At 44.3% G+C, this 144,179-nt stretch overlaps 1 protein-coding gene across 1 annotated transcript; it reads left to right on the top strand.

The window, feature by feature from the left end:
- The first annotated feature begins 50,175 nt into the window (after window positions 1-50,175).
- On the top strand, window positions 50,176-130,834 carry SMIM36 (small integral membrane protein 36). The gene is made up of 2 exons (XM_088473338.1): window positions 50,176-50,569; window positions 130,317-130,834. Exon 1 carries the CDS (start codon window positions 50,228-50,230, stop codon window positions 50,489-50,491), a length of 264 nt encoding a protein of 87 aa, XP_088329464.1. The 5' UTR covers window positions 50,176-50,227; the 3' UTR covers window positions 50,492-50,569; window positions 130,317-130,834.
- Window positions 130,835-144,179: the final 13,345 nt, after the last annotated feature.

Genomic DNA, 144,179 nt, shown 5'->3' with positions numbered 1-144,179 from the left:
ATGAAGTACGACAGCAGTCATTCTGAAGCAAAACGTATAACTGAGGCCTTGACTGCTATGTTGGTGTTAGACGTGCGTCCGGTATCCGCCATTAGTGCAGTGGGATTTAGACAATTGATGGAGGTAGTGTGTCCCCGGTTCCAAATCCCGTCTAGATTCCACTTCACTAGGCAGGCGATACCGAGACTGCACAGAAACGTCAGAAAAAGTGTCCTCAGTGTCCTGAAAAATGCCGTTGTACACAATGTCCACTTAACCACGGACATGTGGACAAGTGGAACAGGGCAGACTAAGGACTATATGACTGTGACAGCCCACTGGGTAGATGTATCACCTTACGCAGCAACAGCAGCAGCGTCACCAGTAGCAGCATCTCAGAAACGCCAGCTCGTTACAAGGCAGGCTACGCTGTGTATCACCGGTTTCAGTAAGAGGCACACCGCCGACAACCTCTTAGAAAAACTGAGGGAAATCATCACCCAGTGGCTTACCCCACTTAGATTCTCCTGGGGATTTGTGATATCTGACAACGCCACCAATATTGTGCGGGCATTACATCTGGGCAAATTCCAGCACGTCCCATGTTTTGCTCACACAATAAACTTGGTGGTGCAGAATTTTCTGAAAAGCGACAGGGGCGTGCAGGAGACGCTTTGGGTGGCCCGAAAAATTTCTGGCCACTTTCGCCATTCAGCGACTGCGTGCCGAAGACTGGAGCACCAGCAAACACTCTTGAACCTGCCCCGCCATCACCTGAAGCAAGAGGTTGTGACGCGGTGGAACTCAACCCTCTATATGCTTCAGAGGATGGAGGAGCAGCAAAAGGCCATACAAGCCTATACATCCACCTATGACATAGGCAAAGGAGGGGGTATGCACCTGACTCAAGCGCAGTGGAGAATGATTTCCGTGTTGTGCAAGGTTCTCCAGCCCTTCGAACTTGCCACACGTGAAGTCAGTTCAGACACAGCCAGCTTGAGTCAGGTCATTCCCCTCATCAGGCTTTTGCAGAAGCAGCTGGAGAAAGTGAAGGAGGAGCTAAGACAGAGCGATTCCGCTCGGCATGTGGGACTTGTGGATGAAGCCCTTCATTCGCTTTGCCAGGATTCCAGGGTGGTCAATCTGTTGAAATCAGACCACTACATTTTGGCCACCATGCTTGATCCTAGGTTTAAAGCCTATGTGGTGTCTCTCTTTCCGGCCGACACAAGCCTGCAGAGGTGCAAAGACCTGCTGGTGAACACACTGTCAGCTGAAGCGAAACGTGACACGTCAACGGCTCCTTCTTCATTTTCTCCCGCAACTGGGGCTGCCAGGAAAAAACTTAGGTATCCTAAGCAACCCGCTGGCGGTGATGCAGGGCAGGCAGGACCAAGTTTGGACATCTGGTCCGGACTTAAGGACCAGGCAACAATTTCTGACATGTCTACTGTCACTGCATATGATACTGTCACCATTGACAGAATGGTGGAGGATTACATCGGTGAAAGCATCCAAGTAGGCATGTCAGACAGTCCATACCTGTACTGGCAGGAAAAAGAGGCAATTTGGAGGCTCCTGTACAAACTGGCTCTATTTTACCTGAGTTGCCCCCCCTCCAGTGTGTACTCCGAAAGAGTGTTTAGTGCAGCCGGGAACCTTGTCAGCGAAAGGCGTAGGAGGTTGCTTCCACAGAATGTGGAGAAGATGATGTTCATCAAATTGAATTATCAGCTCTTCCAGGGAGACCAGCCTCCAGAAGGTACAGAGGGACCTGTGGTGGTGGATTCAAGTGGGAACGAGTTAATACTTTGTGAGGATGAGGATGTACACACTGAAGAGGGTGAGGAATCGGTGGATGAGGAGGATGAGGATGACATCTTGCCTCCGTAGAGCCAGTTTGTGCAGGGACACATTAATTGCCAGCTTGTTTTGTGGGGGCCCAAACGAACCAATCATTTCAGCCACAGTTGTGTGGCAGACCCTGGCGCTGAAATGATTGATTTGTTAAAGTGTGCATGTCCTGTTTATACAACATAAGGGTGGGTGGGAGGGCCCAAGGACAATTCCATCTTGCACTTCTTTTTTTTCTTTGCATTATGTACAGTTTGGGGCCTAGTTTTTCTAACTGCCATCCTGTCTGCCACTGCAGTGTCACTCCTAGATGGGTCACGTGTTTGTGCCGCCCACTCGTGTCGCTTAGCATAGTCATCCAGCTACCTCGGTGCAACCTTTTGGACATAAAAACACTATTGTGAGGTGTGAGGTGTTCAGAATAGACTGGAAATGAGTGGAAATTAAGGTTATTGAGGTTAATAATAGCATAGGAGCAGAAAAACCTACAAATTCTGTGATTTTAGCTGTTTTTATGCTTTTTTAAAAAAAATACAGATCCAAAACACAAAACCCAAAACACGGAAGGGTGGTTTTGGCAAAACCAATCCAGATCCAAAACACGAAGAAAGATCCAGATCCAAAAGCAAAACACAAAACACGAAAAGTGGCCGGTGCACACCCCTATTGATAACTGTCAATAACTAGACTGTACCATGTTTAAAATATTTAAGTAAATGCACTATTGAACTTTCTAATGCATGCAAACATCAGCAAGCTGCTTATCCTATCTCCTAATGACATTTCAGATGCTTAATAAGGAAAGTTCACACTCAGCTTAACACAAGCTTCAGTCATAGTGGGGAACATGGTGATACAAACAGTGCTAGGACATTGAAAAGTGTCAGCTATGCACTAGCTTTAGGCTGCTAGTGCTTGTTACACTGACAGTTATAAGAATCAAAAGCCTGAAGCTATACTGTAAGGTTTCAGACTGTTTTGGTGGACTCACACATTATCCCACTAAAGGTGCATATTCACTACACGAGAAAAATGAGCGATTGAACAATTGCGACATCGTTATCATTCAGTAGTTCATTAATCGTGCAGTGAATATGTCGGCAACGATGAGCGCTCCTGCTGGCATTTGTCATCACCTGAACATGCAGGCCAACCTGCCGATATCGACAGGTTGTGCATGTTCGGGGATGAGGGAGGGTGTCTGCACTGAACGACATATCGTTCAGTGTGGGCTCATTATCCACTGCACAGGATGATGAACGATTGAACGATTACATTGTTGTAATCGTACAGTCGTTCCACTCTCGTGTAGTGGATACGCACCTTCAGGCTAAGGGGAAGATTTATTAAACAGCCGTTTTGCCAAACCACATTCTTTATGGCATTTTATGTGATGTTTGTGGACCATAAGACTGTTTTCACTTTAGTGTAAAGGGTAGGTCAGAGTGACTTGGTGGCAGGACATTACTAGGAATAACTACCTATCTACCTTTGAAGTCTTTTGATCTTTCAAGACATGAATATAATTGTTCTTGCAGTGTTTGAACAAATATATTTCCTGGTTACAACTTCGTAAGTGAGTTATTAATGGTTTATTCATGAGTGTAATTGTATATATAGAAGAGTGTAACTGTATATACAGGAAGAAGGGTATTTAAGAATTGCACCTAGCTGTATACAATGTTAGCCCTGATGACGGCTTTGTAATAAAGCTGAAACGGTGGAGTCTGTGACCAGTTTGTACTTCTAATAATTTTTCCAAGTCCCAGGGTGCCACCTTTTCTGATGGATTGGGGGGGGGGAATCATGTGCCTACTGGATGTTACCCCTGTCTCTGTAAATTGGTGCTGATGAATGGTTGGATGCAATTCTGAAGGAGTAAGCAAATAACAACTTTAATAAGTACCAGCTACAATACAGTTACTGATAGTTGCTTTGAACCTTGACCACTCCAAACCTAGTGTCAGTGGTATAATTACCTGAGGGATCCAAAGTCTACTCAGCATGTCAGATTCATTAAATAGGATTATATATAAGATATTTTTAGTTGCGATCGCTTCTGAGTCAGGCCCATAGTAGCTTAAGTTAGAATTCAAGTAGATATATCAATCAATTACAATCAATTACTTTAAAATTATGACTAGAAGATGAAAAATCCCCTGTTTCTATTTTGTTAATCTTTAGTTTATTGCTAACAATAATGGTTGACTGATCACAAATTATAATTTTACATCTCAAGATGTCAATCAAAGAAAAAAGAACAAAATTATACACTAATGTAGAGAATAGTACTCACAATTACTATAGCCACTTATAAGTTTAAATGGATTAAATAAATACATTAAATCATTATGTGGAACAGTATCAATATGCAAAGTATAATATAAAGTATTGTGAATTATACTTGTAAATTTGAGGACATGGAACAACCCTTGGCTGCTTGATATACAAATATAGCTGTGACCTATACCACTTCAATACTAACAGTTGTGGAAGCAGCAGTGTTCACCAACGCCTCATTAATAGCAGAGCGGTGGGACAATTTTTTTCTACATCATCTAGTGGAACGGCTTTTCTCCCCCACCTACAGTGACTACTATTTACTTCTGTATCCTCTTGTAATGGACAGAGCTATGAATCACAGCTCCGGCAGTATCTCCTCAGCGCAACACAAGCGTCGCACACAAATGCCTTTTTCAGTCTCTTGTATTAGTTACAAGAACAATTTATACATCTGTGCCTGATGCAACAGGCCAACCGAAAAGCATTAACATATCCATGGAGTTATCAAAGAGGTTAAATATGGAAAGAACCCAACCTCTGTGCTATGGATGAGCCCTTCTCTATTTTTTGAAGCTTTGAGGTGCACAGCTTTAGTTGATCCCAGTGAGCCATTTTCATAATTATTCCCTCTTCCCTTTCCACTTGTAGTTAGGCATCTTGAGCTTAGGTATGTTGACACTTGATAAGGAACTAATTCCCATCTAGAATCCAGTATGCTGTGCCATGTGTTCCATTTAACCAAACTTCATTCTCGACCTCCAAGGGTTTTGTTTTGGCATGAGCATTATAATAAGTCTCTTGATGCTGATGAATTCCTCATCATCCTTTGTTCACTAGGGCGTAGGCATTCCTTATCCACCTCTGATGTTCAACCACCCAGTCCATGGAAAAGACATGTTGAAATCTTCCAATGGCACTTCCAACTGTAGGTCAACTGATTTACACAAATCAGAGAAGAGTTGTCAATTAAAAGCTGAACAAATACTCTCCAGAGGATTTCAGTTATAATTTTGTTTATTAAATCTCTAACTTGCTCTGCAACAATATATCTTAAGTAGTGGTCGATTATTGTTAGGACATACTGAAAACTGGTGCAACTGTTCTCCAATTTATTAATTCCAGTGGCCTGCTGCTGATGATTGGATGTAGGAGAGCCTTTTGATTGAAACCTAGATTGCTTTTTCAAGCTACAGGTAGGACATTTGTCACACTGCTTCTCAAAACTCAATAAAACCTTTTCCAGCTATTTGTTTCTGTCTTTTATTTCCGAAGTGACTGGGCTGGTCATGATAGGCGTCCAAGAATTAAATAGCTTGTTGTCAGGGAACAATTACTTGTACACATTATCATTCGGTCTTGGTATGCATGGTACAATGAATTACAAATCCATTTTCGATCCTCAAATCTCTCCTTTGTTGCTATAGTTAGAATATCTCAGGTTCTGTGGAAGATCGCTTGTTAGTATTTCTTCACTAGTTATTAAAGCTTTAAAGTGTTGAATTATAGGATTTTCTTCTTGTAAGTGCTGCCATTGCTCACCAAGATGAATTCTTTCTGGTCTCTTACATTTAGACTCAGATGTAGAGTCATTTTGCACCACCATATATCACCTACTACCTGTCAAATGGAGTGTGTTGGCCTATATGGGTGACCAGGTTGAGGGACTTTCAGGGACAAAATAATGCACGTGGTGTCCCATATGCAGTGGGTCCCTCCTCTGAGTAGTGCCCCTCCCCAAAGCTCCACATATACTTACCTTGTGCCAGCAAGAGGGTTCCTCCTCCTACGTGGCCCCATCTTCCCAGATGGCGCACAAGATGCAAAGGCTCTGGCATGGTGGCAGAGTCTTTGCTTTCACTGTGCAGTCCCAGCTTTCCAAAAATGTAACTGGAAACTGCCATGGAGGAGGAGGGAACCACTTGCTGGCACAAGGTATAGAAAGTATAACTCTTGATGCAGCCATGCACCCATTGTAAATATGACTATGCAGCCTTCCATTCCAGTAATTATCACAGCCAAAAAGTAGACACTTATAACAAACAAGAACATTTTAACTAATTTAAAGCCATGTTTGTTTACAATATATCTAACTTCATTGCTACTATTTCTCATAATATGGATTTATTTTTGTTGGAAGGATAGTATTTTCCAATAATTATTCCCTAAATAACACATACAAAGTAAACAAGTCAACCTCTTTATGTGGGAGGCACATATAGAAACCATTGTAATTCCTACACCGTTCACCTGATTTGGATGTAATTACCCTCATATTAAATCTGAAAGTCTGCAGGTAAAGCACATCTTGTTTGTTTCATTTCAAAGCCATTGTGGTGGTGAATAGAGGCCAAAATATGAAAATTCTGTCAATGTCCCAATATTTATGCACCTGACTGTAGCAGCACATGCGTGCCTGGCAGCGGGTTGGGATGGTATGCAGGCAGACGGGCAGGATGGATAGCGAGCGGGCAGATGATCAGCGGGATGGATTGTGGGTGGGTGGATGGCCGTCAGTGGGATGGATTCACTCATTACTAATCTAAAACGGTGCTCAAACCTATTAGCTCCTGTCACGTCCTAACATATCACTCATTGATAAATGAGGCCCTCAGTACCTGCCCTTAGCTTCTCAAAAGCAGCAGGTACAGTATCTCAGGATCAGCCTCAAACACTGCCCAAAAGGAGTGGCTTATCATAGATGTGGGTGGGATGAACTCCTCACATTTTCCTCTCAGCTCTCCAGATTGGCTGTCCTCAGCGCTCCTCCTCACTGCATAGCTCTGCTCTACTGGAGAGTTACCTTAGCTCTGCCCCGACCAATTGCTGCTTACTTCCAACTGTCCTTACCTTATCACCTGACCCTGCTCACGTGATGTGCTCCTGATGTGAGCAGCTGCAGAGGCTGCTGGAAATTGTGATAATGTAATGACATACACATGCGATGCAGAGCGATACACAGTGTCAGACGTAGTACCTCACATAGCGGAATATTACAGAAGCTCCTTTTTTGCATCAATAAAGTAAAAAGTAGGGATGTACGCTAACCCCCGTGTTTTAGTTTTGTTTTTAGTTTTGGATCTTTATCTCCTCGTGTTTTGGATCTGGATTTAGTTTTGACAAAACTGCCCCTTGCATGTTTAGGTTTCGGTATTGGATCTGTATTTTTTCTGAAAAAAATCATAAAAACAGCTAAAATCACATAAAGTGGGCCTGTATTTGTTTCTACTGTATTATTAACCTGAATTACATTTATTTTCACTCGTTTCCAGACAATTTTGACCAACTCACAGCTCACATTATTGATTTTTTTCATCTAGTTAAGGGCCAAAAGGTTGCATCGTGCTACCTACCTGGCTGACTAAGCTAAGCAACAGCAGTGGGCGGCACTAACATGTGGCAGTTCAGCTTCGAACATGGCACAGAGTGGCTTTGCAGTGGTAGACAGGATGGCAGTTTAATAAACTATACGACCCCCTAGGAAGTTTAAAAACCAAGAATGTTTTCCTTAACTAGTTCAAAGGCATAACGGAGTTGGAATACGTTTATGGACTGAAGACAGGGAAAGGATGGAAGGATTGATTAGTTTTTAAATTATTTATTTTAATGTTTTGTTTCTTTAAAAAAAATTATGAGGGAAGATCAATCTAGGATCAAGTTATTAAGTTCCTAAAAGACATCTTTGGTCTGGAGGAGGTTTTTTAATTTTTTTTATTCATTTAATAGAAATGAAGTGGCATTGCCTTGTGGAGGTGCTCCTAGAACAAACTGTAAACAGATGTTTGTACTCAGGGAGGTTGTTAGGGATAATGGGACCTAGACTTGCTGTTTACATCAGAGGAAAGCAGCCTGTAGTTCTCCGGCTGAACTAGAACTCCCAGCATCTGTGATGTTTGCTGGGCCTACCATCAACTTGGTGGCTCCGAATTTTTTTTTAAATGAAAGGTGCCTACAGGAGATGCTGTCTGTGGCCATTACAATTTCTGGACATTCATAAACTATAAAATTAAAAATGCCAGGCAGCAATGCCCCAAACAGCACATAATGCAAAGAAAAGAGGTGCAAGATGGAATTGTCCTTGGGCCCTCCCACCCACTCTTATGTTGTATATATGAAAAATGTCATTCACAGTTTCACAAACGAATCACAGGGACTGCCACTTGTGGCTGTAATGATTGGTTTGTTTGGGCCCCCACAAAACAAGCTGCCAATGCGCAGTGAACATTGGTGGCAATGATCCCATACACAAACTGTAAGTTCAGATATCATCATCATCCCCATCAGTGTGTACATCCTTTTCTTCACACAATATTAATTTGTCCCTGCTGGAACCACCATTTCAGAGGCCTCTGTATTTTTATTTACATAATTGCTGGTAAAGGTCTTCCTTGTGGAATTTGTAATTCATTTTGATGAACATCATCTTTTCCACATTTTGGGGAAGTAACCTCCTATGTCGATCACTGACTCGGTTCTCGGTTGCGCTGAAAACTCTTTCAGACTACACACTGGAGGGTGGGCAACTTAAGTATAGCAAAGCCAGTTTGTGTTAAAAACTCCAAATTGCCTCTTTTTCCTGCTAGTAGTAAAACAGACTGTCTGTCATGCCTATTGGAATGCTATCCCTAAAATAATCATCCACCATTCTCTGAATGTTGACCATATCAGAAAAAGTAATCAAAGATATGTCACTAATTGTAGGAAGTTCTTTCAGATCCAACCATATGTCATTAGGTTTTACTGACTGGTCTACATCAATAGCAGTGGGTCTCTTAGGAAAATTTAGTTTTTTCCTGGCAGCCGCAGAAACTGAAGGAGGAGATGCTGCTGTGTCACGTGCTGCTTGAGCTGACAATTTTTTCACCAACAGCTCTTTGCATCTTTTCAGATTTGTATCTGTCGGAAAGAAAGACACAAGGTATGACTTAAACCTAGAATCAAGTATGGTCACCAAACTATGACGATATGGTTTCAAGAGATTGATGACCCTTGGATCTTGGCAAAGCGAATGAAGGGCTTGATCTACAAGTCCAACAGACTTAGCAGAATCACTCCATTTCAGCTCCTCTTTCAGTTTCTCCAGCTGCTTTTGCAAAAGTCTGATTGGGGGAATGACCTTTCTCAAGCTGGCAGTGTCTGAACTAACTTCAGATGTGGCAAGTTCAAAGGGTTTGAGAACCTTGCACAACACACAAATTATTCTTCACTGTGCTTGACTAAGGTACATTTCTGCTCCTTTCCCTATGTCATAGGCCATTGTGTAGCCTTGGATGGCCTTTTGCTGCTCCTCTATCCGCTGAAGCATATAGAGGGTAGAATTCCACCTAGTTACTATGTCTTGCTTCAGCTGATGGCAGGGCAAATTCAACAGTACTTGCTGGTGTTGCAATCTTTGACACACAGTTGCTGAATGTGGAAAATGTCCCAAAATCTTTTGGGTCACTGAGAGCATCTCCTGCATGCCCCTGTCATTTTTTTAAAATGTTGCACAACCAAATTAATTGTGTTAGCAAAACATGGGATGTGTTTGAATTCGCCCAGATGTAATGCTCTCACAGTATTGGTGGCATTGTCAGAAATCACAAATCCTGAGGAGAGTCCAAGTAGGGTAAGCCAATTTGCAATGATTTCCCTGAGTTTTTCTAAGAGGTTCTCAGTGGTATGCCTCTTAGTGAAACTGGTGATACACAGAGTAGCCTGCCTCTGAATGAGCTGGCATTTGTTAGGTGCTGTTGCTGTTTGCACTGTTGGAGGCAATACACCTACCCAGTGGGCTGTCACAGTCATGTAATCTTTAGTTTGCCCTGTCCCACTTGTCCACATATCTGTGGTTAAGTGGACGGTGGGTACAACAGCATTTTAGAGTACACTAATAAGGTTTTTTTTAATATCCTTGTACAAACTGGGAATTGCTGTTCTAGTGAAGTGGAATCTAGACATGGTAGTGGGGACACAGAACCTCAATTAACTGTCTAAAACCCACTGCATTAATGGCGGATACTGGACGCAAATCTAATACCAGCATAGCTGTTATGGCATCAGTAATCCGCTGTGCAACTGGGTGACTGCTGTCATACTTGTTCCCCCATGCATATGATTGTTTGACAGTCAATTGTTTTGTTAAACAACTAAAAGTAGTCTTCTTCCAAATCCACTCACAGCAGCAGCAGCAACATGTGTAGCACTCAAGGATCCTTCTGAGGAATCATGAATAGGAGCAGTCATGCTTATGAAATTGGATGCAGCAGGACTACTTTCAATCACGATTGAGGATGTTGACGATGCAGGCATTGCTGGTGGAGATTGCAGGCACTTGGAGCTAAAAGAGAGAAGGGAGCAGCTAGGAGATGCTGGACTGATTGTTATGGTTTTTAGCCAAAGTTTCTGAATTTTGCAAATTCTTAGAAATTTGATGAATGCGCTGCAAGTGACATAATAGGGAGGAGGTTCCCAGATGGTTAAGGTCCTTACCTCTACTCATTCTTGCTTGACAAACTTTACAGATGGCTTGACAACTGTTGTGCGGAATTGGGTGGAAATAATTCCACACGAGAGGTGGATTTTTTTGTATTTTGCTTCAGCATGACAACAAAGGGCTTTTTCATACCATGGGCAACAACTGTTGCCTGATTTACACAAACAACATCCTCATCATCAACATCTTCATCATCCTTGTTAGCGCCAACTATAGAAATATCCTCCTCATCGTCCTGGTGCAATTTCACAGACGCATCTTCGATCTCTACATCAGCATGTTGACTTGATGTTGCTGCTCATCCCCACATTTGCAGAGTGCACACAAATGGTGGAAGGAGGATCCTCTTCAAGTACAGTATTAGAATGGTCAGGCTCACACATGGCAACTGTGAACACACTTGGACTCTCCCCGGGGATCTGTGACTTTTCTGAGCACACAGTTAGTTCATGTGCCTTATCGATTTTAATTTTTTTTGACACTTCTACAGAGAGAAGGACTTACATCATAATAAGATGCAGAACCACCAGTAATAAATAACCCTTATCCTTATCCTTTCCTTTCCAGTTCATGTAGTAAATGGTATATTGCCAAATTTTTGTTTCTCTGCAGCTAACTTAGCTTTTAATTTTTTTTCCTTTAACACTGTAAAACATTGCTTGTTTGATTTTAAATGCCCTGACTTAAGCCCTTGGGCATCGGCCTTCGTAGATGACATTGACGGCCTTGCATCATCATCATGACTGTTGGCAGCAATTATAAGACTGGTATGTGGTTCCTGCTCTCCTGTCATTTGATTGTCCTCCATAACAACAAACTTACACTGCGGTCTGACCGGCAGTGTCACCGAACAATATTTTTTTTAACACTGGGGAAGAGCACCCCTGAATGAGGCAGCAGCCCCTTGATGAACAACACAGACAGCACCCCTTCTTTATGATCAACAAAGCACCCCTGCCAAGTGCGGAAAGACCACCTACAGAGTCACAAATATGTGGACGATAAACTGCGGCAGTGTCACCGAACAATAATAGCTCAGCTAAGTTGTTAACGTGTGCGCACACACACACAAAAAAGAAAGAAAAAAAGCACCTTTATTTTCTTTACACTGGGGAAGAGCACCCCTAATTGACAGAGCCCCCCCCCCTCCTGGACAACACAGTACCCCTTTATGGACTGCAGCCCTAGCCTGATGGACAGGACAACAACACAGCAGCAGCCACAGTTAAATGACAGGACAAGTAACACAGCAGCTGTAGCACCCAATGAAGGAAGCCCCCCTTTATATACTGCAGCCTAAGTCTTTTTATGGACAACACAGCAGCAGCCTTCAGCCAAAGACCCCGAATGGACACACATACTTAGTGACCGACAGCTTCTCTCTCCACAGCCAGAGTGAAAGTGGTGCAGATCACGGGGACCGTTATATAATTCAAAACCCGCGAGAATTCGACAGCGGGAGGGAGGATGACGTTTTGCCTCATTTTGAGATCTGAGTCACGAATGAAACCTTGAGCCACGTTCGGATCTTGGACGGATTTTAAAGTACGGGTGGGTCCGGTTCTCAGAGAACCAGACCCACTCATTTCTAGTAAAAAGCATCTGTCTCTGGTATGCTGCAGTATAGTCTTATATAGTCACCATTGTTAGATGAGTCAGGGCATGTATACAAGAACACAGAACAGTGGCGAGCTATGTCCGGGACAAGGTGAATCTGCCCCCTGGGCTGGTACAATTTTAGTGCTTCAGGTCCACCCACAGCTGTGTTCTGCATATACATAGCTGGCTGTGGGAGGCAGAGGAACAGATTGGATCTCCCCGGCAGCTGAACTTTGTGTTATATAGCACAATCGGAGCAGCAGGGCAGCTCCGCCTCCCTTAGCTCCTCTCAGTCTTGGCACGACACGCTTTAGAAAGTGCGACTGTACACGCGCCATAGTGACATCATTATGTCATGTGAGGCTGCGTGCTACTGCAGGGGAGGTGTGTGTGTGTATGTATGTATGTGTGTGTGTGTGTATGTATGTATGTGTGTGTGTGTTTTTACTGACAGGTAATACTGCCTTCAGTTGTGAAATATTTTCAGTGTTACATTTCACTATCCGTTTGTTTTAGCGATCACTGGCGTACATACATTGCACTTGCAGACTAATGTTTGCTATCAGTTTCTTACCAGTAATCCATGGATTTTAGCCACAGGTAAAATATCTGAAAAAATTGCCCAGCAATAAATTCATTTAATGAGGCATCATTTCCTCTCCTCAGTTATTTAAAAGCCATTGACGTGATTTCATTGTGATTTTATTTATTTGAAAGATGCCTAAATTTATGGCAACAAAACATAGATTAACTGTTCTAGAGTCTTATGGAGGATTTGTAAACAGAACTACAGTAAGAATGCTTGATCACTATTTCCTTTCCTTTATTTGATCTTTAGTATTTTTTTTCCCCAAAACAGAAAATTCCAATGTGAGTGGGTTACAGATATTAGTAAATATAAGCAAATTCAAATGAATGAGGATTATATTATTTAGCTAAAACCTTGTTGGATAGTTTAAAGCTCTTCTGCATGCCTAAAACAACACAGACAATTAATGCATTATTCATTATTCATTATTCATTTGTGAGAAAATGATGTGGGAACAGGAAAATTCTTGATTATAAAGATTTACATTGTGCTGTATGGGAGAAGTTTTATTGCATATTTGTCAGTTACTTTAAAATGTACTTTTCACTGTCACATTGCATTAATTTTCGGTCTGTTTTTTCCATTCATATGTGCCATGCATCTTAGGCCTGTTCCAATGACCTTTGACAATTCCTCTCTAAAATATCCATCAAAGCATTGCATACTTTCCCTTCCTTCTATGCTGACACTCAGTAGTGGTTCTAAGCACATTCATATTATCCAGGGATGACTTTATTGCTCAGATTGCCCTAGGTCGTTCTAGGAATACAATATGCTTCAAATAAACATCTGGAAACTGTATATTTATACCACACAGTTCATCATGTTGTCACCAATGCACCTGCATCTCTCTACATAAAAGCGGTCTGTTTTGTTGCAGTTCCTGTTTCTTCACTTCCTGAGGGGAATAAGAAGCTTTTAACTTCCTTAAAATAAAGGACTAAAACGTTTAACTTAGTTGAGTGGATCCTATAGTGCGAATTCAACCAGCCAAAAAAAAGAAAATGTCAAAAATGTTAACATAAACCTTTTCTCTGTTTCCCTTTGCCCTAATTTTCTTGCTGGCATAAATTGGGACATCTCTATCTTCAATTGCTTAACTTTTATTTTTAAATCTAGAATAGTAATGTCTATCTGTATACTTAATAGTATTGCAGAAAATAGCAGCCATTGAAACTGAGTATCTGAAGTACGTAATAATTAATCCAGAAAATAATTTATCTCATGATGATCTCCATGTTTAAAAGTTGACTAGCTGAAATATCTATATTTCAGACAGTACACATCCAAGGAGCCTGTTTAATGAAGAGATTATGCCATCTAGTGGTAAAGATCAGTATTAGCTTTTCAGAGAATTACAAATTTCTAGAACACAGATTCTCAAACTCGGTCCTCAGGACCCCAAACAGTGTATGTTTTCCATGTCTCCTCATAGAATCAAATGTGAAATAATTAGCTCCACCTGTGGATTTTTTAAAATGTGTCAGTGAGTAATGAACACACCTGTGCACCTGCTAGGTGATCTGAAAAATATGAAATATGTGGGGTCCTGAGGACCAAGTTTGAGAACCACTGTTCTAGAATGATCTATATGAGTGGTTTTCAAACCCGTTCCTCAGGACCCCACACAGGTCACATTTTCCAGGTTACCAAGCAGGTGCACAGGTGTAGTCATTACTCACTGACACATTTTAAAGGATCCACAAGTGGAGCTAATTGTTTCACTTTTTATTCTGTGAAGAGACCTGGAAAACATGGACTGTGTGGGGTCCTGAGGACTGAGTTTGAGAACCTGTGATCTATATTAATTTTATCACTTTTCCCATTTTTTTTTTATACAACATAGAAATAGAAAATACATTGCTTGACCAAATCTGGCTTTATGCCCCTACTAAGGGGGTATTCCATTTGCAGATCCCTAGGGACAGCTTTAAGCTTGTCTCTTTGCTGATTGAATATCCCAAACATGTTAGATAATTGAAACTTGAAACATTCTGAGGACTATCCATTATGATAAAGGCACTTTAGGGGCAGATGCTGCGGCTCTAGGCGTGCCCATAAACCCATGGCACGTCTATGACCACATGCATATTTGCGTGAAATTGACACAATTGCTTGTGACTGGTGAGGCGGAACAGGGGAGGGAAGGTTAGGTATAACATAGGCTGAGTTCAATATTCGAGTGATAGAGTAATTGTAAGTACATGCAGACAGGCATAGCGATATATATACACCTGCCAAATCCATATCTATTGCAGGTAACTAATGGCTGGAAGCACGATGATTATGCCAGATGCCAACACTAAATAGACAGCTTCTGATTGTCTTATTGTGAATTAATCTCTGAAACTTAATTTCTTCATTGCATGTACATATATTTTGTTTTGTGTGTCCTGCCAGAGCCAGTATAGTAAAGCTGAGACAGAACGAGAGGGACATCTCCCAAGAGAACTAGATTCCACCAGACTGAAGATCAGGAAACTCCTGTATTACAGAGAGAAGTTACAAGCCCAGACCTGGGACAAGTTTGCAGCAGACAGGTGGCATGTTTACTGACAGTAGGAATAGTTCAGGCTGAAGCTTATGATGAGAGTCTTGTATTACAGAGAGGAAATACTTTTACATGTCCAAGGATAGCTAAAACCATAGTTGCCTACCCTCCCGAATCCCGCTAAAGACTTCCGGTTCACTGTGGAATCTCCTGCTGTCCCGCAAAGCTCAACAAAACCCCCAGATTCCCCACTGCCCCGTTGAGAATCCAGACTGCACATGCACAAGTCTGGATGTGACAGGGATGGGGCCTGGATAAGAGGACATCACATGGACGGAGTGGTGGAGTAATCCAAGGAGATATCAGGACAGAGGTAGCCCCACACCACAACCTATGTACTCTGCTTAGCCTCAAGCTGGACATACACTATAAAATACAGTATATACTACTATATTGAGTTTCTGTTTTGGAATTATGTTCATTTCTGAAAACAAAAACTATACAAGGGTATCTTATGCTTTGGGCATGGTAACACGTGAGCAGGCTTGTATATGTGGGGAGGCAGTACAGGCTCCAACATACAGCACAGGATGTGGGGGTAACACTCTGTTAGGAGGATTATATAATTTATTTTGTATACTATTATTTAATTATTGTTAAACTATGGTTGGGGCTGATTGATTTCCATGCATTTATCTTACACAGATGGGAAGCTGTAGCTGCTGTAACCAATAAGAGCTACAGTTTGTATGAGGGGGAGCAGAAATATAATGTCAGTCCTTGGGTATATTGTAGGAGGTGGAGTCTGAATTGATCCAATATGCCATTGAGGCATGGTACCACCAGGAAGGTACAACATCTGTTTCTGTGTATGCCACTGTGTTACCTTGAATCGCCCCCATAGAGACAGTGCACAACAGAGGTTTTTTTAAACATTTTATTAAACCCCTTTTTTCTTCACTATTTGTTTACCTATAATATTAATATTTTGCTTAAACTGAACCCTATATAGAGTGCTACTGCCAATTGTATATATCATTTAATAAAACAACTAGTATATCATTAGAAAACAGAGAGCAGATTTATAACTATATAGCAAGCAAATGCTTTACCAGTTTTATTGAAACATATATAAAAACAAATATTTATTTATTCAAAACATGCAGAAGATGGCAGAAACTGTCCGCCTACTTCTGTGACATCACAAGTTGGAGAGAAGTTGACTGTAGGGATGGGCAGAGCGACTCACAACACTGTGTTGAGCCACATGGCTCAACTCAGTGGAGTGTCTCGAGACAGTGTCTTGGGACATGGCTCTTTAGAGCTGTAGGAAGCAGAGGTGCCAGTGACTCTGAGTGAGTCGTTGACGGCTCCCGCAGCCCAGCGCTACAGATCAAGCTTCTGCACTGACTCTCCTGAGTCAGTGCACTCCCCCCGAGCCCTGGCAGTAGCAGGGCGACTCAGAGTGGGTCACTGACAGCTCCACCCCCTACACAGCTGATCCAGCCGACCTAATCACACTGCACACTGACTCAGTGCAGAAGTATTATCAGGTGGGTCGGATCAGCAGTGTAGGGGGCGGAGCTGCCGCTGACTCAGGCTCCCACTGACAGAGAGACTAGAGAGGTGATTGTCTCTACACACCGATCGCTGAGTGACTCAAAGCATTCAAACATCTGAATGATTTGAGTCATTGTGTTGAGACACTCACTCACTAGCCATCTCTAGTTGGCTGTTCTGATGAAAAAGTTGGTCAGGTGTGTGCAGTCACCATTTTAGTTGGACACACAAGTTGGATAGTTGGAGGAAAGTTGGTCTGGTGTATGGTCAGCACCAGACTAGACAGGAAGTGTGATTACTGTCACTTCCTGCCTAAAGCTGAGCTGCCAGGGTTAGGTAGCATGCATGGAGCAACAGGACATGTCCCAGCTACACACTGACAGCATGAGACATAGCAAAGAGGTAAGCGCTGGATCAAGGGGGAGGCAGACACATGGAGAGTGAGGACTTAGGTGGCTGATGACACTAAATGTGGGTCTTCCCCAAATCCTTCTGTTGGCAATTATGAAATAAACCCAATAAAATATTTAATAATAAAACAATGGTTCAAGATCAGGATGTCTTTTGTGAGCACACCCTTAAGGCACTATACTTGTCCATACTTGCCCTGCCTCATTTTTATAGGCAGGACCTATTGATGTTGATAGGTGTCAGTGAATGTGTGATGGATGTGAGTCCCCCAAATTAATATCTTAAGCAGGTGGAGGTTTAATAATGAGCAGGAACAAGTGCAGGATAACACAGTGTTAAACAGGTATGCACGGTAACTGGTGTGCACATATAACAGATGCAGGCAGGCATATGCAGGGTTAATTGCAGTACAGGAATGTACACAGTACAATATAGCCAGTGGTAGCAGCATTGCTTATATACCCAGCGGTGGTGGTATAGATGTATTTGCAGAGTCTTATATTTGTATGTAGTCTCCGTTATGTAAGAGATGCTCTCACTATGGAGGAATACTGAGAAAGACACGCAGAGAGGCCACACATGTGCAGTAGTGTCCGGCAGTCAGTGCCCAGAATGTAAACAAAGATGGAAACAGCACACAAAGCTCTCCCCTCACTCAACTGTTCTGCATGCACAGAGAGACTCAGGGCCTGATTCTGTAAGGACCGTAATTGTAAAGCTGCACTCAGGCAGCTTTGCAATTGCGATCCCTTGCAGATATGGTAATGCACAGGAGTCATCCTGCCCCTATGCATTACTTAACCAAGCTGCATTGTTCAACGCATCGGTTAATCTGCGTTCCATCGGCCAGCTGCGGTGACCCATATGGTCTCTCAGCCGGCCACGGCACTTTAGAGGAAGGGGCCAGGAAATCACCCAACGGAGATCCTGGCATCTTCCCTCCCACCCCCAATGGGGGCAACACGCCTCCGTTTCGGGTAATGGAGGCTGTTGCACAATGTAGCATGGACAAGTTGTATCAGTGGGCCTGATTCAGAGATGTACGCTATTCCAATATTTACGCATTATCTGTCAGCTGTGCATGCGTCACATTCAAACCATGCACATGCCAAGGTAGCTTTGTGATGCTACTCGCAGTGTGGATTACTTTGCAAAGTGAATGACTGTCAGGGTAAATTTTAGGGAGGTACAGATTTGCCCAGCTATTTTGTTGCTCATGGCGTGGCGTGAGTCATACACAGTGCATCAGGTCCCTTCCCCCAAATCAAGCAAGAGCCTCTCATTACCATAATAAAGGATGCTTTGTTAATCCATTTAGTGTAAGCAGTCAGCTCTGCCCTACTGTCCTGAAAAATGCTATGAATAGTGACCATTGCCTAGGACACCATCCCCCATCTGCTAGGACAACTAGTGTGCCGCTATGAATGTGTCTGTACTGTATATTAAAAACTGACGGTGCCATTGAGTTTTGCACCACACAATAGGGATTTCATAACTGCAGAAACTGGTAGTGAATGGACTGTATAGAATGAGAGAGAGGACTCTGTATTTCAAACTGTGCGCCTAAACCGCATAAAGCAAACATGCGACAACGTAGATGCGGTCTCAACCTTACACACTATAACGACGTCTCTTGGACTGTGTCTGAGAGTGGTTTCTGTCTGTGAGAGAGCTCTCTGTGTTCAAAGCTGACTGTGCGTTTGAAGCACAAAATAGCGTTATAGTGATTTCTCATGTCCATTAAGTATGGTAGTAGTGGGATCTGTATGAGAGAGAGTTCTCTGTATTACACGGTTGGTGCTATGGTGGCTGTAAGCCATCTGCCATGGATTAGAAATGGAGGGGGTACAATGGGATCTGTGGCGCCAAGCCATACGCCATGTAGCGCTATGCCATGGCATATGGAAGATCATCACTGAGCATGCGCATTTGGCTGTATTACTGCAGTCGGTATGCTGTTGAATTTCCATCTAAGGTGGGCGCATGCCCAGTAGGAGGGTTGCGATGGGATTTCTGGCGCATGCCCAGTGGGCCGAGAGTCATACACAGTGCATCAGGTCCCTTCCCCAAATCAAGCAAGAGCCTCTCATTACCATAATAAAGGATGCTTTGTTAATCCATTTAGTGTAAGCAGTCAGCTCTGCCCTAGTGTCCTGAAAAATGCTACGAATAGTGACCATTGCCAAGGACACCATCCCCCATCTGCTAGGACAACTAGTGTGCCGCTATGAATGTGTCTGTACTGTATATTAAAAACTGACGGTACCGTTGAATGTTGCACCACACAATAGTGATTTCATAACTGCAGAAACTGGTAGTGAATGGACTGTATAGAATGAGAGAGAGGGCTCTGTATTACAAACTACGCCTAAAGCGCAAAACGCAAACATGCGACAACATAGATGTGGTCTCAGCCTTACACACTATAGCGACGTCTCTTGGACTGTGTCTGACAGTGGTTTCTGTCTGTGAGAGAGCTCTCTGTGTTCAAAGCTGACTGTGCGTTTGAAGCGCAAAATAGTGTTATAGTGATTTCTCATGTCCAGTAAGTATGCTAGTAGTGGGATCTGTATGAGAGAGAGCTCTCTGTATTACACGGTTGGCACTATGGTGACTGTCAGCCATCTGCCATGGATTAGAAATGGAGGGGGCACAATGGGATCTGTGGCGCCAAGCCATACGCCATGTAGCGCTATGCCATGGCGTATGGAAGATCATCACTGAGCATGCGCATTTGGCTGTTTTACTGCAGTTGGTATGCTGTTGAGTTTCCATCTAAGGTGGGCGCATGCCCAGTAGGAGGGTTGCGATGGGATTTCTGGCACATGCCCAGTGGGCCGAGATTCATACACAGTGCATCAGGTCCCTTCCCCCAAATCAAGCAAGATTATTACTGTATTACTGCAGTCGGTATGCTGTTGAATTTCCATCTAACTTGTGACAATGGTGATGCTGTTTCAACCTGAATGTTACACAATAGTGATTTCATGACTTCAGAAACTTTTCAATCCCGTGATGTCCACACTAGTTTGCCACTACGGTTATGACTACATTACAGTGCACCACAGACGCCTGCCGTAATGAGTGAATTAGTGTCATCGTGCGCCATACGTTATGCGTCGTGCGATGTACGACGTGCATCGCTGGCTATTGAAAATGGCTGCGAGTAGGGCGAGAAGATTTTCGTCCAGTGAGCTCTTTGTCTTGGTGAAGTGGCGGGACGTAGCCTTCGCCAAAAACCAAGACAAAGAGCTTGCCTATCGAAGCACGAGCACAGAAATATATAGGCTATACGGCCTAAACCGCAACGTGAGGTCACTGCAGCGCAGGTGGTCGGACCTGTTGAGGAGGGACAGGCCTCGCCTAGAACACATCCGGAGGCGTATAAGGCGCAGTAAGTACAGTATTGCTATATAATCACATGAATTACAGTATACTGTACAATAACAAATACAGTACAATGCACGACTCTGACATACAGTACAGTACTCTACATTACTGTACACTGCACTGCAGGGTGTTGGATACTACATTATCTGACAATGACTGACAGTTGTTACCACACACTGACATGACTGGCAGACATTTGATTGACAGGCTGATTTAATCTACAGTACTGTACATGGACTAAAGGGTGACACACTATTGGTTGACATGGCTTGTTTGTATAATAAACCTACAGTAACAAAAGGCAAGTTGATTGATCCACCATTCTAATGCCTGTCGACCAAATCTATGTTAACCTACAGTACTGTACACACTATTTATCTGTGCTGGGCCTGCCCCCTTTAAGTCTGACATTATTACTGTACGTCACGGACAGATTCAGGGGTCTCCAATCAGCTCCCAACTGTCATCTCACAGGCTGTGTTTGAAAAATGAAATTTGGGAGCTGATTGGCTGGTATCTTATCACTTCTCACATCTCACATCGAATGCTTCGTTGAAGCTGGAAAGGCACTGCCGGGTCTCCATTGCCGGCAATGGGGCCCACATCACTCTCGCCATCTTTTGTGCCATCTTGTACAGCTCACGGGGTGGCGACAGTGCCACCCACAGAGCCTCTGTGTGACGTTGCACCACTTGGTCATCCAGTACTTTACTGTACTGTATCTTTTTTATATACAGTACAGTACCATACTGTTTTATGTTGGGCCCAATGCCAGCTTCACAGACTACAGTAGTTTTTGTACTACAGTATACTGTATTGGTTTGTATTTTAATCAATAGCTAATTCCCTAAGGCCATCTACAGTACTGTACCGTAATCCCTCTACAATTTGGAATAGAGGTCTGAACTCTTGTTTTCAAATTCTCCTTAATGACGACATGTATTTTTCCCCACAGGGCGAGAAGCCCCCCCTGCCCCGGCAGCGCCACCACCACCAGCGCCGCCGCCATCACCACCACCACCGCCGCCACCACCACCACCGCCTGCAGCCGGGCCCAGTTGGCTGAATTGTAGGAGTAAGTACAGTACACACTACTGTACACTGTTCTCTCTCTCTCTCATTTGTGTGTTTGTTTTTGGTGTTATGGAGTATCTGGTCAAGATTTGTACAGTTTATTTGTTTCAAAATGATTTTGAGGGAAACTGACAGTACAGTGTTCTTTTTCCACAGTCCTACCTCCACCACCACCACCTTCTGCAGCCTCCTCCTCAAATGACAGTGGTAATGATTAAAACAGTTACAGTATGGACACAATAGTGTCATGCTACTGCCTTTTTTATTTGTTGTATAATATTTTTTTTCTTATCCTGTACACACAGACAGACTCGTCATTGATGAGGAGGCTGCAGGTACCTGTATAAGCCCCATGTCGCGTAAGTACAGTACACCACATTGTTTTCTACAGCACTGTATATCTCTCCTTTTCTTCCCTTGTCAGTCTCTCTCGACCTACGGTATCTCATTCTCTCTCTCTCTTTATCTCTCTTTCTTAGTGTCTCTCTTTTCTGTACTTGTGTAATAGTAACATTATTTTTTTTCAACAGTATCACCAACGGAAGCCTACATCCCTGGCCCCAGTGGCCTCATCTGGCCGCGTAAGTACACTACACCACATTTTTTTCTACAGTACTGTATCTCTCTCTCTTTCTCTCTCTAGTAGGCCCCAGCGAGAGTCTGCGTAAGTACAGTACTGTACACTACAGTACATTGTTCTCTCTCTCTCTTTTTCTCTCTCTCCCTTTGTCTCCCTTTCTCTCTCTTTTTCTCCCTCTATCCCTCCCTCTATCCCTCCCTCTCTCTCTCCCTCCCTCTCTCTCTCCCTCCCTCTCTTCTCTGTCTTTCTCTACCTCTCTCTGTCCCTACCTCTCCCCATCTCTCTGTCCCTCCCTCTCCCCCTCTCTCTGTCCCTCCCTCTCCCTCTCTCTCTCTCTTTTTATCTCTCTCTCTTTTTCTCTCTCTCTCCCTTTGTCTACCTTTCTCTCTCTTTCTCTCTATCTTTCTCTCTCTTTACATGTTTTTTTTCCCACAGTTCCAGAGACCGTACACCCAGTAGGCCCCAGCGAAAGTCTGCGTAAGTACAGTACTGTACACTACAGTACATTGTTCTCTCTCTCTTTTTCTCTCTCGCCCTTTGTCTCCCTTTCTCTCTCTTTTTCTCCCTCCCTCCCTCTCTCCCTCTCTCTCCCTCTCTTTCTCTCTCTCCCTCTCTTTCTCTAACCCTCTCTTTCTCTGTCTTTCTCTACCTCTCTCTCTCCCTCCCTCTCCCCCTCTCTGTCCCTCCCTCTCCCCCTCTCTCTGTCCCTCCTTCTCCCCTTCTCTCTGTCCCTCCCTCTCCCCCTCTCCTCTGTCCCTCCCTCTCCCTCTCGCTCTCTTTTTCTCTCTCTCTATTTTTCTCTCTCTCTCCCTTTGTCTCCCTTTCTCTCTCTTTTTTTCTCCCTCCCTCCCTCCCTCTCTCTCCCTCTGTCTCTCTCTCTCTCTCTCTCTCTCCCTTTCTCTCTCTTTCTCTCTTTCTCTATCCCCCTCTCCCCCTCTATCTTTCTCTCTCTCCCTCCCTCTCCCACCTCTCTCTCTCTCTCTCTCTCTCTCTTTTTCTCTCTTTTTCTCTCTCTTTTTTCTCTCTTTTTCTCTCTCTCTTTCTCTCTCTACATGTTTTTTTCCCACAGTTCCAGAGACCATACACCCAGTAGGCCCCAGCGAGAGTCTGCGTAAGTACAGTACTGTACACTACAGTACATTGTTCTCTCTCTCTCTTTTTCTCTCTCTCCCTTTGTCTCCCTTTCTCTCTCTTTTTCTCCCTCTCTCCCTTCCTCCCTCCCTCACTCCCTCTCTCTCTCTCTCTCTCTCTCTCTCCCTTTCTCCCTCCCTCTCTTTCTCTGTCTTTCTCTACTTCTCTCTGTCCCTCCCTCTCCCCCTCTCTCTGTCCCTCCCTCTCCCTCTCGCTCTCTCTTTTTCTCTCTCTCTCTATTTTTCTCTCTCTCTCCCTTTGTCTCCCTTTCTCTCTCTTTTTTTCTCCCTCCCTCTCTCCCTCCCTCCCTCTCTCTCCCTCTGTCTCTCTCTCTCTCTCCCTTTCTCTCTTTCTCTATCCCCCTCTCCCCCTCTCTTTCTCTCTCTCCCTCCCTCTCCCCCCTCTCTCTCTCTTTTTCTATCTCTTATTCTCTCTCTCTTTCTCTCTCTCTCTTTCTCTCTAAATGTTTTTTTCCCACAGTTCCAGAGACCGTACACCCAGTAGGCCCCAGCGAGAGTCTGCGTAAGTACAGTACTGTACACTACAGTACATTGTTCTCTCTCTCTCTTTTTCTCTCTCTCCCTTTGTCTCCCTTTCTCTCTCTTTTTCTCCCTCTCTCTCTCCCTCCCTCCCTCACTCCCTCTCTCTCTCTCTCTCCCTTTCTCCCTTCCTCTCTTTCTCTGTCTTTCTCTCTCTCTCTCCCTTTCTCCCTCCCTCTCTTTCTCTGTCTTTCTCTACCTCTCTCTGTCCCTCCCTCTCCCCCTCTCTCTGTCCCTCCCTCTCCCCCACTCTCTGTTAACTGTAAGGACTTGCTGCTCGTATCATCAATACGAACCTTTGAGATACTACTATCTGCAACGTGGCCTGATTTCCGAGTCGCTGTTGTTGCTGCTCATTACCGTGATCTACTGTAACTCTACCTGACTACCGAGTCACCTTTGTTGCTGTACCCTGAACTTCTACAGCTGTTTCATACAGTGTATCAACCCGCTGGTACTGTAAGTAGCTTACTACAGTATGGTTCACGGTCATTTTGCTGTGTCTAGTCTCCCGTGAGTGACCGTCCTGTCCCTGCCGCCATCTTGTTTTCAGCGGCCATCTTAGTTTCAGTCGCAAAATTGCTGTGTTTAATATCCCACTGCCTCGGTATGCCCTGTCCTTCACCCATCCCCGTAGATGCTTATTTGTGTATCGAGCAACTATCACACACACTGATCATTTCCTAGCCTTCCGCTGCCCCTCAAAGTCTCCCATGAGTGACCATCCTGTCCCCTCCACCATCTTGTTTTGCTCAGCAGCCATCTTAGTTTCAGTCGCAAAATTGCTGTATTTAATATCCCGCTGCCTCGGTATGCCCCATCCTTCACCCATCCCCGTAGACACTTATTTGTGTATCGAGTAACTATCACACACACTGATTGTTTCCTAGCCTCCCGCTGCCCCGCATAGTCTCCCGTGAGTGACCGTCCTATCCCTGCCACCATCTTGTTTTGCTCAGCGGCCATCTTAGTTTCAGTCGCAAAATTGCTGTGTTTAATATCCCGCTGCCTCGGTATGCCCCATCCTTCACCCATCCCCATAGATGCTTATTTGCACATATTGTACCTACAGTACTGTATCATTGCAATATTGCACCACTTTGCACATTTAACTTTTACACTAATGGTTCTAATGGTACTGTACACACTAAGTTTTGATTTATGTTATAAAAATAGCACATTTGGCGCTCTACTTTACAGTACTGTACTGTATATCAGTTCAGATATTCACACATTTTATTACTGATGAGCTGACACCTACCGTACAGTACAGTACTGTACAGTATATAATTAGGGAGTGTTTTTTAGACACCTGTATTATAACTTTAACAGTTGGCGCTGTAATCTCCTATATATACTGTATAACACATGCACAGTGTTATGAGACAGTGAAAAGAGATACTGTAAGGTACTTTACCAACCAATCAGCTCCCAAATGTAATTATTCAAATGCAGCGTTGAAAAATTACAGTTGGGAACTGATTGGTTGGTGCAGTGCTGTACAGTACCTTACAGTACCGTATCTCTTTTCACTGTCTCCTAACACTGCTTAGTTCTGTGTACAGTACTGTACCGTACAGTATGTACTATATTTGATTGAATGTACGGTATATTTACTGTTGAAAAAAAACACTGAAAACAACTTGTAAACTAAAACTGAAAGTAAAGTACAGTACTGTCTTTATCCGGCATTTGAAGCACAGGTTTTTTTTATGCTGCCGCTTTGTACCCTTTTTGGCACAGACAAACAAATGACTTGGCATACAGTACAGTAGCACTTTTAGCCATTGATTTGCAGATGGACACGAGCATTTATTCTGTGTGAAAGGGTCAACATACCGGTACTGTACTGTACGTCGAACTGACCAGGTCTCTGACCCAGGTTAAATGTAAGGTCAAAGTGACCCTTTCACACAGTAAAAATCTGATCAGCAAAAAGCTTTACTGTAAATGCTACAGTACTGTAATTTGCTTTTCTGTGTGATAGGGTTATTACTGGAGTTGTATAGAGTACAGTAGCAGCACATTCTTGAAAGTGCAGTATCAGTACTGTAATTGTTTAGAGTGTTGTAATGTGAAACATTTACTGTATACAGTACATGTATTTCCACTATTTTACTTAACATTGTATTTAGTGTCTTTATACTTGTGTATTTCAGAGTGCACCCAACTGTCAAAATGGTGAAGAGCAAAGGTTTTTACAACGGAAACGAATCTTGCCCATTTCCAATGACCAAAAGGCTGAGTGCACTAGTCCCACAATGGTCTACAAGCAAACCTTCCAAGAAGAAAACAGGTAAGGAAAATTTACAGGTCAAGGCAAGGAAGAATGCAAAGCCCAAGAACAACTCTTTGCAAGTGTACATTGGAGAAAATGGACCAGGGAATGTGGAGCAACCCATGAACGTCCAGAACCAGGAGGAAACACCAGTGATTTATGGACCCGAAGAATTGGACACCTTTGAGCCTTTTGTTGAAGATGTATCCCACTCACCAATTCGTCGAAAACTGTCATTCCAAGAAGATAATGCATGCACATGTAGCTGTGCTAGGATGGTGAGAGACCTCGTGGGAAAAGTTGGTCATCTGGAAGCGAAAATTGACAACTTGAAAGAAGAGCTGAAGGAAGGGCTGAAGGACACCATTGCTGAAGCAATGAAAGAAGCAATCTGGCAAAGTAAAGAAGAATGGCAAGAGGCTGCTGCCCAGAGTACCAGGAAGAGACATGACCAGGCAATCCAGTGAATCCAGGCAATCCATGAAATGGTCACACCGGATGAATTTGAGCCTGAGGATAACGACGACGATTTCAACTTGGAGACTGACCCATCCTTCCACTTTCTAGATATGGACAATACAGTGGCATCAGAGCACTTGGACATGACACCAGTGCCATCATGCAGCCTGCCTCAGTGGCAACATATCACCTGTCTGAACGGTCAGTTGAAGAATCGAGGATCAACAATGCAAGCATGCCTGTACTTTCACCAGGAATGCCTGTCTTGTCGAGCACCCCAGCACCACTGACTGTATTTGGAACACCCTTACCGGATATACCACTGGCTGTAATCAACGTTGACAAGGACAATGAAATTTACAGAGCTGTCAATTGTGAGATGCATCGATATGCGCAAGCAATATTTCAAGAACACGTGCCCTACGACCTGTATTGCAATTGGACCAAGCGGGTGAACTTTGATGGAGGTCGGAAGAAAGTGCCAATCCCCAACAATTTAAGAGAAGATATCCTCTCAAGATGCCGGACAAGATTCAGGATTGGAAAAGAACTTACCCGGATAAAGGACACGTTGAATGGGGTGCTGCGCATGCCAAGGAAACATGCATGGAGCACAGTCACGCATACAAGTACAGATCTTCAATCAACAAACACGACTTGAAGGGACTTGTCAGAAGACAGGAAGACCCGGCGCCGCCGCTGGCCAGGACGTGGCAGCGGCAGAAGAAAGAAGCTGAGGACAGGAGAGGACTAAAGGGGTGGAAAGCAAAAGAGCTAAAGAAGTTCCCCCCAAAAGCCTCTTCCACCATAACAGATAGGCCCTATGTGAGGCCAATGGAACATTAAACCCAACCTACAGTAGACCAACAGGTCTGAAGAGAGGAAGACCCGTGTGAAGAGAGAAGCGGAGGACAGGAGAGAACTACAGGGGTGGAAAGCAAAAGATCTAAAGAAGTTCCCCCCCTCAAAGCCTCTTCCACCATAACAGGTGCCGGTAGGCCCTCTGTGAGGCCAACTGTACTGTACATTAATATTGTAGTTTGTTAGGCTGGTGAGATACAGTAGGGCTGATATTAATGTTACAGTAGATTAGTGTGACACACTATTAGAGCAGGAAAGGGCCTTGCACGGCATATTCTCTCTCCTACAGGGACCTCTGTGTGGGATTGAGCGGGACGAAGAAAAAGAGTATCTCCAGTGAGTACTGTATGTACCGTACCTGTGTGTCTGTCTTTTACTGTCTGTTCATCTCTGCCTATCCTCCTTTCTTCAGGGCATACAGTGGACCTTGGACTCCGATGCAAGGTAGAGTCTGCACCTGGTATAGGTGAAACTCTGTATCTGAGGCCAAAAGTGCCAGTGATGATTTTAACTTAAAAGCCTAATCTTTTTGTGTAGTCCTCGGTCCAGTAGGGCGTATCGGTCGGCATTGAGAAAGGACTGTTCTCACGTCATCTCCTTCCTCCTAGGTACTGTACAGTAGTCATGTCCGTGTCCAGCTTGGAACTCCACGACGTGCCAGCGGCAGAAGAAAGAAGCGGGGGACAGTAGAGGACTATGGGGGTGGAAAGCTAAAGAAGTTTCCCCCCTCTGTACAGCATGTTACTGTAGGTTAAATAAAAATTGTCATTAATTTATAAAATTGGTGTTTGTACTGTATGTAATTCAGTCTTTAAGTGCGCCTGAGACCCAACACGTGCATCTGTCATTAAAAAGGTACAAAAAGTCAATAACACACAGATGCAGGGGCGTATCTTCCTATTGGCCAGGATTTCACTCACCAGGGGCGCACCGGCCGATGGGGGTTGCCGCCCACAGTCATATACTATACAGTATCCCTGTTGCCCATCCCAGTGATTTCACAGCTGCCAGGCACTTACAGTAGTATACAGTACAGTAGACATACAGTACTGTACACACTGAGGGCCTTTTCAATTTAGGGGTCTATTTACTTTATTTAGCCGATCTCGTCTTTTCACTCCAAGGGGTCTATTTACTGTACTAAGCAGTGTTAGGAGACAGAGTGAAAAGTGATACAAAAGTGATAAGGTGTCAGTCAATCAGCTCCCAACTGTCATTTTTCAAACACAGCCTGTGAGATGACAGTTGGGAGCAGATTGAATGGCACTTTTTCACCCATTGGAGCGAAAAGATGTGATCAGATAAAATCTTATTGCTCACAAGTCTCTCCTAGTAAGAATTGCATCTGTCCTCTACAGTACTTTATGTGACATCTACAGTACCCTACGATGAAGTACTCAGGCGTCTGTAGCGTAGAGGTAAGAAATCGAACTTTTACATTGCAGACGTCTGTACAACCCAGTTCCGGGTTCGAAAACCTGGAAGGATAAACTTTTTTTTTATTATTTTTTTTTATCATTATTAGACAGTCAAGGTTACACTTTTTATTTTTAATATTATTACTACACAGGCAGTGTTTAATACGGAGATCCCACTTTTACTGTGTGTGAATCATGACCCGCTACTGTATGATCTTCCATACTGTACGCCATGGTATAGCGCTACAAGGGTATGGCTATGGCGCAGCACCACTGGCAATGCATTGCAACCCCGCCACTGGCCACGTGCCAGAGATCCTATTTGTACCGTAACCCCTCAGAACTGGCTATAAGTCACCACAGCGCCAACTGTGAAGACATTGACGCAATTTTGTGGTTTAAACACAGAGTCAGTTTGTAATGCAGAGACCTCACTCTCAAACAGAGTCAACTATCAGTTACTGAACTCACTAAATCACTAAAGTTTCCAAGTCTGGGACAGCATCGACATTGATGCAAGTTTGCACTCTAGAGAACAGTCAGTTTGTAATACAGAGACTTCCCTCCCAAACAAAGCCCACTACTGTAGCACTTTCTGAAGTCATGAAATGAGTATTGTGTATACTGTAAGTCTCGGACAGTGCAGAATGGCACAGTGTGAAAATTCAACAGTACTGTAGCAATACAGACAACTGGCAATGCACCATGGCATAGCGCTACTTGGTTTATGGCTTGGCTCCACTGGGCATGCGACACACATTCCATTGTCATTGTAACCTTTCCACTGGGCATGGGCTGCAATTGACGCAATTTTGCGGTTTAAACGCAGAGTCAGTTTGTAATGCAGAGACCTCTCTCTCAAACAGAGCCAACTACCAGTTGATGGTCATAAAAAATCACTATAATGTCCAAGTCTGGGTCAGCGCCGGCATTGACGCAAGTTTGCGTTCTAAGATACAGTACTGTATGTACAGTAATAAAAATCCAAATTTCGCTGTTTGTCTCCCGAAGCACTGGGCATGCGCTCCACATGTACTGTATTGAATACTGAATATTTTAAGTGAAGATTTTAAAAATAATTAAAAAATATATATTTTCAAGGTCTCGAACCCACGGAAACAAGAAGAGGGGAGAAGCAGTGAGACTAGGCATTAGACCGCTAGGCCACACGCTTCACCCATTACTAGAGTTCTGTACTTTGTAAAGTAATGAAACCACTACAATGTCTAAGTCTGGGACAGTGCCAACAGTATTTACATTTGCGCAAGTACTGTATGATTTCAAACGCACAGTCAGTGGGTAATACAGAGCTTAATGATTTCAAACTTTATTAGATATTCTTCTACCGCTTTATTATACCATACATTCCTGATTCCATGTGGAAAACGCTGTAATACTGTATAGTGTACCGAATCACCGCTTCTGTCAACCAATCATCGGACGGTGATACAGAACATACCGTAAGGTACATTGGAAATCAAACGCATGCGCTATGTAGTTTAGGAAAAGTGACACCTGGTGGGCAAAATGTTGTATTACACGTAATGAAATCAGACGCATGCGCTATGTAGTTTAGGAAAAGTGACATCTGGTGGGCAAAAAGTTGTATTACACGTAATGACTTTTTTCATTACTAAACTTTCTTTGTGGCGCGACTCATGGCGTGGTGTGTGGCGCGCCATGCGTGGCGTGAGAGATAACGCTGTGATGCCACGTTACAGCTGGGCACATCTGTAATGGCGGCAAAAAGTGCAAGTGTGTCCTGGCCATTTTCAGGGGCGTGTCATAGCCTGCGTCTGCGATCCTGTACACAGATAAAGAGGTTCCAATGTCTCAGTTCCGGCGGCCATTCTCCGTGACCATAGTGCTACCAGCTGCGTATTTGTACACACTCGCTTTGATCTGCATTTCAAAACATTTCCAGCCAGCTACAGCATTAACATATATTTTCATAGCGGCCGCGTGCGTGATCGTAGCTGCAAATTCATTAGCGCACATATCTGTATCAGGCCCAGTGTTCAGCTGAAAATGCATAAAGACTGCTCTCTGTAATTTTGAGTCTGCAATATCTATGGAAACCAGCAAGATAAACACTACTACATAATAACACAACAAGTGTTTTGGGCTGCAAATGGTTAAAAACAAGAAAAGTAATAGCTCTGGGAATGTTATACTTGGTGCATTATTGCATTGTAGCTGTAACTCCTGTCTGTGGAGAGGTTTAGGCATTAGCTACAAAAAGCCTCTTCATACGCTGCAATTCTTTGTGACAGCTTTTGTTGAGCTCGTTAAAACCTTCAGCAAAATCAAAATGATCCCATTCCCCCCCCCTCTTTTGCCAGTGACAGAGGGCCTGATTCAGCACGGATTGCAATTGCAACCGCGTGTGCAGATCAGCCGATTGCAATGCGCAGCGATCACACTGGGATTACGCTCGTAGACAGGAATACATCGCAGAGTGAGTAACAGGCCATGACTGTTTGGGGTCATGACGGGGAAGTGGTTGCAGGACCGCGAGGCCTTACAGATGTGAGAAAGCGGTAGTGGGTGACTCTATGCTGGCTGAGCAGTTACAAACATTAGTATATTTTTGCAGCAGGACTGAGGACTTCATTCAGACCCGCTTGCAAGCGCTGAGCACTTGCAAGCAGGTCGATGTTTAGGCCCCGCGCACACTCAGCGGCCGCACTGCGCGTACGCAAGCCCCGGAGCGAGAGAGAAATTCTCTCACTCCGGAGCTCACTACAAAAGGGGCGGCTGTCGATGTTGATCAACAGTTCGCCCCGTTTTGTAGGCGTGGCGGGGAGGTGGTTTCACAAACCGAGGCATTCCTTAAGGAACGTCTGCCGTTTTGTGGGCGGCAGCACTGACATCAGCAGTGATGTCAGTGGGGAGCTTCCTGCTTCCTGTCAGTGGTCAGTGGGGAGCTTCCTGCTCGATCTGAACCTTAGAGTCTCGTCGCAAGGCCCGATGGTTGCGATGGTCTTGACCATCGCGACCATCAACCTGGTCGGTCGCTAAAGCTGTGGGTGGTAACCCACAGCTTAGCTAACGACCAGGATGAGGCTGCACTTCAAAAGAGAAGCGGCCGCCCTCATTCAGAACGAGCGATCGCATTTTGCGAGCACCTCTGAATGAGGGCCTGAGTGTGTAATCGCAGAAGTGATCGCAATAGCGATTCGTAATGAATCAGGCCCTCTGTCCTTTCTCTGCCAATTTCTTGATCCATGCCACTGCTTCTCACAGCTGATGTAGAGCGATGGAGTGGTAATAGGTATGGGGGAAGGTTTTTAGCATCTCACTTATTCAGATTTCAGAACCTCTCTAAGGGCCTTATTCCGGTTGGTTCGCAATGCTGCGTTCGCAAGCAGCCGGCCGATGTTTGCAATCTGCACATGCTTATAAAACACAGTGCGCAAACCAGGCGGTGCGATCGGGAATGCAATCGCAGCCAGTACGCAGACCCATCACTCATTGATTGACAGGAAGTGGCATGTGTGGGTGGTGATGGGGGTATTCGTGCGAATGCAAGCGTGTCAGTGCGCTCGCATGTCATTGCAGGGGCGGGCATAAATTATTCACAGTGAACCCATATGCAGCCTGAGTACTCACTGCACACAGGAAGTTTAGCAACTTCTGCACCAGGGTAATGTCAACCACAAGTGTGAGTGCAACTCCGATGTTACTCGATGTTACCGATGATTTTGCATACAAGAGGGTAAGGGGGCAGCATTATGTAGTGCTGGGCATCTGCATCTTGTACTGCGATGGCAGTGCAAATGCATTCATTGCCATATTTTTGCAGCAGCCTTGTGCGTGCGAACGCAGCATTGCGATCCAACCTGAATCAGGCTTTTTTTTTCCATTGGGAAAATAACCTCTCTAAGACCAATGGGACACAGCAATGTCCTCCATCTGCTGCTGCTGGTTACTGGCCCTCTCAACAGTCATGGGGCACTTGCAGCCAGCAAATAGACACTTCCTATCTGTGGAACACAGGGGGTGGAGTTTGGTGAAATGCACAATGCGGGAACACAAGGAAGGCAGGTGGCGGGAGACAGAGAGAAGGCAGGTTACATGAAAAGACTGTGGGGCTCAGAGGGAAGGCAGTGGGCGGGGACATAGGACAGGGCTCAGAAGGAAAGCAGGGGAGGGGCTCAAGAGGAAGGCAGGGGACGGGATAGTGAACAGGGATCTGTAGGAATGCAGGAGTGGGGCTTGGGAAGAAGACATAGGATGGGATAGTGGACAGGGATCAGGAGGAAGGCAGGGAGTGGTGCTCTAGAGGAATGTAGAATGCTTGAACAGAGAAAATAAAATGGGGCCGTGACAGAGGGAAGGCAGGATCTGGGGATCTGGGCTCAAAAGGAAGGCAGTGGTAAGGGCTCGAGAGGAAGGCAGGGGGCAGAGACATAGGGCAGGGATCAGGAAAAGGGAACTGACAGATGACCAGTCTGGTACTGTCTTCAACGGTCTCCTTGGTGCCCCCTCAAATCCGGCGCCCGGGGCACATGTCCCCATAGCTCCACCCTAGTTGAGGCCCTGCTTTAAATCAATGACACCTACCCAACAATATTCCATTTAATTATTCAGACTCATGTGAGAAAAATTATTAAAATCCATTTTTTACAATATTTGTACAATATTACATTTATTCAATACTACCGAATAATTCCCCAATTGGAGTCATGTGGCATCCATTCAGTGCCGGGAGAGGGGTTGAGGAAGCCCAGCTAGTGATGGATGCTGGGCTCGCCCCCAGCCTGATGTTACACAGGAGGCGTGCCATGCGAGCACGCCCCCAAATAATGTCACTTAGGGGGCATGGCCTATGGTAATTAGACCACACCCAGACTAGAGGGCACATTATACCCATCCAGCACAGGGCGCAGCTACCTCTGGAGCCAGCCCTGATCATACTGCCACACACATGTCAGTTTTTCCCATATTTGCCTTGGGATCTTGTTCTGCATATCTCCCACAGTGTAACCTTTGTAGTGCGCCCAACAAGGTTTCCTCACCTGGTACACTCGTGGATGGGATGAAAAATACATGGACCTGACGAATATGGTGGGACCCTACTCCTGTTAGGATTCTGCAACCACCCATTTTGTGTAATTTCTTCTAGGCATATCCTACATAGTGCACCCAAGATGGCTGCCTCATCTGGTACCTTTCGTGGGTGTAATATATAACCCGTGGAAGTTATTTCCCAAAATGTCTGCACCAACCCTTCAATATGCTTATTGTGCTCTCTTGGTTTCGGTTGTTTTTAATTATCTTTGTGTGGTTTTCTATATTCTGCTATACCAAATCCTTGTACAATGTACCATGTTTCTGATGTCTGTAAAGTGACTTTGAAAAGAAAAGCGCTATATAAATAAAATTATTATTATTACAGTAGAAACTGACCACAAGTCTTTGATAGCTATCATGACTAAATCGTTACAACTGTCCCATGAGAATTCAACCAATGCTTATCAGACAACAGAATATGATGTACAATTGCTGTACTATCGCAGTAAATACATGTAAATTGCTGACATACTTTGTCGTGCTGTGGACAAAAGTAAAAGTCCTGGAAGTCTGATGGACAAAGAGATAGAAGCATACTGTATGTTGACATGATTGTAGCTTCTCTCCCAGTGTTTCTTGCAAGGCAAGAACAAATTAGAAAAGAAACAGAGACAGATGATGCAATGAAAGCATTAAAATACATCATTCAGAATGGATGGCCAGCAGAAAATGATACTTGTCCGCTGTCTGTTCATGGTCATTGGATGTACCGAAGTGATCGTACCTTAGTCAATGGAATTGTTTACAAAGGCAATAGGTTTGTCATACCTGCACGATTAAGAAAAACTATGCTGTGCAAGATACATAAAGCCACTTAGGAGAAGAAAAATGTAAGCGGCGGGCAAGCGAAGTGATGTACTCTTATTGGCCAAGACATAGCACAGATGCCAGCTACATTTGAATTGTGTCTTATGTGTAGACTAAAGCAATAAGTTGAGCTGCTGAGTCCTCATGCAGTACCAGAGAGACCATAGAAGGTAGGTGCAGATTTTTTGATTGTAATAGGAAGATGCACATTGTCATGACTGATTGTTACTCTAATTACCCTGAGGTAAAGACAATACATACAACAACTAGTAGAGGTGTAAAACTTGCATGAAGTTAGTCTTTGCAGTCCTTTTCCAGCACTGAATTTAGACATCTTCCACTAGCCACAGTGATCTAAACTGGTGGGAAATAAAAAACAAAGGGCCTGATTCAGACCCACTTGCGAGCGGCTGTCCACTCGCAAGTGGGTCGATGGTCTGCACTGAGCATGCGCACGACGGAGGGAGCTCCGTCGTGCGCATGCGCCAGACACGACGAGCGAAGGACTTTCCTTCGCTCGTTGTGTCTGATCAAAGGGGGCGTGCTGTCAATGTTGATTGACAGCACGCCCCCTTTGGTGGGCGTGCCGGGGGCATGCCTCCCTGACGGGGGCGTTCCCACGGGAACGCCTCCCGTCAGAAGCCGGCCCACTGACATCACTAGTGATGTCAGTGGGAGTGATTTTGGCTCTGATAGAGCCAAAATCACTCCGGAGCTTGCGGTTGAAAACCTCAACCGCAGGCTCCGGCTCGCAATTTCGATGGTCACGACCATCGCGGCCATCAAAATGCACGCTCGTATAGCCTGTGGGTGGTGACCCACAGCTATACGAGCGTCCAGGAGGACGCTCCATGAAAATGGAGCCCGGCCCTCATTCAGAGCGTGCGCTCTGCTCAGAGTTTACGGCTCTGAATGAGGGCCAAAGTTTGGATTCCTTACGCAGACAGATTGGCGGCAAGAGAAAATGACCAGGAGTTACCTAACCTGGTGGATACACATATATAACATACAATATAATCTCTGCACTCTTGTTAGGAAGATTAGAATGTACCATAGAGGATCAAACAATAAAATGTAATAAAACCATAAATATGCAGACAAATCCTCTTCTAGTTCTTTTCTGGAAAAGTCAGTTCAGTTTTCCTTAAAGTTTCTCTCCACGTGAATCATACAAGGGGGCGAAAGAAACAAAAAAAGGGGAATCACCATTGGGATTAAACAAATCTGCAAAATCCAGGGAGAACAAAACACCACTAAATGATAGGTGCTTCTTCCAATTAAGGCAAATCACCCTGTGATGTATGAGGTAAGATATAAGCAAGTGCTCACATGAGTCCTTACTAGGGATGTGCGCCGGACCATTTTTGCCGGATTTGGATTTGGATTTGGTTCTAATTCGTCGTCCGGCTTTGGATTTGGATTTGGATTTGCCAAACTGCGGTGACTGGCTTTGGATTTGGATTTGGATTTGGATTTGGATTTTTTTACAAAAATTGACAAAAAAAGCTAAAATCACATAAATTGGTCTTTTTTTTCATCCTAGAGTATTATTAACCTCAATAACATTAATTTCCAGTCAATTTAGACCATATCACAGCTTATAATATTGTTTTCAACATTATTGGCCAAAGGTTGCAGTGAGCTGACTGGTTACTAAGCGACAAAGCAGCGGCACAACGACACAGACACCACAGTATAAAGCACATTATGACACATTGCCACACAGCAGTGGCAGAAATGAAAAGTAGTGCACCCACCCAGTGGGGTACGGCCAGCAGAGTCACAGTACTTGTTTACAAAGTGGGCTACGGCCCTAGGAGTCACAGTGCACAATCTTATTAGCATTACACCGCACATAGGGCCTGATTCACATTACACCATAAAGTAGTGTCTCTTATTTATGTTACGACACACAGTAGTGCCCCTTTTACACAATGCCCACAGTAGTGACCCTTTTACACAATGCCCACAGTAGCGGTGTCCCTTACACAATGTCCCCCAGCAGTGGTGCCCCCTATGCAGTCCCCTTAGTAGTACGGTCCACTATGCAGTGCCCCCAGTTGAATGCTCCCCAGTAGTATGCCCCCCATTAGCAGGCCCCCCCAGTAGTATGTCCCCCATTAGCAGGCCCCCCCAGTAGTATGCCCCCCATTAGCATGCCACCCAGTAGTATGCCCCCCAGTAGTATGGCTCCCCCAGTAGTAGGCTGCCCCAGTAGCAGGCCCCCCCAGTAGTAGGCTGCTCCAGTAGTAGCCCCCCCTGTAGTATGGGCCCCCCCTGTAGTATGGCCCCCCCTGTAGTAGGCCCCCCCAGTAGTATGGCCCCCCCCAGTAGCAGGCCCCTCAGTAGTATGGCCCTCCCAGTAGCAGACCCCCCCCAGTAGTATAGCCCCCCCCAGTAGCAGGCCCCTCTGTAGTATGGCCCCCCCAGTAGTATAGCCCTGCCCAGTAGCAGACCCCCCCCAGTAGTGCAGACCCCCCCAGTAGTATAGCCCCCCCCCAGTAGCAGGCCCCTCTGTAGTATGGCCCCCCAATAGTGCAGATCCCCCCCAGTAGTATGGCCCCCCCAGTAGCAGACCCCCCCCCAGTAGTATAGCCCCCCCCAGTAGCAGGCCCCTCTGTAGTATGGCCCCCCCAGTAGTATTGCCTCCCCCAGTAGCAGACCCCCCCCCAGTAGTGCAGACCCCCCCCCAGTAGTATAGCCCCCCCAGTAGCAGGCCCCTCTGTAGTATGGCCCCCCCAGTAGTATAGCCCCCCCCCCAGTAGCAGACCCCCCCAGTAGTGCAGACCCCCCCCCCCAGTAGCGCCCTCGGACCTTTGACAAGTAAAAAAAAAACAAAAAAAAACTTACCTGTATCCCCGCTCCCGCGCCGTCCGCTCTGTCACACGCTGAGGAGGGAGCCGGAAGACGGAGCTCATGTGTGAGCTCCAGCCGGCTCCCTCTGTGCAGCAGCCAATGAGAGTCTGTGTGACTCTCATTGGCTGCTGTAACAAACACACAGCTGCCGCTGGCGGCTGTGTGTCTGTGTAGGGCAGAGCGCTATCACTGCGCTCTGCCCTACACGCGAGGAGACCTGATGTTGGATTCTCTAGTGAGAATCCGACATCAGGCGGCCGCCGTTCGGCCCCGAACGGGGATCCGAGTCAGGCGGTGAACACCCGAACAGGGTTCGGGTGGACTCGGATCCCCAATGTTCGGAGCGGTTCGGATTCCACAGAATCCGAACCGCTCATCTCTAGTCCTTACATATACAAGTAAGGTAGAAAACATATAAAGGTTTCTTTTACGTATGGTCCACTTTGGTCTCTGGATCCCATAGACACCTCTTGTGCAGTAATAATACAATGCTTACATTTATGCTTACATAAAGTCAAGATATTTCATACACATCACAGTTTCTTTGTATTCCTTGTGATGTGTACACTAACTGATACTTTTCACTCCAGATATGTTTAAAACTGAAAATTTAAAGACTTTAAAATATAAAAAAAAATTAATAATCAAAATCTAAAAAAACAATATAAGTATAAGACACATCCGTACTTGGCAACAGAGTGAAACAAAGTCCAATGAAAAAAAAAATTCCAAGTGGAGGAAACAAAAAAAGCCAGGGTATTCTCACCACTAGGTATTGCAATGACCCATACAGTACTTGATATAGGGCCTGATTCAGAGCCGCTCAATGTTTGTGATCGGCGCATGCTCCGCTACGGGGCTCGCTACAAGACGGGCGGCTGTCGATGGTGCGAGACAGCTCGCCCCGTTTTGTAGGCGTGTAGGGGGGGTGGTTGGCCAAACACAGGCGTTCCCTTAGGAATGCCTGGCGTTTGAGAGAGGACTTACTGACATCACAACTGATGTCAGTAGTGGACTTCCTGCTCTATTTGAGCAGGAAGTCCACTCGGCCTTGCGGCAGCTGAGACCCTAGCACAGGGTCTCGTCGCAAGGCCGATGGTTGCGATTGTCGCGACAGGCTCCAGGCCGCTCACACAAGCTGTGGGAGGTCTTCCACAGCTTTGCGAGCGGCCGGAGAAAAAAAAAAACATGCACATAGACCTCGTGAGCGGCCAGCGGCTGAGAGCGGGTCTGAATCAGGACCATAGTCCTATCTCACCACACCAAAGCCTTTCGATGTACACAGTCTTTCTCAAGGTAGTCTCCCTGGATTTTGCAAATTTGGTTAATCCCAATGGTGATTCCCCCTTTTCTTGTTTCTTTGTCCCCCTTGTATGATTCACGTGGAGAGAAACTTTAAGGAAAACTGAACTAACTTTTCAAGAAAAGAACTAGAAGAAGATTTATCTGCATATTGACGGTTTTATTAAATTTTATTGTTTGATCCTCTATGGTACATTCTAATCTTCCTAACAAGAGCGCAGAGATTATATTGTATGTTATATAAATTGGTGGAAAGTTCAGTAAAAAAACTGTAAAGAATCTAATAAAGATAACATATGGTAGTAAAGAAGATTTTTACAAAAGTCTCTTCATTTGCCGAAGTGCACCACTATCCAACGCAAAGGCTGGTAGGAAGGAAGATTACAGCAAATCTTCTAATACATGATGAACTGCTTAAAACATAGGCTTCAACATTAGTCAGACTGAATAAGGAAAAACAACAGGTGAAACAAAATCTGTTCCGTGACAGAAGAGCAAAAAGCTTTGGTGACCAAGGGGTCGATTTACTAAGCAGTGTTAGGAGAAGTGAAAAGTGAAGAGTGAAAAGTGATAAGGTGCCAGCCAATCAGCTCCTAACTGCCATCTCACATGCTGTGTTTGAAAAATGACAGTTGGGAGCTGATTGACTGGCACCTTATCACTTTTCACTCTTCACTTTTCACTTCTCCTAACATTGCTTAGTAAATAGAGCCCCAAGTCTGTCTCAGAGACCATGAGAAAGGCATTCGAATGCAGAAAAGCATTGTGCAAGCACAAGTAGCACCAAGATATTATACTATATACACAGAGCGTGGAACAGAAGTGAGAAGAAATCAGTTGGATTAAAGACCTCAACCTAACCATCACGAAGACAACATGATTGAAGAATATTCTTCTTCTGACATGTATGATAATCTTGATATCAGTGAACAAGCCATGTCTCATGAAAGGTCCAACTTGCGTATGGGAATCCCACAAGAGAAAATTGCAGACCTTGGAGACTCTTTGAAACATGCTAAATGATGTTCTTAACATATTACATTGTTGTGTTGTAGCACTGAAGTATACAGAGAAATTGGATGTGATGTTATTGCCTAATGCTGGGCATACACAGCCAGATAAAATGTCTGTCAGACCGATAGACATTTTATCTGGCCGGCTGCCAGCCGTAGATGTCGCCGGCATACACTGTGAGAGAAATCTCACAGTGTATAGCCCGACATCCGTGCTCCGCCCCCGGGGGAGGAGACATATCCCTGTTCCTTCCGTAGGAAGGAACACAGGAAATGTCTGTCTGTCGGCCGCGCTGGGCATACACTGCCCGATGCGGCCGACAGTTACCGGGTAAATATCGCATCGGACGGACATGCTGGAAAATCCTGCATGCCTGACCGAGCAATATTTAACCCTCGGTCGCCCACACACACGCTACAATTATCGGGGCAATCCGATAATTGTAGCGTGTATGGCCAGCATTAGATACAGTATGCTTAATATTTGTAAACACTCACTTACATAGGAGCTGAGTCAGAGTTGTACGCTTATGCCACCACAGCTGCGATCCCGGACACAGTGACTGTGTGTAAATATGCAAATGTCGCTGACATCGAGGAATGTATTGAGACACCCACCTGCAGCTTTGCAAGTCCAAGCATCTGTGTACAAAGATGCAGCATCGGGCACAAATCCTTCGAATATCGATCTTCTGAGTAACCCTATGGATGCGCAGACTGGTCACACCCCTGAAACAATTGCAACATTGCTGCATTCTTTGCCACCATTCCCCATTACCTCCCCCAAACGCTCCCTGACTGTCAATCACACCGCGAGCAAATAGTCACTGCCAGTAACTACAGTAATGTACCTTGACACACAGTGGCATAATTAGGGTATTTGGAGCTCATGGCAAGATGAAAAATGGAGTCGTCATCCCCCATGTGCATGCACCAATAGCGTATGCGCCAAAAAAGTGGGTGTGACCACATGTCACTTCCCACTCAAAAATGGGGTGTGTCAACAAGACACACCACCATTTCTCGTCATTCTGGGAACATTCCTTTTCATTCCATATGCACCTTAATGCCCCCAGTAGTAGTGCACCTTATGCAATGCCCCCTGATGTAATGCCCCTTATGCATTGCCCCAGTAGTGCCCCTTATACAGTGCCTGCAGTAGTGCGCCTTATGCAGTGCCCACAGTAGTGCCCCCTGTAGTACCCATTATGCAGTGCCCCCATAGTGGCCAATATACAGTGTCCTCAGTAGTGCCCCTTATACAGTGCCCACAGCAGTGCCCCCTGTAGTGCCCATTATGCAGTGCCCGCATAGTGCCCAATATACAGTGTACCCAGTAGTGCCCCTTATGCAGTGCCCCCATTAGTGCCCAATATGTAGTGCCCCTATATAATCCCCCTTATATAATGCCCCCAGTAGTGCCCCTGATACAGTGCCCCAGTAGTGCCTCTTATGCAGTGCCCTCATAGTTCCCAATATACAGTGCCCCCAGTAGTGCCCCTTATACAGTGCCCTCCAGTAATGCCCCTTATGCAGTGCCCCCATTAGTGCCCCTTTTATAGTGCCCCAGTAGTGCCCAATATGTAGTGCCCCTTATACAATCCCTCTTATATAATGCCCCCACTAGTGTCCCTTATACAGTGCCCCCAGTAGTGCCCCTTATATAGTGCCCCTTATGCAGTGCCCCCAGTAGTGCCCCGTATACAGTGCCCCCAGTAGTGCCCAATCTGTAGTGCCCCTTATATAGTGTCTCTTATGCAGTGCTCCCAGTAGTGCCCAAAATATAGTGCCCCCAGTAGTGCCCCTTATGCAGTGCGCCCTGTAGTGCCCAATATATAGTGTTCCCAGTAGTGCCCCTTATACAGTGCCCCTTATACAGTACCACTTATATAATGCCCCCAGTAGTGACCCTTATATAGTGCCCCCAGTAGTGACTTATATAGTGCCCCCAGTAGTGCCCAATATATAGTTGCCCTAAAGCAGTTCCCAATATACAGTGCCCCCAGTAGTGTCCAATATACATTGCCCCCAATTGTGCATCTTATACAGTGCCCCCAGTAATGCCCCTTATATAGTGCCCCAGTAGGGCCCAATATGTAGTGCCCCTTACACAGTGCCACCAGCAGTGCTCAATATATAGTGCCCCCTATGCAGTGCCCAATATACAGTGCCATCAGTAGTGCTCCTATGTAGTGCCCAATATATAGTGCCCCTATGCAGTATCCAATCTACACTACCCCCAGTAGTGCCCCTTATGCAGTGCCCCAGTAGTGCCCAATATGTAGTGCTCCTTATACAGTCCCCCTTATATAATGCCCACAGTAGTGCCCCTTATGCAGTGCCCCCACTAAAGTCCCTACGCAGTGCCCCCAGTAGTGCCCAATATATAGTGCCCCCTATGCACTGCCCAACATACAGTGCCCCCAGTAGTGCCCCTTATACAGTGACCCCAGTAGCAGTGCCAGTTACATAAAACACGTAGACACAAACACACACACAATATTATACTTACCGGAATCCTGCTCATGCTCCTGCACACGCCACTGTCCGCAGCTCCCAGCCCGCTTCACCCTGTGCGGGAGCCGGAAGGCCCATGAGCACTGCACACCCGGCATCCATTATAAATACAGAGTGCTACTACTGTGCTCCTGGTATTTAGTGATGGGGGCCCCTTGGTCGTGGGGGCCCTTAAGTAGCATTCTACTAAGCCTGCACTTAAATCTGTCCCTGACTACAAAACGTTAATTGGTGTTGTTATTATTATTATTATTATTATTACATTAAGTACAGCATACTGCAGGTTATATAAACAGCAAAGTAATATGTGACTAGAACATAGTATGCTATATTATATAATTGTACTTATTGATCATGATAGAGCTACTAAGAACAGTACATGAACTTTAATCAACTGCATGGTGACTAATAAAGTTTAAAGTTCACTTGACAATCATCAAGTTCATCTCCTGACATGACCTGTTATGGTGATAGTAAAACAATAATTCTATTTCTCACACTTGCAAAGCCAGTTTCCCAATAATCCACAGAGAGCACAACAGAGCTCAGCATCCCATCCGGCTACACCAGCCAAAGTAATATTCAAATAATATAACAGAGGAGGCTTTAAGAGTTTAATACATTTGTATTAAATAAATTAAAAACACTCAATGCAACATGTTTTAAGCAGAGCCTTTAATCATCCATTAACGTAATGAAGACTTATTTCTGAACTATACAGTATTCTATAGCAATCATCTCATGATAATGACAAGCAGCAAACATAAGAGGATAGATGGATAAACACTGAGCTGTCATCTGTTATTATTGATGCAGTTATTATGAGTGGTCCTTAGTTTGAAATAGTGATGAGTACATTCATTCTGTAATTTTCAAAGTTCTTCATATTTTAGTGTTTTTGAGCCAGAAAATCACTTCATATAGGATTGGAGTTTTGCAACTTTTAGTGGGAACAAGGTGAATGGGAGTTCACAGGGTTAATTCTACACTATTTTATGTCACAAAATCTCATAGAGAAACAAATAAATGTGATTGTATCCTGTGTTTTCGACTTTCTCAAAGAGGACACAATTGCTTTACAATTGGCCTCCACTAGTGAATAATTAAAATAACTACACATTTTGTGCATAAAATCCCACAGGTAAAGATACTGTATTCATGTTGTAAACCTGTGAAAAAAGCCCCTATTTACGACAATCCGCATTTCAAATGCGTATTGTAGTGTGATAATTTCACCTAAATTCGCATTGTCAATTTAGGAACTATCATGAGAATGTATCAACATTCTCAAGCAGGGACAGAGCTTGCGAAAAAGCTCTGTCCCAGCAAATCCTCACTGCACACTGTTCACTGTATTTTTCGCAAAACATACAGTAACAGGCCATTCGCGTATGCCCCATCACCAGCTAGTGCTACTCCCAGCCCTCCCCCATGGCCACGACCCCCCCTTGTGACCCCCCCTCTTCCCCCAGCTTTCACTTACCTGGGTGGTTGGTGAGCTCTCGCCTCTGGTCAGCTGGTCGCCGGGGCTCCTGGTCTGTGACCCCAGTCAGCTGTGCTGTAAACTGAGATGCCAGTTTACAGTACAGCTGACCGGGGTCACAGTGCAGGAGCCGCAGCGACCAACTGACCAAAGGAGAGAGCTCACCAATCACCGGTTAACGTTACCTTGGCTGCAGGTAAGTGTCTGAGTTTTTGGTTTTAACTATTTTTTTTAACAGTAATCAGCTTGTGGTCTATTTAGCCCACAAAGCTGATCACAAGGGGCCGGCACCCAGCTCAGATCTGTCTGTCAGAGCAGTGTAGGAGTCAAGGAACCGAGGGGAAATCTGCTTAACGTCATCTCCAGAGGGCAATGTTATAGCAGGGCTCCTACCCGGTATTTTTCACAATTCCCCCTTAGTAAATTTCAGGCAGATTGCATTTCCCATTACAAGTATGGGAAATGCAATGTGCTTGCTAAAGAAATGCCAATTCAAGGGCTTGGAGTAGTTTTTCACAAAAACTACTACATTTGCCCTTCAATATATTTAGTGTAACTAATAAAATGTGAAAAGGGCGAGAAAACACCCTTTTTCACATTATTTTATTAAAAAAAAGATTGATAAACAGAGGCGTAAAGATCAATAAGTTAGAGGCAGTGTTGGCTTTATTATCAGACAGTGAAATCTACAACAAACACCCAGATGCTGCCTAAAAGAAAAAGTTGTCCTTCTAAATTCAAACAAGTACAGGTAGTAGAGTTGAGGTCCTATTTATCACAATCTGCATTTTCATAGTGTTGCCATGAGAAGATCACTAAATTCGCAAAGCAAAAATGAATATTTTCATGCAAATATCTTCTCTTGCTGGGAAATGGGCTCCGATAAGAGCCTATCCTGGAAAAGGGTCAGAAGCAAAGTGCTAGCTCCCGCTACCATCAGGGACTTAGAGAATGTTACAATTAAGTCAGTTTATGATGAAAAATAGATTTCATTACCCAATAAGCTGATTGTGTTTCTTATTATTTTTTATATTGACACATATACAAGGAACACTATGTAATTTTCTTTTACTGAGTTCATATTCACATAATCATTACCTAGGAAGAACACTGGTACATCTTATTAGCCTCTCACATTTCATAACTTCTTTTGTTATGTACAATGTATGTTTTTTTACCTAGTATAGGTGAGTTGTCACTTTAAAGGGTATTACATGTAGTTTTTGTTACAGAGAACACTATTTATTCCTTTTCAAGTCAAGTTGTTCATGTTCACATTTTGAAGTAGTTGACACTGATGAATCCCTTTATATCAGGGATGGGGAACCTCAGGCCCGGGGGCCGTATAAGGCCCTCGGAAACATTTGGTCTGGCCCTCGGAGCTTTATTCTTCTAGCCTTATGGGTGCCTATAATGACACCCTGCAGCCAGAATATATGCAGTAGTGCTGCCTGGAGCATCCTTAGGACGCTTCAGACAGTCACACCGCTGCCCTTACAGCTCCCCAGAGCATTCTCAGGATGCTCCTGGCATTGCTGTAATCACTGGCGATTGTGGTCCCGTCCCCATGTGACATCACACGGAGGAGGCGTGGCCTGCACCAGGCCCACAAATAATGTTATATATATCAAATTGGCCCTCGTCAGAAAAAAGCTTCCCCACCCCTGCTTTATATTAGCACATAAAGACAAATGATTGCACCTGTTTCGGGAGCCAATCTATTGTTATTTACAAAATAAGCCAGAAAGGTATAAATTCTTATCACAGCAAATCACAGAAATTAAAATAACATTATCGGCAGAATGTATCAAGCTGGTACAAACAGATCAGAACTTGTGAAATTTAGTCGTCCTAATGTAGAAAATAAAGGAAAGTCTATGCACTAAGAATTCTGATGATCCAAATATTTACAATTAACTCCAACAATTAACATTGATTTTATAAGTAAAGTTCTTAGAACATGTTTAACCAAAACTATTTGCCCACCTACCACATCACGGTGAACTCCACAGAGTGAACCCCAACATCCCTGATACTGACACATTAAATAAATGTATCTCAGACTTACCTTTAATAGAGACCATTAAATGAGTGTACTGCAATGTAAAGGACCCAAATCAATTAAAATCACCTGGGACAGGTGGGAGGAGTGCTAGCCCAAGAGAAGGGATCTCTCCTTCAAATGAACCCCGAAGTAAACATATACACAGGAATAAAGAGGGGCCTGGACTGCACATCCTGATCTTAGATATAATAAGAGGTGCTACCATGCTGAGACCTGTAGTTCTAATGTAGAAAAAAAGGAAGATGCAGGTGCACACTCTAAGCACTAAGAATTCAGAATTTTAAAACAAATTTTGTGCTTGAGTTTTTTTACATATATCCTCTACCATGAATTGGTGGGTGATTTACAGTTGGCCATTAGTGTATTTGGGCTGCATAACATTTGCGACAGAGCACATGAGCACATCTTGCAGCGGAATATAAAGATGGATGTATCGCACACTTGCTGCACTTGCATTTGGAGAGGAATATCAGGGACAATTGCGAGCAATGTGCCGTACTGACTAGAGCTCAGATCCAAGTGCAAGTGCTGTATGCTGCTTTGATATGCATTATATTTTGAATTGCACATGTCTTTGAAATATTTTTCTTACCAAGCATAAATTCTGAACCTGTATAAAGGTTGTCTAGTTGCTGATGACGATTGCCGTATATTTGGTAGGGTTACATCAATACACTAGATTTAAGTTTGGACATATCTGAAGGTGAGCCTATCTCAAAATGCAGAATAAAAAACAAATTACCAAAGATGAACATTTTAACATACATAATTGGATTTCTCTTTTGTTCAACTCTTTAACCTGTATGCTACACAGCACTCATTCATTTGTGATTCTATTCTAATTATAGCAATGGACATATCATAGTTGTCTAAATGAATGAAACAGCACTTGCTTCTGCTAATACAAGGAGAATTTTTCTCAAAATCTGCTCTACAGTCGCAATATTCTTTATAGCCAGAAGATGGCGAAAAACCAGCAATGCTCTGACTAGAGTGTGGAAGTAAGACATTTTTAAACTCCTAAGAAATATTGTACATAATTAGTGATATTTTCTGTAACTTCCAAAGTGCTAAAATGTACGACCTGATCTACAGTAGATTTCTGAGGGTGTGCAGCCTAGCCCAACTGTACAATTCAATATAAAAAAAAATAGAGCCAGTCAGTAGGTTTGTGTTTACACCTCTCGCAGTACAATGTGATTCGCACAACTATGAATTCTGCACCTGTGCAAATTTGCACCTAGTTCCAAATCAGCCATTATTTGTGGGCATTTTGAAAATGACCCGACTGAGGCTTATTTGCATCCAGTACAGCTTTATTTAATTTAAATATCATCTCTCTTCTGTTTGTGGTGATGAGGTGAGGGAAGCAATCGGGAAGCCGACTGCCTAAATACCGGCAGTCGGCTTCCCGACTGCCATATCCCGGCAAGGGTGAAATGCCGGGCGTCTAGATGTAGACGCCCGCATTTCCCCGACGCCGGGAGACCGGCGCCCGGCATCCTGATCGTAGGGATGCCGGGCGCCGCGAGCGATCAGCCGCAGGGGGGGAGGGTTGGGTTTAGGGCTCACGGGGGGGACTTAGGGTTAGGCACCCCCCGGGAGGGTTAGGGTTAGGCTAGGGGGAGGGAGGGTTAGGGTTAGGCACCCCCGGGGGGGACTTAGGGTTAGGCACCCCCCCAGTGGACTTAGGTTTAGGCAGCGGGGAAAGGGGTTGTTAGGGTTAGGCACTTAGAGGGGGGATTAGGGTTAGGCACTTGGGGGGGAAGTTAGGGTTAGGCACCCCTAAGGAGGGTTAGGGATAGGAGGGTTAGGTTAGGTTAGTAGATACTCACCTATCCACTGTCGAGATTCCAGCGCTGTCGGGCTTCCGCTGCTTCCGCTGCTTCTAACTCTGTTCCTGTCGGGCTGCTACTGACGGGAATCGAACTGCCGGCCATGCGGCCGGCAGTATTTCCTGAGGTGAAACTTTGAGGAAATTTATCAAAGGACCTGTGCTGGGACAGTGCTTAGAAACAATAGGAAGAAGGGGGAAGAGATGAGCACGCAGCCTGGCCAGAAAAGATCAGTAGACTCCTCTCTGGCTGAACTTTTCTTATAAGGAAGCTTGTGACAGAGCCTTATTTCACAGTCCCAATAGAGAACTATTGTAAAGCAGTATTATACCGACGTCAAAGAAATCTGTAATACTTACAGAATTTTAGCAGTAATACATTACACTGTTATTTAATTTGCTTCTCTTTAATAGATGAATATTGTAGGACTGATATAAGCCTATGTTGTCATAGCCAATAATACAGCAAAGTTTCAGGTATACAGCTTTGTTGCTACCTTCCTGACCATGACATATGAATAATAAACACTTTGATGTGTACCTGATAACTTATAGTGCCGTGCTTTTATTTCCATTGTGATTTGCTTATTCTCTGGCACCTTGACTGATAGAATAATTTAGGGGCCTATTCATGATGTTAATTATCGGGGTCCGAACGGACCCCGATAATTAACACCCTAATTCGCCGTGGCCACCGGAGCAATTCATCATTGCTCCGGCGCAGTGGCAGCTGATGTGAAATCAGCTGCCCCCGTTGAACGGCTTCACTGCTCCTTTTCGGAGCAGTGAATCTTTTCACTGCTCCTTTTGGAGCAGTGACGACGGTGGATATGCGTGACCTACAGGTCACGCATGCGCACAAGAGCCCCGATGTCCGGCGGAAGGAGCCAGACAGCGGCGGAGGGATGCAAAATGATCCCTTCTCGCAAGCCGGACCCTCTTCCCATAGGGAAGAGCAGGCGGCGAAGAACAAGCGGGGGTATTCGCCATCTGAAGATGCCGAATGCCCCCGGAGTCAAGCTATGAAAATATTATATTTTCGGAGCTTGATAAATTCTGTCCCCATACTAGTGTATGGGGACAGCAGGCCAATCCAAAAACAGAAGGTAAGTAGGAGATATCTGTGATATCTCCTATTTCACCTTCTTAATGAATGGCCCGAATACTTAATTTTAACAATTGCAGGTGACAAAGTGCTTTTTCACCTGCTTTTGTAAAAATTAAGTGATGATGAATAGGACCCAACTGAATCAACATAGTATATATACATATATATATATATATATATATATATATATATATACAATAAATATATTTATTGGGCAGCACAGTTGGGCAGCACAGACGGTGTAATGGTTAGCATTACTGTCTCACAGCACTGAAGTCATCGGTTCAATTCCCGCCGCAGCCCTAACTGTGTGGAATTTGTATATTCTCCCTGTGCTTGCTTGGGTTTCCTTCGGGTGCTCCGGTTTCCTCCCACACTCCAAAAATATACTGATAAGTTAATTGGCTCCCAACAAAAATTAACCCTAGTGTGTGTGAGCATGTTGTAGGGAATATAGATTGTAAGCTCCACTGGGGCAGGGACTGAGGTGAATGGCCAAATATTCTCTGTAAAGTGCTACGCAATATGTGTGCGCTACATAAATAACTGGTAAAAAATAAATAAATATATATATGATGTGTCAAGCAACATTCCAGATCATTTATTATAGTTCATTCACTTTACTTACAGACTTTAAAGGATACAGAGAGAGAATCAACCAAACTAAAGCACTGAATTTGTTTTAAGTGAAATATATCTCACACTATTACATTTAAAGCCTGCCTGCAATAAACCAATCATTGTTCATAAATTATATTTTATGTATACAGTATGTAGAGTAAACCATGGTACAAAGTTTATTATACTCTGAAAGGACTTGAATCCACCAGACCTTTAAATGTTCAAAATTTCCTCTAGAACCAGTGAAAGGTCCATTTATTGTCTCTCTAAAATGACCAGAAAATGAATAGCAGCGACAATCCTCATATGTAATCAGCTTTGAGCAATGATATGACTATGCTTTTATTTCAATCACGGAAATGCATCTTCTATGTGGTCTTCAAAGGGAGGGGATTAAGTTATTAAACTGAGCCGCTTTAATCATGCAGCCTAGAAATGAATGTAGGGGATTAAATGTATTTTTACCGCACAATCCTGTGCATCCATTAGCATCCATTCATTGCACTCTGCACCCCTGTACACAAAACCACAGAAGAGATCCCTATCCCTTGAACATTGCAGGAGAATATGGGATGTAATGGAATTTTACTTGGAAATTGACCCTGTGACTCTGAACTTAATTATACTTGTTGCCAGTTATGTCATTCTATTACTGGTATTCCTGGTGTCCTGTGTGCTATATGACTGCAGGGGGAAAGACCCCAGTAAGGAGTATGCTCCAGAGACCTTGCCAGATAACAGGGCACCCATCCGCTTGGTGGTAATGCAGCAAAGTGCTACTTGGGCCAAAGCTTACGAGAACTCCACTGGATTATTACAGAAAAAAGTTACAGTGGTCTAAAGAGATTACCTATGCACACTTGTGTAACGCAAACTACTGTAGCTGGACCTCTGCACTGCCTGTTGTCAGAATGAATATGTAAGTAGATGTGGACTTTGTTCTTAGGGCACTAAAGTACCATAATAATATGTCAGATTAATAACTGTTGGTAATATTTGGCCTGAGTAGTTTGTCTTCTTCTCGTGCCTTATTAGCACACAAGGGGGTACATTTTAAAAAAATTGCTTGCATGGGAAAGGAGCAAAGCACCCATAGCTCAGTTTGTTAAATGATCTGCACTTTTGAGTACTGTAGGTGGTTTAATTTTTAGAGGATGGTTAATAAATCTTTTATTCTGGTGCAAAGAAACAAAACTTATTTTAGGAGTATGCTTATTTGTTTAATATAAATGGTTTCAATTTAATATTTACAAAAATGTTTATAGAAGTAGTTGCTAAAAAATAATATTTAAATTACAATTTTGGTAAACAAAAATGCTGTATAATTTTCACAAACTAATTAGACAGCCATGAAACACTGAAAATCATTGTAGGAACATTTGCAAAATGTTTTCCCTTGATGTTTGATTGAAGGACAGGATCTGATTGGCTGCTTTTTACCTACATTGTTCTGAAATTTTCAAATGCAGTCAACATCTGGCTCGAATGTAAATAATGACTTACTATCCACCAAAACACCCAATCGACAATTAAGCACACTGGGAGATTATTGTGTGTTTTTATGTTCCGCCATATAACCTGTTGTCTATTTAATCAAAGGCATATTAACATACAGTATGTTACACAATGTTAAAAAAAATAATAATACTAAAGCTGGGTACACACGTAAAGATTTTCTGTCCAACCATCCAACTAGTTTATTGGTTGGAATGAAAATCTGGTAAGGTATGAAAGCAAATGACAATCAGCAATTTGCTCCCAAACGCCGGAAAATGGACAAAAACTGTTGTTTTAACAAATTATTTAGCATGTCCATTTTCATCTGTTTTCTGGCATTTGGGAGCAAATTGCTGATCATCATTTGCTTTCATACCTTACCAGATTTTCATTCCAAAAAATCAACTAGTTGGATGGTTGGACAGAAAATCTTTACGTGTGTATGCAGCTTTAGTCCCGAAACACTCTGCATGTACTTGTATTGCACATTTAATAACAAATACAAAATGTTTCACTTTTGCATAATACTTTACATTTTCACTTTCACTCTGCAAAATATTATATCAGGTGAGTGTATGTATCAACACTTATGTTGGTTATTTCACAATAGTATTTGCTCAAAGTCACTAAATAATAAATTATGGAAACTTCTAAAATATAAAACACACAAAACACCAAAGTACACATGACCAATTACTTTGCTGCAAGGTACAGTAAGCAAGAAGGGTAAAGGGGCCTATTCATTACACAACTTTTTGAACAATCCGACCAAAACCAGGAGGTTTTGATCGCATTGTTCATAAAGTCGTGTAATGGATAGCCGGCAAGGACCACAAGGCACATGCACGGCAAGGCACATGCACGCTGGGTCCTTGCCGACCCCGACTATCTACGGAACATGCTGGTCAACCGGACGACGCTCGTCAGGTTCCCCATGTTCCGAGATAGGAGGTCGGAATCCGGCACTGAAAAACGTTCAGTGAACGCCATTCAGTGCGTCCACCGCACCCGGCGACCTGAAGGACTGAACTCTAGATGTTCAGTCTTTCAGGTCACCTAATGGATAGGCACCTTTACAGTGCATGGAGTGATTCCACTACTTCAGGGGTTCCCCGGCTTTCTTGAATCACAGCGTCTTGAATGTCAGGGGTATATTTACTAAAATGCAGGTTTTTAGAAGTGGAGATGATGCCTATAGCAACCAATCAGATTCTAGCTATTATCTTCTATAAGGTGCTAGATAAATGTTAAAGATAATCTGATTGGTTGCTTTGGGCAACATCTCCACTTCTAAAAACCCGCACCTTAGTAAATATAACCCTCAGTATTTGTTTACTGTACCATAGGCCAAAAGTTTCTTATAGAGAAATGCAGCAAAAATGATTAAAGTAGGTAAATTGTTTATTTGTCATCCTTAGGTTCAGTTATGTTGTGTTGGACAGGGTTGCACTTATGTTTTATCACATATTTTATGATTGTCTGCCACCACCACTGATTTTACCTATCACATGAACCATAAATAATTTGATTCTGTCCTGGACCACCAAACCATGGCACTCCTACAAATGCCCCATGGCACTCCAGGGTTCCCCGGTACCCAGTTTGGGAACCACTGCAATCATTAATATATACATATAACATCAAAATATGGGTGACCTAAATAATTGTTTATAAATTAAATCTAATTTAGAGAAAAGATAGTGAGCTAAAAAAGTGATAAAAGGATTTCTAATTTGATAGCTAAATATCCCACTGTGTGCAATAGTGTAAATAGGAAACACTTTTATACTCACTATACAGAATACAGTGGGGTAAATGTACTAAGATGGGAGTTGTATTAAGAAGTGATGTTGCCCATAGCAACTAATCAGATTCTACTTCTCATTTATTTACCTTCTAGAAGATAATACCTGGAATCTAATTGGTTGCTATGGGCAACATCACTTCTTAATGGAACTCCCTTCTAAGTAAATTTACCCCTGTGACTAAAATTAAAATTTAAAAATGGCGGTATGAAAAATGTAAGTGTGTGGATTTTGACAGTACAGGTTTAGTCTCCCATATCCAAATATTCCAAAATACGGAATATTCCGAAATACAGAATATTTTTAGCATGACTAAGATAGTAAAACCTTTGTTTTCTGATGGTTCAATGTACACAAACTTTGTTTAAGGCACAACATTATTAAAAATAAAGTATAAAGTAGGGGTGAGCGGGTTCGGATTTCTGAAATCCGAACTCCCCCGAGCCCCCCCGATCCGAGTCCGATCCGAGTCAGGCTCGACTTTTCCCGCCTGACTCGGATCTGAAATCAAGGCAAAACGTCATCATCCCGCCGTCCGAGTCTCGCGGGTTTTGGATCCAATATAAGGTACCCGCGTCGGCGCCATTTTCTCACTCGGCTGTGGACAGTGAAGAGGGAGGGTGGGAGTTAGGGCTGTGTAGTGTAGTGTAGTGTAGTGCTGCTGTTGTCCACTACTTCAAAGTCCATAGGGGCTGGCTGTGTTGTGCTGTGCTGCTGTTGTTAATAGGGGCTGTGTCCACTACTTCAAAGTCCATAGGGGCTGGCTGGACTGTGTTGTGCAGTCAGTTCTCCATAGGGGCTGTGTCCACTCCAAAGTCCTGTGCAGTGTCCCAGTCCTAAAGGAGTGCTGTAGTGTTGTCCAGGGGGTGCTCTGTCCATCAGGGGTGCTCCCCCCAAGTGCTAAAAAAATAATATATTTTCTGTGTTTGTGAATTGTGTGCGCAGTAGCCGCACGTGCATCAACAAAGTAGTGCCAAGCGTGCGCCTGTGTCATAAGTAAAGGGCCGGCTGGCTTGACCGTTAAAGGGTGCTGTAACCCCCGAAAGTACACTCCAGTCCAAACCAAAAAAATATATATTTTCTGTGTTTGTGAATTGTGTGCGCAGTAGCCGCACGTGCATCAACAAAGTAGTGCCAAGCGTGCACCTGTGTCATAAGTAAAGGGCCGGCTGGCTTGACCGTTAAGGGTGCTGTAACCCCCGAAAGTACACTCCAGTCCAAACCAAAAAAAAAATTATTTTCTGTGTTTGTGAATTGTGTGCGCATTAGCCGCACGTGCATCAACAAAGTAGTGCCAAGCGTGCGCCTGTGTCATAAGTAAAGGGCCGGCTGGCTTGACCGTTAAAGGGTGCTGTAACCCCCAAAGTACACTCCAGTCCAAACCAAAAAAAAAATTATTTTCTGTGTTTGTGAATTGTGTGCGCAGTAGCCGCACGTGCATCAACAAAGTAGTGCCAAGCGTGCGCCTGTGTCATAAGTAAAGGGCCGGCTGGCTTGACCGTTAAAGGGTGCTGTAACCCCCGAAAGTACACTCCAGTCCAAACCAAAAAAAAATTATTTTCTGTGTTTGTGAATTGTGTGCGCAGTAGCCGCACGTGCATCAACAAAGTAGTGCCAAGCGTGCGCCTGTGTCATAAGTAAAAGGCCGGCTGGCTTGACCGTTAAAGGGTGCTGTAACCCCCGAAAGTACACTCCAGTCCAAACCAAAAAAAAATTATTTTCTGTGTTTGTGAATTGTGTGCGCAGTAGCCGCACGTGCATCAACAAAGTAGTGCCAAGCGTGCGCCTGTGTCATAAGTAAAGGGCCGGCTGGCTTGACCGTTAAAGGGTGCTGTAACCCCCAAAGTACACTCCAGTCCAAACCAAAAAAAAAATTATTTTCTGTGTTTGTGAATTGTGTGCGCAGTAGCCGCACGTGCATCAACAAAGTAGTGCCAAGCGTGCGCCTGTGTCATAAGTAAAGGGCCGGCTGGCTTGACCGTTAAAGGGGCTGTAACCCCCGAAAGTACACTCCAGTCCAAACCAAAAAAAAATTATTTTCTGTGTTTGTGAATTGTGTGCGCAGTAGCCGCACGTGCATCAACAAAGTAGTGCCAAGCGTGCGCCTGTGTCATAAGTAAAGGGCCGGCTGGCTTGACCGTTAAGGGTGCTGTAACCCCCGAAAGTACACTCCAGTCCAAACCAAAAAAAAATTATTTTCTGTGTTTGTGAATTGTGTGCGCAGTAGCCGCACGTGCATCAACAAAGTAGTGCCAAGCGTGCGCCTGTGTCATAAGTAAAGGGCCGGCTGGCTTGACCGTTAAAGGGTGCTGTAACCCACAAAGTACACTCCAGTCCAAACCAAAAAAAAAATTATTTTCTGTGTTTAGCCGCACGTATATATCAAATCGATATAACATAAATGGAGGACCAAACTTTCTCCGATAAAAATAAAATAGAGAAAGATCAAGAACCACTTCCTCCTAGTGCTGAAGCTGCTGCCACTAGTCATGACATAGACGATAACATGCCATCAACGTCGTCTGCCAAGGCCGATGCCCAATGTCATAGTAGAGGGCACATACAATCCCAAATGGCAAAGTTCAGGAAAATGACCTTGAAAAAGACATTTAAATCAGCTGAAGAGAAACGTAAACTTGCCAATATGCCATTTACGACACGGAGTGGCAAGGAACGGCTAAGGTCGATCCCTAGTATGTTCATGACTAGTGGTTCAGCTTCACATGACGATGGAAGCCCTCCTCCCACTAAAAAAATCAAAAGAGTTAAGCTGGCAAAAGCACAGCGAAGAACTGTGCTTTCTAAGAAGATATCACAAATCCCCAAGGAGAGTCCAAGTGTGGTGGTGGTTGCGATGCCTGACCTTCCCAGCACTGGACGGGAAGAGGTGGCTCTTTCCACCATTTGCACGCCCCCTGCAAGTGCTGAAAGGAGCACCCACAGTCCACTTGCTGATATGCAAATTGAAGATGTCACTGTTGAAGTACAACAGGATGAGGATACTGGTGTAGCTGGCGCTGAGGAGGAAGTTGGCGAGGAGGATTCTGATGGTGATGTGGTTTGTTTAAATCAGGCTCCGGGGGAGACAGTTGTTGTCCGTGGGATGAAAAAGCCCATCACGGTCATGCCTGGGCAGAAGACCAAACATTCCACCTCTTTGGTCTGGCAATATTTCTATCCAAATCCGGACAACAACTGTCTTGCCATATGTACCATATGTAAAGGTGAAATAAGTAGGGGTAGGGACGTCAACCACCTAGGAACATCCTCCCTTATACGGCACCTGCAGCGCGTTCATAAAAAGTTACTGTCAAGTTCAGAAACTTTGGCTAAGACCGTAAGCAGTCCAGGGACACCTAAATCCCGTTGTCCTGTTGTATCCAAGCGCCTGCAAACCACACCGTCAACTCCCTCCTCGTCAATTTCCTCCTTAGTCAGGATCGGAAGTAGTCCTGCAGGCCATGTCACTGGCATGACTGACTCTCCTATCCGGGATTCCTCTGGAGGATCCTGCATTGCTACGCCTACTGCTGCCGCTGCTGCTGTTGCTGCTGCTGGGAGTCGTTCATCATCCCAGAGAGGAAGTAGGAACACCACTACTTTTACTAAACAATTGACCCTCCAACAGTCCTTAGCGAGGAGGATGAAGTACGACAGCAGTCATCCTGAAGCAAAACGTATAACTGAGGCCTTGACTGCTATGTTGGTGTTAGACGTGCGTCCAGTATCCGCCATTAGTGCAGTGGGATTTAGACAATTGATGGAGGTAGTGTGTCCCCGGTTCCAAATCCCGTCTAGATTCCACTTCACTAGGCAGGCGATACCGAGACTGTACAGAAACGTCAGAAAAAGTGTCCTCAGTGTCCTGAAAAATGCCGTTGTACACAATGTCCACTTAACCACGGACATGTGGACAAGTGGAACAGGGCAGACTAAGGACTATATGACTGTGACAGCCCACTGGGTAGATGTATCACCTTACGCAGCAACAGCAGCAGCGTCACCAGTAGCAGCATCTCAGAAACGCCAGCTCGTTACAAGGCAGGCTACGCTGTGTATCACCGGTTTCAGTAAGAGGCACACCGCCGACAACCTCTTAGAGAAACTGAGGGAAATCATCGCCCAGTGGCTTACCCCACTTAGACTCTCCTGGGGATTTGTGATATCTGACAACGCCACCAATATTGTGCGGGCATTACATCTGGGCAAATTCCAGCACGTCCCATGTTTTGCTCACACAATAAACTTGGTGGTGCAGAATTTTCTGAAAAGCGACAGGGGCGTGCAGGAGACGCTTTGGGTGGCCCGAAAAATTTCTGGCCACTTTTGCCATTCAGCGACTGCGTGCCGAAGACTGGAGCGCCAGCAAACACTCTTGAACCTGCCCCGCCATCACCTGAAGCAAGAGGTTGTGACGCGGTGGAACTCAACCCTCTATATGCTTCAGAGGATGGAGGAGCAGCAAAAGGCCATACAAGCCTATACATCCACCTATGACATAGGCAAAGGAGGGGGTATGCACCTGACTCAAGCGCAGTGGAGAATGATTTCCGTGTTGTGCAAGGTTCTCCAGCCCTTCGAACTTGCCACACGTGAAGTCAGTTCAGACACAGCCAGCTTGAGTCAGGTCATTCCCCTCATCAGGCTTTTGCAGAAGCAGCTGGAGAAAGTGAAGGAGGAGCTAAGACGGAGCGATTCCGCTCGGCATGTGGGACTTGTGGATGAAGCCCTTCATTCGCTTTGCCAGGATTCCAGGGTGGTCAATCTGTTGAAATCAGACCTCTACATTTTGGCCACCGTGCTTGATCCTAGGTTTAAAGTCTATGTGGTGTCTCTCTTTCCGGCCGACACAAGCCTGCAGAGGTGCAAAGACCTGCTGGTGAACACACTGTCAGCTGAAGCGGAACGTGACACGTCAACGGCTCCTTCTTCATTTTCTCCCGCAACTGGGGCTGCCAGGAAAAAACTTAGGTATCCTAAGCAACCCGCTGGCGGTGATGCAGGGCAGGCAGGACCAAGTTTGGACATCTGGTCCGGACTGAAGGACCTGGCAACAATTTCTGACATGTCTACTGTCACTGCATATGATACTGTCACCATTGACAGAATGGTGGAGGATTACATCGGTGACAGCATCCAAGTAGGCATGTCAGACAGTCCATACCTGTACTGGCAGGAAAAAGAGGCAATTTGGAGGCCCCTGTACAAGCTGGCTCTATTTTACCTGAGTTGCCCCCCCTCCAGTGTGTACTCCGAAAGAGTGTTTAGTGCAGCCGGGAACCTTGTCAGCGAAAGGCGTAGGAGGTTGCTTCCACAGAATGTGGAGAAGATGATGTTCATCAAAATGAATTATCAGCTCTTCCAGGGAGACCAGCCTCCAGAAGGTACAGAGGGACCTGTGGTGGTGGATTCAAGTGGGGACGAGTTAATACTTTGTGAGGATGAGGATGTACACACTGAAGAGGGTGAGGAATCGGTGGATGAGGAGGATGAGGATGACATCTTGCCTCCGTAGAGCCAGTTTGTGCAGGGACACATTAATTGCCAGCTTGTTTTGTGGGGGCCCAAACGAACCAATCATTTCAGCCACAGTTGTGTGGCAGACCCTGGCGCTGAAATGATTGATTTGTTAAAGTGTGCATGTCCTGTTTATACAACATAAGGGTGGGTGGGAGGGCCCAAGGACAATTCCATCTTGCACTTCTTTTTTTTCTTTGCATTATGTACAGTTTGGGGCCTAGTTTTTCTAACTGCCATCCTGTCTGCCACTGCAGTGTCACTCCTAGATGGGTCACGTGTTTGTGCCGCCCACTCGTGTCGCTTAGCATAGTCATCCAGCTACCTCGGTGCAACCTTTTGGACATGAAAACACTATTGTGAGGTGTGAGGTGTTCAGAATAGACTGGAAATGAGTGGAAATTAAGGTTATTGAGGTTAATAATAGCATAGGAGCAGAGAAACCAACAAATTCTGTGATTTTAGCTGTTTTTATGCTTTTTAAAAAAAAAATACAGATCCAAAACACAAAACTCAGAACCCAAAACACGGAAGGGTGGTTTTGGCAAAACCAATCCAGATCCAAAACACGAAGAAAGATCCAGATCCAAAACCAAAACACAAAACACGAAAAGTGGCCGGTGCACACCCCTAGTATAAAGCTATCCTCGGGCTGTGTGTATAAAAGTGTATATGAAACATAAATGAATTTCATGTATGTACACAAACTTTGTTTGAGCCACAAAATTATTGAAAATATTGTATAAAATGACCTGCAGGCTGTGTGTATAAGGTGTATATAACACATAAATGCATTCTGTGTTTAGATTTGGGTCCCATTCTCAATATATCTCATTATGGTATGCAAATATTCCAAAATACGGAATATTCCGATATCCAAAATACCCCTGGTCCCAAGCATTTTGGATATGGGAGACTGTATTACAATTGAAGCATTAGGGAAAGTGACTCTATGGTATAGTAATGTATACAAGCCCACTAAGATCAATGGCTGTATGTACAGTATAAAGAGGAAATGCTCATTTCATTTGTGCATATTGATTGTAAATACAGTTAAAGGGTTTTTTATTGTTGCTATCCCTCTTCTCTCTCAAGAGTTGATTTAAGAGTAAGGTAATGTGTCACTTGGTAATGAATACACTTATGCTCCAGCAAGGAGATATATAAAGCATGTACTGTTAGTGTTTCATAAGGACTGGATTTGAGAACCACTGCTCCAGAACCCAATTTAATTTACTCACTCTAATCTATAAAGCCCTTAAAACACTATGGGGTCTGTTTACTAAGCCTTAGATGGAGATAAAGTGAATGGAGATAAGGTACCAGCCAATCAGCTCCTAACTGCCATGTCACAGGCTGTGTTTGCAAAATGACAGATAGGAGTTGATTGGCTGGCACCTTATCTCTGTCAACTTTATCTCCATCCAAGGCTTAGTAATTAGGAGATGCAGTCAGAAAGCCGATGGTCGAAATGCCAACCGCCGGCTTCCTGACTGTCTAATCCTGACAGGTGAATGACAGGCGTAGAAATACCGACACCTATCATTATCCCTATGCCGAGAGCCCGGCGCCCGGCATACCGAATGAAGGTAAGTTGGCCGCCAGGCGCGGACAGCCACGGGGGGGAGGGTTAGGATTCAGGGCTCCCAGGGGGACTTATGGTTAGGCACCCCCCGGGAGGGTTAGGGTTAAGTTAGGGGAAGGGGGGGTTATGGTTAGGTATCCCCGGTGAGTGATTAGGGTTAGGCACCCCCCCGGAAGGGTTAGGTTCAGGCTGCGAGAGGGGTGGTTAGGTTTAGGCACTTACAGGGGGGATTAGGGTTAGGCACTAGGGGGGAGGTTACGGTTAGGCACCCCTAAGGGAGGGTTAGGGGGGATAGGGTTAGGTGTAGTTACTATACTTACCAATCAGGATTTTCAGTCCTGACGGTCTTCTGGTGTCGGGATTTGAACCGCCGGTCATTCATACCGATCCAGTAATTAGACCCCTCTTTATACATCACATATCAAATCTCATCACAAAATAATCTCACTCACACCTTCTTAGATCTGCGTCTCCGATGACAATCATTGACTTACAGAACTACTGAATTACCTCACCACCACGCTTGATCAGACTCTATCGCAGCTTTCCAATCTATATGCGCTCTCTGAAAACCCACTTTGTACTATGACTTAACCAGCTTCTGCCTATGTTACTCACAGAGACACGCTTACTCCATTTTCATAGCTCTGCCTTTTTTCCACTAGATTGCAAGCTCCTAAAAATATGTCCCTCCCTATCTTTATATCTGCATTGATTTTGTGTACCATGTGGGTCCCTGATTTTCCAACTGTGGCACCTTACAAAGCAATATTAATAGTAATTATAATTAAATGTAAAAATTAGAGTGAAATTTGTATTTTGTAAATTATCCACTATATGTGATTCTTCTTATAAAAACTGTACAGCTAGTATACAATGAAGTAAAGCAGCAGAGTGTTATGCTGGGTACACACTGAGACGATGGTCCAATCTGCTGACCAATCGGCCGCTCGGTAAGCTATACACACTTACTGTACCAGTTGGCCGATCACTATGTCTGGGCTAACATCACAAATAGGTGGGCATTTAAATGCCCACCCAGTTGAAATTTCAGTGTGGGTGGTCTCTCCAGCAAGTGTATGGGCGATTGGCAGGACACCTGTACACACATACAGATGCACTGATATATCTTTTAGTTATATTGGCATCGGCTATGCTGCAGGGCTGACCTGATATGTCTGTGAATTACATCGTTCACAGACTTATCGGATATACACACATGCCAATGCACTCGCGTTATAGTGTTATTCGATCGAATGAAAGATATATCAACAAGTGTGTACCCAGCATTACATAGGGGTCTATTTACTAAGCAGTGTTAGGAGACAGAGTGAAAAGTGATAAGAAAGTGATAAGGTGCCAGGCAATCAGCTCCCAACTGTCATATCACAGGCTGTGTTTGAAAAATAATTTTGGGAACTTATCACTTTTCACTCTGTCTCCTAATTCTGCTTAGTAAATAGACCCCATAGTGACAAAGAAGTCATTACTTACTGATTTTAAATGAGTAGGATATACTTTACTAGTAAATCTGCTGGTACGATAGATAAGGCCATGGAGATCAGGATCTGCATGTTACATAAAAGTGCTTTAACTCTTTAAGGGCCTGTGGATAACAAGGCAAACAGGACTTTAAATTGTAACTCCTCTGAATATTCCCCTCATTCATCTGGATGGGGGATTTCTGGAGAAATGGAATCACCCTATCAGTTTTGTTCCAGAGACTTTATTCCTTGCTACAGTCTGGAGCTGGCAGGCAACTTTTAGCCTGGGGGGCAAATGCATGCAAGTGGCCCTGGCAAGTATATAGTCCTGCCATCCGACCCTCTGTAAGCAGTTATGTGGGGCCCCTCCGCCCAAATCTTTATTTTTGAACCTATTACAGGTCAGAGAGGTTTTCTGCTGTACGTGTAATAGTGAAATCACAGACCTACCCTGCTTTTGCTCACACGCTAGGGGGTGACGTGACAAGGGGCAATGCTCATTATGGGTGATGACAGGGCTTATATATGATTTTTTTCTGTTATTGACGCTCTGTTTCACACACACAAAAAAAAAAACACTGGCCCAGTGATCGCGATGAGCGACAAAATATGTGGGTTCCAGGGACCCTCCACTTAAAAAATATAGGATCCTACCTGACCATTTCTGCATCCCATCATAATAATTATGTTTTAGCACTCCCCATATACCCCTCAGACCTCCCCATATGCTGCCACACATCCCCACATACCCCTAGAATGCCCAGCTGATACCCCCAATAGCATGGTAGTGTTTACTTTCCCTTCACAGAGAGGACCCTGACGTCATCAGCTACTGCCCCAACGTCATTCCCTACCATCCAAGTGGGCATAGAGGTGAAATACAATCTTGTGGCGAGTCCAAAGTTAGGCGAGCGTAGCGAGCCTGCGAGGGGACAACTTTCTTCTTTAGGTGGCCTTTATGGGCATGGAACTACACTTCCGCCCTCTCTTACGTAATTTCCAGGTCCCTAGTGCGAAGGGGAAATAAGCTCTACCCAATAGAATCAGTTTTATACCTAGAGGTCAGACTGCAGTCCCCATTGACAATAATGGGGACTGTGGTCTGCTGCGGTAGTTAGCCTTCTGCAGGAGATTTCTGTGAAATCTTCTGCATTAGACTGTTCTTACATAGCGGTGATGCATAAAATTATGCAGAAACTGTATTTTTAGCATAATTTTATGAAAAACGACGAACCAATAAATACATTTTAAAAATATACCAAAAATATTTTGTTCTCTTACCTTTGAGCAAAAATGCTCAAGAAATTCTCTGCGTCTAGCTGTGCTCTCTTCTGTCCTTTTTATTCTGTGGGAGCTGGATGAGGGTGGCTGCGCTCATGCTGCAGGTCCTTATGGCTCCTCGTCTTCTTGATGAGTGGGAGGCAGAGCTGGGGACAGGTGTAGGAGGCAGGAAGCTGGGCACAGGAGTAGGGGGTGGGGAGCCGGAAACAGGAGTAGGAGGTGGGGAGCTGGGAATAGGTGTAGGAGGTGGGGAGCTGGGAACAGGAGTAGGAGGTGGGGAGCCGTTGACAGGTGTAGGACGTAGGAAGCCGGGCACAGGAGTAGGAGGTGGGGAGCCATTGACAGGTGTAGGACGTAGGAAGCCGGGGACAGGAGTAGGAGTTGGGGAGCCAGAAACCGGTGTAGGAGGTGGGGAGCCGGAAACAGGAGTAGGAGGTGGGGAGCTGGGAATAGGTGTAGGAGGTGGGGAGCTGGGAACAGGAGTAGGAGGTGGGGATCCGGTGACAGGTGTAGGAGGTGGGGAGCCGGGCACAAGAGTAGGAGGTGGGGAGACTGTGACAGGTGTAGGAGGTAGGAAGCTGGGCACAGGAGTAGGAGGTGGGAAGCTGGGGACAGGATTAGCAGATAGGAAGCCGGGCACAGGTGTAGGAGGTGGGGAGCCATTAATTGGTGTAGGAGGTGGGGAGCTGGGAATAGGTGTAGGAGGTGGGGAGCTGGGAACAGGAGTAGGAGGTGGGAATCCGGTGACAGGTGTAGGAGGTGGGGAGCCAGTGACAGGAGTAGGAGGTAGGGAGCTGTGACAGGTGTAGGAGGTGGGGAGCCGGGCACAAGAGTAGGAGGTGGGGAACCGGGGACAGGTGTAGGAGGTGGGAAGTCAGGGAGCAGAGTAGGTGGTGGGGAGCCGTTGACAGGAGGAATCGGGGAGGGGAGCTGGGAGCATGAGAAGTAGGCAGGGACAGGAGAAGGGGTTGGGTGCCACTGGGTATTAGAGGGAGTGAGGAGCCACATACTGAGGAGGTGGAGGGGAGCTGGGGACAAGAGGAACAGGCAGGGGCTGCAGACAGAGCTGGGTGACACTGGGTATTAGGAATGGACAGGAGATGGGGATTAGAGGCAGAAATCCGGGGACTACTGGAGGCGCTGCGGGCACCTGGCTGGCTATTCCTTAACAGGGTGACACTTTAGGCTATGGCCACGCTGTTCTCAGGCAGAGAGACTGGGGGCGGAGCCATACCGGAGGGGAAGGTAGGGGTTATTGGTGGATTTGGCATGCATAACTCGGGATCCAGGCAGCAGGGTCTGGGCTGACAGGGGGCTGTTCTCTTTACTTGTAAGGGGCGGAGCTGTACGCCGCGGTGCTGCACGGGCAGCTGTGTCATACTGACTGACGTTTTCCCAATGTATTTTTACTGCGCATGTCACTGGCGTGGCCGGCCCAAGGTGCTGAACATGGGACCGGCCCGGGGGGCATCTGTCACCCTGCCCCCCGGCCCAACCCGCCTCTGGCTACAGTATACTATAAACACACTACAGGGCAGATTTAATATACACTATCATCATCTCAGCACCTTTTATAAACTATAAATTATTCACAGTATCCCAAAGAATGGCAAAATAAAAAATAAATAAAAACAACAGAACTTGAACATTGTATTTGGGAGCATCACACTTCTGCAAAATGGTCTGTTTTACAGCAAGATCTGATTCTCTAATCTCTGTGGCCCATTTCAGTGGGCACATCATCCAGCTTCAGTGGGAACATCATCCAGCTTCAGTGGGCACATCATCCAGCTTCAGTGGGCACATCATCCAGCTTCAGTGGGCACATCATCCAGTTTCAGTGGGCACATCAGCCAGACCTATAGATTTACCCTGCTAAAACACATTTTTCTTATATCTACTACCCTTTCTTTGTCCTGTTGCCTAATATTTACAAAATGCTGACACTTAACAAGGAGCACCCTTTTTGCCTTGTGTTACTACGGGATACATAACAATGTATCTATTTGTTATATCACTTGGTAGTATTTCCTACAATAAACTTCAGCAACCAATGATGTTCTCTGCAGCAATAATACTCAGAGCCTTATCACCAAAAATAATCCATGTGATCCTGGGCCTGATTCAGAGAAAGACAGAATAGCACAGCCGCTGTGTCTTTTCACGCAGCGGCTGTGCTATGATATGCAAAAGCTGCAGGAGGTGTCTTAAGTAAAAGACGCCCACTGCCGACTTCTCTGATCCGATGTTGTTGCGTTCCTAAACCATCAGACAGCTGAGTAACCCTCATGATATGCAGAAAAATAGAAAATACGGGTGCACACTCTAAGTGCTAAGAATGCTGATAATCAAAACATTTATAATAAACTCTAAGGATTAACAGTGTGATGTTAGGGACCTGTGAGGTTCACCTTGGCATACATTTATGGACAAACGTGCTAAGAACCTTATTATGTATACGCCATGTTAATTGTTAAAGTTTATTATAAATGTTTTAATTATCAGTATTCTCTTAGTGCTTAAAGTGTGTTCCATCATTTTAATTTTTTCTGCATAGCACTACAAGTCTCAGCATGGTAGCACCTCTTTATTATGTTTAAGATTAGGGTGTGCAGTCCAGCCCCCCCTAATCCTGAAGTTACTTAGTATGTCTGGGAAAATCACACTGCCAGCGCCAGTGAAGCTGCATCTCAGGACCAAGCCATTGGTTTTGGCAAGCCCCTGTTTTCTGGAACGCTTCATGTCACCGCCCCCAAAACACCAGCAGCATGTCAATCATGCTGCAGCATTTAGGCAACTAGGGGTTCTATTTACTAAGCTGTGTTAGGAAATAAAGTGAACGGTGATAAGGTACTACCAATTAGCTCCTAACTAACACTTTTCTAACACAGCCTGTGACATACAAAGGGGGGAGAAAGAAAGAAAAGGACTCCTATTAGGGCACACTCCTGTTAATGTCTCTGTGACTAAACGGTTGGCAAACGGATACCGCCTATGAGGACATCGCTATCAAACATCTGGTTGCAATTCTCTACCTCTGTTGGCAGGAAATTAACGTTATCATAGCCTATATATTAATATTGTATGGTCTAGTTGACTCTAAACTAGGTAGTACATTAAAACTAAATTTTATTAATTGTTTAAAATAGGTAAATAAACATACAATTCCTCCTACATATACATGACAGCACAAAACATACACTAATTTTTCTGTGTGATACACTATATCTGTTATGAGTGGTCCACTGTATCATTTATTCATGATGCTAGAGGCATGGATGTGAACACTTATGACAATCATATGCATACATTTAGAGCCAATCAATACATCAAAATATCACCATAAACCTGGATCCTGTTTAGACATTAATACAGTATACTGGTATATATCAAGGAATAAATGTTAAATAGTGCCAGTCCTACTGGTTCTGTATATATGCTATAAATCTATAAGGGTGAAATACTGTGCTAACAGTCCATGGATCAACCTATGTAAATGGTAAATGTGCCCAAATACAATATCTTAATTGTCATGTATGGTAAGACAATCCCTCACTATTCTACTGGGCCCAGTAGACTTATGTAAATCATAGGATTGGGGCTGTCCCAATGCTCTAGCACAATTTATGCCTCAAAATTGTATTGGCTTTAAGAAGTTCTAATAATTAGTGGAAACACCTATACGGTAGGTATATAACTGACGCATATTAGAAAAACATGTATCACAAGATTATTGCATAGAAATGCACAAAACAAAAGGTGAAATAATTACAAACATATACAACCAACATGAACAAAGGTATAAACTACCTCAATTAAAATGCTGAACACCACGGATACCACCTCTATCTGTAAGATGGTGGTTTGTAGAGGCGTCCCTCAATTCCTATTAGGGAGAGTACGTATAGTACTAAACAATTTCCTGGTATAGATCCAGATATAGAGTTGTGCGCTTATATACCCTGGATCTGCTATTGCCCGTCTTAGATATTTAGAGGACAGGGAATGAGAGTCCCGGGTACTGGCATGTTGAAAATAGAAAGCTGCTTCTGCTTTTACAACCCAGTCTCATCTGTGTCCCTGTTACCTAGCGGCAGCGCAGAGAAACCAGACAGCTGGTTGCAATGAGAGAGCAGGAAGAAGTAGAAAAAAGTACCTGTCATGAGTCTCTCCCTCTTATATATTCATCCATGGTGTAGGGGTCCAAAGTGCGCACTTTGGAGCCCACCAGCAAGCTGTCCGACGCGCATTTCGCCGGGGCTTTTTCAAAGGAAGCAGGTGCTTCCAGGGTATATAAGCGCACAACTCTATATCTGGATCTATACCAGGAAATTGTTTAGTACTATACATACTCTACCTAATAGGAATTGAGGGATGCCTCTACAAACCACCATCTTACAGATAGAGGTGGTATCCATGGTGTTCAGCATTTTAATTGAGGTAGTTTATACCTTTGTTCATGTTGGTTGTATATGTTTGTAATTATTTCACATTTTGTTTTGTGCATTTCTATGCAATAATCTTGTGATACATGTTTTTCTAATATGCGTCAATTATATACCTACTGTATAGGTGGTTCCACTAATTATTAGAACTTCATAAAGCCAATACAATTTTGAAACATAAATTGTGCTAGAGCATTGGGACAGCCCCAATCCTATGATTTACATAAGTGTACTGGTCCCAGTAGAATAGTGAGGGATTGTCTTACCATACTTAATACACTATTGGGTGTTATGACAATTAAGATATTGTATTTGGGCACATTTACCATTTACATAGGTTGATCCATGAACTGTTAGCACAGTATTTCACCCTTATAGATTTATAGCGTATATACAGAACCAGTAGGACTGGCACTATTTAACATTTATTCCTTGATATATACCAGTATACTGTATTAATGTCTAAACAGGATCCAGGTTTATGGTGATATTTTGATGTATTGATTGGCTCTAAATGTATGCATATGATTGTCATAAGTGTTCACATCCATGCCTCTAGCATCATGAATAAATGATGCAGTGGACCACTCATAACAGATATAGTGTATCACACAGAAAAATTAGTGTATGTTATGTGCTGTCATGTATATGTAGGAGGAATTGTATGTTTATTTACCTATTTTAAACAATTAATAAAATTTAGTTTTAATGTACTACCTAGTTTAGAGTCAACTAGACCATACAATATTAATATATAGGCTATGATGACGTTAATTTCCTGCCAACAGAGGTAGAGAATTGCAACCAGATGTTTGATAGCGATGTCCTCATAGGCGGTATCCGTTTGCCAACCATTTAGTCACAGAGGCATTAACAGGAGTGTGCCCTAATAGGAGCCCTTTTCTTTCTTTCTCCCCCCTTTGTATCAATAAACACTCCTGGGATACACCTCCTATTTTGAGAAAACACCATAAGTGTGTATATTATAGTATCTACACATAGACTTTCTCACCATTGGACATTCCTGTGCAACCATCTTTTTTCCATTTCCCTTTTTCCCCTTATCAATACAGCCTGTGACATGACAGTTAGGAGCTGATTGGCTGGTACCTTATCACCGTTCACTTTATCTCCTAACACAGCTTAGTATCTGCACATGGCAGTGCGGCTTCTGACTATGCGCAGATCTAACAACATTGGAAATGTGCGTAAACTTTACGTACATCTTTGAATTAGGCCCACGTTTCTTGTGGGGCACTGGAATGACTCTTCTGCAGAAAGACCAAAAATTAGAGTGTCAGGTGAAGTCAATCATGAGGCATGGCCTAGAGTCTAGATGGCGTACTAACCACCATGGATCATGTACAGTTTAGACACTACGTCCTAGGAATGGTGATTGCTTTGTATATTTGCTCTTAGAACTTCTTATGCACTACAAGGCAAATCATTTGAAATTACTGTAACACAAATTAATGATGTCTTTGTAAATCAATTATAAGATCAACAGGACCTATAAAACTAAAGCACTGATCAGTGAACAATTAGATATATAAACAATTTGTCTAAACACATGAAGGGTCAAATTCCAAATTTCCAATCATTCATCTGCAAAATCAATGACCAGATCACCATGTGATTCTTGTCATAAAAAATCCTTCCTACTTACAGGTGAGCCTATGCACTTCTATAGCTGATTCTGAACCCTCAGGTCTGGCCACACAATGTGTCAGGGTTCGCCAATGTGGCAATAAACATTAGCAATAAATAAAATAGCCCAGCGCCTTATTTCAAATCCTTACTGCAAAAGAGCAATTAATTACAGGTTGAGTCTCCCATATCCAAATATTCCGAAATAAGGAATATTCCGAAATACAGAATATTTTTTAGCATGACTGAGATAGTGAAACCTTTAATTTTTGATGGTTCAATGTACACAAACTTTGTTTAAGGCGCAAACTTATAGAAAATATTGTATAAAATTACCTGCAGGCTGTGTGTATAAGGTATATATGACATATAAATGAATTTCATGTATCTACACAAACTTTGTTTGAGCCACAAACTTATTGAAAATATTGTATAAAATTATATTCAGACTGTGCATAAGGTGCATATGAATCATAAATGCATTCTGTGTTTAGATTTGGGCCCTATTCCTAAGGCATTTCAATATGGTATGCAATTATTCCGATATTCCGATATCCAAAATACACTTGGCCCCAAGCATTTTGGATATGGGAAACAACCTGTATATGCACCTGCTGCAGAACGAAAAATGAGGTGTTGTCTGCCTCGCAAAAAACACAATTAGCAAACTAGTATTCTGCGCTGATGTATATAAATAAATAAACAAGTATATTTGTTATTTATCAATTGTGTATTTATTTTTATGAAGGGTAAAAATAGAAACAGACATGTATTAACATAAAACCATAATATAATAGTTCAAAACAATATTAAGTATATTGTAAACATAACCCTATAGACTCAATAAATTATGAAGCGAAAAATAGCAATATATAAACTATATAACTACACTGAACAAGACCTATATGTGTAGAAAGTCCAATGCAATAGTAGCAGCATTAGTTATCAGCGAATGACTTCCAGACATAAATCAATTATATCCAAATGTATCAAGGTTTCAAAATGTAAAAAGTGAGTACTCACAAAAAGAAAAAAATATCACTCACAGAGCTAAAACAGATGGAAGGATACTTGTACCACCTCCAGGTGAATTATTGTGGTGCTGTCTTGCCAAGGTCCCCGCCAAGCATAGGGGTCTCTAGCGGCAGCCAGGGAGCGTCCTCCCTATTAGATGTCAGTGGCCAAGTGAAGTCTCCGCCATGAGATAGTTCAGAGGCACCACCGCTGATATTCCAACATGTCTCTATAATGCACGCCGCACCTTCATCGCACTCAGTCACAGCGCAGGTCTCCGAGGTGCCGGCTGCCGGGGTCCCAATAGCGGCACAGTGTGGTTTTAATTAATCAATCCCCAATAGCGGCACAGCATTTTTTTAATGAATCAATCAAAATCATCCGATCAACCAAATCAGAGCATGTGAGCTTTGGCTTTAATTATATTTTGTAGGCAGTAAAACACATGGCATAGGATATTGTGTACTGAAAAGATAGCTGCTAAGTTTGGCATGCACTAAGCATACTTGTATCTATTACATACTGTACATGCTTTTTCTTTAGTTGTCATTTTGGACTGCAAAGAGTGCATTTAAAAACTTTCAACCTATTATCATTGCAATACTGCATAGACTATTATAGAGCATCCTTTACTGGAATGTGGTACTAAATAAAGCAGATAAGGCATTGGTCTTATGCACTATTGTTATTAGCAGAGTAGGACTAAAGATACGTACACACTAGATGATTTTTTAAACGATTTTCCTGATTCCAACGGATTGGAATGACAAATCGTTAAAATCGTTAAGTGTGTACGCACTATATCGAGTGATGCACACTCCAATGGGGTCATCAGCTGCATCGTCAGGTCAGCCCTACATGTAGACCAACCTGATGATGTGGCTGATGACCCCATGCAGTGGGATGCGGCAGGGGCCGACATATCGGGTTCTTGGGCACCGGATCATCTAGTGTGTGATAACGATATGACAGTCTGTCGGCGGGGGGTCGCCGGTCATCTGGCGTGTATGCACCTTAACACTCTACACTTTCAACGTTAATGCAAATAATCTGCATGTTTCACATGATTCCTGCGCTTGCCAGTTCTGTGGCTTTTTCATTCTGCTATATTCATTAATAATAAGCAGAACATAGACTAGGGTAGGGTGTGGCAGTAAGATCCAATAAAGACAAAATAGCTGTTTTGGCAGTGGTGTGGATGCTTGCAACGAAAATGCTTTTAGAAACTAGCAAGATAATGTGGCACAAGAAACACGTACTATAATGTAGTATGGGTGTGGTAAAAAAAAGTCGACATTCAGAATGTCGACCCCACAATGCCAACACTGACACATTATGGACCTGATTCAGACCTGAACGCTAGCAAGTGATCGCTCGTTGCTGGCGATGTTTGCAAATGTGTGCATGCGTATAGTTCGCAGTGCGCGTGCGCAAACTAGTGCGAGCGATCAGGATGGGCTCGCTCGCCCTGCAAAGACAGCCCAGTGGAATGAGTGACAGGAGTGGAGTTGCGGATGCAGGCGTGCCTGAGTGTTTCATCGCCGTTTCAGAGGCGTGCATAATTAACAGGCAGCGTCATAGTACACATCACCTGGTTGAATTTTACACTGAAGGGATCGCAGTGCTTGCGTGCAGGTATAGTCGACCTCAAGCACTGCGAGCACATGCGATACTGCTCGATGTACCAATGTTTACTTTTCATGCACTTCCTGGAGATGACGAGCGCAAGTGGGTGTCTTATGAATGGCTGGTGGGCGTCAACTTATGCAAAGTGACCGCTCGCCAAGACACAGTGGGCATGCTAATGCCTTGCCGAGCGATCACCTGCCTTGCGGGGCATGCGCTGGATTTGCATATGCTGGGAGCGAGCGATCGCATCTAGCGAATGGTTCTGAATCAGGTCCTATGAGTTTTGACAGTCAGCATGTCAACAATTAAAATTCTGATTCTTTCCCTAATGCTTTCTTGGGTGTCCGAGCACTTTCTTGGCTTATGGTACCTAAACCATTAAAGATATATGATAACAATGGACATTATTTTATACCATGTAGAGATTGGTACATATTATCTGGTTTCCACAGAAAAATTGATGTTATCCCTATTTACTGATACAAAATTTGTTTTTCCCTTTTTTTACCGTTCCTATTTCAATTGTGTGAAAAATAATTCTTTCATTTCAAACGAGTCCAATTCCCGGTAAGAGTCTGCTTTGGCATGACAATACATAAAGCACAGGGATAGACACTTAACGTGGCAGGGGTTGACCTAAGTGGAGACTATTTTGCTCATGGACAACTTTACGTGGCCCTTTTGAGTGTCATGTGAATAACTAAATCTTTTCATGTTGATCTCAGGAGGAAAAATTACTAATGTCGTCTACAAAGCAATCTTATAATAAAAAAGACTATCGCCGTAAATTTAAAATTGCTCCCGTGTGATGCCGTTGTGGGTCTCTAGTACATAATATAACAATATTAAATGAAACATTGCAAACTGTCTTTGTAAAATTCATATGTACTGCAAAAACTTTCCCATGACACTTTCCCAATTGGGGTCCAATTACGACATTTTTGCCTTTTTTGCGGAGGATATTCTAAACTGCAAGAAAAATTGTTCATTTACTGTGTAGCTGGAGTTTTTCTATTATCACATAGTTCTTTGAAAGGACACCGTGATAATCATAGCTAGTCGTAGGTTGCAGACATACAATTATGGCTAAATTATATCTTTTATTTGCAGAGATTTAAAAACATGATGCTCTTTCCTTCCTGCCTAAATCTGACAATCTTGTGGCTGCCTGCTAGGTTATGCAATAGTAGCTAGAAACGTGAGGACTAAGGAGAATTCATTAAAGATTAAGCAACATGACAGAGCATAATACTTCTTGGCCTGACTAAACTGTTCTTGCCCTACTTGATTTATACCCTAAGATCTTGCTCTGATCCCAAAAAGTCTTTAATTACCAAATTAACCACAGTATACTTATATTATCTTAGCCTTTCCATTTTGTCCAAGACTGAACATGTGTAGCTGGATGGAATTCTCTGTGGATTGGCAAAACATCAGCACTCTATAATGATAGCACAAGAAAAACAAATTCTGGTTTACAGCATTTAAATAAAATTCATTGCAATTATTTCTTTATTTCAGGATGCAGGCCTATTTTTTGTCATACAACTGCCAGCATGTAATACCAGTCCAGTGACACCAGTGCATGATGGTACTGTCCTTGTAATGTCAGAAGAGCCGGCACTAATTTTTAGATTTTAACCATGGTACCCAATTGCCAAATGTACCAGGAGAGTCCCAGTACTAGTCAGCCTGGCCCAACACTCTCAAGGTTCAGGAGCCTGATCATTCTTTTGAGACCCCTTAACCCTTGAGGACTAGACTGAATTCTGTGTAGGTTCTGGTTTTACCGAGCACTTTGGCCTAACGACCATGGCTGTAACTAGGGTGGTGCGGCTGGTGCCATTGCACAGAGCGTTGTATGCCCTGGTACGGGACCGACTGCCACCACCAGTCTGTATTTGTCGGGCACCCACTGCGATCTACGTTACACAGCGGTGCATTTAGGCAGCCCTTTTCTCACTCCAGAGATCTGCCAGGCTGTGACCGTCCCAGCTCCTGCACTGTGTGTGACGTCTCTCCCAATTGGCCTCCTTCTCCCTGTGTTGCCTCGGAATCGGTAGGAAAGACAGCAGAACACCGTCAGCGTCCAAAATCCTGATCGTAAGTATTTTAACTATTACTAACCCTTTCCCCCCTAAACGTAACCCTCCTTTAGGGGGTGCATGTCCCTAACTTCCCCCCCTAGTGCCTAACCCTAATCCCCCTGTAAGTGCCTAAAGCTAAACCCCCCTTCCCCGCACTCTAAACCTAAGACTCCTGGGAGGGGTGCCTAACCCTAACCTCCGCCCGGGGGTGCCTAACCCCCCTTCCCCTTCCTTAACCCTCCCGGGGGGGTGCCTACCCCTAAATCATCCCCCAGAGCCTTGAACTATACGCTCCCCCCGCGCCCGCCGCCCGACTTACCTTTGTTCGATATGCACGGCGTCGGGCTCCCGGCATAGGGATAATGATAGGCATCGGTATTTCGATGCCTGTCATTAGTTCTCTGTCTGGATTAGACAGTTGGGAAGCCAGCGGTCGGCATTTCGACCATCGGCAACCCGACTACATACAGTTGCCTCACCTCCTTCTCTTACTCTCTGTGCTGATACCTCCTCCTCCACCCTGTGCCTGATAACGGTGTGACTGGGGAGATGGAGGTGAGGGTGTAGGGGACACAGGGGGTGATTCAGCAAGGATAGCAATTGCAAAGCTGCACGCAGGCTATAGATATATGATGTATGCTTGCAGGCAGCTTTGCAATTACGTTTTTGCTATTATGCAAATGCACCCCCTGCTGCATTTGTGATCCCAGCATTGTGACGGAGGTCGCAGGCTGGGATCACCATCACGACCATCGGTGTCAATCAGGCAGAGGTATAGAAGGGTCTACGTGTGACTACATTCTGCACACTCAGAATCTGCGATCAGCACTGCTGAATCAGGCCCACAGACATTAGGGTGCAGGAACTGGGGACACACAATAGGGAGCAGGAACTGGGGACACAGAAATTAGTGTGCAAGGACTGGGGATACAAACATGAGGGTGCTGGGGATACAGACATTAGGGTGCTGGAGATACACAGATATGAGGGTGCTGGGATATAAACATTAGGGTGCTAGGGATACAGACATGAGGGTGCTGGGGATACAGATAGGGTGCAGGTGTTGGGGATACAGACATGAGGGTGTTGGGGATACAGACAGGGTGCAGGTGTTGGGGATACAGACATGAGGGTGTTGGGGATACAGACTTGAGGATGCTGGGGACACAAATCAGGTGGTGGAGATAAAATGTAAAAAAAATGCATGTACCCCCCCCCCACACACACACACACACACACCAAAAATCAATAACCAGCCCTGGACCTCTGAACCCTTTCTGGTATTGGAAAATAGTGGGAAAGAAGGCATTGAGCCCCCCTATTCACCAATAGCCAGCAGCAGGCTGAACCAACAGGGGGCCTGATGCTATAGCAGGGAGACACACAGCGTGGGGTCCCCCTGCCATAACAACAACCAGCCCCAAACTGGTCAGCCCAGAGCTGGAATTCCTTGGAAAGTGGGGACCCCAAAAATTTAATTGAGTCACCCCTCCTGAGGAACTACCAGCCCTTGGTGGACTACAGGTACCAACGGCCCTTAATGTCTTGGCATGCTGACATTTGTTGTTCCACAAGTGCCAGCATGCCAGGGCAACTTGCTGAGACCTATAGTCCACCTGTAACAAATAATATTATTCACTTGTTTATTACTATTAACCCCAGGGGTGGTGGGAATAGTCCTGGGCTGGTTGTTCCTCTGGAGGGGAAACCCAATTTTATTTTTGGGATCTCTACCTGCACTGACCAGTTTGTGGCTGGTTGCCATTATGACAAGGGGACCCCATACTTTGTGTGTCTCCTTGCTATAGCGTCATCCCCCCAGCTGATTCAGCCTAGTGCTGCTTATTTCAAATAGGGGGACCCACTATTTTGCAATACCAAACCAGGCTCAGAGGTCCAGGGTTAGTTATTGATTTTTGGGGGCACCACAGATTTTGTTAAATGTAGTTAATCACTGATACTAGCAACATCTAAACTAGTAGCAGCTTTGGAGGGATTCGGTATGTATCACTGCCGGACATAAGCCCAGGGGATGAAATACAGATGCCGGAAGGCCGGCAGATGAAGAACCCGACTGAGGTGAGTATTTACAATAACCCTCCCCTCCCCTAACCTTAACCCTCCCTTAGGGGTGCCTAACCCTGACCTCCTCCCCCCTAGTGCCTAACCCTTACCTCCCCCCAGGGGTGCCTAAACCTAACCCCCCTCCTCGCCCCCTAACCATCTTGGGGGGTTGCCCAACCCTAACCTCCCCCCAATGGTGCCTGACCCAAACCCTCCTTTCCCCTAGCCTAACCCTCCCGGGGGGTGCCTAACCCTAGGTCCCCCCAGGAGTCCCTAAACCTAACCCTCCTCTCTCATGGCTATGAGCTCCCGACGCCCAGCTTACCTACGTTCGGTATGCCAGGTATTGGGATTTTGGTGTGGGGCTAATGATAGGCAGTTGTATTTAGACCCCTATCATTAGTCCCATGCTGGGCTTTCACAGTCGAGAAGCCAGGGGTCGGCATTTTGGCCGTCGGCTTCCTGACTACATCCCCTTTGGGGAAGTGTGTTGGTAATATATTATATTTTCTACTAATCTTTTAATTTTAGGCTAATAGTTCTTGATTCATACATTATACAGGGCTGTATAGTATATTAAACTGCCATCATGTCTGCCACTGCTGTGCCACTTTGTTTCATAGATGTTACATTAATTTAAACTGCCATGTATTTGTGCCGCTACTCTGTCACTTACTTTAGCCAGCCAGCTCGCCGTAGGCTTTGGCCAATATTGGTGAAAACAATATTGTGAGCTGTAAGGTGGTCAAAATTGACTGAAAATGACTGTAAATCAATGTTATTGTTCTTAATAATACAGTAGGAACAAATACAGGTAAAAATTACTTGATTTTAAATTATTTTATTACTTAAGGAAATCCAAATCCAAAACCAAAACATTTGAGGGTGGTTTTGCCAAAACCAAAACACATTGAAGATTTAGAACCAAAACCAAAAACACGGCATCTGCGCACATCTCTATTTATAATTAGAGACGAGCGGGTTCGGATATCAGAGATGGGAAGCCACCCGAATTTTGCAGATCCGAGTCAGATCCAAGCCGATTTCCCACCTGACTCGGATCTCAAAGCGACGCAAAACGTCATCATCCCACTGTCTGATTCTCGCGGTTTTGGATTGTATAAAAGGTCCCACGATCGCCGCCATTTTCATTCCGGCTGTGGAGAGTGAAGAGGAAGGAGGGGGCTGTGATTGCTGTGCTGTGCTGTTGCTGTGTGTGCATAGGGGCTGGCTACTGTTGTCACTTGTCAGGGGCTGGCTGCTTAATGTCCATACTGCATAGGGGCTGGCTGGCTGTTGTCACTTGTCATAGGGACTGGCTGGCTGGCTGTTGTCCACTAGTCCATACTAGGGTTGGCTTTTGTGCTGGGCTGTACTGTGTCTGTTGTCCATAAGGACTGCGTTACTCTATACTAGGAGCTGTGTTCCAGCCAGCAGATGGGGGCTTCAGTGGCTTCTGTGTCACTGCAGTCCATAAGGAGTACTGCTGTGTTGTCCAGGGGATGCTCTTCACCGCCATTGTGGAAAAAATAAAGAAAATGTTTTGTTTCTGTGTGTATGCGCATGTTACCCACACTTATCAGCAATGTAGCTGCGCAGGGGTGCTGTCTGTGTTGTTTATCAAGGGGCTGATGCCTCGTTCAGGGGTGCTGTCCCTCCCATAACACCCAAGTGTAATTGTGTTTTTTTTTCTGTGTGTGTGTGCATGTTAACCACACTTATCAGCCATGTAGCTGTGCAGGGCTGCTGCCTGTGTTGTTTATAAAGGGGCTGCTGCCTCATTCAGGGGTGCTCTAACCCCAAGTGCAAAATTAAAAAAATAAATAAATAAATTGTGTGTGCGCATGTTAGCCACACTTATCAGCAATGTAGCTGCGCAGGGGTGCTGTCGGTGTCGTTTATCAAGGGGCTGCTGTCTCATTCAGGGGTGCTCTCCCCTGCAAGTGCCAAAATAATTAATTAATTAATCAATCAATCAATGTGTTTTTTTTTATGTGTGTGTGCGCGTTAGCCATGACATCACAAATGTCTCAGCTGAGATTTGCATAAACATTTTCAAAAGGTAGAAATAAAGGATATGGTTTAAAAAATGGCATAAAGTCGCTAAAATTGCGTTCTCTACTCCCTACCCATGGCCCCTCTTCCTGAATTTCAGAGAGTCAGATGGGCAACTCCATGCAACCGAATTCCAGAGTGCAGCTGCTCCTGCTGTAGCCCAGGTCAGAAGATGTGTATGGGGTGTGATGATATGGACTAAAATGGAGCTCACATCCACTAAAGTGGACAAAGAATCCACAATCTAACAGGGAGTGTAGCTGTAATTTATACACAACACAGGATGGGATGACGATATAGGCTTGGGGGATGTTATAATCTGGGGTGTTGTATACATCATCTTCTTCACACAATATTAATTTGTCCCCGCTGGAATCCACCATTACAGGTGCCTCTGTAATTTTTCCATGTAGTTGAAGGTAAAGGTCTTCCTTGTAGAATTTGTAGTTCATTTTGATGGACATCATCTTTTCCACATTTTGGGGAAGTAGTCTCAGGCCGATCACTGACAAGGTTCCTGGCTGTGCTGAAAACTCTGAGTACACACTGGAAGGTGGGCAGCTCAAGTAAAGCAAAGGCAGTTTGTGTAAGGGCCTATAAATTGCCTCTTTTTCCTGCCAGTAGTTTTTTACATCTCCTCAGATCTGTGTCCATTGTGAAGACAAAACAATGGCCCTCATTCAGCGGCGGTCGCAAGAAGTGATCGCTCTCTCTGAATGAGGGCAGGTGCTTCTTTTTTTTCTGCGGCCTTCTGGTCGCTAGCTAAGCTGTGGGTTACCACCCACAGCTTAGCGACCGACCAGTTTGATGGTCGCGATGGTCAAGACCATCGCGACCATCGGGGCTTGCGACAGGACCCTAAGTTTGGGTCTCGGCAACCGCAAGCCCCAGGGAGCTTCCTGCTTTGATCAAGCAGGAAGCTCCCCACTGACATCACTGCTGATGACATCAACAGCTGCCCCATTTGTAGTGAGCTCCGGAGCGAGAGAGTTTCTCTCTCGCTCCGGGGCTTGCGCACTCGCAGTGCGGCCGCTGCGCGTGCACATGGCCAAAACATAGAGCTGGTTGCTAGCGCTTAGTGCTTGCGATCGACTCTGAATGAGGTCCAATGTCTTCATCCCTTCTGGGATGAAAATCCACTCCCAGCAGCAGGCATGGTGCTCAGGGATTCTCAAGAAAGTCACAACGTAAGACTGAAACCTTAAATCTGAAATGTTGCATTTGCTGCTCTATTCTGCTTGTCCACATATTTGCTCTGGTTAAGTGGACAGTGGCAGTTTGAAGGCCACTAACTAACTAACTAACTGGGCAGCACAGAAGGTGTAATGGTTAGCATTACTGCCACCCAGCACTGAGGTTGTGGGTTCGATTCCCACTATGACCCTAACTGTTTGTAATTTGTATATTCTCCCTGTGCTTGTGTGGGTTTCCTCCGGGTGCTCTGGTTTCCTCCCACACTCCAAAAATATACTGGTAGGTTAATTGGGTCCCAACAAAAAATAACCCTAGTGTGTGTGTGTGTGTGTGTATGTGAGCATGTGGTAAGGAATATAGATCATAAGCTCCACTGGGGCAGAAACTGATGTGAATGGACAAATATTCTCAGCAGCAGGCATGGCGCTCAAGGATTCTTCTGGGGCAAGGACTGATATGAATGTGTAAAAATGTTTTTGTAAATGCCTCCCCTCCTCCCCACTCCTCCTCCCTCATAAATTTACTTACACAAAATTTTATTATATTTACTACCAATAAACCCTTCCTGTCCCTGCCTTCAACTACATACATACTCCAACTTCCTCAGGCCTCTCTTGAATAATAAAAATATTCGTTTCCTGATGTGCCATGTTGGAAGTTGAACTGCCACGTGTTTGAGCCGCCCACTGCTGCTGCTAAGCTTAGTCAGCCAGCTAGCTTGGTGCAAATTTTGGGCCTAAACGGGATGAAAACAATATAGTGAGCTGTGATGTGGTCAAAATTGACTGGAAATGAATGGAAATAAATGTTATTTAGGTTATTAATACTGTAGGAACAAAAACATTTTATGTGATTTAAGCTGTTTTTATGATTTTTTAAGAAATAATCCAGATCCAAAACCAAAACACGAAAACACGGAAGAAAGGTTTTGTCAAAACCAATCCAGATCCAAAACCAAAACACAGGGGTCGGCGCACAGCTCTAATTATAATGACTCTTTTTTAGAAATGTTATTTTAAACTGACCATCGTCTATTCGTTTGCATACAGTAATACATACTTAAGCTGCAGAACAAGTCTTTTGTCTTCTTAGAATAAGTATGTCACACAACTCTTTACCTTGTCATTATATGAATTCTAGCACCTATGTAATGAGATAGGTTTAATCCTGTGGGTTTTTATATGCGCGCATGTTTGTATATAGACAGTCATTTCATTGCTATGGACACCATGAAAACAATTTGACACACAGAAAACTGTTGAACCAGCCAGTGAATAGGCTGCTAGGCTTCCTCGTTATACCATGCCTCTTTGTACTGCCAGACAGATCACAAAAAGAAAAGTACATTGCATTGCACTTCAATGCAATTCTAATGCCCCTGTCTCCACAACACTAGTTTTGTCTCAGTCTCTATGCTGGCAGCATAGACAGGGAGCTTTGTACATTAGTTCAATTCAAATAATGCCAGTAGCTTATCCCTGAGAATTTCCTAGCTTTAATTAAACAGGAAAAAAGGTATATTATAAAGGAGGGGGGTGGCTGAATGCTTTCAAGACTTTTATTTGTGGTTGTTAGAGATCAGTAAGACCAAATGCTAACCCTATTTGCATTTGTCTCTCCCTGCATAAAAAGCTCATGAAAATGCTTAATACAGTATAGCAGTATAACAGATCAGGCACTAATACCCACTGATTTGGTTCATCTATTTTTTAGCAAGAGTCTGAATTTCAGAAAACTATGATTTCAAAATAACGATTTACCATGGCAAGAAAACAGCGCACTGGTGTACTGGAGTAGCAGACTGTATTGCGGCACTTAGATCACGTGGCCTTTATGCAACTTTCTTCAAATTCCGCTACAAACTCCTTCCATTGCGTACGTGCGGCCGAATGTGCAAATGCGCCCGCTGTAATACTGATTGGTGCATGTTTTTACACCTCCATTGGTCGCACCATCGAAACTTGCGCCAGCTCTATGGCAGGTGCAATTTCTCCATCTGACCATGGCCTCCTATGCTTGCCGCTCCCACTGACACACCTGCGACACTCCCATAGTACGTCCACCGAGTGGGCCATTTTGGCGATACTACTAGGCAGCTCCCAGTAACTGCCCAGGAAAACTCATCACTTTTTCAACATATTTCTGATACCATCTAACCCAGTGGTTCTCAACCTCGGTCCTCAGGACCTCACACAGTTCACTTTTTGCAGGTCACCCAGCAGGTGCACAGGTGTATTCATTACTCACTGACACATTTTAAAAGATCTACAGGTGCAGATAACTATTTCACTAGTAATTATGTGAGGAGACCGGCAAAACATGCACTGTTTGGGGTCTCGAGGACCGAGTTTGAGAACCTGTGATCTAACCTAAAGCTGCAGCACCTTTGTGTTGTCACTCTGTGTAACGCACGCAACGTAGGGGTTTTCAGAAATGTTTGCGCATACGAAGTTGCAAATAATCATTTGACTATGTGAATAGAATATCGCCGTTGCATGTGTATTGTGTGTGACTCAGAATCAGGTCTCATCAATTACACTGATTAATGCTGCATATTTTGCATTGAGGTTATTAGAAGTAACTATTATTTTGAGATGCACCGAAAGCTCAGTAGTCCTTTCTGTACAAAACCAGACATTGTTATCGTCAGATACCCAGCAAGTGTGATGCAAGGCTCCAGTTATCTATTATATTTTCTGAAGCTGAGAGGAGTTTGTTGAACAAGCAGGATATTTCCAAATGATCTTATTTTTGCATAAAGTGTATTTAAGAGATTTGTGCAATTATGCTGTTTATTCCATGTGCTGTTCAAGCTAAGATATAGGGCTAAATGTATTTGTCCATGCTAAAACTGTTGCAAGGCATGATGGGATTTGTAGTTCAACAACAGCTGGAGGGCTGCTTATTGCCCATTCCTGCTATAGGCCATGGTCTTTGTCAATGTCCAAAATACAGTACAATTGGCTTGTGCTATGACTATGCATGGAAGTCATGTTATGTGACAACAGCACACTGTCCTTTGATATACTGTTCATGTTTTGGCAACTACTTAGCACTAAAAAGAGAACGGATACATAGCTTTGCTTGTTTGAATAAAGGTTAATCATTGCACACCTTTTATAATGATGTCTCACTATAATCTGTACCCAGTACCTTATTCTACTTAATAGACTAGTCCTATGCAATTTATAATGCTCTAACCATTGACTGGCAGTCATTCTAGAAGAGCCAAAGATTGCTTTTCTTTGGCATATAGCCCTGGAGATTTGTATGAGACAGTTTGGTTAGCCATGGAAAATGTGATGTAACCTATTGTTTTGGGTTGTGGTTACAAAGAAAGTTGAGTTTTATTAGTGTGATGAAGTACAGGTTGAGTCTCCCATATCCAAAATGTTTGGCACCAGGGGTATTTTGGATATAAGAATATTCCGTATTTTGGAATATTTGCATACCATAATGAGATATCTTGGGAATGGGATCCAAATCTAACCACAGAATGCATTTACGTTACACCTTATACACACAGCCTGCAGGTCATTTTATACAATATTTTCAATCATTTTGTGCCTTAAACAAAGTTTGTGTACATTGAATCATCAAAAAGCAAAGGTTTCACTTTCTCAGTCATGCTAAAAATATTCTGTATTTCAGAATATTCCGTATTTCAGAATATTTGGATATGGGAGACTAATCCTGTACAATCTTTAACAGTGTTGGCGTGTGGCCAGTGTATTCTGATTTGATCCAATTTAGAATGTTGGGAGGTATATACAAATACTTATGCAGAGGTAGAGGAACCTAAAGTCTGATAACCCCTTATATGTCATTCACAGCCTACTGTAGCTAGCAATATTTTTTTTCCTATTTGGTGGTAGAGCTCCAATTGCTTCTACTGCAGTGAATATCATGCCATTGGCTGATGGAGTTACTACCTGTACCCAGTAAAAAGAGCACAAAGCAAATAATGGTGCTCCCAATTATCTGATGAGTAGAACCAGAGCATGCATTCTTGTCAGCTCAATTGAATTGAATTTGATAGTTTGCCTTGAGCTGAGACAGCTAACCTGGTATTTCCAGCATTGTGTCCAGCCTCCATTGTGTTATCTTGGCCCACCTACATTTGTAATATGTAAAACCGTCTACTGAAAACCATGCTGGCTGCCATGTCTCCTGCATGCCTGGCAAGGAGGATCTCCTGGACATTACTAGGATGGCTATTGCCTGACCTATTGGTTCTTTCACTGCTGTGTTTTGAGGAAAGGTATTCCTAATTCTGTCTATGCTCATGATACATCAATATAATTACTCAAGTATTACCTTCCGTTATCAAACTTTTATTTTAAAAAAACACTTGATCTATGTGGGTGATGTATTTTAATCCCGAACAGTAATCTTTATTGCCTGAAGTCAGGAAACAATTGCCTGCCAATGCCGAGAGGTGTAAGAGTTCACCATAGCTGTGATTATGATTCCTTGAAAGAAAGTGAGAGGATTTTTGATATTTCACTTTCTAAAATGCCAGTGGCTATTATAACTGGGGTGTGATATAAAAGATCGACAGTGTAAAGATAGACAGTCAGAAATCATGAAAAAACACGTGTCGACATTTTCCATGCCGATCATTTGCATGTTGACTCTTTGACTCTGTCGACCATTTTACCCTGTCAACCTATTGCCTGTCGACTTATTGACTGTCTATCTAGACTCTGCATCTTCCATCCAGATACCGTATAACTAACAATTACGTCCAAGAGACCAATTAGATGGCAGGACAGTCAAGAGACTTCTAACTCACAAGATTTATTGGGGTGTTTATCAACAATATTTTGTGAGAGAACCCAAAAAACAGCAGTTTTCAGAGGATACCTGCAAAGATGAGGTATCCTCAGAATGTAACAAGTGCAGACCACACTTTATAAAGAAATATGCCCCTACATTTTATTTTCATATTAACTATTTTGTAAAAATATTATTACATTGCTATGCCATTCCTGTTTTTAAAAAAAAAACTAAAAAAAAAAAATATATATATATATTTTATATATATATAAAATATATATTATTACTTCCATCTTATTGTGGAACAGGAAGGGCAGAAGTAGTGTTTATTGAATGACTAGTTATTTGGCAAGCTTCTTCATTAACGGGCAACAATGGCTGAACATGAAATTCAGCTCTGGACTGTTATAGTTATTACATCCTCTAGAACATATATTTCATCTCAGATACAGAGCGGTAAAGCCATGTATTTTTATATTGTTAAATATTGAGGTGTACAGTTTACATAACAGTTAAAAAAATGTTCCATGAAATATTTGCCCCATTCCTCTTGTGACCTTAACATTTTACATATATTGCTGGCGGAATTCGGCCTCAGTCTTACAATGACCACACTACATAGCAGAATTAGTTGACAATTGTCATATCAGCATAGTAACAAAATATAAAGTCATTGAAACTCACTGGATAAACACTGAACAGCATCTAGGACAACATATAATACCAGGTTTCTCTGGAGCTAAGTGGTACACAGACTGGTAACACTGTGTCACTTTACACTTTTGCCCTTCTGCTCCACGGGAGGTTCTGTCCTCCCTGAGCTCCCTTGTGCCATGGTGCCGCCCATGTGCAATACATAGGTCAGCGGTCATCTTGGTACAGAGAATGAAGCTTCCCTGGAGAAGCAGCAGCATGAAGTCTACCCTCCACTTTCAATCATTTTGTCCATTGATACTACAGGTACACCACCGATTTTCCGGCAACGTATGGTCCGGCACCTCTTTTAATCTGGACAAAATTACCGTTCATGACCACTGATGGCACTGTGTTGGTGCTTACATTTATTCATCAGTGAAACAGCCAGTAATCCTGACGGGATGTAGTCAGGGTCCCTCACAATGCTGACTGTCACAATACACTGCACTAAAAGCGGCATCCTTACGGTAAGTACAGGGATAGGGTTAGGCCGCGGGAGGTTTAAGGTTAGGCTTTGGGGGAGAGTTAAGATGTGGGAGGTTTAGGGTTAGGCTGCAGGAGGGGAGGGTTAGCCTTTGGGATGCCGCTGCGTTTTACTAACGTGACCACTTTTAGGGGCCTATTCATCATACCTAAAGTTTCTCTGGAGGTAATTAAGTTTAGAACTCGCATGGAGTTCTACCTAATTACCAGAGGAATTCATCATTCCTCCTCTCCATAACTATCTATTCTGAAAAGCTGTCATTTTTGCGATGACAGCTTTTCGGGAAATAGATCGTTATCACTCTCTACACTAACTTACCGCAGCTGGAATCCGTAATGCGCATGCGCTGTTACATCTGTAAAACCAGTGCATGCGCAGCACTAAATACAGATTAGGTAAGTTTGTGTCCCCCTCCACTCACACCCCCCCGTTTAACCCCCCGCTCACCCCCTCATCCAGCACTTACCTGCCCGCGCAGCAGCCTCTGGCTCCGTCTGCTATGCTGTCATGTGTTCTCCCAGCAGAACACAGTACTGTTTAGGAAAAATAAAACGTTTTTTTTTTTCTAAACTTTATTGTGTTCTGCTGGGAGAACACAATGGCCCTCATTCAGAGCCGTACGCTCTGAGCAGAGCGCACGCTCTGAATGAGGGCCGGGCTCCATTTTCATGGAGCGTCCTCCTGGACGCTCGTATAGCTGTGGGTCACCACCCACAGGCTATACGAGCGTGCATTTTGATGGCCGCGATGGTCGTGACCATCGCGACCATCGAAATTGCGAGCCGGAGCCTGCGGTTGAGGTTTTCAACCGCAAGCTCCGGAGTGATTTTGGCTCTATCAGAGCCAAAATCACTCCCACTGACATCACTAGTGATGTCAGTGGGCCGGCTTCTGACGGGAGGCGTTCCCGTAGGAACGCCCCCGTCAGGGAGGCACGCCCCCGGCACGCCCACCAAAGGGGGCGTGCTGTCAATCAACATTGACAGCACGCCCTCTTTGATCGGACACAACGAGCGAAGGAAAGTCCTTCGCTCGTCGTGTCTGGCGCATGCGCACGACGGAGCTCCCTCCGTCGTGCGCATGCTCAGTACAGACCATCGACCCACTTGCGAGCGGACAGCTGCTCGCGAGTGGGTCTGAATCAGGCCCAATGTCAGCATAGCAAACGGAGCCAGAGGAGGGACCAGAGCGCCGGAGGAAGACGCCGGGGGACCTGCCCAGCTGGAAGCAGGTAAGTGTTACCTACTATACGCCACCTTACAGTGGCGTATGGTAACACCATCAAATTCCCAAAATACATAATTTTCAGAATTTGATGAATACCATAATTTCAATATCCCCATACTAATGTATGGGGAGTGTGGAAATTAACGCAGGGGGACTTAGCAAGGAGATATCAGTGATATCCCCTGTGCTAAGTGTGTTCATGAATACTAAAATAACGTTAATTAAGGAAAATGTCCTTAAAAACGTTATTTTAGTGTTGATGAATAGGCTCCTTAGTCTGGCAAAACTCATAATCTGGCACAGTGCTGGAACCAAGGGTGCTGGAAAATCGGTGGTGTACCTATATTAATAGAGATTGGATGACAGCTGTTTATTAAACCTGTAAAATGTGAAATTTTGCAGACAAATACCAATTAGATGAATGTTTTTCAGAACAGTTTAGAACATTTTGCTCCTTGTGAATTGTTTCTTACATCACTAAAGGTATCAATATGTTCATCTTATATACTACATTTGTACTTTGTTTAACAGTTAAGAAAATTAAAATAGATGTTTTAAGTTGGTTTGGAAGTGAATAACTAAAGAATAATAAGGAGGACCATTATAATATAAAAATGTCAGTCTAATGGGTATATTTACTAAGTCTGGTTTTATATTTAATATAATGACCCTTTAAATCCAGCTACTGAAACTGTCGTAGACGCTGCAGCTTTGAAAAGCACCACTTCATAAAATTACACCTAAGTATATCTTTTATTATTTCAACTGCTTTATATTGTGGTTTCTTAAGCTATTACAAGATTTTTAATTAAAAATATCAATCAACTTTAAGTATAACTCCATCCCCAAACAAACAACACATTCAGTAGAAGGACACGCAGTTACATAATCCTTGCCAATTTTATATTAACTCAAGGAGCCGTGGCATATTTAGCCTTAATAAAAATAGCTGACCATGTTGTAACTAACCAGTTTGAGGTAGTTCCCAAGGCTCTAGACCTGTATTTTAATTATCACATACTTTGGAAGGTAAGGCATGTGAGTTAATGATCTAACAATCCCTGGTTTATTTATTTGACAAATGTAAAATAAATCAACCAATAATTCTTGTTTACATTAATTTCATTTGCACGAGACTGATGGAAACAAATGTCTGGTTGCTATAGGTGACAGCATAGTAGTGATCTATGTATCATGTTATAAATTTGAATTAGAATGTATACATGGTTTAATTAAAACAGTAATGCTCAACCTGGGGTACTTGTACCCCCAATGGTGCTCACTGTAATAAAAACAATAATTAGTGATTTAGTGCTCTCCCTGAGGCAGCCAAATTTCACCTATGAGTGACCATAAACTAACAAAAAATCAAAATGTACAACAAAATAGTGAAATAAATAGGCGCTCCAAGTTAGCTCATTTTGATAAAGGGATAGTCCAAAATGTGTTAATGGTGGACTGAGGAGTGGGATTGAGTCTACTAATTACTGGACCCTCTACATCCTGTAACTCCAAGTGCTCCTAAGAGAGGACATCAGTTATATTCAGGGCTGTTTTTATGAAAAAAAATGGTTTAGGAACTGTGGGTGGAGCCACTGGGGGTGGAGCTATAGAAAAACAATTATGTATATATTATATATACATATATATGTATCATATATACAGTGCATCCGGAAAGTATTCACAATGCTTCACTTTTTCCACATTTTGTTATGTTACAGCCTTATTCCAAAATGGAATAAATAAATTTTTTGTCCACAAAACTCTACACACAATACCCCATAATGACAATGTGTAAAAAGTTTTTTGAGATTTTTGCAAATTTAATAAAAAAAAAACACTAAGAAATCACATGTACATAAGTATTGATGGCCTTTGCCATGAAGCTCAAAATTGAGCTCAGGTGCATCCTGTTTCCACTGAATATCCTTTAGATGTTCCTACAGCTTAATTGGAGTCCACCTGTGGTAAATTCAGTTCAATGGTCATGATTTTGAAAGGCATACACCTGTCTATATAAGGTCCCACACTTGACAGTGCATGTCAGAGCACAAACCAAGCATGAAGTCCAAGGAATTGTCTGTAGACCTCCGCGACAGGATTGTCTCGAGGCACAAATCTGGGGAAGGGTACATAAAATTATTGGCTCCTTTGAAGGTCCCAATGAGCACAGTGGCCATCCATAAATGGAAGAAGTTCAGAACCACCAGGACTCTTCCTAGAGTTGGCCAGCCGTCTAAACTGATCGATTGGGGGAGAAGGGCCCTAGTCAGGGAGGTGACCAAGGACCTGATGGTCACTCTGTCAGAGCTACAGCATTCCTCTGTGGAGAGAGGATGATCTTCCAGAAGGACAACCATCTAAGCAGCAGTCCACCAATCAGGCCTGTATATTAGAGCGGCCAGATAGAAGCTACCCTTAGTAAAAAGCACATGGCAGCCCACCTGGAGTTTGCCAAAATGCACCTGAAGGACTCTCTGGTCTGGTGAGACAAAGCTTGAACTCTTTGGCATGAATGCCAGGCGTTATGTTTGGAGCAAACCAGGCACCGCTCATCACCAGGCCAATACCATCCCTACAGTGAAGCATGGTGGTGGCAGTATCATGCTCTGGGGATGTTTTTCAGTGGCAAGAACTGGGAGACTAGTCAGGACAGAGGGAAAGATGAATGCAGCAATATGCAGAGACATCCTGGATGAAAACCTGCTCCAGAGCGCTCTTGACCTCAGACTGGGGCGACGGTTCATCTTTCAGCAGGACAACGACTCTAAGCACACAGCCAAGATATCAAAGGAGTGGCTTCAGGACAACTCTGTGAATGTCCTTGAGTGGCCCAGCCAGAGCCCAGACTTGAATCCAATTGAACATATCTGGAGAGATCTGAAAATGGTTGTGCACCAACGCATCCTATCCAACATGATGGAGCTTGAGAGGTGCTGCAAAGAGGAATGGGCGAAACTGCACAAAGATAGGTGTGCCAAGCTTGCCAAAGGTGGATCAACAAAGTATTGAGCAAAGGTTGTGAATACTTAAGTACTTGTGACATCTTAGTTTTTATTATTACATTTGCAAAAATCTCAAAAAAACTTTTTACACGTTGTCATTATGGGGTATTGTGTGTAGAATTTTGAGGACAAAAATGTATTTATTCCATTTTATGAATAAGGCTGTAACATAACAAAATGTGGAAAAAGTGAAGCGTTGTGAATACTTTCCGGATGCATTGTACATATATATAGTATTTAAAAATGAAGGCACTCAAAAGGGACTTTAAAATAAAACTTTTCTTATGGAAAATACATTTTGGCAAAGGACATTTCGTCATAGTTAATGAGAAGTACAGGAACTGAGTTCCTGCTGAAAAATAGCACTGAACACACATAACACCTGCACAGACTCAAAATCTTGATAGCTCTTCCCTATTATATTATTGTATATTATATTTATCAATTTCTTATATTAGGGAGGTGCACCCAGGAATAAAACAAATGTACACAAAAAGAAAGGAACTAAGTATTCCTATATGGGGCACTCATATGCATCAATATGGTATTGAATAGTGAACCATCAATCTGGGGATCTTATAATTGCCTAAAATATAACTTTTAATAGTTCGGTTAAAATATTACCAGCAAAATAGTAAGTGAATAAGTGATAAACATCAGTAATGAAAGTGAGATTAAAATCACAAATGTTGCTTTCAAAAAAGTTGTTAATTAATCTCGATTCTCCATGACTGCCATACATATTTGAACATAAGTTGCTGGTTATTTACAATATACCGCACTGTTTTGCAACATATATTGTTTCCCTATAGAGGGTCCTCTTATTAGGGTTCAATTAGTCTCACAGGAGGGAACTCCGCACTGGATTAATTCAATTTATTAGACCATAAGAACCAACATATACATTTGTTTATTAGGGTGTTATAAAAACATCCCATACCCATAAACTGGTTGGTGGTGCTCCCCAGGAGTAAAGGCTATATACAACTAGCAACAATTATCCTATAGTAGGACAAAAGAAAGAAACTCCTTTTTGGGGGCACTCTTAGTAAATCATATATGTAGAAAATTAACTAATACATAACTTTTATTTATTAAATGCACTTAAAAGGACAAAGACAGACAACAATAAACATAAATCACAATATATACATGTTTTCAAAAAGAGGAATCAGCTCCACGGTATTGTGTACCATATATAACCGTAGAGTATGGAGATTATACCGTGGTATTAGTAGATCAAAATATGACCACAGTATATAGAACACATAACAAAAAAAGAATCGGATATACAATATAATATCCAAATATATCCCTTCACCTAGCAATTGCAATGGAAGAGAATTTGGCGAAAATATTAGATAAAAATATTGGATATGCTTGACACCATAAAGATAATTTGTAACAATATGAACTTATTCCTGTGTTCAAGCTAAAAGAGTGGCTGGCATCTGATATAATAATTCTTGCACCCTAGTACATAACCTTAATCACAGTAATCAAGTCTTCATTTCCTGATTAGATATTAATAACATGGTTTGTAACACTAGCACTGGGATAATAATTTCAACCTTCATAAACCAGAGAGATACAGTTGGTAATAATATTCCTTTTTTACTACTTCTTTAGTTCAATATTTCATAAATGAGAGCATTAAAGTTGTCCTCTTAAATAATAGCCCAAGTCCATGCCAATCCAAAAATAGGCATGTGAAACTCTCTATATTGTATCTGGCTATTTGTTTATACATATAAACATAAAAACAAAATAGATAGTTGCTTCAGTCATGCAGCATATATTGATTTATATATGAAAAAAATGGATAATTACATTGCAATCATGCAGCATACAACAGGTTATCGATATACATAATTGGTGGTTACATCACAATCTTGTAACATAAATCCTGTTAGTAAAGAGAATAAGCCCTTTAGGATATCTAGGGGTTAATTGCGCATGACAATCAGATCATTATAGTCTGTTCAATATCATCTGAGTAACAAGTATCCTTAAGGATATCTAGGGGTTAATGGCGCATGACCGTCTGATCGTTGCAGTCTGATCAGTACCATCTAAATAATGTGTATCACTTATGAGGAGCAGACCAAGAGGAAAGAAGCCCAAACAGCGAAACGCGCGTCCAGGTCATGTGAGTATCAGCTGTGTCCAGCTGACCTCCCAGCAGGCGTCTGTTTGTAGCCCCGTTGCACACTGTGGGGACTCCGTAGAGGTACTGTACATGCTTCTTTCCTCTTGGTCTGCTCCTTATAAGTGACACACATTATTTAGATGGTACTGATCAGACTGCAACGATCTGACGGTCATGCGCCATTAACCCCTAAATATCCCTAAGGATACTTGTTACTCAGATGATATTGAACAGACTATAATGATCTGATTGTCATGCGCAATTAACCCCTAGATATCCTAAAGGGCTTATTCTCTTTACTAACAGGATTTATGTTACAAGATTGTGATGTAACCACCTATATATTGTGATTTATGTTTATTGTTGTCTGTCTGTCTTTGTCCTTTTAAGTGCATTTAATAAATAAAAGTTATGTATTAGTTAATTTTCTACATATATGATTTACTAAGAGTGCCCCCAAAAAGGAGTTTCTTTCTTTTTTTCCTACTCTATAGGATAATTGTTGCGAGTTCAATTAGTCTCAGTAAGTAGTAAGTTTTGTGACCACAGTGTCCAGTAGCTATCAATTTAATTAATCAAAGTTATCATTCAATGTTGATGTAATTTCCCAACACAGGGGTCAAGTATCGGGATTAATTCTGTTCTTAAAATGTCATCCTCACACTTTTAAATTGTGTGCATTAATATCACCATGTTAATTGGCGGAAAACTGACTTATGAAAGATAAATATAGAATGACCTATTGTTGTCGTGTTGTATATATATATTTTCTGCTCTATGTCCTACACTGAGGGCCTAATTCAGACCCGCTCATGAGCGCTGAGCTGGTCGATGTTGGCCCAGTGCGCATGCGGACCCGGTTCCTTCGTGCGCATGCGCGAGACCTGGATAGTGATGGGCAATCCGTCGCTATGGGTCTCGCTACAAAGGGAGCGTGCTGTCGATGGTGAATGACAGCACGCCCCCTTTGGTGGGCGTGCCGGGGGCGTGGCTGGCCAGACGGAGGTGCTCCCATGGGAACGCCTACCGTCTGGGGCCGGCCCCACTGACATCACAAGTGATGTCAGTGGGAGTGCTTTCGGCTCTGATAGAGCCGAAAGCACTCCGGGGCTTGCGACAACGAGACCCTACCACAGGGGTCTCGTCGCAAGCCCAATGGTCGCGATGGTCTTGACCATCGCGACCATCTTCCTGGCCGCTAGCTATAGCTGTGGGTGGTCACCCACAGCTATACGAGCGGCCAGGTGCCGCTCTACAAATGAAGAAGGACGGCCCTGATTCAGAGCGAGCGCTCTGTCAGAGCGTCTGGCTCTGAATCAGGGCATGAGACCGAATTCCTGTTAGGGGGTCTATCTATTAGCAGATAAATTTGAACGATGAACGATATATCGTTCAGTCGTTCAATTTATCTGTCATGGATAGGCCCTGAATAATGACAGATTTGCACTCCCGCGGCCGACAAATTGTGTCTTTCTTCTCTCCAACATGTTGGTCAATTATCGCTTATCGCTGACAGATATTAGAAATATCTGTCAGTTTATAAGCGGTAAACGACAAACGACGAACTATATTTTTTATGAAAATTAGTAGAAACATTTAAAAAAAATCCACTCCCTGAATGATGTCATGCAATATTCGTCGTTCGTCGTTTGCAAAAATCTGTCATGTACATGACAGATATCTGTCACCGCAGCCCCAGGATAAATCTTTCATCTTTCATCATAGAAAAAGATCTGCTAATGGATAGGCCCCACATGAGTCCGAATGGTTTGTTTATTAGACAATAACTACCAATCCCTATCCAAATGAAGGGTCGTTGTGTTTATAATAACCTCAGTTTGTCTAGACTCATATTATCACACAGTGTTGTTAACAGTCTCAAAGATATTGAGTTCCGGTGAACTGATGTCCAGAGTGGTGTATTGCTACTCTGTTGCATATAATTAGACCCACTGTTTCTTTATCCAAATTTAAGGCTGAGGGCCTGATTCAGAGCCGCTCGCAAAAAGAGAGCGCTCACTCTGAATCAGGGCGGCCACTTGTTTTTTTAGTTGCAGCCTCCTGGCCCCTCGCACAGCTGTGGGTTACCACCCACAGCTTATGCGAGCGGCCAGGTGATGTTCCTGATGGTCAAGACCATCGCGACCATCGGGCTTGCGACGAGACCCTTGTGGTAGGGTCTCGTTTCCGCAAGCCCCAGTGGACTTCCTGCTCTAATAGAGCAGGAAGTCCACCTACTGACATCACAAGTGATGTCAGTAGGGCCACCCACAAACGGCAGGCATTTCAGCCACCCCCCCTCGCCGCCTACAAAACGGGGTGAGCTGTCGATCAACATCGACAGCCAACCCGTTTCTTGCGAGTGCTTTTTTTCGCTCGCTCTGGGGCTCATGCGTGCGCACTGGCCCACAATCGACCCGCTTGCGAGCGCAATGCGCTTGCGAGCGGGTCTGAATCAGGCCCTGAGTTCCTTAGTTGTCTGTTCCTCAGTGCCTTGTATAGAAAGATAAGTAATTTGGTTCTTTAATTGCAGTTCATACTAGTAACTATTGAAACAGAGATTCATGTGTTTAAATTGTAACAACAGTTTCACATTCACTCAAACGTCAGACAGCATTGTGACTGTAACTATCACAGCGTCTGATCGGGGACATGTTCATTCATTATCTCAATAGCGGCAGGTACATCTCTATAGATCTAAACGGTAACAGTGTATCAGTGCTATTACCAGGGCCGGATTAAAGGGGGGCGACAGGGGCGGTCGTCCCTGGGCCTCCACACATCAAGGGCCCCCACATCCACCAATGTTTAAAGTGGGCCGGAACGTGAGACAGAACCAGTTCTGCCTCCTCCGGCCCACCTAACCCCGGTGCTGCTGGGAGGCTCCATTAGCCGGGCGCCCGTTGAGATTTTAACAGCAGGTGCCTGGCTCCCTCCCCGCAGCGCCAGCCAGAGCCTGGAGCTCACACCTGACCTCCGGCTTCCGGCGCAGTGCACTATGGCAGAGACGTCATGACGCCTCTCCCATAATTCCGAGGAGCAGCCAGCCGGACGGACGCGGACGTGGGAGCGGACTTAAGGTAAGTATAGTGTTTTTTTATTATTTTCTTGTTTCCTCAGTATAAGCGGCTTCACTACTAGGGGCATTACATCTGGGGCCACTACTACTGTGGGCACTACATCTGGGGGTATTGCTACAGGGGTCACTACATCTGGGGGCATTGCTACAGGGGGCACTACTTCTGGGGGCATTGCTACTGGCGGCACTACATCTGGAGGCATTGCTACTGGGGGCAGGGCCGCCATCAGGGGGGGACTGCCAGGACTGGAGTCCCAGGCCCGGACCCTGGCAGTATGGGAGGGGGCCCGTGCCCGCTACTACCTCTGATGCACAGCCCACACTTGCCCTTGCCCTTGCCCTTCCCCTTCCCATGGGCCGGCCCGATTCCCCTCTCTACAGCCTGTGAATGCAATGGGGGCGGAGCCAAGGTGACTAGCCCCACCCCCATACACCCACGAATTGCGGCATTGGGGAGGGGGCAGGGCCTAATGATGCAAGGTGCCTGCCACCATTGGCAACCTCCTGTTGAATCAAAAAGTAAGTAATAATAAGTATGTACTGTGTTTTAGCATGTGTATGTATGTGTCTGTATGTGTTACAGTGTATAAATGTGTATGTATGTTAGTGTGTATATGCGTGTTATATATAATATATACATGTTTGCTATATACTGTATAATATTTGTGTGTATGTATATATATATATATATATATATATACACACACACACTTTTGCTATACACTGTATATTATATGTGTGTGTGTATATGTGTGTATATATATATATATATATATATATATATGTAGATAGAGACCGCCCCCTCCACCCCAGAAAATGCTCCGTTTGCCCCTGCCCATGTTCAATACCATTTTTTTTTCCTTTGGAGTCGTTGCGCGTGACTTCATGACACAACACTGAAATAAGAGGTCAGAGGAGCCGCGGCGTGTGAGGAGCAGCGCCAGACAGACCAGGAAGAGAACGCAAAAGGAAGGCTCATTGTTCAAGGCGATAAGGTAAATTATGACTCATGAAACTTAGCCCTGGGCCCCTGCCTATTTTGTCAGTCCCGGGCCCCACAATTTCTAACGGCAGCCTTGACGGCAGCACTACTACAGAGGCACTACTTCTGGGGGTATTGTTACTTGGGGCACTGCTACAGGGGTCACTACATCTGGGGGCATTGCTACAGGAGGCACTACTTCTGGGGGCATTGCTACTGGGAGCACTACTGCTGGGGCATTACTATTGGGAGCACTACATCTGGGGGCATTGCTACAGAGGGCACTACTTCTGGGGGCATTGCTACTGGGCGCACTACATCTGGGGGCATTACTACTGGGGGCAATACTGCTGGGGCATTACTATTGGCGATACTTTTTCACAGATGACGTCATTTTCACTGTTTTAATTTATCCCCATATTCAATTAGTCTGACTTTTCGCCGGTGCGAAAAGTCAATGCATCAGACCTGGCGGAAAAGTTTTGCCTATGAATAGGTGGCGAGAATAAGTGCAGAATTGGGGTTTTGGGGTGCAGACTTCCCAAAACCACCCTGCACCCCTTGGACGGTTCCCTAAAGGTAATCTGTGTCAAATTATTTTTTAAAAAGTACTGTACCTTAGGACACCCCAAAAAAGTACTTTCGTTTTGGGGGTGAAAAAGAAAAAGTTGGGAACAAACTTGAAAACTAGCGAAATAGACTCAGTGGGGTCCCCAAGTATGCCCCAGGTGTTTTTTTTTATTGCAGGTGTTTGCGGCAGGTGGATTTTTCAAGTTTTTTAAACTCTACATTAGCAACTTCAAAATATGCCACTACCCATTTTCATGTACCCCAAATTTGATGGGACTATTTATTTTTCCCAAAAAAAACTCCAGAATGCTATACTTCACCACTTTTTTAAAAACGCTATATAGCTCTGATTGAGACCATTTAAAAAAATCAAATACCTTCAGCTGGGCTATTCGAGGGTATCCAGAGTGATCCCCCATGTCAGAGCATCTTTTGGGGGGTGTCAAGCTGATTTCCCCAAAACTGACAAAACTTTTTGCCGATTTCAGTTTCGCCGGGTCCCATTTTTGCCAATTTGAAATTGAATACGTGGATAAGCCGGGACGAGTGCGATACTTTTTCGCACTCAAAACCAGCGATGACGTCGAAAAGTCTGTCAACGGACTTTTCGCTCCAAATTGAATATGGCCAAAGACGTTAATCAAGCAACACAACAAATATCAGTTAAAAAGACATTTATTACAAAGTAAAAGAAAATTAAAGAATATTAAACACTTAACTTGCTTGTCAGAATATATACTCAGAACATAAATGGTTTCCTTCCCAGGAGCTCCTCCCACACCCTGGAGCTGGATCTCGTACATCGAGCAATAGGCTTAGGCTGATTGTATACTGACAAATTACAGCTTATATAGGCTGAAAACTCCAGAATAAGCATTTTAACAAGTATAAAGGTCATGTTTGGAAATATACATAAATATTAATAGGGGGCACTGTTGCCTCAATTATGAATGTTGGACATCTCAACAACAACTGTGTTTATGGTGTATGCTTTCAGATAAGATGAAGGTAAGACCATGTTGACTGAGGATTAAGTATGTCTGGTCACAGAGAACTTTGTACTTTTCTTAGGTTCTTTCTGTCAAAAACACCTTATGTTATGTCTGACCATTGTCTAATGCCTGATACATTTATAAAATCATTGCATACAATAGGGCTTTCAGCAACCATTTTCTGCACTTCCTTTACACACTGACACACACACACACTGACACAGATACACACACTGACACAGATACACACACAATGACACAGATACAGACACACACACTAACACAGATACACGCAAATGTTGTTTTTTTAGTATGTGGACCTTGGTAACTTTTTGCATCATGGCGCAGAATGCGTGACATTATGACACCACACCGCTGGATCAGAGAAGAGCCGGGCCGAATGCGAATATGCCCATATTTTTAAAGCAGCAAGCATTTTAAAGGCTAATCCAGTTTGGTTTAGCCTTTAACATGCAGGCTGCTTTAAAAATACCGGCATAATCGCATGTATTCTAGCAACGGCAATGGCTCGCAGTCTAGTACATTTAGACCCAGATATACTCTTTCATTCTACTTTCCTCTTAGCAGGTTCTTTCTTTGTGGTTATTGCCTATATCCAACATCCACAACCAGAAATAAACAGATTATCAACCTCTTCCCCAAACAAATAAGATACTTTGTCCATCATACAACATCCATGGGCAATACTGTACAGCACAGGTCATCTTCCTCTGTATGTCCTCACACAAACTCATACTCAGAGATTTGTATTCCAGTGCTTTTTGGACTGTTTAATAATACTTTTTTTTAATTTCTTTTGGAGACTGCGCCCAAATGTGAACTAACCGTCAGAATCTGTAGATGCTATATATTTTGTGGGTGTGGATTGAAAGTTATACAGTGTCTAGACCAGGGGTTCCCAACCTCGGTCCTCAAGGCACACTAACGGTCCATGTTTTAAGGACAGCCACACTTGAGCACAGGTGACTCAATTAGTACTTCAGTTATTTTGGTTTAACACCTGTGCTGAAACATGGATATCACTAAAACCAGGACTGTTAGTGTGCCTTGAGGACCATGGTTGGGAATCACCGGTCTAGACAGACTGTCAATAGATTAACAAAAGATGGCCGACGGACAACAGTTAGACAGGATCAATGGACATCTGTTAAATGGTCGACATGGACTTAGGTTATCAGGGTCAAATGGCCGACATTGTCATAAGATTGACACAGATGGTCGACAGGCAAAAGCTTGACACTTTTTTTTGTTATTGACAGTTTATTTAGTCACTGTATATCTTCCATCCGAATACCTATTTTGTTAACACATTTTCTCTTCGGCAGTTCCTAGGAACAATAAGCACGCACTGCTTCCCTGAAGCCACCAAGTTGTGCTATGGTATAGCCTTCACCTCACTAGCTAGCTCATTATGTTCCCTCTGAGTTTTTTTATCCACCTTTTTTGACTGCTACAATTGCTCAGACAAGTATTCAACAATGTACACATGTTCTGTTTAAGCTCTTACATTTGGCTTTCATACTGTATGTTAGCACTGTCTGTTACTTAGCACTTTTCAAGACCTTCATCTCCTCATGCAGTTGCTTGCTTTCTTATTCCATATAAGTGTCTTCAACATTATTACCTCACGCTCCCCCATTGCTCTCTGTTGCATACTAAACATTGTCCCCAGTGCCTCCTGGGTTTGTTTTCTATCTCTGTTTACTCCTGTTTCCTCCTCTCTCTCTGTTCAGCACTCCCCCCACTTTTTTTCCTACTATTTCTCCCCCTCTTACTCCATCTCTTTTTCCCTCTCATCTGTCTATTATTCTTATCAGCACAAATTTTATTGTTAGCAATATCTTTTTTTCTGTTCATCTATTGTACTTTTTGGGATGACTCATTTTTTCTTCTCTTCTTCTCTGTATGTGACCTGTGTATCTCTGTGTGTATTTTTTCTTTTTCTATACCAGAAGTGGGCAAAATATGGCCTGCAGGTCAGATGTGGCCCCTAAAAGCAACTGGGTCCAACTCTTTGCTTATGTTCTCCAAGTCTCACAGATTGCATATTGTAAGAAGCCCCTATGTCAGATCGCTGCAACGAGTGACGGGGGGAGTGAGCAGTGATAGACAGGAGGAGACAGCCAGTGTTAACAGCCGACATCATTGCTCCAGCTCATCCTCTGCGATCCACAGTCCTGGTAGGAGGAGGGGGGTTAGTAACACTAATTATAATAATTTGGGGCTAGCAATAAGAAACAATATTATTCTAATCCCCTCTACATTTTAATATGCTACTGTTGAGATTTCAGTGCAATACTTTATAGTCCATATTTTTCTACTTTCATCTACCAATATGTTTAAATGACCTGCAAATCTTAGTTTAAATATCTCCCTATCTGTCTATTTTTGGAATTCACTAAAGTGTTTTCAAAATATTCAACAGTTGGCTAAACCTTGTTAACTGGCTGCCAGCTAAAACAATTGCCTTTCCCTGTTCTATATTGTTATACATTTGTGGTTGTGGATAATGTTGTGAATCGGATGTTGTTATTGGTTGATTTTCAGAAGTGTCTTTGTTTTCATAATGAGGTTGCATGTGATGAGTAAGTATGGGAAATGATAGAAGAGTCTGGAGACTGTAGATATGTGTTATGCTGGATCTCTCTGGTAGTGTCATCACTGACACTGGTAGGAGGGGGTCAGAGGGCCTGATTCAGCAGCGGACACATATGTAATCGCAACTGCAATCGCTTATGGATCGCAACTGCTAAAATATGCTAATGCCTGCAAAACCACAGCCGAGCGGTAGGGACGCCCACTGCTGCCTTCTCATATTCGTCCAATGTCGCACTTCTACGTAAACATCAGTACCATCGACGCACATTGGGCAGTCACGCAGCATGTACCAGTCTGACCAGCCTCAAACACTGAAGCTCTCCTCACACACAGAGAGGTCTCATGCTGCGAATGCAATCGCTATGGCTAATTTATGCATGCCCATGAAACGTCATTGAAAACCTCAGAGAAGCCTGCGTTTACCTAACCCCCCCACCCCCTCCCCATTACCTGACCACATGACTGTGATTTCCAAAGTGATAAAACAATTTTAAACACTCTTCAACTTTCTATATATGGACAAACCCCAATGATCTGTTGCTTATACATTTAGAGTTAGGTATAGGGCACCCGGGGGGGACTTAGGGTTAGGCAACCCCCCGGGTTAGGCTAGGGGAAGGGGGGGGGTAGGGTCATTACCCCCGGGGGGAGGTTAGGGTTAGGCACCCCCCGGGGGACTTAGGTTTTGGCAGCGGGGAAGGGGGGGTTAGGCTTAGGCACTTAGAGGGGGGATTAGGGTTAGGCACTTGGGGGGGAGGTTAGGATTAGGCACCCCTAAAGAGGGTTAGGGTTAGGTGGTTAGGTTAGTGCAGGCTCGGTTCTACTCGGTTCCGTTCGTTTTTTTTTCCCGAATCTTATTGGGTTTCAGCTGTCACGAGTTTTGGATAGCCAATAAGATTCGGTAAAAAAAAACGAACGGAACCGAGTAGAACCGAGCCTGCACATCCCTAGTTTATACTTACCTTTAGGGATGATCGGGATTTCCAGCGCTGTCGGGCTCTGCTGATCTGTCGGGCTGCCGCTGCCGGGAATCGAACTGCCGGCCATGCGGCAGCCAGGATTACATACCGATTCTGCAACAATAATTCTAACAGATAATCAACTGTAATTCCAGGGAGTTTGTTTCCTGTGTTTATGGGACAACAATTTGTCCCGGATCCACCTTTACACACTAAAAGCAACATATTTCTTCTCCCGCAATAGAAGCTGTTGTGTCACCTTGCTGTCTTAACCCATGGGCGTACACATATTAGGGATGTGCGCCGGACCATTTTTGCCGGATTTGGATTTGGTTCTAATTCGTCGTCCGGCTTTGGATTTGGATTTGGATTTGCCAAACTGCGGTGACTAGCTTTGGATTTGGATTTGGATTTGGATTTGGATTTTTTTACAAAAATTGACAAAAAAAGCTAAAATCACATAAATTGGTCTTTTTTTTCTTCCTAGAGTATTATTAACCTCAATAACATTAATTTCCAGTCAATTTAGACCATATCACAGCTTATAATATTGTTTTCAACATTATTGGCCAAAGGTTGCAGTGAGCTGACTGGTTACTAAGCGACAAAGCAGCGGCACAACGACACAGACACCACAGTATAAAGCACATCTATGACACATTGCCACACAGCAGTGGCAGAAATGAAAAGTAGTGCACCCACCCAGTGGGGTACGGCCAGCAGAGTCACAGTACTTGTTTACAAAGTGGGCTACGGCCCTAGGAGTCACAGTGCACAATCTTATTAGCATTACACCGCACATAGGGCCTGTAAAGTAGTGTCTCTTATTTATGTTACGACACACAGTAGTGCCCCTTTTACACAATGCCCACAGTAGTGACCCTTTTACACAATGCCCACAGTAGCGGTGTCCCTTACACAATGTCCCCCAGCAGTGGTGCCCCCTATGCAGTTCCCTTAGTAGTACGGTCCACTATGCAGTGCCCCCAGTTGAATGCTCCCCAGTAGTATGCCCCCCATTAGCAGGCCCCCCCAGTAGTATGTCCCCCATTAGCAGGCCCCCCCAGTAGTATGCCCCCCATTAGCATGCCACCCAGTAGTATGCCCCCCCAGTAGTATGGCTCCCCCAGTAGTAGGCTGCCCCAGTAGCAGGCCCCCCCAGTAGTAGGCTGCTCCAGTAGTAGCCCCCCCTGTAGTATGGGCCCCCCCCTGTAGTATGGCCCCCCCTGTAGTAGGCCCCCCCAGTAGTATGCCCCCCCCAGTAGCAGGCCCCTCAGTAGTATGGCCCCCCCAGTAGCAGACCCCCCCCAGTAGTATAGCCCCCCCCCAGTAGCAGGCCCCTCTGTAGTATGGCCCCCCAATAGTGCAGATCCCCCCCAGTAGTATGGCCCCCCAGTAGCAGACCCCCCCCAGTAGTATAGCCCCCCCCAGTAGCAGGCCCCTCTGTAGTATGGCCCCCCCAGTAGTATTGCCTCCCCCAGTAGCAGACCCCCCCAGTAGTGCAGACCCCCCCCAGTAGTATAGCCCCCCCAGTAGCAGGCCCCTCTGTAGTATGGCCCCCCCAGTAGTATAGCCCCCCCCAGTAGCAGACCCCCCCAGTAGTGCAGACCCCCCCCCAGTAGCGCCCCCGGACCTTTGACAAGTAAAAAAATAAAAAAAATAAAACTTACCTGTATCCCCGCTCCCGCGCCGTCCGCTCTGTCACACGCTGAGGAGGGAGCTGGAAGACGGAGCTCATGTGTGAGCTCCAGCCGGCTCCCTCCGTGCAGCAGCCAATGAGAGTCTGTGTGACTCTCATTGGCTGCTGTAACAAACACACAGCTGCCGCTGGCGGCTGTGTGTCTGTGTCTGTGTAGGGCAGAGCGCTATCACTGCGCTCTGCCCTACACGCGAGGAGACCTGATGTCGGATTCTCTAGTGAGAATCCGACATCAGGCGGCCGCCGTTCGGCCCCGAACGGGGATCCGAGTCAGGCGGTGAACACCCGAACAGGGTTCGGGTGGACTCGGATCCCCAATGTTCGGAGCGGTTCGGATTCCACAGAATCCGAACCGCTCATCTCTAACACATATAAACTAGGGATGAGCAGGTTCGGATTTCTGAAATCCGAACCCCCCTGAGCTCCCCCCCCCCGATCCGAGCCGGATCCGAGTCAGGTTCGAGTGTTCCCGCCTGACACATATCTGAAATCGAGGCAAAACGTCATCATCCCGCTGTCGGATTCTCACGGGTTTTGGATTCAATAAAAGGTCCCCGCGTCGGCGCCAATTTCACTTCGGCTGTGGACAGTGAAACAGGAGGGTGGGAGTTGTGCTGATGTTGATGTCCATAGGGGCTGTGTCCACTCCAAAGTCCATAGGGGCTGGCTGGGCAGTGTTGGGCAGTGTCCCATAAAGGCTGTGTTGTCCAGGGGTTGCTCTGTCCATCAAGGGTGCTCCCCCCATGTGCAAAAAAATATATTTTTCTGTTTGTGTGCGCTGTAGCCGCACATGCATCAACAAAGTAGCAGCGCCAAGCGTGCGCCTGTGTCATAAGTAAAGGGCCGGCTGGCTCATATGTTGAAGGGTGGTGTAACCCCCAAAGTGCCTGAAAATAAAATATTTTTTTTTTCTGTGTTTGTGACTGGTGTGCGCTGTAGCCGCACATGCATCAACAAAGTAGCAGCGCCAAACGTGCGCGTGTGTCATAAGTAGGGGTGTGCACCGGCCACTTTTCGTGTTTTCTGTTTTGGTTTTGGATCTGGATCTTTCTTCGTGTTTTGGATCTGGATTGGTTTTGCCAAAACCACCCTTTCCGTGTTTTGGGTTCTGGGTTTTGTGTTTTGGATCTGTATTTTTTTGAAAAAAAAGCATAAAAACAGCTAAAATCACAGAATTTGTAGGTTTTTCTGCTCCTATGCTATTATTAACCTCAATAACCTTAATTTCCACTCATTTCCAGTCTATTCTGAACACCTCACACCTCACAATAGTGTTTTAATGTCCAAAAGGTTGCACCGAGGTAGCTGGATGACTATGCTAAGCGACACGAGTGGGCGGCACAAACACGTGACCCATCTAGGCGTGATACTGCAGTGGCAGACAGGATGGCAGTTTGAAAAACTAGGCCCCAAACTGTACATAATGCAAAGAAAAAAAAGAGGTGCAAGATGGAATTGTCCTTGGGCCCTCCCACCCAACCTTATGTTGTATAAACAGGACATACACACTTTAACAAACCAATCATTTCAGCGCCAGGGTCTGCCACACAACTGTGGCTGAAATGATTGGTTCGTTTGGGCCCCCACAAAACAAGCTGGCAATTAATGTGTCCCTGCACAAACTGGATCTACGGAGGCAAGATGTCATCCTCATCCTCCTCATCCACCGATTCCTCACCCTCTTCAGTGTGTACATCCTCATCCTCACAAAGTATTAACTTGTCCCCACTTGAGTCCACCACCACAGGTCCCTCTGTACGTTCTGGAGGCTGGTCTCCCTGGAAGAGCTAATAATTCATTTTGATGAACATCATCTTCTCCACATTCTGTGGAAGCAACCTCCTACGCCTTTCGCTGACAAGGTTCCCGGCTGCACTAAACACTCTTTCGGAGTACACACTGGAGGGGGGGCAACTCAGGTAAAATAGAGCCAGTTTGTACAGGGGCCTCCAAATTGCCTCTTTTTCCTGCCAGTACAGGTATGGACTGTCTGACATGCCTACTTGAATGCTGTCACCGATGTAATCCTCCACCATTCTGTCAATGGTGACAGTATCATATGCAGTGACAGTAGACATGTCAGAAATTGTTGCCAGGTCCTTCAGTCCGGACCAGATGTCCAAACTTGGTCCTGCCTGCCCTGCATCACCGCCAGCGGGTTGCTTAGGATACCTAAGTTTTTTCCTGGCAGCCCCAGTTGCGGGAGAAAATGAAGAAGGAGCTGTTGACGTGTCACGTTTCGCTTCAGCTGACAGTGTGTTCACCAGCAGTTCTTTGCACCTCTGCAGGCTTGTGTCGGCCGGAAAGAGAGACACCACATAGGCTTTAAACCTAGGATCGAGCACGGTGGCCAAAATGTAGTGGTCTGATTTCAACAGATTGACCACCCTGGAATCCTGGCAAAGCGAATGAAGGGCTTCATCCACAAGTCCCACATGCCGAGCGGAATCGCTCCATCTTAGCTCCTCCTTCACTTTCTCCAGCTGCTTCTGCAAAAGCCTGATGAGGGGAATGACCTGACTCAAGCTGGCAGTGTCTGAACTGACTTCACGTGTGGCAAGTTCGAAGGGCTGGAGAACCTTGCACAACACGGAAATCATTCTCCACTGCGCTTGAGTCAGGTGCATACCCCCTCCTTTGCCTATGTCATAGGTGGATGTATAGGCTTGAATGGCCTTTTGCTGCTCCTCCATCCTCTGAAGCATATAGCATATAGAGTTCCACCGCGTCACAACCTCTTGCTTCAGGTGATGGCGGGGCAGGTTCAAGAGTGTTTGCTGGCACTCCAGTCTTCAGCACGCAGTCGCTGAATGGCGAAAGTGGCCTGAAATTTTTCGGGCCACCCAAAGCGTCTCCTGCACGCCCCTGTCGCTTTTCAGAAAATTCTGCACCACCAAGTTTATTGTGTGAGCAAAACATGGGACGTGCTGGAATTTGCCCAGATGTAATGCCCGCACAATATTGGTGGCATTGTCAGATATCACAAATCCCCAGGAGAGTCTAAGTGGGGTAAGCCACTGGGCGATGATTTCCCTCAGTTTCTCTAAGAGGTTGTCGGCGGTGTGCCTCTTACTGAAACCGGTGATACAAAGCGTAGCCTGCCTTGGAACAAGCTGGCGTTTCTGAGATGCTGCGACTGGTGACGCTGCTGCTGTTGCTGCGTAAGGTGATACATCTACCCAGTGGGCTGTCACAGTCATATAGTCCTTAGTCTGCCCTGTTCCACTTGTCCACATGTCCGTGGTTAAGTGGACATTGAATACAATGGCATTTTTCAGGACACTGAGGACACTTTTTCTGACGTTTCTGTACAGTCTCGGTATCGCCTGCCTAGTGAAGTGGAATCTAGATGGGATTTGGAACCGGGGACACACTACCTCCAGCAATTGTCTAAATCCCACTGCACTAATGGCGGATACCGGACTAAGGACTGTTGGAGGGTCAATTGTTTAGTAAAAGTAGTGGTGTTCCTACTTCCTCTCTGGGATGATGAACGACTCCCAGCAGCAGCAACAGCAGCAGCGGCAGCAGGAGGCGTAGCAATGCAGGATCCTTCGGAGGAATCCCGGATAGGAGAGTCAGTCATGCCAGTGACTGACTCTCGCAGGACTACTTCCGATCCTGACTAAGGAAGAAATTGACGAGGAGGGAGTTGACGGTGTGGTTTGCAGGCGCTTGGATACAACAGGACAACGGGATTTAGGTGTCCCTGGACTGCTTACGGTATTAGCCAAAGTTTCTGAACTTGACAGTAACTTATTATGAACGCGCTGCAGGTGCCGTATAAGGGAGGATGCTCCTAGGTGGTTAACGTCCCTACCCCTACTTATTCCACCTTTACATAAGGTACATATGGCAAGACAGTTGTTGTCCGGATTTGGATAGAAATATTGCCAGACCAAAGAGGTGGAATGTTTGGTCTTCTGCCCAGGCATGACCGTGATGGGCTTTTTCATCCCACGGACAACAACTGTCTCCCCCGGAGCCTGATTTAAACAAACCACATCACCATCAGAATCCTCCTTGCCAACTTCCTCCTCAGCGCCAGCTACACCAGTATCCTCATCCTGTTGTACTTCAACAATGACATCTTCAATTTGCATATCAGCAAGTGGACTGTGGGTGCTCCTTTCAGCACTTGCAGGGGGCGTGCAAATGGTGGAAAGAGCCATCTCTTCCCTTCCAGTGCTGGGAAGGTCAGGCATCGCAACCACCACCACACTTGGACTCTCCTTGGGGATTTGTGATATCTTCTTGGAAAGCACAGTTCTTCGCTGTGCTTTTGCCAGCTTAACTCTTTTGATTTTTTTAGTGGGAGGAGGGCTTCCATCGTCATGTGAAGCTGAACCACTAGTCATGAACATACTAGGGATCGACCTTAGCCGTTCCTTGCCACTCCGTGTCGTAAATGGCATATTGGCAAGTTTACGTTTCTCTTCAGATGATTTAAATGTTTTTTTCAAGGTCATTTTCCTGAACTTTGTCATTTGGGATTGTATGTGCCCTCTATTATGACATTGGGCATCGGCCTTGGCAGACGACGTTGATGGCATGTTATCGTCTATGTCATGACTAGTGGCAGCAGCTTCAGCACTAGGAGGAAGTGGTTCTTGATCTTTCTCTATTTTATTTTTATCGGAGAAAGTTTGGTCCTCCATTTATGTTATATCGATTTGATATATACGTGCGGCTAAACACAGAAAATATTTTTTTATTTTAGCTGGAGAGTAGTGCACTTTGTGGGTTACACCAGCCTTTAAGAAATGAGCCAGCCGGCTCTTTACTTATGGGACACAGACGCACGCTTGGCGCTGCTCCTTTGTTGATGCACGTGCGGCTACTGCGCACACAATTCACAAACACAGAAAATAATTTTTTTTTTGGTTTGGACTGGAGTGTACTTTGGAGGTTACAGCACCCTTTAACAGTCAAGCCAGCCGGCCCTTTACTTATGACACAGGCGCACGCTTGGCACTACTTTGTTGATGCACGTGCGGCTACTGCGCACACAATTCACAAACACAAAAAATATATATTTTTTTGGTTTGGACTGGAGTGTACATTGGGGGTTACAGCACCCTTTAACGGTCAAGCCAGCCGGCCCTTTACTTATGACACAGGCGCACGCTTGGCACTACTTTGTTGATGCACGTGCGGCTACTGCGCACACAATTCACAAACACAGAAAATATATATTTTTTTGGTTTGGACTGGAGTGTACTTTGGGGGTTACAGCACCCTTTAACGGTCAAGCCAGCCGGCCCTTTACTTATGACACAGGTGCACGCTTGGCACTACTTTGTTGATGCACGTGCGGCTACTGCGCACACAATTCACAAACACAGAAAATATATATTTTTTTGGTTTGGACTGGAGTGTACTTTGGGGGATACAGCACCCTTTAACGGTCAAGCATGCCGGCCCTTTACTTATGATACAGGCGCACGCTTGGCACTACTTTGTTGATGCACGTGCGGCTACTGCGCACACAATTCACAAACACAGAAAATATATATTTTTTTTGTTTGGACTGGAGTGTACTTTGGGGGTTACAGCACCCTTTAACGGTCAAGCCAGCCGGCCCTTTACTTGTGACACAGGCGCACGCTTGGCACTACTTTGTTGATGCACGTGCGGCTACTGCGCACACAATTCACAAACACAGAAAATATATATTTTTTTTGTTTGGACTGGAGTGTACTTTGGGGGTTACAGCACCCTTTAACGGTCAAGCCAGCCGGCCCTTTACTTGTGACACAGGCGCACGCTTGGCACTACTTTGTTGATGCACGTGCGGCTACTGCACACACAATTCACAAACACAGAAAATAATTTTTTTTTTGGTTTGGACTGGAGTGTACTTTGGGGGTTACAGCACCCTTTAACGGTCAAGCCAGCCGGCCCTTTACTTATGACACAGGCGCACGCTTGGCACTACTTTGTTGATGCACGTGCGGCTACTGCGCACACAATTCACAAACACACAAAAAATATTATTTTTTTGGTTTGAACTGGAGTGTACTTTGGGGGTTACAGCACCCTTTAATGGTCAAGCCAGCCGGCCCTTTACTTATGACACAGGCGCACGCTTGGCACTATTTTGTTGATGCACGTGCGGCTACTGCGCACACAATTCACAAAAACAACAAAAAATATTATTTTTGGTTTGGACTGGAGTGTACTTTGGGGGTTATAGCAACCTTTAACGGTCAAGCCAACCGGCCCTTTACTTATGACACAGGCGCACGCTTGGCACTACTTTGTTGATGCACGTGCGGCTACTGCGCACACAATTCACAAACACAGAAAATAATTTTTTTTGGTTTGGACTAGGGGTGTGCACCGGCCACTTTTCGTGTTTTGTGTTTTGGTTTTGGATCTGGATCTTTCTTCGTGTTTTGGATCTGGATTGGTTTTGCCAAAACCACCCTTTCCGTGTTTTGGGTTCTGGGTTTTGTGTTTTGGATCTGTATTTTTTTGAAAAAAAGCATAAAAACAGCTAAAATCACAGAATTTGTAAGTTTTTCTGCTCCTATGCTATTATTAACCTCAATAACCTTAATTTCCATGCATTTCCAGTCTATTCTGAACACCTCACACCTCACAATAGTGTTTTTATGTCCAAAAGGTTGCACCAAGGTAGCTGGATGACTATGCTAAGCGACACGAGTGGGCGGCACAAACATGTGACCCATCTAGGCGTGAAACTGCAGTGGCAGACAGGATGGCAGTTTGAAAAACTAGGCCCCAAACTGTACATAATGCAAAGAAAAAAAAGAGGTGCAAGATGGAATTGTCCTTGGGCCCTCCCACCCACCCTTATGTTGTATAAACAGGACATGCACACTTTAACAAACCAATCATTTCAGCGCCAGGGTCTGCCACACAACTGTGGCTGAAATGATTGGTTCGTTTGGGCCCCCACAAAACAAGCTGGCAATTAATCTGTCCCTGCACAAACTGGCTCTACGGAGGCAAAATGTCATCCTCATCCTCCTCATCCACCGATTCCTCACCCTCTTCAGTGTGTACATCCTCATCCTCACAGAGTATTAATTCATCCCCGCTGGAACCACAGGTCCCTCTGTACATTCTGGAGGCTGGTCTCCCTGGAAGAGTTGCTAATTCATTTTATGAACATCATCTTCTCCACATTTTGTGGAAGTAACCTCTTATGCCTTTCGCTGACAAGGTTCCCGGCTGCACTAAACACTCTTTCGGAGTACACACTGGATGGGGGGCAACTCAGGTAAAATAGAGCCAGTTTGTACAGGGACCTCCAAATTGCTTCTTTTTCCTGCCAGTACAGGTACGGACTGTCTGACATGCCTACATGGATGCTGTCACTGATGTAATCCTTTAACAGACAGACGCACGCTTGTCACTGCTGCTTTGAGGATGCAAGTGCGGCTACAGCCCACACAATTCACAAAGACAGAAAAAAAAAAAGAATATTTTTATTGTTTGTGGAGCGCACTTTGAGGGTTACACCACCCTTTAACAGACAGACGCACGCTTGTCACTGCTGCTTTGAGGATGCAAGTGCGGCTACAGCCCACACAATTCACAAAGACAGAAAAAAGAAGAAGAATATTTTTATTGTTTGTGTAGCACACTTTGAGGGTGTCACCACCCTTTAACAGACAGATGCATGCTTGTCGCTGCTGCTTTAAGGATGCAGGTGCGGCTACAGCCCACACATTTCACAAAGACCGAAAAAAAAAGAACAATATTTTAATTGTTTGTGTAGCACACTTTGAGGGTGTCACCACCCTTTAACAGACAGACGCACACTTGTCGCTGCTGCTTTAAGGATGCAAGTGCGGCTACAGCCCACACAATTCACAAAGACAGAAAAAAGAAGAATATTTTTATTGTTTGTGTAGCACACTTTGAGGGTGTCACCACCCTTTAACAGACAGACGCACGCTTGTCGCTGCTGCTTTGAGGATGCAAGTGCTGCTACAGCCCACACAATTCACAAAGACAGAAAAAAAAAGAATAATATTTTTATTGTTTGTGTAGCACACTTTGAGGGTGTCACCACCCTTTAACAGACAGACGCACGCTTGTCGCTGCTGCTTTGAGGATGCAAGTGTGGCTACATCGCACACAAGTCACAAACACATTAAAAAAAAAAAAAAATATTTTTTGGAGCACTTTGACAGTTACACCACCCTTTAACAGACAGACGCACGCTTGTCGCTGCTTCTTTGAGGATGTAAGTGCGGCTACAGCCCACACAATTCACAAAGACCGAAAAAAAAAGAACAATATTTTTATTGTTTGTGTAGCACACTTTGAGGGTGTCACCACCCTTTAACAGACAGACGCAAGCTTGTCGCTGCTGCTTTGAGGATGCAGGTGGAATCTAGAAGGGATTTGGAACCGGGGACACACTACCTCCATCAATTGTCTAAATCCCACTGCACTAATGGCGGATACCGGATGCACGTCTAACACCAACATAGCAGTCAAGGCCTCAGTTATACGTTTTGCTTCAGGATGACTGCTGTCGTACTTCATCCTCATCGCTAGGGACTGTTGGACGGTCAATTGATTAGTAAAAGTAGTAATGTTCCTACTTCCTCTCTGGGATGATGAACAACTCCCAGCAGCAGCAATAGCACTAGGAGGAAGTGGTTCTTGATCTTTCCCTATTTTATTTTTATCGGAGAAAGTTTGGTCCTCCATTTATGTTATATTGATATATACGTGCGGCTAAAGCGCACACAAACACAGAAAATATTTTTTGATTTTTGCTGGAGAGTAGTGCACTTTGTGGGTTACACCACCCTTTAAGAAATGAGCCAGCCGGCTCTTTACTTATGGGACACAGGCGCACGCTTGGCGCTGCTCCTTTGTTGATGCACGTGCAGCCACAGTGCACACAAGTCACAAACACAGAAAATATTTTTTTCTGTGTACTTTGGGGGTTACAGCACCCTTTAACGGTCAAGCCAGCCGGCCCTTTACTTATGACACAGGCGCACGCTTGGCACTACTTTGTTGATGCACTTGCGGCTACTGCGCACACAATTCACAAACACAGAAAATAATTTTTTTTTGGTTTGGACTGGAGTGTACTTTGGGGGTTACAGCACCCTTTAACGGTCAAGCCAGCCGGCCCTTTACTTATGACACAGGCGCATGCTTGGCACTACTTTGTTGATGCACGTGCGGCTACTGCGCACACAATTCACAAACACAGAAAATAATTTTTTTTTTCGTTTGGACTGGAGTGTACTTTTGGGGTTACAGCACCCTTTAACGGTCAAGCCAGGCGGCCCTTTACTTATGACACAGGCGCACGCTTGGCACTACTTTGTTGATGCACGTGCGGCTACTGCGCACACAATTCACAAACACAGAAAATATATATTTTTTTGGTTTGGACTGGAGTGTACTTTGGGGGTTACAGCACCCTTTAACGGTCAAGCCAGCCGGTCCTTTACTTATGACACAGGCGCACGCTTGGCACTACTTTGTTGATGCACGTGCGGCTACTGCGCACACAATTCACAAACACAGAAAATATATATTTTTTTGGTTTGGACTGGAGTGTACTTTGGGGGTTACAGCACCCTTTAACGGTCAAGCCAGCTGGCCCTTTACTTATGACACAGGCGCACGCTTGGCACTACTTTGTTGATGCACGTGCGGCTACTGCGCACACAATTCACAAACACAGAAAATATTTTTTTTTTTGGTTTGGACTGGAGTGTACTTTGGGGGTTACAGCACCCTTTAACGGTCAAGCCAGCCGGCCCTTTACTTATGACACAGGCGCACGCTTGGCACTACTTTGTTGATGCACGTGCGGCTACTGCGCACACAATTCACAAACACAGAAAATATATTATTTTTTTAGCACTTGGGGGAGCACCCCTGATGGACAGAGCACCCCCTGGACAACACTACAGCACCCCTTTAGGACTGGGACACTGCACAGGACTTTGGAGTGGACACAGCCCCTATGGAGAACTGACTAGCACAACACAGTCCAGCCAGCCCCTATGGACTTTGAAGTAGTGGACACAGCCCCTATTAACAACAGCAGCACAGCACAACACAGCCAGCCCCTATGGACTTTGAAGTAGTGGACAACAGCAGCACAGCGCAGCACAGCACAGCACAACACTACTCTGCACTACACTAAACTACACAGCCCAGCCAGCCCTAACTCCCACCCTCCCTCTTCACTGTCCACAGCCGAGTGAGAAAATGGCGCCGACGCGGGAACCTTATATAGGATCCAAAACCCGCGAGACTCGGAAGGCGGGATGATGACGTTTTGCCTCGATTTCAGATCCGAGTCAGGCGGGAAAAGTCGAGCCTGACTCGGATCTGCCTCGGATCGGGGGGGCTCGGGGGGGTTCGGATTTCAGAAATCCGAACCCGCTCACCCCTAGTTTGGACTGGAGTGTACTTTGGGGGTTACAGCACCCTTTAACGGTCAAGCCAGCCGGCCCTTTACTTATGACACAGGCGCATGCTTGGCACTACTTTGTTGATGCACGTGCGGCTACTGCGCACACAATTCACAAACACACAAAAAATATAATTTTTTTGGTTTGAACTGGAGTGTACTTTGGGGGTTACAGCACCCTTTAACGGTCAAGCCAGCCGGCCCTTTACTTATGACACAGGCGCACGCTTGGCACTACTTTGTTGATGCACGTGCGGCTACTGCGCACACAATTCACAAACACAGAAAATATATTTTTTGGGGGTTTGGACTGGAGTGTACTTTGGGGGTTACAGCACCCTTTAACGGTCAAGCCAGCCGGCCCTTTACTTATGACACAGGCGCACGCTTGGCACTACTTTGTTGATGCACGTGCGGCTACTGCGCACACAATTCACAAACACACCAAAAATATTATTTTTTTTTGGTTTGGACTGGAGTGTACTTTGGGGGTTACAGCACCCTTTAACGGTCAAGCCAGCCGGCCCTTTACTTATGACACAGGCGCACGCTTGGCACTACTTTGTTGATGCACGTGCGGCTACTGCGCACACAATTCACAAACACAGAAAATATATTTTATTTTGGTTTGGACTGGAGTGTACTTTGGGGGTTACAGCACCCTTTAACGGTCAAGCCAGCCGGCCCTTTACTTATGACACAGGCGCACGCTTGGCACTACTTTGTTGATGCACGTGCGGCTACTGCGCACACAATTCACAAACACAGAAAATAATTTTTTATTTGGTTTGGACTGGAGTGTACTTTGGGGGTTACAGCACCCTTTAACGGTCAAGCCAGCCGGCCCTTTACTTATGACACAGGCGCACGCTTGGCACTACTTTGTTGATGCACGTGCGGCTACTGCGCACACAATTCACAAACACACAAAAAATATTATTTTTTTAGCACTTGGGGAGAGCACCCCTGATGGACAGAGCACCCCCTGGACAACACTACAGCTCCCCTTTAGGACTGGGACACTGCACAGGACTTTGGAGTGGACACAGCCCCTATGGAGAACTGACTGCACAACACAGTCCAGCCAGCCCCTATGGACTTTGAAGTAGTGGACACTGCCCCTATTAACAACAGCAGCACAGCACAGCACAGCCAGCCCCTATGGACTTTGAAGTAGTGGACAAGAGCAGCACAGCGCAGCACAGCACAGCACAACACTACTCTGCACTACACTACACTACACTACACTACACAGCCCAGCCAGCCCTAACTCCCACCCTCCCTCTTCACTGTCCACAGCCGAGTGAGAAAATGGCGCCGACGCAGGTACCTTATATAGGATCCAAAACCCGCGAGACTCGGAAGTCGGGATGATGACGTTTTGCCTCGATTTCAGATCCGAGTCAGGCGGGAAAAGTCGAGCCTTTCTCGGATCGGCCTCGGATCGGGGGAGCTCGGGGGGGTTCGGATTTCAGAAATCCAAACCCGCTTACCCCTAGTCATAAGTCAAGGTCGGCTTGTCTGTTGAAGGGTGCTGTAACACCCAAAGTGCCCCAAAAAATGAAAATATTTCCTTTTTCTGTGTTTGTGTGCGCCTTAGCCGCACGTGCATCAACAAAGTAAGCGCCAAGCGTGTGCACCTGTGTCATAATTCAAGGTCTGGCTTGTCTGTTGAAGGGCGGTGTAACCCCCAAAGTGACCCAAAAAGTGAAAACATTTTAAAAGTGTTTATTTTTCTGTGTTTGTGTGCTCATTAGCCGCATGTGCACCAACAAAGTAGCAGCCTCAAGTATGTCCTCTTTGGGGCCTAGTTTTTCAAACTGCCATCCTGTCTGCCACCAGGCCTGCTGAGAGCTGCGGCGGGCTCGGGTAATAGGGGGCATGGCCTAATCGCGGGAGGCGTGGCCACGCCCCCTTCCCTAAAAAAAAAAAAACGATTTGCAGCACCACGGAGCGTCGCTGCACGCTGGGGAGGGGGGCGCTCTGGGCCCCCTCAGCCCTGCTCAAAGCCATGGGGGGCACGATCAGTGTGATCGCTCCTCCCCACAGGCTTAGGAGACTGCTGTGGCTGCTGTCTCCACTGCTGCTGTCTCCACTGCAGCTCAGCACACGCTGTGTGCTGGGCTGCTGTGCGGGAAGGGGAACGGCGCAGACCCGGGCCCCCGCCGTGCCCCTCAGGAAGCCCGGGCCCCGGTAATCTGTAACCGCTCCCCCCCTCTCGGCGCCCCTGTCTGCCACTGCAGTGCCACTCCTAGATGAGCCACGTGTTTGTGCCGCCCACTTGTGTCGCTTAGCATAGTCATCCAGCTACCTCGGTGCAACCTTTTTGCCTAAAAACAATATTGTGAGGTGTTCAGAATAGACTGGAAATGAGTGGAAATTAATGTTATTGAGGTTAATAATAGCGTAGGATGCAAAAAAAAAAAAATTCTGTGATTTTAGCTGTTTTTATGCTTTTTTAAAAAAAAAAATACAGATCCAAAACCCAGAACCCAAAACAAGGAAGGGTGGTTTTGGCAAAATCAATCCAGATCCAAAACATGAAGAAAGATCCAGATCCAAAAACAAAACACAAAACACGAAAAGTTGCCGGTGCACACCCCTAATATAAACCTTGGGCCTGATTCAAAGCCGGACGCTCTTTCAGAGCGCTCGCTCTGAATCAGTGCCCTCCACTTTTTTAGAGCGGCCTCCTGGCCGCTCGCATTGCTGTGGGTGACCACCCACAGCTTTAGCGAGCAGCCCAAAAGATGGTCGCGATGGTCAAGACTATCGCGATCATCGGGCTTGCGATGAGACCCTTGTGGTAGGGTCTCGTCTGCTGCAAGCCCAGGAGTGCTTTTGGCTCTATCAGAGGCAAAAGCACTCCCACTGACATCACTTGAGATGTCAGTGGGGCCGGCCCCAGACGGTAGGCGTTCCCATGGGAATGCCTCCGTCTGGCCAGCCACGCCCCCGGCACGCCCACCAAAGGGGGTGTGCTGACACTCACTATCGACAGCACGCCCCCTTTGCAGCGAGACCCATAGCGGGTCTCGCGCATGCGCACGACAGAGGCTGCTCCCTCGTGCACATGCGCACTGGCCCAACATCGACCCGCTTGCGACGGCTCAGCGCTCGTGACCGGGTCTGAATCAGGCCCCTTGTGCATATATGGAAAAATTAAGCATATAAAAAGAAAACTGATGCATGACCACACAAAGAATTAGGAATAAGATGAGGCTCAGAGATTTTCTGTTCTGCAATAAATATATAAGGTTTTAATGAGAGTGTCTTATACATTATAATAAGTGCCAATATTGTTTATTTTTTTATTATTATTGTTATTTTTTAGTTCTGTCAATGCTCCTTTCCTGTGGTGGATTTAGGGCACCTGCCACTCTATTTGCCAGTTGGCAAATGTACAAAGAGCACTTAAGTCTAGTACAATGTGAACTATACTCCTGACATGTTGCATGTTAGCTATAAAACTTTACTGTTCATGTCATCTGACTGAATCACACAGTAATGTAATGTACAAGATTAAAATAACACAAGCATGACCTTGCAATGTAAGCAATCTATAATCTATACTATGCTAATAGATTTCCTATATAGTTTTTCCTTGATGTAATAATTTGCTATCTAAAACAAAAGTGAAAATATTGAGTGTAAGAGTATTATGGCTGATGGAAACCTTGTGTATAAGCTTTTCATATACTGTACGCACTGTTTTCACTAGACGCATTTTATGCCCATTTTTAGACACAAATATATGACCTACTTACAGAGCAAGTGAGTAAGCTTTATATACTTTAATTGTCAATGTCAAATAAATGTAAACATTGTTGGAGCTTTTTCCATCTTAATTGGTCAAATAATATGTAATTTTATTTATAACTAGCTGGAGTACCCGGCGTTACCCGGGATTTTAAGAATGTTTGTTTACACATAATCCTCCAACAAACCTCTATTTAGGCAGGCTTCACGAAAAGTGTCATCCAATCGGTTTTACACTTCAGGGGCTGACAAAGGAATGTACCGGAAGTAGCCTCTGTGCGTTCCAGCGGTGGTGTTGGCAGTGGGGGATGCTGCCAGTGGAGGTGCCGGCGGTGTTGGCAGAGGGGGTTGCCGGCGGTGTCAGGCAGCGAGGGACAGACGGCTCTCTCAGGCAATCAGTCATACTTGCCGACAATCAGCTCCAGCCTTCCGGGAGGGAGCTGATTGTCGGCTAATAGCAGGGGGTGGGGCCGGCCATTGGGGGCGGAGCCGGGGGCGGGGTGGCCATTTGGTGGCACACTGGGGCGAGGACGGGGGCGGGGACGCATGATCGCGTCATCGTGACTCCGCCCCCTCTTCACAATGCCGTTATTTTTAGCATTGTGAAGCAGGGGGCGGGGCCATGATGACGCGATTCTGCGCGAATCGTGTCACCGGGCCCCCCGCTGCGGGGGTTTCTGTTTTTTTCAGAGGGGAGGCCGGGAGGGTCGCAAGCTTCCGGGAGGCTTGCCTGCCTTTCCGGGGGGCCGGGAGCGGCACCCGAAAATCGGGAGGCTCCCGGCCAAAACGGGAGGGTAGGCAAGCCTGCAATCAGTGTTAAGCCCGCTCAATGCAAAACCTTGTGACCCGACAGCGGTATCGCAAGGTTTTGCCTCAGGTGGGGGATCCGGGGCTGGCAGGGAGATCCGAGCTTGGCTCAGATCGCCCCAGATCCCCGAAATTCAGGTGGGTTCGGTTCTCTGAGAACCAAACCCGCTCATCCCTAATAAATTCATACAGCATTTAAAAAGGTACTGTAAACTCGAGAGTCATACTAAATTATGTTCAGAGACTTAGATTATATGCTACAGAATAAAATTCCATAATTCCTTAGTATGTAGCAAAATGCATGTTATAAAATCAAATTATGAAATGAAACAAAAATAAAATTTTAATATTTTTATTATTGACCTTGCAGATGTCCCAAGAAGAATGGTGTCCAAATCTGCATCTAACAATAAACCAAACAGGACAATGCTTTTATTCTTCTTTGGTGTTTTAGGTGTAGAACCATGAGAGATCTTGGCTTGTAAACTGTGGGCTAAGGGCCTGATTCAGAGCCGGACGCTCTGACCAGAGCGCTCGCTCTGAATCAGGGCCCTCCTACCTCAACTTGGAGCGGCCTCATGGACGCTCGCATAGCTGTGGGTTACCACCCACAGCTATAGCAAGCGTCCATGATGATGGTCGCGATGGTCAAGACCATCGTGACCATCGGGCTTGCGACGAGACCCTGCGGTAGGGTCTCGCTGCCACAAGCCCTGGAGTGATTTTGGCTCTATCAGAGCCAAAATCACTCCCACTGACATCACTACTGATGTCAGTGGGGCCGGACCCAGACGGTAGGCGTTCCCATGGGAATGCCTCCGTCTGGCAGCCACGCCCCCGGCACGCCCACCAAAGGGGGCGTGCTGCCAGTCACCATCGACAGCACGCCCCCTTTGGTGCGAAACCCAGAGCGAAAGCTTGGCTGTCGCTATGCGGGTCTCGCGCATGCGCACAACGGAGCTCCCTCCGTCGTGCGCATGCGCATTAGGGCACCATCGACCAGCTTGCGAGCGTCCTACGCTAACGAGCGGGTCTGAATTAGGCCCTAAATCCTTTTCTAATTCCGGACCTGATCTGTAGAGGGCGAATAATATGCAAAAATTGTGGTTTTTAATGAATTAAAAATGAAAAAAAATTTCAGTTGCCTCTGCCGTGTTTTAATACGCTTGTATGTAAAATTTCACGATCTTGGGTTGTAAACTGTGGATTTGTATAGAAAGACAGAATGACAGAAGGACATATTTTCATTTTTATATAGTAGATAATATAACACAGGAGGCATGTTTATTAGGTGTACAGTATTTTACTAATGGTGCCCCCTTGGGGCATAGGAGAAGGCGGCAGCGCACAGGCTGCACTGAAGGCTGCTCAGAGGGTTGTAGCAACATGTCTCCTTACACACTAAAAGCTTACTGTATGTGTTTTGAAATTAGAAGGATGAACAAGAAGAAAATATAAATTGTTTTTATCGAGCTGGGGGGAGGTTAGGGTTAGGCTGCTGTGTCATTATTATTTGCTTTGCATTATACTATAGTAAAAATTAGTCAGGAGGCAGCGAGAGCACTGGCTCCCACTGATAATAGAATAGCAGAGGAAGCAGGCAGTGGGGCCATTCCATGGGCTGTAAAAGCTCATTGAAAATAGAGGGGATAGCGGCACCTACACAAATGCCTCATTGACAGGGATGTGCTGTCAGCCCACATGCAGTGGTGAAACTCCCGGAGACAATGGAATCATTTGTCTGAGTAAACAGAAACCCCCCCTGCCCGCCGATCAGTAACAAACACATCGCTGCCGGCGGCGCCAGCGATGTGTTTGTTTTAGCAGCCAATGAATTTAAAAGCCGCCGCCCCCAGGTGAGGATGCCGGAAGCCCTGGGGAGGCGGCGGCCATGCAAAAAGCTTAAAGGCAACTGCTCCTCAGGTGAAGACGTTGGAAGCCCTGGAGAGGTGGGCCAGTAGCGGACCCACCGAGTAAAGACGCCAGAAGACCTGGGTAGGCTGAGGCCATGCAAAAGAGCTGGAAGGCTGCTGCCCCCCAGGTGAAGATACTGTATAATAAACTTTATTAAAATATTATAGTGTATTGTGTTTATTTTAATATTTTATTTACAGGCTGATTACAGGTGCCAGCAGGCCCTTAATGTCTGGGCATGTAGGCACTCGTGGTTCTACAAGTGCCGGCATGCTGGGGCAGGCTTGCTCGGATCTGTAGGCCTCCTGTAAAGAACAATGTTAAACCATGAACCCTGCACCCACTGCCACCAGGGGTGCGGGGTATAGCACTGAGCTTTCAGCCCAGTGCTTGTTGTTGCTCGGGAGGGAGGACCCCATTTTATTTTTTTGGGATCCCCACTTTCCGAGGATTTCCATACTATGAACTATGCAAGATGCTCTATTTAAAGCTATGTATGTAAGATAAGAATGTGGTATAGAAAGCAATAAGTAAAAAGTGTTTCCATGTTTAAGTCTGTGCAATAGATGAAATGCAGTGGGAAAGTATCTGTATAATTGGGCTCCTTGATAAACAGATAAGCGCTTATATTTTTAATATTCTTTTACGTTTGCTACTTACCAGTGTTCTTGTATTTGATTTTATCTTAATTTTGTAATCATTTTGTTATGCTTAAACCTGAAATAAACTATGTGCATTGGGTGTAGATTTTGGGATGTATTGTTCTTATTGAACCCAAGGTGTAATTTTTTCTTAGTTCTGTATATGGTTTCAAGCAATATACACTATATTTTATGTCACTTATTGTATATTGGATCCATGAGAAAGCTTCCATATAACTGTTCAATGCATCATCTTGATAAGCAAAGAACTAAGGACCTGATTCAGAGATGGACACTGATTGCATTGCTGCTGCGTCTTTGGATGCAGCAGTGATGCCCATCTGAAGGCAAAATACGTCCACTACTGGCATTGCAGAACTGAGTGCTGTGTCTGACGATGCAGAATCTGCCGCCATCGGCCATCTGAGTAAGCCTAAACTTACTAAGAATGACCACTGGAAATACTCTGCGGGGCCAGGTAATCTTCACTGGAAGACACAGTCGACATGTAAGAATGTTGACAGGTGCAAATGGTCGACAGGGTAAAAAGGTTGACACACAAATGGTCAACACATTTTTTTTTCTAGCCCTAATCTTCACCCTAAACCTAACCCTAACCCTCCCCTTGGTGCCTAAATCTAACCCTTCCTCCTGGTGCCTAACCCTAACCGCCCCTTCTAGTGCCTAACCCTAACCATTGGGGTAAGTGCCTAACCCTAACTGTCGGAGGAAGTGCCTAACCCTAACCCTCCGGTAATAGCCTAACCCAACCCCTAAAAAATAAAATAAAAATGGGTCAACCATTTTTGTGTCGACAATTTTTGTGTCGACCTTTTGACCATGTCAACCATTTGTACATGTTGACATTCTTACATGTCGACATTTAGTGTGTCAACCTATTGACCCTATTGACCTTGTGTCCCTGTCGACCTATTGCCTATCTAATTTGTGGTGTCTACCTAAACATTGTCTACCTTTTTATTGTAGATCTAAAGACCGGATACCATCAGAGCAGAGCAGGAGCTGGTATAATGGGAGATAGCCATAATAATGCCATCTCCTGGTGGTGTTATTATCGCAGGGCTTACCCTGTTTTTTCCTTTACAATTTTATATTAGTAAAATTGAGCAGTATGGGAAATGAGCTCTTCTTACTAAAATAATCTAAATTTAATGGCCTGGAGTAGTTTTTTTTACAAAAACTGCTCCAAAATCTCTTTAATACAATTAAGTGATACTTAAAATATGTAAAAAGAGAGTGAAAACAACCATTTTCACATTATTTTAGTAAAAATAATATTGATAAATATGCCCACAACGGAGCTAATAGATAAATCAGTTGGTTTAGGCTTAAGCTGGCCATACACTAGACCAGGGGTGGCCAACCAGTCAGAGGCAAAGAGCCAAAAGATATCTGTGGTCAAGTTGAAGAGTAGATCGCATGTGCAAAATGGGGCGTGACCTAGCTGTCACAAGGCCATGTGCGCACGCCTTTGGTATGATATGCGCAGGAGCATGACCTTGTGTCACACTCCCGTTTTTAGTCACGCTGGCGTCGAGCCCAGCACATCGAAAATACACAATTTACATAAAGTTCCCAATATAATGTTTTCACTGTTGAAGTGAAAGAAAAATCCACAGCAATATAGAAAACATTGAAATAGCCACGTTCACATAAAATACACAGAAACAAGCCAGATCCACATAAGATACATATCCACATAAAATACATATTGAAATCTAGAACCACATAAAATACATTGAGAAGGCCAGTGCCCATTATGCTGTGCTCCCTGTAGTTGTGCCCCATATGCAGTGCCCCCCTGTAGTTGTGCCCATTAAGCAATGCCCCGAGTAGTTGTGGCCCTTTTGCAATGCCCCCTGTAGCTGTGCCCATTATGCAATGCCCCCAGTAGTTGTGGCCATTATGCAATGCCCCCTGTAGCTGTGCCCATTATGCAATGCCCCTAGTAGTTGTGGCCCTTATGCAATGTCCCCTGTAGCTGTGTCCATTAAGCACTGCCCCCAGTAGTTGTGGCCTTAATGCAATGCCCCCTGTAGCTTTTCCCATTATGCAATGCCCTCAGTAGTTGTGCCCCTTCTTCAATGCCCCCTATAGTTGTGCCCTTTTTGCAATGCCCCCTGTAGTTGTGCCCATTAAGCAATGTCCCCAGTAGTTGTGGCTCTTATGCAATGCCCCCTGTAGCTGTACCCATTATGCTATTCCCCCAGTAGGTTTCACCTTTCTGCAATGCACCCTAGTTGTGCCTATTAAGCAATGCCCCCAGTAGTTGTGGCCCTTATGCAATGCCCCCTGTAGCTGTGCCCATTAAGCAATGCCCCCAGTAATTGTGCCCTTTCTGCAATGCTCCCTATAGTCGTGCCTCCTAAGGTAGTGCCCCCAGTACTAGCTCCCCCTCCCCGCCCACACCACTACTATGAAGACACTTACCTGTCTTCATGCTGGCACCGCTCCACGCAGTCAGGGCTCCCGGGTCCCGCTGTCGCTGCTGCTGCCACTTCCACTGCCTACTGGATCTAACTGGATCCAGCAGGTGCGTGGGACCTCACATCGCAGGTGATGTCATGATGTCACCCGCGCACTGCATTACTAGGAACGTTGGCCCCTGAAGTGATCAGAGGCTTTTTTAGTCTCTGATCGCTTCAGAGAGCAGCATTCTCAGTACCACTGGACTGGGGTCATGCCGAGCCAGGAGCCGCAAGGGAAACACAAAAGAGCCGCATGCAGCTCGAGAGCCGAGGGTTGGCCACCCCTGCACTAGACCAACTTACATCCAACTATCCAACTAGTTGGTTGGTTGGAATTAAAATTTGGTAAGGTATGGAAGCAAATTACGAGCAGACCTTACAAATTGGTCCTAGATGGTAAATCTTCTGAACTTTTGCTTGTGAGGTGCCTGGCACGTGTGCTGGGTTTTCCTGGCTCCTGAGCCAGTTAACTAGTGAAGAATTAGGTAAATGGTAACTTTTGAAAATTTCTTTTTGTGTTAACAGCCACATTATGGACTTTGGCCCTCATTCAGAGCCGCTCGTTAGCGGCAGTACGCTCGTTCCGAGCGATGTTTGCACATCTGCGCATGCGTACGGTTTTTAGTACGCATGCGCGAACCAGTCAGTGCGGCCGAAAATCGTTGGTACGCAATATAGCGAGTGCCTGCTATTTTGAGTGACAGAATGAGGCGTATGTGGGTGGTAACAGGGGAAGGTGCTTGAAAATGGGGAGTGGAGATCCGAACGCAGGCGTGCTTAAAGGTCAAAACGGGCGTTTTATGGGTGTGCATATTTAAAACAGCAGCGTCAGTGACCACGTCACTGGGTTATTTTATAGCCAGAACTGCTCGCAAATTTGTGGTAGCAAACACCAACCACAAGAATAGCGAGCAGTTCATACGCTGGTCGATGTACTCGATTAATCTAATAAATAGCGGACATGACGTAGGATGCGAGCGGCCAGGGGGCGTTTTTAACAAATAAACGAGCGTATGTTTTGCTCGCTCGTTCAGACTTAGAGGTGTGAACAGACTGCAATGTGCGTACGGATCATTTGAATAGCCACCCCTTGTTTTTAAACGAGCGACCACAAATAGCGAACGGCTCTGAATGAGGGCCTTTATTCATTATCACTTAATTTCTACAAAAGTAGGTGAAAGTTAGGATTTTCACACATTTTTGTAGAAATTAAGTGTCAGGGTAACTCATCATTAATGTAACACAGGAGATATCACCTGGTTACTATTCTCTCTCGATAATTTCCATTTTTTGTGGAGCTTGACGGTGATACTGTATGCTATCCCGAGACGGCGTACAGCATTCAATACAGCAGAGGGATATGAGAAAATTCCTCCCTGCTGTGTCCTCTTACCTTGCTGGAGCTTCCTCCCAGCTCCCTGAACTCTCCTCCTGTGAGCCAGGGCTAAGTGAGAGGGCACAGCAGAGGGGGGTCAGGTGACAATCAGCAGGGATAGCCGAGCAGGGGGGAGCGAGGAGGCGAGCGAGGAGGGGGGATGTGTGGGAGGCTCTATTTCGCCGGCTTCTCTCCTGTATCTTCGCAGCCTGTCTTCAAGCTGCACATGCGCTGCTTCAAGACAGGGTACGAAGAGTGAAGGCAGCATGAGTAAAATGCCCTTATTCCAAAAAGTTGTCTCCGCAAAAGGAACAGCTTTTCGGAAGTGATAATTAAATATGAGAGGCATGATCAATGCCTCCAATACTTGGATTGAACTTGTAGCAAGTACTAGGGAAATGTTTCTCTTGATGAATAGGGCCCTAAATTACAAAATAGAAATTTGTAAACAAAATATTTCAATACACACAAGAAGAGTTCTATGTATTATCAAAAAAAAGTGAAAATGGTTTGTAAAGTGAATTTTAGTATAAGATAGGAGTAGAAAAATATTATAACAGCTGTAGTAGAAGTAGAGACCGTATTGTTCTTCCGTCTTGATAACTGGAGTTAAGCGTCTAAGCTGCTTTCTCTTGGGAATAGTGACACAGGTCTGCATGCATGGATGAGGCATCTCTATATTTAATGTGTATTGTGTCTGCAGAGTCTGCTAACCCAATGGCTGTAATTAGCTTGTAATCATAAGACTAGAATCCCCAGAGAACCACTATTCCCTTTTGTTATTGTGTGTCATATTTATCAGAGCTGATTATGGAAGATAAATAAATTCCCTGGAGCCTGGAGACAGCATTATAATCTCATTAGAGAATCAGAAAGCTGGAAAATAACTGGTATATACCAAATATACAGAAACAAATGTTGAGCAGATGCCTGTTAATTAACTAAATGTATCTTCTGTATTGGTTTTGAAAACCCTAGACTCCATAATGCTGCAGGGGCATGAGCAAGGACGGGGTGTATACCAAAAAGTCCATACGCAGGCTTGGAGGGAATACATGAAATTGAGTGATGCACTATAATTATTTGATATATATATATATATATATATATATATTATAAGTTTTATTTAATAAGAAAAAGATTTTCTAACGAACATACATTTACATAAAGTGGTAAGTCTATTCAGATATAAAGAATGGTCATAACAAGAAAAAAAGAGCATTTGCAATAGTAGAAGAAGCATTAACACTGACCAAAAGAGGTTTAAATACATGTTGTGTGGTCTGTTGTATGATTAGTAGTGTATGCATTTATCCTCTGGGTGCAACGTGCATTCATCTTTAAAAAAAAAACAGCTGTCAGCTGTTGTATGAATTGTGTAAGCTAACTTCTTGTAACCTACGTAGTGTAGTCTTAATAAAACAGTAATTTGCTAAAGAGCAGGTGAATCCTGCAGAACTTCAAGTTGGAGGTGTAATGGTGGATTTCTGCTTTATTTGCAATACATTTGGTCCCTTTACATTAGAGGAGAACATGTTGAATACCACAACATAAATGAGTATCAGGCACAGTTGGGGACATTTTACTATGAGAAGAAGGAAGAACCTCAGAACTACCAAACAGCTCCATAAAGTCTCCTCCAGAAACCCGGAAACATACTTCTGATCGTTGGTAATTGTCTAGGGGCTGTTCCATTAGTTGTACTGATCACTATAATTGCTATTCTTCCTAGGATAGGTCTCCGGATATCTATACATCATATTGAAAATGGTGACACCAGATCAGGGAGGCAGTTAAAGAAACCTTTATCGGTGTACCACTGATTACATTTATGTAAGCAAGCATACAGTACATGTAAGCATCTTACTTAAGGGGTGCCTACTGTTGGTGAAAGGTGTATACCTGAACTTTGTCTTTTGGAAATCCAGTGGGGACCTTTTAAGCACCTTCATATCATCTACACACAAATGGGGTGCCAGTGTCCCTATGATGCTGGTTTTATTACAGCATTTATTTTCTTATTTGTTTCCATTCACACATATGGAGCCTGTTATCTAAAGAGAGCCACAAGGAGGACGTCTATGAAAGGATTCATAGAGTGAGAACTCCATTGTATACGTTGTTGGGACAATCTGTAGCAAAATTGTGATCAACTTTTTCTGCATACAGTATTCATTGTTGAGCTGGTAACTCTTTGCTAATCATTTCTGCTTAGGATCTTTATGCCATAGGACTTAATTATTTACATTTTAGTGTTTTTCATGTCTGTCTATTTCTAACGCTAAGCCTAACACTAGCCCTAAGTGTAATGCAAATGTTGGCATTTAGACAATGTTGACATTTTGTGCAGTATGTTGACATTCTGTCAAAGTAAATATGTTCCAGGTGTCTACATTTATGATGTCGACACTTTAACCATGTCAATATCATGAATGTCAACCTTCTGGTGTCAACATTATGAATGTAGACATTGTCATATTCCTCACTGCATCCTGGAGGAAAGGTATGAGATGGACAAAGAGGACTTAGGACAGCATATGGGCAGGAGTGCCTCTGTGTGCACTATTTAATGGGAACTGTGTTTGCTTTTTCAGCAAGATAATTATCCATGACACAATAATAAGACAGTTCTAAAATGGTACCAGAAGCATGGAAATGAAATTAGTATAATGCAGTGGCCATTTTAGAGATGGTGCAGATTTTTACCAATAACTGATTTGCAATGACTATAGGACATACTGGAGATCATATGGTCCATATTACTTGTTGAAACCAATTCCCTCAGCAAATACTCATTATATTTATATTTATTCTTACATATTTCCACAAAAACCACTTCAGTATGTATAAAAATATCTTCATGTGTCTCCACAGGTTTCCAGAGTAACTGGAGTAAATTATAAAATGCATAATACATTTTCAAAGCACAAAATATGCTGAAGATATTTCACTTGATCAAATGCATAGCATCGATTAAATATATTATTTTACTAAAATATACTTCACATTGTTGCAAAGATTTTCGGGTCCACAACCTTATATTATCATGGTTCAAGTCCTACCTAACCAGCTGCTCATTTTCTGCCTGAACATCTTTCGCCATCTTCCCTTTACTTCCTCTACCTGTTGGGGTCCCCCAAAGGACCGTTCCCGGCCCCCTTCTCTTCTCTTTCTACATCTTCCGTCTTCAAAGCCTCAATGCTTCCTGAAACTTAGAACAGCCACCTGCGTCTCTCTCAATAACATCACCCTCCCTTCTGTCCCCCAAGTCCACTGTTTTGGTGTCATCATCAACTCTGCTCTCTCATTCACTCCATAAATCCAGGCCATCTCTCAAACCTGCTGCTCCACCTCTGAACCATCACCAGAATATGGACCTTCCTCACCCCTGTTGCCACCAAACTTCCCATATGCCTCTGTCATTTCATGTCTCTGTCATTTCCCACTTAGACTAATGTAACCTGCTACACTCTGGCCTCTCTCTCTCTCTCTCATCTATCCGCACTTCAATCTGTTCTTAAAGCTGCTGCTCATCTCATTGCCCTCTCCAACCTTACAGCATCTGCCTCTTCCCTCTGCCAACTACTTCATTGGCTCCCTATCTTGCTCAAAATCCAGTTCATACTGTACTTCTCATGCTCACTTACAAAGCCTTAAACCACTCTCTCCTATCTCAACTCTGTCCAAACTGCCTCTAGCCACCTCCTCCTCCAACCAATGCCTTCCCAGCTTGTAAGCGCCTTTAAAATGTTCCTGCATTCATGAAAACTAGTAATAGAACAGCATCAGCATAACTGTCATGGGTGGGCTACACAGAACATACTGGTGCTGACTCAGAGTTGCATGCAAGTTGGCCATAAGTATGTGTAAAGAAATAAATGCAGATTAACCCATATACAGAGCTACACTACCCTCGTCTATCCATCTGCTAGATGAAATAGCTGTCATCACTATCAGCAAGCACTTGCACCATCCCAATGGGCAAGAAGTCTTTCTGAAATCATACACATCTTTGCATAAGCTCAACTCAGCATAGTCCACTATACCAGCCATACACACAGTGGCATAATTTCAGCTCAGACATCTGGAGGCAAGTTACAATTTGGTGCCCCCCTAAAAAATGGGAAAATAAATATGGTGCATGCCGATCTATTTATCTATCTATCTATCTATCTGCACAAAAACACTAATATAGAATATGTGAATTTTTTTCTATTAGGCCTATTTACTAAAGTAAATTTGCAGGATATCCCTCCCCTTTTTTGGCTATATACAGCTATGCGTTAGTCACAGATAAGATAGTGACATGTATAGTGCAATTAGCATGAGGCTCAGAGTCCTCCTGATGGAGGTGAAAGCCACCTGATGTGGGGTGGGGAGCCCTCCTGATACCCCTAATGGAGGGGAAAACCAACTGATGTGGGTGGGGAGCCTTCCTGATACCCCAGATAGAGGGGAAAACCACCTGATGTGGGGGCCTTGAGGACTGAGTTTGAGTTAAGATACTGTTAGACTGCTACTGTGATGGAGCTACAAATCACAAAATACCCAGTCTACTGCTGACTGCTTCACATGCCGGGAAGTTTGCTCCACCAAAGATTTGCCCCCAGGCTCAGTCGCTGGTGCCCCAGGCCCTCGCCGCCCATGCCCTTTTATCCGCAACTCCGTCTGGTGCTTCCTTGTGGACATCCAGCTTCTGGAAGATCTGCATCAGGTCCGCGGCTAGAGCTGCATCAGGGAGGTGTGGGATGGGGAATTGTGATTGAGGGGGGGCGCCAGAGTCACACAACATCAATGAGCAGGGGATAGGCTATAGATAGACAGAAGCGGCATCTGATGGTCTGACGCGGAGCTGGTAGCTTCTCAGGTGCCGGGAAGAAGTGCCATGTATTTGGGCAGCCATGACGGTACAATCCGGGTACATATATACAGCCCTAAGTAGGGTGAATATATTGTGGGCAAGGTGCCCCTCCAGTGCTGGCGCCTCCATTGTCTCCCATAGTTCTGCCCCTGCATACACACATAGTGCACCCTCAGAACATTTATCCTACATACAAATGTCCAGTTGTCACCCAATTACACCTATTTAGCCACATGTGGATATTTGACTGAGTTGCATATGACACTGAATAGATTATAGTTGCTCATAGTTGCAAATGCGTCAGAGCATGCGCATTGATACATCTAAAAAATTAACTTGCTGTCGTTTAAATATCATTGATAGACTATACCATGAACAAAACATCTCTGAAGCATGAAGCTAACATTGTTTTATGAAATAACAAGTGATGATAAAATGTTGTATTTATGTTTTTTACCATAAGTAATATATTTATATACAGTGGGGGCCCAATGATGAGGAATGAATGACTACAGTACAATAGTATAAATTCCCATAAAGGCCCTGTATAACCAGTTCACTTTCAACTGGTAAGCCTAACAGTGTATTCTAATACTCAAAGACAAGAAGACAGTCCCCGACCCCTACCCCCCCATTAAGTCTAAAGTGGCTCTACATTAACAGGGGTATTCAATATGGGAGCGAAAACATCGTTTTTGCGTTAATATCGGAGGTATGACATCATTATCGCAGGTTTTACTTTTACACCGTATTCAATTTCAAAGACTTATCGCAGTTTTGAAAAGTCTTTGATAAAAAACGGCGATAACTTTTCACCATTGAATAGGTGTCGAAAAAAAGTGCAGAATTGGGGTTTAGGGGTGCAGGCTTAAAAAAAATTGCCTGCACCCCTGGGAATGACATTTAAAAAAGAACTGTGTCAAAAAAAGTTTTAAAAAAAAATAGGGACACCCTAAAAAATTAGTTTAAAAATTGGGGTGAAAAAAAATAGGGAAATAGGTTCAGGGCTATTCTGCATGTATGCGGCAGGTGTTTTCTAGAATAGAATTATAGCGGCAGGTGCAGAAATGCAGAAATTTAAAAAACTTACTTTAGAGACTTAAAAATATGTTAGTACCCATTTTCATGTACCCCAAATTTGATTGCACCACTTAAAAAAATTAAAAAAATAACCTAAGTGCTCTTCTGCAACACTTCTTCAATGTCGGGAAAAAAACACCTGCTGCGGCTATTTAAATCCCCGACTTTCATTTAAAGGCTAAAACGGGGGTACCCATAGTGATCCCCCATGTTTTACAACTTTATGGGGTCTTACAATTATTTTAAGGAAAAATTCGTAACTTTACGCAAATCCAACTTCGGAGTTTCCCGTTTTCGTTAATTTTATATTGAATACAGGGATAAGTGGGAGCGCGCACCAATCTTTAACGCAGGTAAAAACTCCGATATGAAACGTTAACTTCGGCAGTGAAGTTAACATTTCATATTGAATACCCCTCTAAGTGTTTGCTTTGATAATGCTACTACGTTTAGCTGGGTTAAGTTCAGAACTGTAACTGCCACTCCTACAAGATAGATCTATTCAGTTTTGGTGATTCTGGTGTAGAATTTATGAATTTACAATTGTTGTTTATGCGGTGTTACCCATATTCTGCAATGGTTCAGTCACAGATAGCTGCTATGGCATTGTCCTGTATAAGTACCTTCTCAATGTCTGACAGCAGTCTGGTCATGAAAAGCCTTGGTACTATGCTTCACAGTTGGGATAAAAATGTCTTTTATGGGAATATAGCATTTTGTTTTCTCCAAAAAACATTTTGTTCCAATTTTACTTAATCTATCCACAGAATATTCTTTAAAAAGCCTTCTGGATTGTGCAAGTGGTCTTTGGATAATATGAGATGGACAACGTTCATTTTGGAGAACAGTGGTATTCCTTTGTGTCCTCCCATGCACACCACACTTATTGAGTATCATCAATGAAACAGTTACCTGCATTTCCCTAGCCATTACCAGGCAGTTCTCTGGGACCTTTCAGATCACTGTACTCCTTACCTGGGAAGCCATTTCTGCTGGACGATCACTTCTGAGACTTATGAACAGTGAACAATGTTGAAATTCTTCATTTCTACACAATATACTCAATGGTGATAGAGTTCTGGGAGTATTATGAAATAGTTTTGGAAATATTTCCTGCTGCATTTGCTTCAATGACTTTCTGAGGTCCTCAGAGATCTTATTTGGATTGAGAATATATCATATGCATACACTTGTACGATGAAAAGAAATTAGAAAATCAGACTCAAATTAGTATTAAAGCTGATTATCGTAAAGATTCTTTTATTCCCAAGAACAACAGTGAACCACGGATCAATGTGTATTATAAAGACATTAAAAAGAGAATTTTATTGTGTTCTATTTTATTTGTGTGATTTGTTAAAAAAGGATCTCATGAACAAATGTAAAATATTCTGAAGGGTGCAAATCTTTTTTTCACTACATTATATTGCTAGTGCATCATAGTTTGCCGATTTCATGGAGATGAAGTCCAAAGAGCAAAGAGCAACTGTGTAGGGGCTCGGAGCCTTGATTTGAGTTATCATGGCTCCACCACTGCTGCAAAATGCTGCATTACATGTCATTGAGAAGGAAGAGGGGCAAGGACACTTTGAAGTGATTCACAGTGAAATGTATAATCACAGCTTTGCCAACTTCACTGTAAAAATGGGTGAGATCTAGGAGAGCTCAACAAAATTTGCCAGTGTCCCTGAGATCTCAGCAAGCACGGCTTAGTTACAAATACACCAGTAAAACTCACGACACATAATCAATAACTTACTCATCCCATTGTCAGTCAAAGAGTCAGAACAAAGGTTTACAGTATGAACAGTTGGCCCCCCCTTTCTTAGGGACAGTCTCAGGACCAGTTTTTGCAGCTGCAGAGCTTGACTATCCTGTCGATGAGGAATGTATATTTGACTCTGTGTGCCCCAGTCTGTGCTATGACTCTATAGGGAAAATGGATCAAAACTTTCACACAGAGATAAAGTGAAGATGTTACTCATAACAACCAATCAGCTTCTAGCTGTCATTTACCAAGCACAGTCTGTAAATAGACAGTTAGAAGTTGATTGGTTGCTATGGGAAACTTCTCCACTTTATCTCTCTCGAAGGGTTAATGCATCTCCCCCTATGTGTTTCTTTGTGTGACTGAGGGCCCAATTCGGAAATTGACCCAATACCAATATTGGTGACCCACAGCTATACGAGCGTCCAGGAGGACGCTCCATTTTCACGGAGGGCGGCCCTCATTCAGAGCGTGCGCTCTGCTCAGAGCGTACGGCTCTGAATGAGGGCCTTAGTCTTTATAATATTAAGCAAGTTGTTGATGACATTTGCAGACACTTACTAGGACAGTTTTATTAGGGCAATACAGTAGAGTGGTGAGAAATCCCTTATTACTGCTTCATTAGGTCTTTATTTTTAGAAAGCCACATTTTCCTTAAAGCTAGACATGCTTACCAGTACTTGGATGCCCTTAGTATATCCACTCTAAGTAATAGAGACTTGTCACCACAAGGTATTGACAAAGTTTGGATGGATAGGACATTATAAAGGATTTCAGAATACTGTGTACACTAACTAACACCTGTCTCCTATTGTCTCACTAAGGTGATACAATAGGAGACAGGTGCTTTGGAAAGCAGGATTGACAGAGGACAACCATGCAGAGTATACAATGCTAAATCAGAGCTGGCTGCAAGCCAACATCATAGTCGGGGCTTTTAGCAGATAGGCAAATATGGCCAGACAGGATAGGCGAGGGCTGTTGGCATAGGCAAATACAATTAGACAGACTGAGTCAGGCTGTTGCAAACAGGCAAATTTAGTTAGACAGATGAGCTCAGGGCAGAAGGTAGACAGGCAAATATAGTTAGACAGAAAAACTTTTGCTATCAGCGCTAACAATAATATACGGCAAATCTATGTTTGCGCAGCAAATAAAACCAAGAGGATTTTGTCATGATTTGATCAAAGCATTTAAACCTGCAGCCCATCGTCAAGGGACCCCTTTTTTTCTGCAGGTCCCTACACTAGCATATATATGCCCAGCACATCATTACATTGCAGTTAAATGTACTCACCAACCTAGATACAGAGAGACACATCTATACAGAGGCTGACTGTTAGCCACACCCAACTAGGCCTTTTATAGCCTAAATTGAAAGCTGTCATGATAGCACAAGGCAACATTTTGAAACAAAACAGAAAAGAAATTAGCCCGCGCTTGGCTTTACAAATATCATACATGGTACCAGCAGCATGGCAATATTAATGCCATAAATGTATACAAAACAGAAAAGCTTTTGCTATCGGCGCTAACAATAATATACTGCAAATCTATGTGTGTGCAGCAATTAAACCAAGGGGATTTTGTCATGATTTGAGGTGAGTACATTTAACTGCAATGTTATGGTATGCTGGGCATATATGCTAGTGTAGGGACCTGCAAAAAAGAAGGTGTCCCTTGACGATGGGCTGCAGGCTTATATGCTTTGATCAAATCATGACAAAATCCCCTTTGTTTTATTTTCTGCGCACACATAGATTTACAGTATATTATTGATAGCGCCGATAGCAAAAGTTTTTCTGTTTTGTATACATTTATGGCATTAATATTGCCATGCTGCTGGTACCATGTATGATATGGGTAAAACTGAGCGCGGGCATATTTATTTTCTGCTTTGTTTCAAATAAGGTTAGACAGGCTGGTTCCCGGCTGGAGGCAGACAAAACATAGGGCCTGATTAACTATGGATCGCTATTCTGCTTATACACACACAACGCAGTTGCTAATATCAGCAGTGATATTTAAATGTTTGCATTCAGATTACGATTGCAGGCTGACTTTCCCTTAATCGCATCTGTATACTTGGCCAACATAGAGAAACAATCGGTAACATCGAGTAACATCGGCCAGTTAATGAAGCCCAGACCTTACTCAGGATGTGCTTACTTCTGCGCATGCTATGAGGCCTCAGATGGCCTCTGGTATCGTAGTGGCTAATTTATGCACACTCCTGCAATGCCGTTACAATGCACTGGCACATCTGCGTTCGCCCGACTAACCCCCCGTTACCACCCACAAATGGCAATTCCTGTCAATCACTCTGCCATGTGTCTGCTTATCCTCTGAGATTGCTGTTCCTATTGCAATGGCTAGTTCACACACACGCACTGCAATGCATACGCATGCGCAGTATGCAACAATCGACCGATTGCATGCGTATAAGCAGCTGCGTTCCTTGCTGAATCAGGCCCATAGTCTAGAGGTAGTGGTCAATGATTTGATCTCTGCTAAATCTAAAGGATTTTATACACTGGATCACTACAAATGCTACATTTCCTGGATCTTCAGGACACTGTTCTTTAATCTCAATCTTTCAAAAATCAAGATACTAATATTCCCATTAGTCAGTTGAGTTACCTACCTGACATCTCTATGTTGACAACAAAACAATCAACTTCACTCCTAAACTGCCTGCCTAGGTGTCATCTTTGTTTCGGAACTGCCCTTTGTTCACCTTATTAAAACTGTTTCCAAATCCTGTTAAAGACATCTAAAAAGTATTTTCATAATATAGCAGACTTTCACCTCTATCTATCTATTTGAATGCATTGGTTAGACTAATTTTCATCACAAAGCATTTCATTGCCACTCTGCTCTGCCAGTCCTTAAATTGTCTGCCTGTATTTTACCGAATGCAATATAAAACACTTCTATGGTTACTAACATACAAGGCCATAAACAAGGCTACACCAGCATACATCTACACTCTCATCTGAAAACATAGCCCAACTCAATCATTGCTCTCTGCACAAGATCTGTATTTTTCATCCACATTAAGTACTTGATCTCGTTCCGAGTTACAGGACTCCTTCGGAGCTGCACCAACAGGACTTCTTCCGAGCTGCACCTACAGCTCAAACAAAATTTACATGTGTTATTTCCATACTTAAACAACCCTCTGACCCCAGTCCAAAATTGCTGCCATCATTGCTTTATGATTATAGCACAGCTATATGCTGTATATGCTATATACAGCTCACCAATCACCTTCTACCCTTTCAATCTGGCTGGACTAGTATTGAATATGTTGCAGTTAAGCTCATGTATGAAATTCCTATTTACTATACCTATAGATTGTACATTTGCCAGCAGGTCCTTCTTACCTTTCTGTCTGTCTGTAGTGCCCAGTCTTGTTTTATTGCTGTGTTGCCAATTGTAAAGCTCTACAGAATAATGCTACATTAATAAACCTGCAGAGAAACTTTTCCCTACAGTAAATGTAGTTTTTAACATCATCATTTACAGAATGTACACATTAAACAGTGGCACTACTACCACACTATTCCAATCTTTTGAAGACATTGTGAATCTTGTTTGTAAAAAAAAAACACCTGACACCATACATTTAATATAAAGTTTCCAATGCTGCATTTGGTCATCTCTGTTAGCCAGGTTTTCTAAAGATCTCTTATCTTGTGTAAATGTAACAGTGAGAGAACAAACAAGTTTTTGGAATGGTGCCACATTAGTATATTTACATTCATATGCCCACAGAAGTTTCCAGTCTTATCGGACACATATGTAAACAATGTAGTACTGGCATGTTAAATGAGTTGAATCGTGTTTACTTCCGTGAGACTAACTAATCTCAGCGTCAATACAGAAAAAGCTGCTCTCAGGTTAGAGACATTGGATAAGTACTTGGCAGTTCTTTGGTAAACTCTTCACAGCTAACATTGATTTTTCATTAATACTATCTGGCAACAAAATACAGCAATCTCTTATGTTACCATAAATAGTTGACATTACTGAAAACTATACAGAAGGTGAAAGAATGGTTTAGATAACCTTTAAAAACGCTAATCTGTTTTTCATTGTAGCATCTGCCATATCTCGCAAATTTCTAGATTTAATTTGACACGCTTAACCACTTGCTGATTGCTATTATCATTTTACTTCTGGTATAAACAGGACAGATTCTGTGTACAGGAAATATTACATTGTTTGCAACACTCCGGGCCATCACAATGGGGCAGAAGATGACAAACATAACAGATGCTCTGGTCTCTATCACTAATACAGGCCCACCCAGGCCTATGGAGACTGCCACTAGTGACATTTTTTTTTTGCATTGGTTTTTGTTTTTGCACGGTGGTGGATGGCCAGGGAATCCACAACAATAGAAAATCACTGCTTTAGCAAGAGGAGAGTAGTAAGAACCTGCTATTGTCTCAGTGAGTGGTCTCATTTGCAGCTAAAAAAGCTTTAAATGAACCTTAGGGACTACACAGTATGGGTACACTGTAGGCCTGATTCAGAGATTACATTGGTGGCACCTCTGTCCATCTTTGTATGACCACTACCATCTTCTGTGATCCTATGGCTGCATCCAAAGACGCAGCATTGGATCCTCTACGTGAACACCAGACATAGGAGTAAACCTCAGTTACCCAGTATGTCCAGCAAAATCACAGTGCCGCTGACAGTTGAGCTACATCCAAGGACGCAGCCACTTGCTTCGACATGCACAGAAAATTAAATAACGAAGATCATTAAATATCGGAGCTTTGCGTAAACATCAGATCTACGTGAATCTCTCAATCAGGCCCTGTGTTCATATCTGTGAACTCTAGGTGAACATTTCACAGAACATTCACCCATATTGGAAGGAAAAGGTAACATATAGACTACTGAAAGAGCAAAGAGTTCAGAAAGTAAATCATTAAGTGGTCATTCTAAGGAGAACATTTCAGGAAAGTAATAGAATAATTTCATCCATTCTCTGGGAATTGACGCCCTTTGATCACTACCTTATCACTCTATACTAGGGGTGTGCACCGGCCACTTTTCGTGTTTTGTGTTTTGGTTTTGGATCTGGATCTTTCTTCGTGTTTTGTATCTGGATTGGTTTTGCCAAAACCACCCTTCCGTGTTTTGGGTTCTGGGTTTTGTGTTTTGGATCTGGATTTTTTTGAAAAAAAGCATAAAAACAGCTAAAATCACAGAATTTGTGGGATTTTATGCTCCTATTCAATTATTAACCTCAATAACCTTCATTTCCACTCATTTCCAGTCTATTCTGAACACCTCACACCTCACAATATTGTTTTTATGGCCAAAAGGTTGCACCGAGGTAGCTGGATGACTATGCTAAGCGACAAGAGTGGGCGCCACAAACACGTGGTCCATCTAGGAGTGACACTGCAGTGGCAGACAGGATGGCAGTTTGAAAAACTAGGCCCCAAGCAGTACATACTGCAAAGAAAAAAAAGAGGTGTAAGATGGAATTGTCCTTGGGCCCTCCCACCCACCCTTATGGTTGTATAAATAGGACATGCACAAACCAATCATTTCAGCGCCAGGGTCTGCCACATGACTGTGGCTGAAATGATTCGTTCGTTTGGGCCCCCACAAAACAAGCTGGCAATTAATGTGTCCCTGCACAAACTGGCTCTACGGAGGCAAGATGTCGTCCTCATCCACCGATTCCTTGCATAAAACAGGAAAAAGGGATTTAGGTGTCCCTTGACTGCTTACGGTCTTAGCCAAAGTTCCTGAACTTGACAGTAACTTTTTATGAACACGCTGCAGGTGCCGTATAAGGGAGGATGTTCCTAGGTGGTTAACGTCCCTACCCCTACTTATTTCACCTTTACATATGGTACATATGGCAAGACAGTTGTTGTCCGGATTTGGATAGAAATATTGCCAGACCAAAGAGGTGGAATGTTTGGTCTTCTGCCCAGGCATGACCATGATGGGCTTTTTCATCCCACGGACAACAACTGTCTCCCCCGGAGCCTGATTTAAACAAACCACATCACCATCAGAATCCTCGTCGCCAACTTCCTCCTCAGCGCCAGCTACACCAGTATCCTCATCCTGTTGTACTTCAACAGTGACATCTTCAATTTGCATATCAGCAAGTGGACTGTGGGTGCTCCTTTCAGCACTTGCAGGGGGCGTGCAAATGGTGGAAAGAGCCACCTCTTCCCGTCCAGTGCTGGGAAGGTCAGGCATCGCAACCACCACCACACTTGGACTCTCCTTGGGGATTTGTGATATCTTCTTAGAAAGCACAGTTCTTCGCTGTGCTTTTGCCAGCTTAACTCTTTTGATTTTTTTAGTGGGAGGAGGGCTTCCATCGTCATGTGAAGCTGAACCACTAGTCATGAACATACTATGGATCGACCTTAGCCGTTCCTTGACACTCCGTGTCGTAAATGGCATATTGGCAAGTTTACGTTTCTCTTCAGCAGATTTAAATGTTTTTTTCAAGGTCATTTTCCTGAACTTTGTCATTTGGGATTGTATGTGCCCTCTATTATGACATTGGGCATCGGCCTTGGCAGACGACGTTGATGGCATGTTATCGTCTATGTCATGACTAGTGGCAGCAGCTTCAGCACTAGGAGGAAGTGGTTCTTGATCTTTCTCTATTTTATTTTTATCGGAGAAAGTTTGGTCCTCCATTTATGTTATATCGATTTGATATATACGTGCGGCTAAACACAGAAAATATTTCTTTATTTTTGCTGGAGAGTAGTGCACTTTGTGGGTTACACCAGCCTTTAAGAAATGAGCCAGCCGGCTCTTTACTTATGGGACACAGGCGCACGCTTGGCGCTGCTCCTTTGTTGATGCACGTGCAGCTACTGCGCACACAATTCACAAACACAGAAAATAATTTTTTTTTGGTTTGGACTGGAGTGTACTTTGGGGGTTACAGCACCCTTTAACGGTCAAGCCAGCCGGCCCTTTACTTATGACACAGGCGCACGCTTGGCACTATTTTGTTGATGCACGTGCAGCTACTGCGCACACAATTCACAAACACAGAAAATATATTTTTTTTTGGTTTGGACTGGAGTGTACTTTGGGGGTTACAGCACCCTTTAACGGTCAAGCCAGCCGGCCCTTTACTTATGACACAGGCGCACGCTTGGCACTACTTTGTTGATGCACGTGCGGCTACTGCGCACACAATTCACAAACACAGAAAATAATTTTTTTTTTGGTTTGGACTGGAGTGTACTTTGGGGATTACAGCACCCTTTAATGGGCAAGCCAGCCGGCCCTTTACTTATGACACAGGCGCACGCTTGGCACTACTTTGTTGATGCACGTGCGGCTACTGCGCACACAATTCACAAACACAGAAAATATATATTTTTTTGGTTTGGACTGGAGTGTACTTTGGGGGTTACAGCACCTTTTAACGGTCAAGCCAGCCGGCCCTTTACTTATGACACAGGCGCACGCTTGGCACTACTTTGTTGATGCACGTGCGGCTACTGCGCACACAATTCACAAACACAGAAAATATATATTTTTTGGTTTGGACTGGAGTGTACTTTGGGGGTTACAGCACCCTTTAACGGTCAAGCCAGCCGGCCCTTTACTTATGACACAGGTGCACGCTTGGCACTACTTTGTTGATGCACGTGCGGCTACTGCGCACACAATTCACAAACACAGAAAATATATTTTTTTTTGGTTTGGACTGGAGTGTACTTTGGGGGTTACAGCACCCTTTAACGGTCAAGCCAGCCGGCCCTTTACTTATGACACAGGCGCACGCTTGGCACTACTTTGTTGATGCACGTGCGGCTACTGCGCACACAATTCACAAACACAGAAAATAATTTTTTTTTTGGTTTGGACTGGAGTGTACTTTGGGGGTTACAGCACCCTTTAATGGTCAAGCCAGCTGGCCCTTTACTTATGACACAGGCGCACGCTTGGCACTACTTTGCTGATGCACGTGCGGCTACTGCGCACACAATTCACAAACACAGAAAATAATATTTTTTTTGGTTTGGACTGGAGTGTACTTTGGGGGTTACAGCATCCTTTAACGGTCAAGCCAGCTGGCCCTTTACTTATGACACAGGCGCACGCTTGGCACTACTTTGTTGATGCACGTGCGGCTACTGAGCACACAATTCACAAACACAGAAAATAATTTTTTTTTTGGTTTGGACTGGAGTGTACTTTGGGGGTTACAGCACCCTTTAACGGTCAAGCCAGCCGGCCCTTTACTTATGACACAGGCGCACGCTTGGCACTACTTTGTTGATGCACGTGCGGCTACTGCGCACACAATTCACAAACACACAAAAAATATTATTTTTTTAGCACTTGGGGGGAGCACCCCTGATGGACAGAGCACCCCCTGGACAACACTACAGCACCCCTTTAGGACTGGGACACTGCACAGGACTTTGGAGTGGACACAGCCCCTATGGAGAACTGACTGCACAACACAGTCCAGCCAGCCCCTATGGACTTTGAAGTAGTGGACACAGCCCCTATTAATAACAGCAGCACAGCACAACACAGCCAGCCCCTATGGACTTTGAAGTAGGGGTGAGCGGGTTCGGATTTCTGAAATCCGAACCCCCCCGAGCCCCCCCGATCCGAGTCCGATCCGAGTCAGGCTCGACTTTTCCCGCCTGACTCGGATCTGAAATCGAGGCAAAACGTCATCATCCCGCCTTCGGAGTCTCGCGGGTTTTGGATCCTATATAAGGTACCCGCGTCGGCGCCATTTTCTCACTCGGCTGTGGACAGTGAAGAGGGATGGTGGGAGTTAGGGCTGTGTAGTGTAGTGTAGTGTAGTGCTGCTGTTGTCCACTACTTCAAAGTCCATAGGGGCTGGCTGTACTGTGTTGTGCAGTCAGTTCTCCATAGGGGCTGTGTCCACTCCAAAGTCCTGTGCAGTGTCCCAGTCCTAAAGGGGTGCTGTAGTGTTGTCCAGGGGGTGCTCTGTCCATCAGGGGTGCTCCCCCCAAGTGCTAAAAAAATAATATATTTTCTGTGTTTGTGAATTGTGTGCGCAGTAGCCGCACGTGCATCAACAAAGTAGTGCCAAGCGTGCGCCTGTGTCATAAGTAAAGGGCCGGCTGGCTTGACCGTTAAAGGGTGCTGTAACCCCCAAAGTACACTCCAGTCCAAACCAAAAAAAAAATTATTTTCTGTGTTTGTGAATTGTGTGCGCAGTAGCCGCACGTGCATCAACAAAGTAGTGCCAAGCGTGCGCCTGTGTCATAAGTAAAGGGCCGGCTGGCTTGACCATTAAAGGGTGCTGTAACCCCCAAAGTACACTCCAGTCCAAACCAAAAAATATATATATTTTCTGTGTTTGTGAATTGTGTGCGCAGTAGCCGCACGTGCATCAACAAAGTAGTGCCAAGCGTGCGCCTGTGTCATAAGTAAAGGGCCAGCATGCTTGACCGTTAAAGGGTGCTGTAACCCCCAAAGTACACTCCAGTCCAAACCAAAAAAATATATATTTTCTGTGTTTGTGAATTGTGTGCGCAGTAGCCGCACGTGCATCAACAAAGTAGTGCCGAGCGTGCGCCTGTGTCATAAGTAAAGGGCCGGCTGGCTTGACCGTTAAAGGGTGCTGTAACCCCCAAAGTACACTCCAGTCCAAACCAAAAAAAAAATTATTTTCTGTGTTTGTGAATTGTGTGCGCAGTAGCCGCACGTGCATCAACAAAGTAGTGCCAAGCGTGCGCCTGTGTCATAAGTAAAGGGCCGGCTGGCGTGACCGTTAAGGGTGCTGTAACCCCCGAAAGTACACTCCAGTCCAAACCAAAAAAAAAATTATTTTCTGTGTTTGTGAATTGTGTGCGCAGTAGCCGCTCGTGCATCAACAAAGTAGTGCCAAGCGTGCGCCTGTGTCATAAGTAAAGGGCCGGCTGGCTTGACTGTTAAGGGTGCTGTAACCCCCGAAAGTACACTCCAGTCCAAACCAAAAAAAATATTATTTTCTGTGTTTGTGAATTGTGTGCGCAGTAGCCGCACGTGCATCAACAAAGTAGTGCCAAGCGTGCACCTGTGTCATAAGTAAAGGGCCGGCTGGCTTGACCGTTAAAGGGTGCTGTAACCCCCAAAGTACTCTCCAGTCCAAACCAAAAAAAAAATTATTTTCTGTGTTTGTGAATTGTGTGCGCAGTAGCCGCAAGTGCATCAACAAAGTAGTGCCAAGCGTGCGCCTGTGTCATAAGTAAAGGGCCAGCTGGCTTGACCGTTAAAGGGTTCTGTAACCCCCAAAGTACACTCCAAAACAAAAAAATATATATTTTCTGTGTTTGGGACTTGTGTGCACTGTGGCTGCACGTGCATCAACAAAGGAGCAGCGCCAAGCGTGCGCCTGTGTCCCATAAGTAAAGAGCCGGCTGGCTCATTTCTTAAAGGCTGGTGTAACCCACAAAGTGCACTACTCTCCAGCAAAAATAAAGAAATATTTTCTGTGTTTGTGTGTGCTTTAGCTGCACGTATATATCAATATAACATAAATGGAGGACCAAACTTTCTCCGATAAAAATAAAATAGGGAAAGATCAAGAACCACTTCCTCCTAGTGCTGTTGCTGCTGCTGGGAGTTGTTCATCATCCCAGAGAGGAAGTAGGAACATCACTACATTTACTAAACAATTGACCCTCCAACAGTCCCTAGCGATGAGGATGAAGTACGACAGCAGTCATCCTGTAGCAAAACGTATAACTGAGGCCTTGACTGCTATGTTGGTGTTAGACGTGCGTCCGGTATCCGCCATTAGTGCAGTGGGATTTAGACAATTGATGGAGGTAGTGTGTCCTCGGTTCCAAATCCCGTCTAGATTCCACCTGCATCCTCAAAGCAGCAGCGACAAGCGTGCGTCTGTCTGCTAAAGGGTGGTGACACCCTCAAAGTGTGCTACACAAACATTTAAAATATTGTTCTTTTTTTTTCTGTCTTTGTGAAATGTGTGGGCTGTAGCCGCACCTGCATCCTTAAAGCAGCACGACAAGCGTGCGTCTGTCTGTTAAAGGATGGTGACACCCTCAAAGTGTGCTACACAAACAATTAAAATATTGTTCTTTTTTTTTCTGTCTTTGTGAATTGTGTGGGCTGTAGCCGCACTTGCATCCTCAAAGCAGCAGCGACAAGCGTGCGTCTGTCTGTTAAACGGTGTTGTAACTCTCAAAAAGCTCCAAAAAATAAAAAAAAATTTTTAATGTGTTTGTGACTTGTGTGCGATGTAGCCGCACTTGCATCCTCAAAGCAGCAGCAACAAGCGTGCATCTGTCTGTTAAAGGGTGGTGACACCCTCAAAGTGTGCTACACAAACAATAAAAATATTCTTCTTCTTTTTTCTGTCTTTGTGAATTGTGTGGGCTGTAGCCGCACCTGCATCCTTAAAGCAGCAGCGACAAGCGTGCGTCTGTCTGTTAAAGGGTGGTGACACCCTCAAAGTGTGCTACACAAACAATTAAAATATTGTTCTTTTTTTTTCGGTCTTTGTGAAATGTGTGGGCTGTAGCCGCACCTGCATCCTTAAAGCAGCAGCGACAAGCGTGCGTCTGTCTGTTAAAGGGTGGTGTAACTCTCAAAGTGCTCCAAAAAATAAAAAACTATTTTTTTAATGTGTTTGTGACTTGTGTGCGATGTAGCCGCACTTGCATCCTCAAAGCAGCAGCGACAAGCTTGCGTCTGTCTGTTAAAGGGTGGTGACACCCTCAAAGTGTGCTACACAAACAATAAAAATATTCTTCTTTTTTCTGTCTTTGTGAATTGTGTGGGCTGTAGCCGCACCTGCATCCTTAAAGCAGCAGCGACAAGCGTGTGTATGTCTGTTAAAGGGTGGTGACACTCTCAAAGTGTGCTACACAAACAATTAAAATATTGCTCTTTTTTTTCTGTCTTTGTGAAATGTGTGGGCTGTAGCCGCACCTGCATCCTTAAAGTAGCAGCGACAAGCGTGCGTCTGTCTGTTAAAGGGTGGAGACACCCTCAAAGTGTGCTACACAAACAATAAAAATATTCTTCTTCTTTTTTCTGTCTTTGTGAATTGTGTGGGCTGTAGCCGCACTTGCATCCTCAAAGCAGCAGCGACAAGCGTGCGTCTGTCTGTTAAAGGGTGGTGTAACCCTCAAAGTGCGCTCCACAAACAATAAAAATATTCTTTTTTTTTTTCTGTCTTTGTGAATTGTGTGGGCTGTAGCCGCACTTGCATCCTCAAAGCAGCAGCGACAAGCGTGCGTCTGTCTGTTAAAGGATTACATCGGTGACAGCATCCAAGTAGGCATGCCAGACAGTCCGTACCTGTACTGGCAGGAAAAAGAAGCAATTTGGAGGTCCCTGTACAAACTGGCTCTATTTTACCTGAGTTGCCCCCCCTCCAGTGTGTACTCCGAAAGAGTGTTTAGTGCAGCCGGGAACCTTGTCAGCGAAAGGCGTAGGAGGTTGCTTCCACAAAATGTGGAGAAGATGATGTTCATAAAATTAATTATCAACTCTTCCAGGGAGACCAGCCTCCAGAACGTACAGAGGGACCTGTGGTTCCAGCAGGGACGAATTAATACTCTGTGAGGATGAGGATGTACACACTGAAGAGGGTGAGGAATCGGTGGATGAGGAGGATGAGGATGACATCTTGCCTCCGTAGAGCCAGTTTGTGCAGGGACAGATTAATTGCCAGCTTGTTTTGTGGGGGCCCAAATGAACCAATAATTTCAGCCACAGTTGTGTGGCAGACCCTGGCGCTGAAATGATTGGTTTGTTAAAGTGTGCATGTCCTGTTTATACAACATAAGGGTGGGTGGGAGGGCCCAAGGACAATTCCATCTTGCACCTCTTTTTTTTCTTT

The sequence above is a fragment of the Taudactylus pleione genome, unplaced genomic scaffold (genome assembly GCF_031769625.1).
Source record: "Taudactylus pleione unplaced genomic scaffold, aTauple2 ptg000016l, whole genome shotgun sequence".
Taxonomy (NCBI): Eukaryota; Metazoa; Chordata; class Amphibia; order Anura; family Myobatrachidae; genus Taudactylus; species Taudactylus pleione.
The sequence above is the reverse complement of the archived record's forward strand: the minus strand, read 5'-3'. Positions and strand labels throughout refer to the sequence as shown.

Coding starts and splice junctions, on each gene's coding strand:
- SMIM36 (XM_088473338.1), top strand. CDS start 50,228: ATGGAATTTTACTTGGAAATTGACCCTGTGACTCTGAACTTAATTATA.